This window comes from Barbus barbus (genome assembly GCF_936440315.1).
Source record: "Barbus barbus genome assembly, chromosome: 36".
Classification (NCBI taxonomy): Eukaryota; Metazoa; Chordata; class Actinopteri; order Cypriniformes; family Cyprinidae; genus Barbus; species Barbus barbus.
This window is the reverse complement of record NC_136714.1, coordinates 23,872,930-23,998,047: the sequence shown is the minus strand read 5'-3', so window position 1 is coordinate 23,998,047 and position 125,118 is coordinate 23,872,930. Positions and strand designations below refer to the sequence as shown.

At 37.4% G+C, this 125,118-nt stretch overlaps 6 protein-coding genes across 9 annotated transcripts; 3 read left to right on the top strand and 3 right to left on the bottom strand.

Annotated features, from left to right (window-relative positions):
* The first annotated feature begins 12,751 nt into the window (after window positions 1–12,751).
* Window positions 12,752–17,511, top strand: LOC306856217 (proteasome subunit beta type-7-like). Of its 2 annotated transcripts, none has more exons than XM_079395353.1 (8): window positions 12,752–12,998; window positions 13,837–13,930; window positions 14,053–14,150; window positions 14,261–14,401; window positions 15,184–15,299; window positions 15,543–15,601; window positions 16,425–16,576; window positions 17,282–17,511. In XM_079395353.1, the coding sequence occupies exons 1-8, from the start codon at window positions 12,937–12,939 to the stop codon at window positions 17,391–17,393; spliced, it is 834 nt and encodes a 277-aa protein (XP_079251479.1). In that variant the 5' UTR covers window positions 12,752–12,936; the 3' UTR covers window positions 17,394–17,511. The 2 variants fall into 2 exon arrangements, with proteins under 2 accessions (XP_079251479.1, XP_079251480.1); XM_079395354.1 differs by having other exon boundaries at window positions 12,767–12,998; window positions 16,934–17,511.
* A 117-nt stretch (window positions 17,512–17,628) lies between these two features.
* Window positions 17,629–32,020, bottom strand: LOC306856216 (serine/threonine-protein kinase Nek6-like). Its single transcript, XM_079395352.1, has 10 exons — window positions 31,862–32,020; window positions 22,536–22,613; window positions 22,199–22,339; window positions 21,887–21,949; window positions 21,692–21,802; window positions 20,914–21,022; window positions 20,704–20,811; window positions 20,457–20,551; window positions 19,631–19,744; window positions 17,629–18,768 (listed from the first exon to the last, which is right to left on the bottom strand). Exons 2-10 carry the CDS (start codon window positions 22,596–22,598, stop codon window positions 18,658–18,660), a joined length of 915 nt encoding a protein of 304 aa, XP_079251478.1. The 5' UTR covers window positions 22,599–22,613; window positions 31,862–32,020; the 3' UTR covers window positions 17,629–18,657.
* Window positions 32,021–35,319: 3,299 nt separating this feature from the next.
* On the bottom strand, window positions 35,320–39,935 carry LOC306856000 (LIM/homeobox protein Lhx2-like; the record flags this gene model as incomplete). Its single annotated transcript, XM_079394959.1, has 5 exons — window positions 35,320–35,571; window positions 36,740–36,927; window positions 38,009–38,361; window positions 39,182–39,366; window positions 39,918–39,935. 5 exons carry the CDS (start codon window positions 39,933–39,935, stop codon window positions 35,320–35,322), a joined length of 996 nt encoding a protein of 331 aa, XP_079251085.1.
* A 1,237-nt stretch (window positions 39,936–41,172) lies between these two features.
* Window positions 41,173–62,096, top strand: LOC306856387 (DENN domain-containing protein 1A-like). 3 transcript variants are annotated; one of them, XM_079395655.1, is made up of 24 exons: window positions 41,173–41,330; window positions 42,653–42,717; window positions 44,290–44,333; window positions 45,456–45,505; window positions 46,395–46,514; window positions 46,628–46,697; window positions 47,484–47,558; window positions 47,657–47,710; window positions 47,956–48,066; window positions 48,160–48,260; window positions 49,148–49,193; window positions 49,372–49,473; window positions 49,625–49,750; window positions 49,966–50,067; window positions 50,774–50,861; window positions 50,979–51,019; window positions 51,143–51,214; window positions 51,362–51,418; window positions 51,534–51,650; window positions 52,525–52,611; window positions 53,108–53,178; window positions 55,638–55,766; window positions 56,673–56,955; window positions 58,007–62,096. In XM_079395655.1, exons 1-24 carry the CDS (start codon window positions 41,314–41,316, stop codon window positions 58,994–58,996), a joined length of 3,018 nt encoding a protein of 1,005 aa, XP_079251781.1. In that variant the 5' UTR covers window positions 41,173–41,313; the 3' UTR covers window positions 58,997–62,096. The 3 variants fall into 3 exon arrangements, with proteins under 3 accessions (XP_079251781.1, XP_079251779.1, XP_079251780.1); XM_079395653.1 differs by lacking the exon at window positions 52,525–52,611; XM_079395654.1 differs by lacking the exons at window positions 52,525–52,611; window positions 55,638–55,766.
* Window positions 62,097–63,123: 1,027 nt separating this feature from the next.
* LOC306856386 (protein crumbs homolog 2-like) lies at window positions 63,124–80,261 on the bottom strand (the record flags this gene model as incomplete). The annotated part of the gene is made up of 13 exons (XM_079395652.1): window positions 63,124–63,755; window positions 63,895–64,021; window positions 64,119–64,232; window positions 64,540–65,410; window positions 65,783–65,948; window positions 66,044–66,624; window positions 66,885–67,862; window positions 67,937–68,050; window positions 68,264–68,434; window positions 68,518–68,657; window positions 68,868–69,063; window positions 69,585–70,244; window positions 80,192–80,261. 13 exons carry the CDS (start codon window positions 80,259–80,261, stop codon window positions 63,534–63,536), a joined length of 4,410 nt encoding a protein of 1,469 aa, XP_079251778.1. The 3' UTR covers window positions 63,124–63,533.
* Window positions 80,262–89,558: 9,297 nt separating this feature from the next.
* LOC306855511 (caspase-7-like) lies at window positions 89,559–91,712 on the top strand. The gene is made up of 6 exons (XM_079394267.1): window positions 89,559–89,692; window positions 89,778–89,863; window positions 90,537–90,671; window positions 90,753–90,931; window positions 91,020–91,143; window positions 91,233–91,712. Exons 1-6 carry the CDS (start codon window positions 89,664–89,666, stop codon window positions 91,475–91,477), a joined length of 798 nt encoding a protein of 265 aa, XP_079250393.1. The 5' UTR covers window positions 89,559–89,663; the 3' UTR covers window positions 91,478–91,712.
* Window positions 91,713–125,118: the final 33,406 nt, after the last annotated feature.

Here is a 125,118-nt window from a genome sequence, read left to right as displayed (position 1 = left end):
TGCCATCTCAATATTAAGCCCCTCTCAAGCTTAGGCCAAGCTGATTATGATATCTCAGCATGTTTCATTTGTATAGTGGAGTGTCTGATTGGTCAAGTTCTCTTTCATGTAACATGTTTGTGTTAATGACATTTGTTATGAATGTGCTTAACTGTATTGTTTCAAATGAATAAATACAAATTATTTAAACCAGCAGATATTAGTTTCCCAGGGCGTGGGTTTGATTTTGGCATTGGTGAGGACATTTAATTGTTTGATCAAAATTATTGTTAGGGACAATTTAGTAGTTGCTGGGTATTGGTAGGGACATGTCAAAGCGTCCCTACTAAATTCTATGCCCTTGGAAATCATAACAAGTGATGTCTGACTTTGGAAACTATAGTTTTCATGTATTTGGAATATTTGGAACACGTTTCACACTCCGAAGTTCCGATCTGAATCAAAAGATTTGTGAACCATCATTTCAGATTTTGACTTTGGAGTGTGGATTGCGAGTCATTCAATTTATGAAATGATTCATGAATCTGCTCCGAAATTCTAATCTGAATCAAAAGACTCACAAACCTGCTCTGAAGTTCCTAAAGTATCTAAATCTAATGATTCACAATATGCAAAGTTCTGATCTAAATCAAAAGATTTGCGATACGTGCTCCGGAGTCCCAATCTGAATTAAATGATATGCGGACACATGAGTCCCGATCTGGGCCATGTTTCCCAAAAACAGCATAAGATTAAGTACATCGTAGACCCATTAAAACCAATGGAGCCTCAATCAACTTATGTTTATGATGCTTTTGGAAAACGCAGCCCTGAAAGATTTGTGAAACCAGCTCCGAAGTTCCGATCTAAATCAAATGATTCACAATCTGCGCTCCGAAGTCTCAATCTGATTAATGATTCACAAACCATCATTTCAGATTAGGACTCGGAGCATAGATCATGAACCCTCTCTGAAATCCTGATCTAAACCAAATGATTCGTGATACGTAATCCGATTGGAGCGCTTCAAAACAATGAATCATTTTGCGACACAATTGTTTAACGGATTCTGAGTTTCGAAAACCTTTGTTTCACCTATACGTGCTTTTCAAAATTATTACAAAGATGTCGAAATTTGAAAATTATGCCTCTTTTGATCTGGTTTTAATAGTGAATTGAATTTGAACTGAATGATTGAAGTCATGAGTTTGAATCAATCAGAGCGGTTCCAGCATAAATTGATCAATCGAATCGTTTTTTCTGTTCCTCCGCTTTTCGCATCTTCAGCCATTTTTACACAACACTGTCAGTACTGCTACTGGTTTAGCTCACTAGTTTTATGACAATAACTGAAATAAGCAAAAAGGTATGATGTTTACAAATAAAATATCCATATTTCCATTCCAAAGATAACATCCAACACAAATCTACAATATGCAGGTGAGGTAACTGGTTTACTGCTAACTAGTGAAACACTCGCACAAGAGCTGCACCTCGAAATACATGTAAGATGGAAACATTGTGAATTATGATTGAGTTTGTAGGTTAATTCGCTATATTTTAAATAGTTTGACCACAGCAGTTCAGTTGGTGACAGTTCAATAGAAAATCAGTTGAAAGCATCCAGTCAACTCATACCAAGTGAATGTTAAATTTATCAGTATAGGCTCCATATTGTAATCAAATTCAGAAATTTCGCTGCACTTCAAAGCAACTGTATGTAGTTTTGTGTAGGCTATTTTTTTGCGACTTTGGAGTCTCCTAGAGATAAGCGAGTGAAATTCACTGTCATAAATATACAGTATAGCTGTTGTAATTACAGTAGGTAGCTGTGCACGTGTATTTGTTGCTGTAAAGCAACCCGCCCATTTCGTGGAATTGCGTACCCGCCTTATTTCAAGTCAGTGTACCAACATAATTATTTTGGAACTGATATTTCAAGGTGAACCTACAGTACTTACAGAACTTTGCATTAGATAACACTATAAAGCTATAGCATTTCAAACATGTATCATTTAAATGATCATTTAAAGCCACCAAAGCATTTTCTGTGAAGTTTTGCTTGAAAACTGAGCTTATGCTCTCATTTTAAATTAATGGTGCATAGTTTAATATTGATATGCAATAAGATTTCATTTTAATGATTTAACTGTCCACATTCTTTTCACTAAGGAAAGTAGCAAATGAAAGCATTGTATTCTAAAAATTAAAACCAAATTATTTAATGCATTGCAAAATAGAGAGAGAGAGAAAGAGAGAGTACAAAAAAATAAAACAACATATTATAAAACATAAAATAATGTACAAATCATTTATTCTCCAGAAACATTTAAATACACCAAAATAAATACAATTTTCTCATTTAATTTAAAAGAAAAGAAATAAAAAAGACAATTAGCAAATTCACCATATTTTAAAAAATAAAAACAAGGTATTTCCTGCAGTGATGAATAATACATTGAATGTAAAATAATCAAGAGTACAAAAATAAAACAACACATTTTCCTGAAATTGTCAATATACAAATAAAAGTTTTCTCATTGCCTTTATAGATTCCATGGTATTTAAAATATTAGTTAAAAACTTTATAGAATAAAAAAGTCCAGAGACAATATTACATTATTTCCTTTACACTGCACTACAATCTAACACAGAGTCTTTGCAAGGAGAGGAAGAACATTGAGAAAAGGGAGAGAGCGGGAGAGCACAGCTGGGTCTTTTGAAAGTGCATAATTAAAATGGAAAAAAAAAAATCTTTTCACAGATCTTCAAAGAGCTGTGTGTGTGTGCATGGTTGTGTATGTGCGTGAGTGTGTGAGAGGGTTCAATACTGCACCTGAGAGAGCCGGAGTGAAAGTCAGGACACAATTAACGTGAGAGCTTCTGGTTTAGTGCCAGGGCAGCGTGTGTCTGTGTGAGAGAGTGGACGTGAGAACAGGTGTGTGAGTGGCTGATGTGTTAGAGAGCCGTAAAATGGGTCTTTTCAGCCAGTGTGTGGATGTTTGAGTGTGTATGTGTGTTTGAGGGAGGGTGTGTGCAAACACAACACACTTAAGGGCCTCTTCAGCTCCATTAATTGGTCATTTGACATGAAAGACCTCATATCACCTTTTTCACACGGCTGCTTTGCTGAAGACCCAAAAACCTTCACCCTCAGAAATGACACACACACACACATAAACAGCTCGATACCTCTGATAACATCCTCCTGTATATCACCTCTCCCTCCTTTTAATAGATAGGCTAGTTCTTTATTGTTGTCAGAACCAATGATGTCACATCCTGTGACCGAGGCGGGAAGTGATGTCAGAAACGCTTATCCATATGCCCCTGCACATAAAAGTATTTTTATTATGTCTGTATCTGTTTGCCCTAAATTGAATGTTCAAATTATGTATTTACTCTTATGTTGTTCCAAACACTGCTGCACTGATATTAAAATATAGATAAATCAATATTTATTTGTGTGTTAAGGTTGATAAGTGATAAATTGCAAATTTTAAAATTCTATATTATTTTGTTGCTTAAACTTGATATGTTGCATTACTGTATTACTAAAATTTCAATTTTCTAAAATTAAATTGACTAATATTGTGTGCATTTCAATTTAAAAACTCAAAAAAGTCAAACAAAGATAAAGTATCGATTATTAAAAGTAATTTTTATTAATGTCAGTCCTGTCTTCCTGTGTCTTGTGTTTTCCCTCCACTCGTGCCCTTATTTGGTCAGTTTCCTGTTCTCGTTTAGTTCTCATCATTAGTTTATTAGTCTCCAGCTGTGTTTTATTAATTATCTAGTTTTCCCCAGTGTTTATTAGTCCTGTGCTTCCCTGCCTCTGTGTCCGATCTAATCGTCATTCTGAGTTTGTCTTTCCGTGTCTCCAGCGGTCCGCGCTCCCTGTGTTTGAGTTAATAAAGTCAAAGTTTTGAAGAGTTACTCGCCTCCTTGTTCCCTGGCTCCTACGAAGTGTGACAGAAGACCGGGCCACCGCTCGAATCATCGCCTTTGCACTCCGAGATCTCCCCTTTGTGGAGTATTCGTGGGACTTCTGCAAGCTCGCAACGGCATTTGACGACTCCACCATCCACTCGCTGTTCTGGCACGGAGTCAACTTCCATCGTCCTGTGGACCTTCCAGACACCACATGACTATAATGGAGGGAAGGGATCCTCCGGTGTCTGGAGAACGTCCTGCCCCGAGCCAGAACCAGCCTGCCGCCGTCCGCAGCCAACGCAAGTCAGCCGCCCGTGGCCAACGCAAGCCCGCCGCCGTCCGCGGCCAACGCAAGTCAGCCGCCTGTGGCCAACGCAAGCCCGCCGCCGTCCGCGGCCAACGCAAGTCAGCCGCCTGTGGCCAACCTAAGCCCGCTGCTGTCCGCGGCTCTCCCAAGTCCGCCGTCCGCGGGATAATTAACGCCACCATCCATGGCTCTCCCAAGCCTGTCGTCTGCGGGGAATTCTACGCCGCCGTCCGCGGAGAAAGCAATGCCGCCTTCCGCAGCTCTCCCAAGCCCGCCGGCGATTCGTATGGCAAGCCTGCCGTTCGCTGCTCACCCAAGCTCAGTGCCAGTCCCTCGAAATTGCTATGCCACGCCTGTGCCTCCAGAGCGCCCTCCATTCCCCACCTCTCCAGGGCCCGTACCCCAAGAGTCCGCGCTTCCAGAGCGCCCCCAAGTGCCCGCTTCTCCAGAACGCCAGCCTGATCAAGACCACCCCCCCCCCCCCAATGATTTTTTTGGGGGGGGGGGTAGTAGGGCTCCAGCCGTAGAGGCGTCGGAGGCAGTCCTGCCATGGCCTCCCAAGTCCCCTGATCCGCCTTGGCCTCCCGAGTCCCCTGACCCGCCATAGGTCCCGGAACGGGCGCCACCCTGGAGGCTGTCTGTTATGTCTCTTGGTCCTTGGAGGCCTCTAGATCGCCTATCCACATATATGACATAAATGTCAGTCCTGTCTTCCTGTGTCTTGTGTTTCCCCTCCTCTCGTGCCCTTATTTGGTCAGCTTCCTGTTCTCGTTTAGTTCTCATCATTAGTTTATTAGTCTCCAGCTGGGTTTTATTAATTCTCTAGTTTTCCCCAGTGTTTTAGTCCTGTGCTTCCCTGCCTCTGTGTCCGGTCTAATCGTCATTCTGAGTTTGTCTTTCTGTGTCTCCAGTGTTCCCTGTGTTTAAATTACTAAAGTCAATGTTTTGAAGAGTTCCTGGCTGTCTCGTTCCCTGGCTCCTACGAAGTATGACAATTAATAGTTTGAATTAGTTTTTATATTTACATTTCAGTACTTGTGTTTTTTGTTTAAATTTTAGTTTGTTATTTTAGTACATCAAGCTAACTTATTGAAAAACGTTAAAATAGAGACAGCTGTGGACTGTGCTCTCATTTTAATTCACAACTTTTAGACTTTGACAATTTTCAGCATAAATTTTCACTAACACATTTCCTTCATTGTCAGTGGCTTGACTGTCTTTGAACATCTAAGGTGCTTGTCAGATTTTGTTCAAAGTTAGTCAAAGACAGTATAAATTCAAATACGCCAGGATCCATGTGGCAGATGTGTGTGTGTGTGTGTGTGTGTGTCAATAACCTTGTGTGTATTTAGCTATCTGATCAGAGAGTGCCCACCTGCGGTTGTCCTAAGATACATCAAAAACTTAATGACCTTGTCCGCTCCGTGCCACCTGCCTGGCACAGGTTACCACGACAACCGTTTGTGTCTGATCAAACTGTTTGATACCGGATCATTTGAGCTCTTCCCTTCAGTTTCTCCAGTCTTTGTCTCTTTCAAACGGCCACACACACACACACACCTCCAGGATACCAGTGAAACCTGTGGCTTATAGATTTGTTTGGGTTAGAGTTCAGGTTAGCGTTTGGATTTTGCAGTGGTTATCATGACAATTCTTCATACACTAACTCTTAGTGCTTAGTGACTAAGTAAATGTTCACACATGTATTCTGTATACGGTCCTTTAGGAATCTGTGTTTTGTTACCTAGTCTATGTGGTGATTACATCACAGTGATGTCATATGATCAGATTACCCATCATCCTTGTGGAAACTGAGAGATCAAAACCCAGGACAGCTCAACAATAACCACTTTGTCCTGGTTACCATCTCACCAGTAAACACATATAAGCATATGCCATTTAATTTACTTAAAACCAAATGCCTAAACTAACCTAACCTAAAACCGTCCTTGCTTTGAAAACACCGACATTTCATTTGCAAAATACATTTTGTTTATGGGATTTAGTTATGTCTGACAAAAGGCCTGTTTACATGTATAATGATAACTATAAACATAACCATAACTAGCCAGCATCCACACCAATGGATGATAAAGTTCTGTTTACTACAGTATCACATGCTGCCATTTTGTAGTCTGCCATTTTAAATGCTCAAACTTGAGTGGATTCTGATTGGCTGTCAATGTATTTAACTGCAGAGCCAAACTGAAAAATAAAATAGTTCTGAAAGGGATTTTGTGTACTGGTCGTTAATCTGTGTCATTATCGTTATAATTGGGACTTTGTGTTAACTTCTCTATTATTGTAGAATTAGAACAATTTTTAAAACTATCTAAAAGTTGTCGTCCCTGGTGTGAACATGCGTTAACAGAAGCTCAGGATATTTTCAGTTTTATTCAATAACATAAAATACGTAAGTAGCATACTCGTGATTTTTTTAAAAGCTGTTACATGTTTTGAAAAAAAGCGGATATGGATTTTTCAGAGAAAAAAATTTGATTCTTAAAATTCTTTCAAAACAGTCACTGGCTAAATGTCAGAACGAATGAAAGAACGGTTAAAGAGACGTGTTATTTTAAGTGTAGCGCTTGAGTGTGTGGTGGCATACAGGGAAAACATTGATTTCTATGTCATTTTAAAATAGTGTTTAAATAATTTAATAATTACAGTATAGAGAGAGTGGAGTGTCTTAAATCTGTAGGAGTACACAAGCTTTATCTGCTCTTTGCCTGAACTGATGAGGCCAGAAGGAGAGCACAATGTTCCTAACACTGCTTTCATTGTCTGAAGACACTGTATTAAACCTGTGTGTGTGTGTGTGTGGTTTGTCCCACACATCCTGTGGCTCCTTGTGGGAGAGACACTTATCACATCCGTGAGGAAAAAGAGTCTTCCTCTTGTGTGTGTTGTGTGAAGAACCTACGGTGTATTTATGAAGTGCATAACATGCATATTAATGAGTATGTTTTTTTCCCCATCTTTGTTTCATCATAAAATACATATTTGTAGGTATACTGCAATAGAAGTATATACACAGTATTTGGCTGTGTTTTTTGTTTGCGGTGTATGTTTTTCATGTTATGCCAGGAGGACGGGTCAGAGCGAGGTTAGACTTTGTTTACCCATCATCCCTTTCTATAAATCTCCCGTACAGACACACACACACACACACACACACACACACACACACACACACATACTCACACTCGCATGCAAGTGTTTTCTCATGAAGAGAAATTTCCTGTGTTTAATTAGTGATCTGACTCTTACATCTGCCCAGAACTGCTCATTAATTCTGATTTACTGTAGAAAAAGAGAAAGAAAGAGCTAGCCAGAAATTATGTATTGCAAGTGTGCTCTTGTATTACCGTAGTGGTAAAAAACCTCAGTACTCGAGGGGGCAGTAGAGTTACTGTCACATGTTTGTGCCATTAAACAGAGTGCTGTGATGAAGCATTTTGGTAGGACAACCTAAAAGTTAGTATTACCCTGGCCTGGTTCCTTTGACAAATTCCCAATAGGATTTTTCCAATTGTTTTTATTATTAAAGACATTTTTATTAATTATTTTGAACTCAAGACTCACTTGCTTCAAAAAACTTGCAAAATACTTTAATTTAAAGGAATACTTCTCCCAAAAATGAACATTTTCTAAAAAAAATTGACTCACCCTCCCAAGGCCATCCAAGATATAGATGAGTTTGTTTCTTTGATTGGAGAAATTTAGTGTTACATCAGTTGCTCACCAATGGATCCACTGCAGTGAATGGGTGCCGTCAGAATGAGAGTCCAAACAGCTGATAATAACATCACAATAATCCACAAGTAATCCACGCAGCACCAGTCCATCAACATCTCATAAAGTGAAAACCTCCGTGTTTGTAAAAAAACAAAACAAAACAAAATGATCATTAAACGTTGCTTCAGGCTAAAATATGAGTCCTCTATCCATGATATAGCTTCCTCCAGTGAAAAAAAAGTTTTCGTCTGAATCAGGAGAGAAATATGCACAGATCAAGCATCATTTACAAGTGAAACAGTCCAAAACAACTCTATATAACATGTCAGTGGATTTTATTATGAGAGGACGACAGGGAATGGACATTATTATGGATTATGGACTCATATTTTAGACAGAGACAATTGGTTTAAACTTAAAAAGCTTTAATAATGGATTTTCTTCTTATAAACACTTTTTCCCTTAAAAATATGTTGGGATATGGGATAGTCCACCCAAAAATGAAAATTCTGTCATCATTTACTCACCCTCAAGTAGTTCCAAACCTGTATGAGTGTCTTTGTTCTGCTGAACACAAAGGGAGATATTCTGAAGAATGTTGGAAACAGAGCAGTTCTGGGGCACCATTGACTTCCATAGTATTTTGTTTTTCCTACTATGGAAGTCAGTGGTGCCCCAAAACAGCCTGGTTACAAACTTTCTTGAAAATATCTTCCTTTGTGTTCGGCAAAACAAAGAAATTCATACAGGTTTGGAACTACTTGAGGGTGAGTAAATGATGACAGAATTTTCATTTTTGGGTGAACTATCCCTTTAACCGATGAGTGGTGTGGATAACTTGTGGATTATTGTGATGTTACTATCAGCTTTTTGGACTGCATTCTGATGGTGAGCAAATGATGTAATGCTGAATTTCTCCAAATCTGTTCTGCTAAAGAAACAAACTCATCTACTCATCTTGGATGGCCTGAAAGTGAATAAGACATGAAGTTATTTCAAGCAAACTGAAACATAGGGTGCACAAAATTATTGCATGAGATTATGTGTTTTCATTAATGGATAAAAAAAACATTTTCTGAAGAAAACATACATTTTTTTCTTTTTTAATAATAAAATAGACATTAACTTGTAGAATGACTCACTCATTAATGCAGAGCATTTAGCAGAGCTCTGTATAATAGGGAGGAAGCTCAGCGCGAGATAGCACACCTTACACCTGTGTGTGTGCTCTGAATCCTCCCACTGAATACTGTCTCCATGACAACCATGTAAAAGTATGTCCTTACTGACCAGATCTGACACACACAAACACATGCATTCACACAAATTCTTTCAGAGCACTATAAATGCAAAACATGATTATGATTCAAAGTATCCTTTCAGTCAGAATTGGAATAAAAAGGAGAATGTGCGGCGAAAGAAACTAATTAAAGGAAAGCTGTCATCTTTTTTTCCAGTCACACACACATAAACACACAGGGATACAGGCAGTCTCTGCAGTGTGCTGGACTATTTTGAGCTAGTCTTTGTTTCGTTTTGTTGAGTGGATGAGAAGAGCGCGTTTAGATTGATGGAGTCTTTTGTGCTTATTTTTCCTTATTTTATTCAATTCTCTTTCAAAGGGAAGAATTTCAGCACGCACTGTTCCAAACATTTAGTGAAGTCTCATCTAATGGCTGGAGAAATAGCTATAGACGTCAAGTCATACGACATACCGAAATTTAGGTCTATAAACTGGCTTTTTGACAAAGCCAGGTGTAACTGTATTTTTTTGTGTTCAGGAAAGAATAAGTTGACAAAATTGACAGTGCATAGCTCAGGAGAAAGACTATATGCAGCTAACAGAGGTTTAGGATGAAGCCTTAAGGCTCAAATCTCCAATATAATCAGGGAAATGTACAGTATGGAAAAGTTTGACTGTTCCTTACCCTGTTCCAATAGGCCTATTGAGATCTGAGTGTATACTGCCTTCTAGAGGCCACATGTAGAAATGAACACTAATTGTTATATACCTATACACTCATGAATCCTAAAACCAGTTCTAGGGGTCATTCCTGTTATGTGTAATTATCCTATATGTCTGAATATAGTGGATCAAATATTGAACCTAACGTTTGCGATGTTGGTATTTTATTGGATGTTCTCCACTACTGAACAAGCTGTGAAAACTGTGAATTTAAGAAAAAAAACAAAAATCCAGTATTTGTTTTTTATCAAAACAAAAAAAGGGGGAAAAAGAACATTTGTTTTAATCAGTAATCAGTGTATTTTGCCTGTGTACCTAAATTTATACTTAATTTTACTTTTCATGTTTTGAATATAAAATATCTAAAAATGTAATGTATTATACAGTGGTGGCCAAAATGATTAGAACACTATTATTTTCACCAGCTAAAAAATGGTTAAAATTTACTTTTAAAATAAAAAATTTACTTAATTAAAAATTATTCAATTGACTTAAAATTAAGTTGGTTATTTCTATCGTTTGCTGTAGTGTGTCAGTAGGAAATATCATATTACATTTCCAAACATTTATTCTGCCATTAATTGTAATAATGAGATTTTTTTTGCACAAGGAGTCTGAGAACAGCCCGTGCTCTATACAGAGATCTGATCTCATGATCATCCAGTCTGTCTGGAATGACTTGAAGAAACAGAACAAACTGAGACAGACTAAATCCAGAAGAACTGTGGCAACGTCTCCAAGATGCTTCAAGACACCTACCTGCAAAGCTACAGTACTGTTAAAAGTTTTAGGCACTTGTGTAAAAATGAGGATGCTGTCAAAAAATTATGTCATAAATAGATTTTCTTTATCAATTAACTTCTATTAACTAAATTAAATCAACATTAGGTGTGACCATCCTTTGCGTTTAAAGCAGCTTATGCCCTAGGTTTGCCTATATCTATATACATATATATTATATTTATATATATGGTACATCTAAAAAAATTAGAATATCATGAAAAAGTTAATTTTTTCTTGTGTTATTTCAAAAAGTGAAACTTTCATATATTTTAGATTCATTACATGTTAAGTAAAATATTTCAAAGTTTTTTTGTTTTAATTTTGATGATTAGAGCTCATGAAAGTCAAAAATAAGTATCTCAAAATATTAGAATATTTACATTTGAGTTTCAATTAATGACCATCCCTACAGTATAAATTCCGAGTATCTCTTGTTCTTTGAAACCACAATAATGGAGAAGACTGCTGACTTGGCAATGATCCAGAAGATGAACATTGACGCCCTCCACAAAGAGGGTAAGTCACAGAGGGTCATTACTGAAAGGGGTGGCTGTTCACAGAGTGCTGTATCAAAGCATATTAAATGCAAAGTTGACTGGAAGGAAGAATTTGGGTAGGAAAAGGTGCACAAGCAACAGGGATGACCGCAAGCTTGAGAATACTGTCAAGCAAAGCTTATTCAAACACTTGTGAGAGCTTCACAAGGAGTGGACTGAAGCTGGAGTCAGTGCATCAAGAGTCACCAAGCTCAAATGTCTTCAGGAAAAGGGCTACCAAGCCACTTCTGAACCAGAGACATCAGAAGAATCTTACCTGCTAAGGAGAAAAAGAACTGGACTGTTGCTCAGTGGTCCAAAGTCCTCTTTTCAGATGAAAGTAAATTTTGCATTTCATTTGCAAATCAAGGTCTCAGAGTCTGGAGGAAGAGTGGAGAGGCACATAATCCATGTTGCTTGAAGTCCAGTGTGAAGTTTCCACAGTCAGTGATGATTTGGGCTGCCATGTCATCTGCTGGTGTTGGTCCACTGTGTTTTCTGAAGTCTACAGTCAATGCAGCCATCTACCAGGAAATTTTAGAGCACTTCATGCTTCCTTCTGCTGACAAGATTTATGGAGATGCTGATTTCATTTTCCAGCAGGACTTGGCACCTGCCCACACTGCCAAAGGTACCAAAAGCTGGTTCAATGACCATGGTGGTACTGTGCTTGATTGGCCAGCAAACTCGCCTGACCTGAACCCCATAGAGAATCTATGGGGTATTGTCAAGAGGAAGATGAGAGACACCAGACCCAACAATGCAGATGACCTGAAGGCCTGCTATCAAAGCATGGGCTTCCATTTCACCTGAGCAGTGCCACAGGCTTATTGCCTCCATGCCATTCCGAATTGATGCAGTAATTCATGCAAAAGGAGGCCCAACCAAGTATTGAGTGCATAGAAATGAACACACTTTTCAGAAGCCTAACATTTCTGTTTAAAATATCCTTTTCTTTTTATTGATCTTATGTAATATTCAAATTTTCATTATCTGTAAGCCATAATCATCAACATTTCAAGAAATAAAGGCTTGAAATATTTCACTCTGTGTAATGAATCTATATAACATATGGGTTTCACTTTCTGAAACGAGTGACAAAAAATATTGACCTTTTTCATGATATTGTAATTTTTTTAGATGTACCTGTATGTATATATATATATATATATATATATATATATATATATATATATATATTATATATAATATTTTGTACATTAAATTACATTTTGTCAGATTTTTCTTTTCCCTCAAATACCAGGTTCTCATTATGATAACTGTGTCCATATAGTGTGAGTACAGTAACGGTGGTTATGTTCAAACGCATTTTTAAAGCTAAGACTATATATAGAACACTGATTATAGGAAAATGGGCTTTCAAGAATAAACCTAGCCTGAAAAATATTCACTAAAAGCGTGACATATAGCTTCAAACCTCTCTATTTTTAACATATACAATGACTATAACGTTTAATTGTGATTTGGGAAAGCAAACGCTGCTTTTCCATGTCAGCTGTCTCTATGCGAGAGCGTGATGCAGAAGTACGTGTTACATGGTAAATGTTCCTGCTCTATAGGTTCCTACCTCGCTTATATGCTTATGCTATAGAAAGAGGTGGGGCGCGGAAGCTGAAGCGTGTAACACAGAGGGAAGCTAGTCTCGCGCTTCCCGGAAACGGGACCGCAGAATCATGGCGACCGTCTCAGTGTGTCAGTATCACTCCGGTGGTTTCAGTTTCGAAAACTGCAAGAGGTGAGATTTCTCGCTTTATATAAGCAGGGATGTAGCCGGTGAAGCGGGGTAGTTTTTATATTATTGATTCAGTGAAACAACAAAGAGTTTAAGTGTATTTTAAAGGTCTTTTAGCGATGGGTTGAGTCACGGCCTGTGTGAATGACTCAGGAGAATTTATCCAAACTCATTTGAATAGCGGTTTTATTTAATGAAAAACACATTAAATGACATCATACGTTTTGTATAAAATTTAGAAATATGTTTTGTAAGGTTAACGTGTTTTTATTTATTATTGTTGATATTTAGTTGTTATTGGTGGGCTTCGACTCTAAATGAACATTTAAACTCTCATATAACATGAGTTTATTCATTTTTACGTTAAAAACAACTTTCTTTAATTCATCAAGTCGTTCTGCGGTCTGTATTTGATTAATAACTAAGAGAAAAATTAAGAGTTAAGATTGATGACTTACAATTGCATGACTGAGACCGACAAAGACGAAGCTTTTATTTGTTGTTTTGTAATTTAATGAATGCTTTCTATTTTAAAACCTCATTAGGTTGACTTAATTTGGTTGTTTCTTCATAATTTTTCTTCTTTGTATTAACCACAAAAGAGTGCTTATATAAGGTTGTATTAAAAGTGTCCACTAGTTGTCAGGAGAACTTTGTGGATGAATCTGTGGTTGACTTGCTGTCAGTATGAGTCAAAAACATAATACATACATATGCTGACTGGTCAAAACAAATACTTTTTTGTTGTTAATGTAGAATCTTATCCAAGTTCATAAAAGAGTGGAGTTGAAAGGGCTGAATAAATCAAATTAAGTTAAAAGAAATAAAATTGTTTTTATAGAAATGCTCTTCTGGAGGCAGACATCAATAAGCTCGGGTTCAGCTCTCCTGCTGCTCGTAAAACCGGCACCACAATTTGTGGAGTCGTTTACAAGGTAAGAAAAAGCATAGATGAGTGTAATATCTAAAAGTAAACGGTTTGACTTCATAACCTTATATTCTGTCAAAAAAAAGGTGACCTAGAAGAACAATTGTCTCTCTCTCATCTCTCTCTCAGGATGGTGTTGTTTTAGGTGCGGACACTCGTGCGACTGAAGGAATGATCGTCGCTGATAAGAATTGCTCTAAAATTCACTACATCTCTCCCAACATATAGTGAGTACAAATACATCAATACAGACAATTGTACTACTAATTTACAATCCCTGAAATCCATTGCCAATGTTCTGAAACCATCTCGCTCTCTCTTCCTTCTCTTTCTGTAGCTGTTGTGGAGCCGGTACCGCGGCGGACACTGAGATGACCACACAGATCATCTCCTCCAACCTGGAGCTCCATGCTTTGTCCACGGGCCGTCTCCCACGAGTCGCCACCGCCAACCGCATGCTCAAACAGATGCTCTTCAGGTAATGCATCATTACAGCTCTCCATCATGAATAATTAAGGTTTTTGAAAGAAGGCTGGATGTTACTGATCAAAAATACAGTAAAACAGGTATATTGTGAAATATTATTACAATTAAAATAACTGTTTTCTATTTGAATATATTTTAAAATGTAATTTATTTCTGTGATGCAAAGCTGACATTTTCAGCATTATTACTCCAGTCAATGTCACGTGATCCTTCAGAAATCATTCTAATATGCTGATTTGCTGCTCAAGAAATATTTCTTGTTGTCAATGTTGAAAACAGTTGTGCTGCTTATTTATTTTTATTTTTTTGTGGAAGCCACAATACACTACCACTCAAACTTTGTAGGATTAAAAATAAAATATAAAGTATAAAAATACTTCATCAGTGAAGACATTTATAATGTTACAAAAGATTTGTGCTTTTCTGTTCATCAGAGAATCTCAAAAAGTCATGTTTTCCACAAATATATTAAGCAGCTACATGTTTTCAGAACTGATAATATTAAAAACTAACAATAACTGATAATAACTGAATTCTGAAAGATCATGTGGCACTGAAGACTGGAGTAATAATTTTGAATAATTTATGGTTTTAACAATATTCAAATAGTAAACAGTTATTTAAAGTTGTATTAATTCACAATATTATTTTTTATTGTATTCTTTGATCAAATACGTGCAGCCTTAGTTAGCATAAGAGACTTATTTCAAAAACATTATAAAAAATATTCCAATCTTTTGATCGGGAGTGTATACCATGTGTTTTCATATGTAGGTATCAGGGATATATTGGCGCTGCGTTAGTTCTCGGAGGGGTTGACTGCAACGGCCCACACTTATACAGCATCTATCCACACGGATCAACAGACAAACTGCCCTACGTCACTATGGGTAAGTCACACTAACATACCTATGAATCATCTTCACATTCCACCAAAAGAGGGAGACATTGTGGATCTTAAAAGCTTTTGATTGGTGCCAAAATAGATGTCTCTCTGACTGACTGGCTTTGTTAGTTGTGCCGCATATGACAAGATAACATGCATCATTTAATGAGTATCTGTTATTGCAGAAGATGATTCTTTTGATTGGCTCTTTCTCTCTGGAAACATCAGTATGTGTTTGTCTCATCAGGTTCTGGATCTCTGGCAGCAATGGCAGTCTTTGAGGATCGCTACAGGCCCAACATGGAGGTAACCCTTCCTTATGTGCATTTACATGTGGTTTTGGCTTTTTTTTTACCATTCAGGTGTTTGAGCTTAGCAAGGCTCTTTTTTTTTTTTTTAAGAAATTATTACTTTTATTCAGCAAGGATGCATTACATTTATAAAAAAGTGACAGTAAAGACATATAATATTTATATATGTTGTATAATAGTTCATTTTTTAAAGAATGGTGTTCTTCTGAACTTTCTATTTCTCAAAGAATCCTGAAATAAATGTAACAGTTTCCACAAAAATATTAAGCAGCACAACATTCAGCATTTATAGAAATAAGCACTAAATCAGCATATTAGATCGATTTCTGAAGGATCATGTGACACTGAAGACTGGGGTAATGATGCTGAAAATTCAGCTTTGCATCACAGGAATAAATTACATTTGATAATAAATCAAATTAGAAATCAGTCATTTTAATTTGTAATAATATTTCACAATATTATTGTTTTACTCTATTTTTCATCAAATAAATGCAGCTTGGAGAGCATAAGGGACTTCTTTTAAAAACATTTAAAAACCGACCTTAAAATTTTGAATGTTAGTGTATATATGTAGAATTCAAACAGACAAAGACATTTACAATATCTGAGAATTTCCAAAATAAACTTTTTATAAATCTAGAAAAGTCAGGAGAGCTTATCTTAATAAATCTTAATAAATTTTGGGTTTGAAATTTGAAAAATGAGCTGTAAATTGCTTTTTGTGAATGCAGTATTCCTGTAAATTGGTTAAAATGCACAGGAACAGTGTAATCCATTGTAGTTAATATAATGATGCTGCTGGTTGTGTCCATCAGGAGGAAGAGGCCAAGCGTCTGGTGCGGGATGCAATAGCGGCCGGTATCTTTAATGACCTGGGCTCAGGCAGCAACATCGACCTGTGTGTGATCACCAAGGGGAAGGTGGACTACCTGAGACCTCATGACATGGCCAACAAGAAGGGAGTAAGGTGAGCGTCTGTCCTGCCAGAGGAACATCTCCTCATACACACCTGTCACCAGTCACATTTGTGGCATGGAGGCAGTGATGAAATCTGTGTAATCAGTCTAATTCACGTGAACATCTGAGTGTGCTTTTTAAAAAGAATCTTAAACTGACATAAATGCCAGCTTATACACCTCTATGATTAAGAAAAGGCATGTTATGATTATTACATAATCAGCTTATTGCTATTATTGTGCAGTCTAGATACAAATGGTCAGTATTATTATTAATAATCTGTTAATGCAGGCCGCCACATGTGTGCATGATATTAATCAGAGAATTTAACCAAAAGAAAGCTCATGCTTCACTGTTCCCTTTTAAGGGAGGATAAGGTTTATGGACGCCCTGTGTGAGTAACCCGTGTGTTCAAATGTGCACCACGTCCAGACAAAACTGTAACCTGCATGTGTTTGACTAACCAGGCGTGAGTTTGAAGTAGTTGAGTTGTTTAAACCTACAAGCTGTTTGATTATGTTTCTCTTACAGTCTTTGGCTAACATCATTTTTATGTTTTTGTAGAGCACCAAAGTGTATTTCCCTGGTCTGGTTTGGTTTTATCTTGTGAAAAATATGTAGTGTTGCAGTCCTGATTAGAGTTGTGTGTCATTAGGCTTTAGTTTCTTTACAGGAGTTGAATTGTCTTTAAGTTCATTGTGTATTTTCCTCACAGGACCGGAAGTTACAGGTACAAGCATGGAACTACCGGGGTTCTGACGAAGGCCGTGACTCCTCTGAGCCTGGAGGTGGTGGAGGAAAGCGTGCAGACCATGGACACCTCCTGAGATGACAAAACCCACCACACTTTGATCTGTTTGTATCCCCCATAACCATTGACCCCAAGTCTTATGTGGTGGTTTAGTAATTTTTCATTATTTCCAATAAAAGACATTGTAAGTTGAAGTTTTTGTCTTTTTTGTGCATCCATTATAATTTATTTCAGCCTATTATTTTGTGTTTTTAATATAAATGTATGGCAGGCAAAATCAATTTTGGGTAAAAAAATGTTTAAATAAGTCTCATGTTCACCAAGGCTGCATTTATTTGATCAAAAATACAGTAAAACAGGTATATTGTGAAATGATATTACAATTTAAAATAACTTTTCTATTTGAATATATTTTAAAATGCAATTTATTTCTGTGATGCAAAGCTGAATTTTCAGCATCATTACTTAAGTCTTCAGTTTCACATGATCATTCAGAAATCATGCTAATATGCTGATTGGCCGCTTAACAAACATTTCTTATCAATTTTAAAATCAGTTGTGCTGCTATTTATTTTTTTATGAATTCTTTGATAAGTTCAAAAGAACAGTGTTTATTTGAAACAGATATCTTTTGTAGTTACAGTGGCTGATGAGTTGAAATACAAATAAGTGTATTATGTTACCAGGGGGCGCTACATAAAAACCTTAGATAATACAAATTCTCAATAATAATTTGGGATCATCAGAAAATCTAATACGAAAAAGACTAAAAATGATTTAAAACGCTTCAGATGTCCTTCAAAACAATGCTGTCACAAAGTACATTTTATTGTTAATTACCCATTTAAACATGACAAAATGCTTCAAAATTTCACAAAATCATATGGTAGATATTTGACCAGAGAACAAAACTGCTGAACCCACCGTCCAAAGTGTTTCCTTGCAAAACATTCGACAATTGTGTGTGTGTGTGTGTCAGAAACATAAAGAGAGATGAGTAACGAACTGTAAGGCTCTTTAAATGCTATGTATAAATGGAACCATCTTGCTTTGACATCATCAACATGAGGCACTGGTCACCTGACCTGACCAACTTTCTCTAAACCAATCAGCATACAGCACTGATACATCATTCAAAGGCACAACAGAATATATCAGCATTCCTTTCAATACAAATCTAGAGAAATACTCAGCTTAAAACAGTACAGACACTGTTGGCATTCTCTCCTTACTCATTTCTAGCTCTATCTATAGCTTGATCAGTTGGACTGAGACAGCAGCAGAGATCACAGGCTTGCCCAATGGTTCTCCTCATTGCTGCAGGTGTGTGTGTGTTTGTATCAGGTGCTGGACGTCCACAGGTGCATCTGTTTGGCGAACTGCAGGACAAAGCTGATGTCGGGCCGCTGGTCAGGATCTGGGTTGATGCACATACTGACCAGATCTCTGAGCTGCAACACATACAAGGTGTGTAGTTTACATCACTGTTCAGATTAAGATTTGTATTTTTGAAAGAAAGTAGCACTTTCTTAAAAAAAACAAAAAACAAAACAAAAAAAAAACATTTCAAATAAATGCTGTTTTAAACTTTCTATTCATCAAATCCTGAAAAAAGTGGCTCGTGGTTTACACAAATATATTAAGCAGCACCACTGTTTTGAACACTGATGAGCATCAAATCAACATATTAGAATGATTTCTAAAGGATCGTGTGACACTAAAGACTGGAGTAATGATGCTGAAAATTCAGCTGTGCATTAAAGGAATAAATTACGTTTTGAAATATATTCACATAGCAGACACTTATTTTAAATTATAATATTTCACAATATTACTGTTTTTCTGATCAAACAAATGCAGATTTGGTGAACGTTTTTGCAAAAAATATAAAAAAATATTACTGACCTCAAACTTTTGAATGGAAGTTTATATTTAATTTTTTTTCTTTTCTTTATTCCTGGACTTGCTCGCTTATTTATTGTTTGTTTGTTTTTTTCTATTTTTATTATAAAGCATTATTTCTGCCAGAGAATAATAAAAAAAAAAATATATCAATTGACGTTTTCGCAATTACCTTTTTAACTGTGGTGGAAACAAACTTCTATAGTGTTGTAATGAAAATGCCATTGAAACATTTAATTAATTGCATGCTTAAATGCATTATCTATTGCAAATGCATCATTTAGAACTATGAAGTGACCATAGCTCTAATAACTCTATAGCATCGTGTATGATTATGCTCACTGGAATATTGAGAAGTTAGCTCATTGTTTTCATAACAGAGGCATGTAATGTTGTGTGTGTGTGCTGTACCTTCTGAGAGTAGTGCTCTGAAGGCAGAGGAGGGTAATCGCACTGTTCGATCTTGTGACACAATGAGAGCAGGTTCATCTTGTCACTGTAGAAGGGGCTGTGCAGAGCCGCCATCTAAGAGACACAAATATTACTCATAAAAAATAATTACCTCACTTTCTGCTGTTCTTGCTTGTATTGCTTACTATTTGACAGTATTACTGTTCCATTATTCTTGTGGCTGTACTTTCAAAACAATGTATTTCAGTATTTATTCTGGAACAGTGCCTTGCCATATAGACTTTGATTGCATGTGCATTACTTTAAAGCAATTTGTGTTTGCTTATAAATATTAAGGGCCAAATTTAAATAATTGTATATGGTAATCAACACTTAATTTGTACTGAATTTTATTGGTAAAAAAAAAAATCGTAATTTTACAAAAGATTTCTGTTTCAAATACATGGTATTTTGAACTTTCTATTCATCAAAGAATCTGGGGGGGGGGGGGGGGAAATAATATTTCCCTCAAAAATATTAAGTAGCAGAAACTGTTTTCAGTATTTGTAATAATCGGAAATGTTTCTTGAGCAGCAAATCAGCATATTAGAACGATTTCTGAAAGATCATGTGACACTGAATATTGGAGTAAAGATGCTGAAAATTCAGCTTTGCATCACATGAATGAATAATATTTTAAAGCATATTCTTATAGAAAACCGTTATTTTAAATTGCAATAAGATTTCCCATGTTTTACTGTATTTTTTAATCAAATAAATGCAGCCTTGGTGAGCATAAGATACTAACTTTTGGATGTTAGTATTAACAAATGATGTGTTTGTGTACCTCATACAGCAAGCAACCCAAGGACCAGATGTCTGATTTGAAGTTGTAGCCGTTTTCATGAATCCTCTCGGGAGACATGTAATATGGAGTTCCAACTGGGAAAGACACAGATAGATGTTAAGCAGCAGGTATGCAATTCCCGTGTATTAGCATATTTCAATTGACTGGCTGGTTTTGTTATTTCACTCCATTTAGTACATGCATGAAGTGTGTTTATTTGAGTGTTTGTGTGGAGGGTCAGTGGTACCAAGAGAGTGTGCAGCAGTGGTTTTGGAGCTAAAGAATCGACCTAGTCCAAGGTCACCGAGTTTGACCTCTCCAGTAGCTGTGATGAAGACGTTGGCTGGTTTTATATCTGGTACACACACACAAACATTTACAGAAGAACAAAAAAATGAGGACACATTAATGAAAATATCCCATGTGTCTGTATTAGAAAGAAAGTTAGTGAGTTTACCTCGATGCATGACTCTGCGTGAGTGCATGTGTTCCAGCGCGCTGCACAGCTGCACAAAATACTTCCATATCGTTCGTTCAGGAATCAACCTCCGCTTCTTCTTAAAATACTACACGCATGCCAGGGTTATTATCATTAACTAAAACCAATAACAACACCATAAACATTTCCTTTGCTTGAAATAAAATCATTTGTTTTTTATTTCAGTTAATATTTTATTTCAGCTAGTTGCAAAAAACTGTTTAGTTTAAATTGTAGTACTAACGCAACTAAATAAACTAATACTAAAAACTTCAACTAATAAAATGACAAAAACACACAGAGCATCTGATAGATAGACAGATAGATACTACTAATAATGCTAAAATACAACTTAATAAAAACTATATATATATATATATATTTATAAAAAAAATTAACGAATAACACAATACAATTATATAAGATTAAATAAATTTAAATTAGAAATAGACTAGAATAAAAAAGTAAATACAAAAATAAAATCCAATTCAAAATATTAACAATAAACTATAATATTTAAGCTAGTTGAGAAGGCATTATAGAAATAAACTAATACTAAAAACTAAATACTAAAAACTATTATATAATATATATATAACACAACACTTACTAAAACTTTTATAACTAAAATTAAAACCCAAACAGAAGATCCAAGAAAAGTATCCTATTCAAAATATTAGCAAACTACATGTGACACAAAGTACTTTGTATTTGATCTCAAAGTATTTGGCCGTTTAACGCATCGCATGACACTGACCTTAATCATCTGGGAAAGGTCACCAGCACCTGCTAACTCCAGAACAATATTCAGCTCGTTTCCTTCAATAAACGAGTCCAAATACTTAATGACGTTTGGATGGTTCAATTGCTGCAATCACAGAATGAAAATAAAACGTCACCAACTCTCACAAACAGAGACACTTGTTTGAGTTTAAAAACCTATGATACTAACCTTTAACAAGACGATCTCTTTAATGCAGTCCTGCCGGGCTTTAGCATCCATCATTTCGAAGATCTGAGAAAACGACACATTATTACAACATCCACCCAGACGCCCGGTTGTGTAAAATTTGGTAATTTAATGTTGTGCAATGGATGATAAAACTGGTTCTTGGTTCATTCGTCACCAAGATAAGGTCAAGTGCATTGCATTATGGACAGTTTTCTTTGGTTATACACTGCACATTTTATTATACATTTGCATTTAGTATACAAGCTGCAACAGTATGAGTAAAATGAAATTTAAAGACATGTAAATGCTCACCTGTACTTTCTTTAGTGCCACTTGTTGGTTGTCCAGTAGACAAGTGGCTTTATAAACCTCACTAAACTGACCGTGGCCAATCTTTTTCTCGATGAGGAAGTTGGACATCAACGAATAGAATCCATATCCTAACATGTTCCTCTAAGAGACAGATAGAGGAACAGAAAGAGACAGTGAGCGTCAGAGTAGTGTGGTAATATCAGCATTATCACTGCGATGATTCATAAACGCTTCTCTCTGCAGTTGTAATAATAACAGCGTGTGCCCACGTGAGCCCAGGCCTGTGTCAGTAGCTGCGTGTGTGTGTGTGTGTGTGTGTGTGTGTGTGTGGTCAGACCTGGTCGTTCTGTACTGGCACTGTGTAATTTTGATTCAGATCCTGAAGGCTGTTCTGCTCCATAATAACATTCCAGACCTGCAGGAAAACACAAAGGACAGAGTCAATCAAAAGGCCGACATTCGCAGCGTCTGCTTTATCAAACGGCTCGTTTTATTTCCAGATGGCTGCTTTGTTTAATTGTAGTTTTTCAGTAACGATAAAAACAATCCTGAGCCGTTCAAACAAAGCCTGAGATCAAAAAGCAGCTGACAGTGCTTTATAATGACACATGAGACCCAAATTATTAATTTAATTTTGTGGTATAAATCATCCTGCGTTTTTGTTTAAAAGTTTGGGATCGATACGATTTTTTATTGATTTATTTTTTAAAAAGAAAAAGCACTATTTATTTGAATTAAAAATACAATTAAAACAGCAATATTGTGAAATATTATTAGAAATTAAAATAAGTGTTTTCGTATCTATTTTAATATATTTTAAAATGTTATTTATTCCTGTGATGCAAAGCTGAATTTTGCTCCAGTCTTCAGTGTCAAATGATCATTCAGAAATTATTCTAATATGCTGATTTGCTGCTCAAGAAATATTTCTTATTATTATTAATGTTGAAAAAATTGTACTGCTTCATATTTTTGTAGAAATAGCGAAACCTTTAATTTTTTTGCAGAAGTTTTTGATGAATATATTTAAAAGAAAAAAGAAAAAGCATCAAGTTGGTTTGAGAGCCAATTTACTGAAATACTATTTAAACTTCTTATTATTCTTTTTCTGAGACTAAAATTATCAACTCTAACTCCTCCTAGAGCTTTAACTCTACAAACTTTAAACTCAGCTCTTCAGACTGATCTGACCGAGTGTTCTATAGCTTTTCTAACTGATCCGATTTACGGTTTTCATAAAAATGAAGATTAAAAATCATAAAAATCCCATAGACTTACATTGACGGATTGTTCAAATGAGCCAAGACTATTCAAACTCCAACTGTCAAAATTAAAACTTAAACTCCCAGAATCCCTTGAGGCTCAATCAAGCTTCCCTTCTATGTACTATTTCTAACCCATTCAAACTCATGCAAACTCATCTATCTAATATTTCTTATCTATAATCTGACTCTATCTGTCTGTCTGTCTATCTATCTATCTTCATAGCAACACTCTAGCAACCATCCAAACTAACCTACCCCGATTACCCTAGCAACTGCATAGCAACACCCTAGCAACCCCCCCCCCCCCCCTGGGTTCCTTAGCAACACCTTAGCAGCACCCTAGCAACCACCTACAATACCCTAGCAACCACTTCTTAGCATCTATCTATCTATCTATCTATCTATCTATCTATCTATCTATCTATCTATCTATCTATCTATCTATCTATCTATCTATCTATCTATCTATCTATAACCTAACTCTATCTATCTACCCTGCAGCATCTGGACAGACCAGGGACTTATGTGAGGATCCTGTTTGTGGACTTCAGCTCCGCTTTTAACACCATCATCACGGAAACCCTTCAGAATAAACTAACCCAGCTCTCTGTCCCCACCTCCGTCTGTCAGTGGATCATGTCCATGTGTGTTGTCCAGAAAATGTAATGGCAAAGAACTTTTTATATCTCATTGACTCTTTTAATCTGGTGCAGTCTGTGTCTGGCCCCACACAGGAACGCGGACATACACTTGATCTTGTTTTATCCTTTGGTTTGCCTGTTCATAACCTTGAGATCTGTGACGCAGTATTTTCTGACCATATGCCTGTATTGTTTGATATTGCTCTGGCCATTGGAGCAGTGGGTTGGCATCAAGGGCATAGCGCTCCAATGGTTCAGGTCCTATTTAAAAGGACAGACTTTCTGTGTTAGCTGTGGTGACTCTGTGTCCTCTTCGGCTCCTCTCTCTTGTGGGGTACCGCAGGGTTCAGTGTTAGGTCCTCCCCTTTTCTCTCTTTATTTGCTCCCCCTTGGTTCAATAATCAGGAAGCATGGCTTGTCATTCCATTGTTATGCGGATGATAGCCAGATTTATGTGCCACTTAGAAAGAATGACAAAAGACCGTTACTTGATTGTCTTGACTATATAAAGGCATGTATGGCTCTTAATTTAAGTTTCAATGAAAACAAGACAGAAGTGATGGTTTTTGGTGGGACCACTGGGACCCCTCTGGCTGATTTTAGGTGCCTTGGCTCAGTACATCAAGCCAACCATCACAAACTTAGGGGTGAAAATTGAGTCAGATCTTAAGTTCGACAGTCAGATCAGGGCAGTAGTTAAATCAAGTTTTTTTCCAACTGAGGCAGCTGGCCAAAATAAAGCCATATCTTACAAGGCAAATTTTTGAGACCGTGATCCATGCCTTTGTAACCAGTCGGCTAGATTACTGTAATGCATTGTATGTGGGTCCTCTGTTGCTTGTTTGCAGATGGTCCAAAACGCTGCAGCGCGTCTTTTAACTGGAACACGTAAATATGAGCATATTTCCCCCATTTTAGCTTTGCTTCACTGGCTGCCCGTACATTTTAGGAATCAATATAAAATTCTTCTATTTGTTTTTAAATCCCTAAATGGGCTTGCCCCACCTTACATTTCTGAGCTGCTACACCCTTACATGCCTACCCATTCTCTCAGGTCAGCTGATCAGCTGTTCCTGAATGTGCCAAAAACAAAGCTTAAGCTTAGAGGGGACCGTGCCTTTGCTGTGGCAGCTCCTAAATTATGGAATGATTTGCCTCTGCCCATTAGGCAGGCCTCTTCATTGTCTTTATTTAAAACGTCTCTTAAAACATATATTTTTTCCTTGGCCTTTGACACCTGATGTTGATGTTTTTTTGTTTTTAATGTTGCCTCTTAATGTTGTTTTAATTGTATTTTATGTTTGTATGAGCTTTATTTTATGGTCCACTTAGGTGTTTTTAAAGTGCTTTATAAATAAAGTTTGATTGATTGATTGATTGATCTAGTTATTATTATTATAAATGTCTTCACTGTCACTATCACAATTGTGTGCATCCTTGCTAAATAAACTTTTAATTTATTTAAAAAACAACCCTTACTGAACCCAAATTGATCAGGGTAGTTGTCCGCTGTTAAATTGAAAAATCATTTTTTTTTTAAATTAATATTTAAATGTAATATGTAATTTGTGCTTGTTTCCAAATGTTTAATGCAAGTAAAATGCAGTATTTGTTCTTAATTAAATTTTAATTTTAAATTAAATGTTGCTTGCTTAATTTTATACCACTAGCAAAATCATATTGTGAATATTCAATATATCACCCATATGTTGCATCCACACCAATAGGTGACAGAATAAAGTCTAAAACCACAACCAGAAATTTTTACTTAAAGAAAAGAAAAAAAAAACACTAATCCTGGCTCTAAGCCTGATAGTCATCCTGATACCTGCAAGATGATGCTTTTTCGAGCTTGACAGTAGCGATCATGCCTAACAGACTGGATCGGTTGCGCCTCACTTAAATCGAACCCATTAAAAAAGGTCAGTTTTAGTTTCAGTACCTATCCAGGTGTCAGATTAGTGTAACCTGAGTAAAGTGTTCCAGAGATTACATTGTAAGTGTGCTGTATGTGCGCAGATGCGTGGGAACAGGGGTGTGTATGAGCGTGTGTATGTAGTATTCAGGGCACGTGTTCTCTTCCACACTGCACAGCTCGACATGTACAAACAGCTCATGTTTTATTTTAAACTCTAGACAAACCTACTGACCCACATTCACAAATACACACAAACACAAATTACTGTTCCTGTAACATTCCGTGCCTAAGAGGCATAATAAAGACTAATTAGCAGAATGAACATGTTGAACGCATTTAAGTGTGTTTGTGTATGCACATCTGCTTCAATGTTGTCAACAGCATATACTGTATATAAATATATAATAATTTTTTTTGGATGTATCTTTGGAGATATATATGAATCTGTCTGTCTGTCTGTCTATCTATCTGGATAGATGGATAGAAAGACAGCACATAAGAGAGAACATTATAATTATTATAATGGGAGACTTTAATATTAATTGGGACGATAAAACCATCAGAAAGAATCTCAAACAGATAACTGATCACTTCGATCTGAAGCAAAAAATTAATGGGCCTACAAGAATAACAAATTCAACAAGGTCTCAAATTGATTTAATTTTTAGTAACCGAGCAGAGAGAATTTTGAAAACTTTTAATGTTAACAGGCCTTTCTGATCACAATTTGATTTTAGTGGCCAGAAAATATCTAGCAAGAGATTCAATTCATTCATAAGGAAATATGACTCTTATGGCATTCCAAAATGTAAACTAGATGACTTCAGAAAGGCAGTCCATCAGATTGAATGGTATGATTTATTAATCGGAAAAGATCAGGACGAAGACAGTCAAACATTCTCCAAAAAATTATAGAGTACTATTAAAGATTTCAGTTGTAAACTTAATCCTAAAAATAAAAAAAACATACTGTCCCTAGGATGAATTCAGATATCTTAGAACAGAATATGATGAATAGAATATCTTAGATATGTTTAGTCATGACAGACAACATTTCGCTATGTTACGGAACAAGGTGGTAAAGTCCTTGAGAAAAGCAAAGGCTGATTTTTTTCTGAGAATAATTAAGGTATAGAGGTAATTCTAAGACAATCTGGAATAAGTTGAGCTACTTAAAAGGTGATAAAAGAAAAGATAGGTCATCACTTGAATTGATGGTTAACGGGAAGCTGACTAACAATCCAGCTGATGTAGCCGAAGCACTTAATTTTTACTTTGTTGACTCGGTAGTCACAATTGCACAATGTTTTCCCCCTAAGTATACAGAAATGTATCCAGTTAATACAGTGGAACAAGCCCTTACTCTAAGGGCAGTCTCTGAATTAGACATCACAAGAACAATTACATCTCTTAAACCATCCAGAGCAAAGGATATATTTGGTATGGATGTGGTAATGATTAAAGAGCTTAGTGAGTCGTTAGTTAATCCTATCACTAAAATGATCAATCTTTCAGTTTCTCAGGGGATGTTCCCATGTGCTTGGAAGTCATCTGTTATTGTGCCTATATTCAAAAGTGGTGACCCTCACTCTGCTAGTAATTACAGACCTATTAGTATTTTACCTATAGTCTCAAAGGTTGCAGATAAATTGATGGATGCACAAATCACTAATTATTTAAAAAATAGTTATTTTGCATTACATCCAATGCAATTTGGCTTCAGAGCAAACTACTCAACTGAGATGGCAAATTGCTACTTCACTAAAAAAAGTAAAGTCTCTATTAGATAAAGGAGGGGTCGTTGGGGGTGTGTTTCTTGACCTCAGGAAGGCCTTTGACACTGTAAACCACAGAATTCTTTTGTCTAAATTATTAAGTTTTAATTTCTCTCCACATACTTTAAGATGGATCGAATCATACTTGTCAGGTCGCACACAGTATGTTAGTATACAGAATTATAAGTCAGCTCCCCTAAGTATATCTACTGGTGTTCCACAAGGCTCTATTCTGGGTCCTTTTTACATTGTACATCAATGATCTTCCATCCGTCTGTCCTAACACTAACATTCAAATGTATGCAGATGACACTGTCATTTATATACACAGAAGTAGTGTGTCACAAGTTGTAAATGAACTTACAGAATCCCTGGTTCATGTTATAGCTTGGCTAGAACAATGCTGTTTACAGTTAAACATCTCTAAAACAGTGTGTATGTTTATCACCAAAACTAAGAATTTAAGTGTAGTGCCAGATGTAGTTGTATCAGGGGAAAGATTAGAAGTTGTATCTGAATATAAGTACCTTGGTGTTCTGATTGATTCCAAACTTTCATTTAAGCAGGTTAAAAAGGTCTGTAACTGGGTCATTTATTCGTGATTATATGTCGTCTGACGCCGCTTTGTATATGCATTCCATGATTATTTCTCATATTACTTACTGTTTAACTACTTGGTCGCAAGCTAGTATTACTACTCTGAAACCACAAGTATTTGTATAAACAATCACTAAAAACTCTTGATAAGAAATCAGTTCCGTTTCATCATTGCTCAAAATAAAAAAAAATACAATTTGCTAAGCTGGGATAACTTGATCAAATATGTACATATTTGTCTGCTGTTTAAGACTATACATAGCCTGTCTTCACCACTAAAACAGTTTGTGAATATTAGAACAACTGCTCACCGGTCTACAGGGGGTGGGGAAAGAGGGGACTGTATTATTCCTCTCAAAAGAAGTAACTTCAATCAGTCTGTATTTTCAGTCAAAGCTGCAAGGGAATGAAACTCCATTCCATCAACAATTAGACGATTACATACTTTTGGCTCTTTTCAGTCTCATCTTAAAAAATGGTTACTGACAACTCAGCACTGTCAACATTAGTATTGTATTCTTGACAATAGACTTCCTTGTACTAATTGCTCTTGGCTATGTTGCTTTCTCCTGTTGCCATCTTTCTCTCTCTCTCTCCTTTCTCTCATGTTTACTTTGTTTTAAATTCACTTATATTTTGTATTTTAGTAGTGATTTTTCTGTTTGTGTGTGAATTTGTTTTCTGTAATTATTATTATTATTATTTTTCTCTCTCCATATGTGTATATGTGTGATGCTCTGTCTTTGTTTTTAGGGTGACCTTTTAACATTCTGTCAAGGGTCTACAGATGAAAAATAGCCTTTTGGGCGAATTCTGGCACATTTACAGTTATGTTTATTAATGTGCATTGCCCCTGTATATAAATAAATAAATAAACTAAACAGACTGAAGGACTGTGTAAACTATCTAGTCAATGTGAGTACAGTAATACTGCTGACTACTATAATCATACTGTAGCTAATCATATATTAAAATAGATTACAGAACACAGAGCACATTTCTTTAATTCAACAAAAGAAAAAAGAAAAAGTTAGTTCCTGCTTACAGGGATGGAGAAAAGCAGGTCTACAGCAGGAGAAAAAAAAAAAAAAAAAACAACGAAAGCGAGATTTTGGGGAGGGGAAGGAGAGGGCGGTCCTGTACCAATTTCCTTCCATTCATGTGAAGAAAAATGCAGAGGAAGAATTCTATCTTACTGCCTGAAACAGTGCCACTCTTCACACACACACACACACACACACACACACACACACACACACACACACACAAGGGAACATTATAACAAAGACACACATCTGGACGTGCAGTACTCTGTTCAAACACACACACCACTGTGTTTGTTTCCAAAACCACACTGCTTATGTGTGCTTTCGGTGTGTATTTTCAGATGGGTTAGAGGCGAAAAACATTTTCTTAGAAACACTAGAATACTTAGAAACCCGACAAGCATCATCTTGCTAATTCTTATCTACACAGGATTTGTATCACGATGGCTATATTTAGAATCGCACATAACAGTACTCTCATAAAAGAGTATACTGTTTCTAGAATGTGACTTTTCTGGATGGGAAAGGGTGTAGTAGATATAAAAATTTACTTTTTACAGAAAAAAAAATACTGTGTAAAAAATGCTACAGTAATAACATGTTAATTGGTTAACAGTAAGTTACCTTACCTTGAAAAAAAACAAACAAAAAAACGAAATACGTTAACATCACCTTATGTCATTTTAATGTACACTGCTGTTTTTTTTATTTTTACATTTTTTTTACGTTTTTTTTTTTTTTTTTTTTTTTGCATGGCATGCAAAAAACTAGGAATTATCATATAATTTATGGTGAAAAAGTATGGACAGGCCGGTTTTTTGTTTTACCGCCTGTATTATTATAAAAATAGGTTTTGGTATATTAACAGATAGTATGAAAGATCGTCAATGGCTACTGTCAACTGTTTGGTTACCTGAATTCTTCAAAATAAAATTTTTTGTGTTCAACACAAGAAAGCAACTTGCACAGATTTGGTACAATTAGAGAGTGAACCATCCCTTTTAGATTAAGGATAAAGGATCTAAGATTAGCGGTGGTCTTGAAGAAGTAATCTGCGCGGCATTTGTCTTCCTCTCTGGTGAGTCATGCGCATCTGTTTCCGCCCGGTAAAATGCTACAGATCTTACAACTCAATAGCAGAAACCCCCGTCACATATCCACAATCTCACTTCCAAAAAGCCCCGAGCTTGTACAGAAACCCACACACGTGTCTGATCAAACAAATCTGCATGATAATATCATTCGACTTGGTGAAAGAAGCCCACATCAGTTCTGCATTGTAACCTGTCACAAAAATTAACATGTTTGGCACTGATCTACTGTGCCTGGATGAAAACAACATAACGTACAGTTAACGTCATTAATCATAGGCATATACTCACTACATGCCATAACTAGGCCTAATTATTCTAAATGGCCTAAATATTTTGACATGTCCTGCAGGAAGAGAAGCCGTGAACTTGATAGGCGACACGTCATGTCAACTACTTAGTTACCCAAGTTTATGCTGCTTTAGTAATATTATTGTTTGTTTGTTTATTGAGAGTTACTGAATTCCACCTGATTTTATTTTATGTATTTTTAATTACATTTTTAATATAAATATTAATTTATTTTATTGCTATCATGCAGTGTTTTTTGTTTAACATGTTTCCTGCAATTTTTTGAGTCATCTCAATAAAAAATAGGAGGGGGGGGGGGGGGGGGGGGGGGGCTATTTTGTGTCCAGAAACACGTGAATGGATGCAAACAAACAGTGTGTGTGGGCGGAGTCAGAACTGCAGCTTTTCCTTATAAAAAACAAGCGCTCTTCAGTGCTGTCATACAAATAACTAAACATTAAACGCGTCTTATTATCGTCATAAATAAGCCATAATAACATGCAAGTGTTGATTCAGAGCAGTAAGTTATATTTGCACATATAATCGAAGTTACAGTGTGAAGGTGGGTGTTCCCGTTGAACTAGAGGAGCATTTATTTATGCTTAATGTGCGTTTTATTCCCAGTACAACATTTACAGTGTGATGCGATTGTTTTGGGTTTATTTATTGCCGTTAAAGCTTCTGGAAATATATCAATGAGCGGAACTAAGCCCTTATATGCAGAAAACAGATGCATGAACTTTAAAAACAGATCTACTTTCCGCGCAAGAGAACTAAAGCATAAGCAATTCTCGCGCTGCCTACCTTGCGTCGTTCCATATAAATTAGTTTAATCCAAAGCAACGGAATAGCCTTGCGTTCATTTAGATTCTCTCTCTCTTTCCTATTGCAGCACGGCGACATTATGCACCCCACGAATAATTTGGCACGATATTTCTCTTCTACATGAGCACGTTGTGCAACTGTAACGCTGTATCGCGAGGCGCGCGAGCATTTTCACAGCAAATTGGGTTAAAAGTCACGCAGTAGTTCCACTTACCTCTCCAGCGTGGTGCCTCAGACATTTACAGGACTGAAAAATACTGCGAAGCCCCCTTTGGTCAGTTTCCAGACTTACTAATGTCACGGGCCACGCAAGTTTGAGTCACACCCCGCGCATCACATGGCTGTGATCTGAGACTACAGTAACCCACTGCTCGTGCCCTTCACTTTCTCAGCAAGGTTTGTAAAAAAAAAAAAAAGTTTTTAATTCAGATATTTTGTTTCATGGTTGGGAGCGTATATTTATTATTAGTAGTATTATTAGTATTATTATTGAATGATAATAATTACTTTATATTTTTTATTTAAATGGGTAGTTGACATAAAAACTGGACTATGTCCTATAGCTATATGGTGTGACATAGTAGGAAAAAAATTAACATACAAATAACGAGAAAAATGTATCTTCGTTAAAAAAGTTAAAAAAATAGTGTGAGAGAGGTTTATCTTCAGTGTTAGAGGTTATTTATTTTTATTTCGTTTTTTACATTTTTCTGTTACACCATTGATACGTCAACTACCCAAATGTGACAATATCACCACTTACTACTAAAACTACTACTACTATAACAGGTCCAATGATTTTTAATTTTTTTGACAGTCATATCACAAACACATAACAGCAAGTCATATTACTTATTATATTATTCTATTTAATTGACAATATCACTGCTAATAATAATAAAAACATATTATAAATTGTGCTGTCAAATGATTTATCGCGATTAATCACATCCAAAATACGTTTTTGTTCACATAATATATGTGTACTGTATATATATAAACACACATACAGTATATATTTTGAAAATATTTACATGTATATGTTTATATATTTATATTCATATACTTTATAAATATTTAATATATAAACACAACACTTTCTTCATAAATTTATACATTTATACACACACACACACATATATATATATATATATATAGACATAATAAATGTAAACAGTACACTCATATGTTAAACAAAACCTTTTATTTTGGATGCGATTAATCGTTTGACAGCACTAATTATAAATAATGATGATAAAAATAATAATGATGATGATTTATTATTATTATTTTATTAGTAGTAGTTCTACTTGTAGTATTTACAGTAAATTATATTATTATATAATATTTATTTTATTTCATTGACATATTAATACCAAAACCATGTAATAATATTATTATTAATAATAATAATAATAATAATAAATAACATTAATAAGGGGGTATGACAATATTTTTATATTATTTAATTAAATTTAATTGACTATCACAACTCATAACAACAACAATAATAATAATACAACAACAATAATTCATAACATTCATAACAACAACAACAATAATAATAATAATAATATTTTTTTTTTTATAAATGTTGACTTTTATATTTCTAATTTTTAATAACCTATTAGTAGTAGGTTGTGGTATATTGACAAAAACTATGCTGTCTGTAAGAAATAAATAAATGAAGCTCCTGCAGCCCAATACGTCCCAAACCTGACCTTTAGGATGGGTAATTCAGACAGGTCTATGACAGTGTCATGACGACATTTGTTTCAGTATGTGCAATAACAGTAAGGCAGCAAAATCCCCAGACTTTTCATGTGGCCTGCTATGGTTTATGGAAAGCGGACTCACACCTTTTTGGAGATCGCTAGCTCTCCCACCTCTCTCGGTCTCTCGCACGCACATACGCTCATTTTCAACCAAATAGTTGTCATTCTTGTGGGGAAATTATGAGCAAATACCATTCAGACATGTCTGCCTTTAACACACAAACACTCACAGACACCTTGTCAAAGTTTGCTGTTGCAGACAGTCGTGTTTGGCACGTGTTGTACTAGAGGAAGTGGCAAAGATCTGTTTTAGTGGCATTAAAAAAAAATAATTACAAAACTGTAGTGTGTGGAGGACTTCTGCTTTTTCATTTTAACTGTGTGTGTGTGGGGGCATGTAGAGGAACTATGAATGAATGTGTGGTTTGTGGATTTTTATGATTCTTTCTTGACCAGTCATCAGGCATTTCAGTAGTTTGAAATTCACTAGCGTCCCCTCGAGGTCTCAGACAGTGAACAAAAAGAGAGAGAGCCTGTCATAGCCATCATATTTTTGGACAAAGAACAGCTACCATGAATACAGTAATCATTCAGACCACGACTAGCCAGTGAATTTGTGGGGCACTAGGCAAGTTTAAGAAAATGGGTGTAAAAATTATATGATATAATATACCGGTACTTTTTATAATATATGGTCCATATATTATAATACATAATGTTAATTTAAGTAATTATACACTTATTTACATTTTACTGTTATATATTTTACACTCTTTTCAAAGATAAGAAATGTGGATAGATAGATGGATATATATATATTATCAGAAAATGACCACTTTAGTGCATATTTAATGTTTAAGGTCTTAAAGTTTGCAAAGTAAATATGCAAGGACAAAAATAAAAATATTTTTTAATTTATTATTATTTTATTTACAAGTAAATAAACACAAAGATAGAAATAATCTCCCATCCATAAAAGCACACATGCGTAAACACAAACCAGACACACATGTACACACGTGCTTCCTCGTGGTAAACACTTGGTCGAACCACAACCACAAGCATGAAATGTGCAGCATATAGAAATAGTCCAAATCAAACAACACTCCATTATTTCTGCGTTCTTCAGATTTGTTTTATTCGACTGTGCAGAATTTTAAAGAACCCTAAAATCTTTTCTGCAGTACAAACCTAACTTTTCATTAGCAGCTAAAAAATGCAGTCATGGAAGAAAGACTGCAGCTAATCTCTTTCTCCGTTTGATGCTGTGACCGCGTATCTCCGCCAATATCTCCAGCTCTGGCTGACTTCAGTCTCAGCTCGTAACTGCACAATACAAACCACAATCACCTCAGTACGGATCAGGATAATTACACCAGACAAACTTTACAAACGCAAACACTCGCACTCATTCAAAATAAGAAAACAACACGAGTTCAAATAAAAGTTACCACATCTGATCTGAAAACTGTTTTGATGAATAGAAAGTTTGAAAGGTCTTTACAGTAATTTTTGATCAGTGCCTTCTTACAAATGATGTTAGACGTTTATATATAAACAATTCGATAAAAATGCCATTTCCAAGATGACATCTGGATGCAACTTGCAGAAATACAAAACAACGATTTCCAGTGACAATTTAACAAGCCACTTGAAACATTTATAATTGCATATTGCATATTGATACACTACTTTTAAAATGTAACAGGCATCATATAGTATACAGTATGCAGTACATATACTATGCAAGTATTCCAAATTCCATTCCGAATCAAATTGAAATGGCATGACAGTGCTGGATGAGGCCTTTCTTTTACTGTGTGATTTTCTTTCCTTCAGTTAATGAATGATAGTTATATACACAAATCTTAAGGTAATATAACAATCAAAACTGTGTTTAAGAGTGGTAGAGGAACTCAGAAGGCATTGGGGAGTTTGTGTTGTGACTGTGTTGTGCTAATGTGTTTTGTGCGTGCTGTGACGGAGAGGTGCTGGTGGGGCTGGATGGGCTCAGAGATCTGTGGGACAGTTGGGGTGAAGGCACTGATGGGGACGTGATGGTGGAATTGTCCGAAACATTGTCCACTCCCACGCTCTCCTGATATAGACAGTTTCTCCTGAATTTTGCACGGGCATTCTGGAACCAAACCTGCAGAAAATAAAGACATCATTAGGATTTGACACAATTAGACTTATTTACATATCATCGGTATGGAAGCCCGTTTCCGCCACTGAATAAAAAATTAAAAAAAGGTTATTGCAACTTTTTATCTCACAATTCTGACTTTTTTACACAGACTTGTCAGATATAAATAAACAATTGTGAGTTATAAATAATTATGATTTCTAAAGTCACAATTGCGAGTTAAACTCGCAATTCTGACTTTTTTTTAATTGTAATTGCACATTTATGTGCGTTATATGGCGGGGGGGGGGGGGGCTGATATGTTCTCAGAATTGTGAGTTTGTATCAAGCAATTATGAGAAAAAAAGTCAGAATTGTGAGATAAAAAGTTACAATTACCTTTTACATTTTTTATTCAGTGGCGGAAACCACCATGGAATAAAACAAACAAACAAAAAAGCGGTAATTGCGACTTTTTATCTCATAATTCTGACTTGTTTTCTCGCAATTGTGAAACCTTGTTCCACCCAAAAATAAAAAAGGTAATTGCAACTTTTTTTCCACAGTTCTAACCTTTTTATCTCAGAATTTCAATTGTATATCTTGCAGTTTGAAGTTATAAACTTGTAATTTTGAGTTTACATCTCTCCTTTTTTTATCTAATTTTATCGCAATTTTATATCTCACCCTTTTTTTCTCACATTTGCTTGTTTAAATCTCACAATTCTGACTTTTTTCCAGAATTTCAAATCATAATTTTGTAATTGTGAGTTTACTTGGAAATTCCGAAAATGTTTCTCATAATTCTGCAATTATGGAAGCTTGTATGGGATAAAAAACTAATAAAAAAGGTAATGTTTATCGTACAATTCGGACCTTTTTTCCGAGTTTATATCTCACAATTTTGCCTTTATAAATTCAGAATTCTGAGAAAAAAAAAATAGAATTTTGAGATGTTTGAGATTTTGGATTTGACAACATTAGAAATTGTGAGATGTAAACTCAAAATTGCAAGATATAAATTCAGAACTGTGAGATATAAACTCTCAATTCTGAGAAAAAAAAACAAGCTTCCATTCTAAACCTTTCTGTTTATTTCCGTGCTGAAATGCCACATTTTGAACGTGGTCTCAAACTTTTGCATCCCACTGTATATGTAAGTCAAACAGAGGTCCAGAGAGGTATTTCTGACCTGGAGCACACGTTTGGTGAGGCCGGTTTTCTGGGAGAGCTCTTTGAGGTCTTTGGCTTCTGGATTGTGGTTGTGGATGAAGAAGTTCTGCATGCTCCGCAGCTGGTGATGCTTGAAAGATGTTCTCATGCGTTTGGACTTCTGACAGCTCACTCTCTCCGACAGGTCCACACCCATATCGCTCACATCTAGAGCCCACACAAACAGTTAATCGTCGCTGATATGAATCACACTAAAGACCAGGGCATTACAGTCAACAATAGCAAACATTGTCTTCTCATTTTCATCTTCTGCATGCATATACTTGAGAACATAGTCATACCAGAACTATGACAATTTAGACCATTTTATATAGAACATGGTTTACTACAGTCAATCTATAATATTTATAGTAATAAATTGAATACGTTTTTTATATAAGTAAATTGTATATTTTAATATTATTTTTAGATATTAAGTACATTTACATATTACGTCAAATTTTATTATTAAAAAATTGTACTTTACATTTAAATTATATTTGTTTTTTTATAGGATCTGACTTTGTGACATACTGTTTGATAAGAAATATTAATATTTGTATTCTGTTAATCCCAAATAAATGCAAAATATATACTACTGGTCAAAAGTTTGGAATAATTCAGATTTTTAATTTGAATAAAACATTAAATGTCCCTTATGTTAACCAAGGCTGCATATATTTGATCAAAATAAAAACAGTAATATTAATATATTAATTAAAAGCAATAATATTGTGAAATATTAGAATTTAAAATAACTGTTTGAGTATTCAGAGTCACATGATGCTTTATAAATCATTGTAATATGCTGATTTGGCACTTAAATATTAATAACTTCTCAACAATGTTGAAGCTGTTTTTGCTGCTTTTGGAAACTATGATGCATTTTTTCAGAATTCTTTGAATAAAAAGGTAAAAGATTTTTTTCTTTTTGTTTTACTTACCCCAGACTTGGTCCTTTGGTACGGTTTCATGGTTTAAATAAATAAACAAATAAATAAGCAGCTATTTTTACAACTTTTAACAGCGTTGCCATTGCATGAATAAATTACACTTAAAATATATAGAAGAAAAAACTGTTACTTTAAATTGGATTAATATTTTACAATATTACTATTTTACTGCCTTTTTAATCAAATAAGTACAGATTTGGTGAGTATAAGATACTTTTAAAAACAGTTATTTATTCCATACTTTTGACAGATTATGAAAATCTTATAAAATTACACTAATATCTAAAATGCATTACCTGAATTATAAGCAACATGGTCCGTTGCATTACAGTTTTTCCTCTTCCGGGCCCGTCCTCTGTGCACAGGGGTCCCTTCATTGCATGTGCCGCTCTCAGGATTTGGCTCTCCTGGAGACATGTCTGAACAATACAAATCTGCAAGACATTCCCTCTGCAACATCGTCTCGAAATGTACCCGGCAGTACACTGACGTCTCTCTCATCCCATAGTGATCTCCAGTGAGCAGCACTTTGTCGCAGGTGGCACAGGAGAAGCAGCTCAAGTGGTACACCAGATCCCCGGCGCGCATCACTACCTCTGAGGCAGAGATTCCCAGGTGGCACCGTGCACATCTTTGCAAAGAAAACCTCCTACTTAAGAGAATACATCTTTATTACACAGATACATTTAAGTGCAATGGTTCAGTATTTGCTAGAATCATTTGCATTTCTGTTCTTTCATGTTCTGTTTTATAATTATCATACCTTTAATTTTACATTTACACAATTTACACATTTAATATTTAAAAAATGTTGTGGATAGTTTATTTGGTTACACTTTATTTCGATAGTCCACTTTAGACATTCTATAAGTAACTTTGTAACTACGTGTCAACTACATGTCAACTAATTCTCATTAATTTGCAACTACATGTCTACTAACTCTCAGTAGGGTAGGTTTAGGGTTAGTAGAATAAATGGACATACTTGCAAAGTTTCTAATACTCAGTATGTTGTATGTTGTGGACCCATCAAAATAAAGTGTATTAAGCAGACAGTCTATTAATACTCTAATGACTGCTAGTTGACATGGAGTTGCAAAGTTACTTACTGTTAGTAGAATGTCTAAAGTGGACTATCGAAATAAAGTGTTACCATTTATTTTTTAACATTAGATAATATTTAATTAAAGTATAGCTCTGTTCTTTTCAAATCTGTCAATAAAGAGCAGGATCACATGGTGGCACATTGCACTGTATGTGGCAACAAGGCCACAAGGTCAAAGTTTGTTAAATTAATTGCTTTTTTTCTCTCTTTCTTTTCTTCTTCTTGTAAATATTTGTGGGGATTCAACATTTTAAAATACCAAAAAAGTATTAAAAATAAACCTGATCTGACAAATATTCGCTGGGGTAAAAAGCGTGACAATAGCCACACTAGAGAAGTTTATCTAAATATACATTTATTTTACCTGTGATAGTCCTCCTTACAGTAAATGTCTCCGTGTTTGTTGAAGCACGAGAGCTCTGACTCCAGGTCAGCGTGACACGCGCTGCATTTCAAACAGCGCTCGTGCCACCGTCTGTCTGCCGCGAGCAGGTAGAAGCGATCTGAGATCAGCGCGCCGCAGCCCGCGCACACCGGAGACTCGCATCCCTGGAACACCGCAGCTAAACATTTATCGTCGCTATCAAACATCCTGAGTTTAACTTCTGATATATTTGACCAAAATCGGCTCATTCATAGCCGATTTGAATGCATGCACATGTAATTTATTTAGGCTATGAATGAAGCCCACTACTTCTTCATTAATCAGTCTAAAAATAATTAATGTGTGATTTACTGCCCTAATTGTGCCATGCAGAACTTGTTAGTGGTGTTAAATATAATTTAAGATACTTTAAAACAACTGTCACTTTTAGTATGAATTAATGCTGTAAATATTATATAGCCTACTGAATTTAATATTCCAAAACTATCTCTGGCAACTAATAATATAAAATACAGAAGGTATTTAATATTGTAACATCTAAATTAAAAGGTTTTATAAACACAAAATGATTATTTAACACAACTGAACTTGTTCAAAACATATCGAACAACAGACACACAATGTACTGCACATTTTCACTTTTTACATTGCTAAAAGTTGAAATAATAAAATATGATTTATGTTTACATTACAAAAGAATAAAATGGATTCTTACTGATTCATTGTTTTCCATGTTGATATAGAGCAGTGAGGTCCTTCTCTCTGGCGGTGCAAGGATGAATGTCTACTACTTTGGGTGAGAGAAATGATGAGATGTCTCCAAAGAGGAGGTTATCCTCGAGGATGTTCCAGCTGTTGATCTATCTATCTATCTATCTATCTATCTATCTATCTATCTATCTATCTATCTATCTATCTATCTATCTATCTATCTATCTATCTATCTATCTATCTATCTATCTATCTATCTATCTATCTATCTATCTATCTATCTATCTATCTATCTATCTATCTATCTACTCCAATCATAAAACATTCTATAATCTTCCACTGCATTTAAAATGCATTTAAAGGTATAAACGTAAATAAAGGAAAACTAAGCTGTTTAAAAAGCGTGTCCAAAACTAACTAAATCTTCGAGTCTAAATAAACTGCAATCAGAAACTTTGTTTGGACTAAGTGAGGATCCCAGTGAGGATGTTACCTGTCTTCATCAATGTCTCTATTCCGTCTTCAGTTGCCCCCTTTTCTTTTGGGTATAAGAGTGGACGGGATGTTGCATTTGCGCAGAATCAGGGTTTGTGGAGCAGGAGGAGGTTACCGCATGCATCCTGAATCATGTTCATACTTCTGAATCATCTTGACTACAGTGTTTAAAGGCAACTAATTAAAGTCATTTTAGTAGTAGCAAGATATAGCAAGCGTATCCAAATCCATATTCACTTTATAGCCATAGGCCATATTGAGCATGCTATTTTCTATAAGCAATATACTGATATTCGTCCTCGAACTGAATTACACATTAAAATGATCACAATTGGCATCCAGTCAGAGATAATAATTTATGTGACGTATATTATATTATTATTTTTGTGTGAAAGAAAGAAAAAAGAACAATAACACTAGCAGCAACCTCATCTTAAGTTTATTTCACATCAACATGATCCGTACCCAATCAACAAAATACCACATTATATTCTCCTTTCATAAATTAGCCTACACGACAGTAGTTTTAGACTCTTGACTCAGTCTGCACTCTTAACAGCAAACGCATCCGCACTGTTCATCTGCCATACAGCTGTGACAGTTGTTATTGCAATTCATTGTTGCAATACCCCAAACTTCATACCACACTCCCTTCTGTGTCAGGCGACTCACGGCTTTTTCGCTATGTGGGAAATGTAGTTCGGTGTTGCATCGATCGACAGCCGCAGACACGCCGAAAAAACTTCAACTCCCATAATTCCCTCGGGCCGTACTACCGTGATCCGCGCGTGGACACCATGGCGTTCCTGTGCAGTATGTGACGGGGATAACGGGAAATATAACTCCGACAGCGGGTTATTGTCACATTATTCTGAGGAACGGATTGGATTTAAATAAAGGATAAAATGGGCTCTCGTATCAAGTAAGCGTCAATGTCTCTATCCTCTTTTGTATCACATACAGTGTTGTTATAAATGCGAGTTTTGACCTCCCTAAAAGGCCTGTTTAGACTTGTTGCGACAGAGAGAGACTGTGCTTTGGGGATTTAGGTTTTTATTTAGTTATTTGCATAATTAACGTAGTACCTTAGTATGTTTTGATGTATTATATTACCTGGAGGCTTGTGTATTTGTACAGTACTGTCTTATATGTGGAGACGCACGAAGTCCATGTTTACATGCTCTACAGGAATGCATTTGTTACTTTATGTTGTTAAGAAACAATCATCACAACATGATCAAACAAATGTATATCTACGTGAAAGAAAGCAGAAACGTGTATTTATATGGAGGATTTGGAGTCTATACAGTGTTTCCAGCTCAGTGACACATATACTTTGGTAATTGAATGCACTTGAATAAGACATGATTGAGGCCAGTCAGTGCCTTGCTGTAGTCACAGTGTCTTCAGGGTTTAAAATCGGCCAAATTATAAGACCGTTTTGGAAACAGCCTGAAGGACAGATAAACACATTTCCCCTCACTAAAAAGCTTAGTACATGCTTAACTTGTACAGCCACATGATGTATGAGACATTCATTTAGTGTGCGAAGTTTGTTGATCTTTCTGTTTATAGTTGATATCATGAACTCTCATATCACTTCTAGAACAGATTCAGGTTATATTTAGCTGAAATATTATCTTTACTTTAATAGTATCTTTATGGATTTATGTCTGTTGTACTGACTCCATATTCTGACCAAATTTTAATTAAAATAATTTCACACATTGGTTTTTGCAATACTTGTAAAGTACTTGCAAAAGCTGTTAGTCAGTGTTTTATTCTTAGGTGACTCTTAGGCTAACTTTCAGTTTTTAAATAGCTGAAAAGATTATCTTGTTGTTTCTGTTTTGGTAGTCAAATAGGATCTTATTTTCACTACAGTAGAAAAGCCTACTAACTGTAATGTGGGGAATGTGACCATATTCATCTCACCTTTGACCTCACATCAGATCATGGTCCTTTAGCTATACGAGAAGAGCAATTTAGTTCCATTTTTCATGTGGTAGCCTGACCTTATGACTGGACGTTATTTTTGCACAAGGCATATGTTTTGCACGCTCACATTTACCACGGTTCCACCAACATGTACCAGAGCCGGTGTTTTAAAAAAATCAACTTAAAAATTCATACATAGAATACTAAACTATACTAAATTTTTCTGTTGTCTTTCTTGGTAGTCACATTCTTTAGAGTGTATTTATGTGACCTCTGACCCTTGACCCTGTGTTATTTCTGTTTCAGGGAGAGCCCTGGGTCACCCTTTGAGGTGTACATGGAGGTGGTGCATTCTGGGACGGCTGGCTCTGGTTAGTCCTCTCTCTCTAACAATAGGTTAATGTTTCAGAAATCTACTTCTAAAAATATGCATGTCGCCCACACATACTTCCTCAGAATGCAGTTATCCATTGTAGTTCTGTTTAATTAGAATTCTGTTTCCTTTTCTCAGTCTTTTCGAGTAGGGAAGAGAACCCTATATATTGAAATATAAATATATTTAAGTGAACTAAGTGTTTAACTCTTTACATTTCCTGGTTTGTGATGAGAAATGTGGTCAGAGGCTGATTGAGTGCACTTAAATGAACAAAGGCTAGTGTATTATCACTCTACCAGAAAACATGTTTACTAGGGACCAGACTGCTATGGTGAACACTTCTGACGAAGTACCGGTCACAAAATTTTAATTTTTATTTCATTAAAATCTTTGCAAGAGGTTCAAGAGGTTTGTTTGAGACAATTAGCAGCAGTAAACAATATATACTGCATTCATAAGGTTGGAGAAAGTTAGATTTTTTAATGTTTTCTAAATAAGTCTTTTATGCTAACTAAGGCTACATTATTTGATCAAAAATACAGTAAATAATACAAATATTATTTTAAGGAACTGCTTTCTATTTTAATGTTTTAAAATGTAATTTATTCCAGTGATGCAAAGCTGAATTTTCAGCTTCATTACTTCAGTCTTCAGTGTCACATCATCTTTCAGAAAACATTCTAATATGCTGATTTGAAGATATGCTAATATGCTCAAGAAACATTTCTTATTATTATCAGTTGAAAACAGTTTGTGCTTGATATTTCTGAGGAAATACAGTACCTTTCTGTTTGATGAATAGTAAGTAAAAAAAAACTGCATTTATTTGAAATAAATATTATGAATGTTTTTATTGTCACCTTTGACCAGCGTTCTTGCTGAATAAAAGTATTAATTTCTATAAAAAGACAATCTTAACTAACCCTAAACCTTTTAATACTAGTGTATGTACTAGAGCTGTGTGAATTTCCCCATGCAGACCCCTAGGCAAATGTTGCTTGGTGACTGTGTGGTTTGATGGCAGCAGGAGCGAAGCGTCTTGGGTCTGTTCTCCTGAGACAAACTCTCCCACAGTGTTCACACATCCATAGAGCCTCATATCCCACTGAACGAAAGAGGAAACCTTTTCAGAGGGACTGTAGCATCAATATCTGAACCCCCATTGAATGTATTTGACAGTGAAAATGTGAGATAAAGTAAAGCTGTTTATTTTTACCTGCTCTCGCTGTGCATGGTTTGTTTCGAAAGTTGGAATCTGATAATAACATGCATGGTACTCAGAGATGCATAAAATGGCCCAAAGCATGATAAAATCTTGATGAAATCAAAGCTGATGCCTTTTACTTTCTATACACTGTACATGTTCTTGATCTTATTGTGTGTGGTTCATTGTTGCACATAAAACAAAAGAAACAATGGTTTTGTGTTCTTCAGCTAAAACTGTCTGATAATGGTGATTAAGTGGACTGGCAACATGTGGGGAGACCAAACGTATATACAAAAGCTTTTTCTATCTGTGTGTTTGTTTATAATAATGTTAATAACATGATTTCTGGGTTGTTTTCAGGACCAGAGGTACGAAGGAGTTTCCCCGACACATACGCTAACCAGGTTTGCACTTCATTATTTGCACTTTGTCTATCTCTGGGGATGTTGGGGTGGGGATTTGGTAATTGTTGTTCACCTCAGTGATAATGCAGTGAGCACCTGTTCTGACAGATGGAGTTTAACCACAGGAGAGCGTGTGTCATTTTCTGAGGGGTCTGTGGTACCAAGCACCCTCTTTGTGGAGTTTTAACCAAAAGATTCTGACTCTGGCTTCTTTGGAAACCAAAACATTTGTTCAACTATACAGTGAATGACAAATGGGGAAGTAGCGAGCAAATATGTATGCTGATGTAAATATTGTGTGCCTCTGAAATTAATTACCAGCAACTATTTGATGTTTTATATTTCCAATCCATATGTCCATAAATCAGTAATAAAGACATTAATAACATTTACTAGAGAAGACAAATTTGTTTTCCACAGGTGATAACTTGCTCGAGAAACATTTTTTATAATTATTGTCAATAATAGTTCAGTTTAATTCAGCTTAATATTTTTGTGGAAACAGCTATTCTTTGATGAATAGAAAGAGCAGCATCGATTTTTTTTTTGATGACTAAATAATAAAAATAGCTAAATAAAAATGTCAGGAATTAAGGAAGCTATAATGCATTAAATAGGAAATGGGGAGCGAACAAGGTGACTGTTTTTAAACTTCACCTACTGAAGCAGGTGTAATTCTCCTGGAAAATATGTGTGTACCTGTCTACTCTATATACCTGTTGATTGCAGCTTCACACACTCTCTCAGCACACACACACAGACACAGCTTTAGTCACCCTGATAGCTGGGTCCAGTGGTCCCAGAAGGCATTCTTGGTGTCGTACCCAGCGGTGAAGCTCTGTAATCTGGGCTGTGTCCCCTCCCTCTCCTCTGTCATGCTATTGTTAGGGATAATCCCTTACTCCTGACACAGATGAGGGCAGGAAAACACACACACACACACGCACTCACTCATGTACAAGCACCCCTGGGGGCTCAAGTCCATATGGAGGGGTACCAGAGCAACAGCATAGTCCCTCACGCACACACAGTTTGATCTGTACACGGTGGTCTTTTGTGTGAATGAAGCTAATGATTATGTTTCAGTGTATGAATTCTTTCTTTCTCACAATCTGTTTTCAGGAAACGCTACAGACTATCCCAAAGTTTTGTTTCCCCTTCAATATGGACAGGTAATATTACAATCTTTAATCAAATCAACTCACCTTTATTTACACAGGGAATAGTTCACCCTAAAATGGAAATTTTGTTTGAAATGACATTGTTTCCTCATCAGAACAGATTTAGGGAAATTTGGCATTATATCACTTGCTCACCAATGGATCTTCTGCAGTGAATGGGTGCCGTCAGAATGAGAGTCCAAACAGCTGATAAAAAACATCACAATAATCCACAAGTAATCTATATGACCGCAGTCCATCATTTATCATCTTGTGAAGCAAAGAGCTGTGTGTTTGCTCAGTAATCCATAGTAACACTTCCTCCAGTATAACAAAAACAAAAAGGATCCTTTTGTCCTCTCATATCAAAATCCACCGACATATTTGTTTTGGCTTATAAACAGTGCTTGATCTGTGCATATTTCTCTCTTGATTCTGCCAAGATGACTTTTTCACTGGAGAAAGCAATATTATGGATAGAGGACTTGTATTTTAGCTGGAAGTTTGAAGTTAAAAATATGTTAACGATGGATTTGTTTGTCACAGACATTCAGCTTTACTCTTTCACAAGACATTAATTGATGGACTGGAGTCATGTGGATTATCATGTTTTTATTGGCTGCTTGGAAGTTCAATCCAGCTAAGCAACTACTGGTTTTGACTCTACTACCGTCTAGTGTTGTTATTCAGCTTGATTCAGTTCAGTCACAAAATTTGTCAATTATACACAACTCAGCTGTGAAGCAGCTCTACAAAAAACAATAGTGTCACCACCCAGCTCGATTCATTTTCTTTTGTTCTCTTCTGAGTGCCATCATTTAATTTGAATCCAGCACCTCTTGAACCTTGAATTTATATGTTCTGACCAAAATTTTGTTTTTGACCCTGTCCTGTCTTCCAGTATGGCAGTGGGCCAGGTGGGGCAGAACTTCACATTTGTTCTGACGGATATCGAGAGCAAACAGCGCTTTGGTTTCTGTCGGCTCTCATCGGGAGCTCACAGCTGCCACTGCATCCTCAGGTACAAACTGTTGGGTTTAAGAGTACAAGTTTAAATTTGAACTTAAATTGGCCTGTTTTCATTATCCACTTCAAATCAGCTTAATCTAATTGTAGTTAACTGTCTCTGTTCAGCTACTTACCCTGGTTTGAGGTGTTTTACAAGCTGCTGAATATCCTGGCAGACTATACAAGCAAAGCACAGGTCAGTGGTGCACATAACAACAACACTCCTATGTCGCTGGGTCTTATACACGCAGATGTACACATACACATTCAATTAGCTGCGTAAAAGAGGATTTCTTGCTGATTTCATACTTTACATTAATTTGAAAATTACAATTGCCTTGAGAAACTTCAACCTGACCCTGAAATATAGCTTTTTACATTTTGTAGAAAGACATTATTTTTAGTAAAGGCAAGTAAATAAGGATGGGTCTAAAATCTACCATTTTCCCTTATACACAATTAGTATTCTTCAGGTTTAAACTACTGTTCATAAGGTTTGGACAGTATTTAAAAAAAAAAACATTCATTTAATCAAAAGTGAAAGAAAAGACATTTATAAGTAGTGCTGTCAAACAATTAATTGCAATTAATCGCATCCAAAATAAAAGTTTTTGTTTACATAATATATGTGTGTGTACTGTGTATATTTATTATGTATATATAAATACATACACATGCATGTATATATTTAAGAAAAATATTTTACGTATGAATATAAATATATACATGCAAATGCAGGTAAATATTTTCAAAATACATGCTGTATGTGTGTGTCTTTATATATACATAATAAATATACACAGTACACACACACATATTATGTAAACAAAAACTTTTATTTTGGATGCGATTAGTCATTTGACCGCACTATTTATAATGCATATATGGCTTTGATTAAAGTGATTTAACATCTTATAATATATATAGTGAAACATTTGTATGTGAAACTTGCTGTTTTCATTTATGTGTATTTGTGTTACAGGACAGGAGAGAGTTGTTAGAGTCTCTACACACGTTAAACATCCCTGATCCTGGAGTGCCTGTGCATTTGAGTGTGGTAATATGCAGTAACATACACAATACTTTTTTAGACAAGATGTTCATATTACAATCAATTTATTGTATAAAGCTAATTGTATTTCTCTCTCTCTCTAGCATTTGTTTTTCACAGTGCCTGATCCTAGCGAATTACCCAGTATACCTGAAAATGTAAGTCTGACTTATTACATTGACCCTGTTAGTCACAATGTAGAAATTACAGATTTATACATATTAACTATTTGGTTGGGACTAGTTATAATTTTAACTAAGGATGTTTGGAAATACACGTTTAAAACGACTGTGAAAATGGTCAAATTTACCTAGGTAAATTCAATGTAATCCATCAATCCATATAACACATTGATTCTCATTAAAAAAAAAAGGATATATGATTTATTTTTATGTATTTGCAGAGAAATCTGACAGAGTATTTCGTAGCAGTGGATATGAATAACATGCTGCATCTGTACGCTAGCATGCTGTACGAAAGACGAATCCTCATTAGCTGCAGCAAGCTGAGCACTGTGAGCAACATCTCTACCGTTATCTCTCTCTCTATTGTTGGTTGTTTCTTTGCTAATTTTAGAGGTATTAATAAACCTTATTCTCCTTCTCAGTTAACCGCATGTGTTCATGGCGCAGCAGCCATGTTGTATCCCATGTACTGGCAGCATGTTTACATTCCAGTCCTGCCACAGCACTTAATAGACTATTGCTGGTGAGTACACACACACACACACACACACACACACACGCACACACACGAACGTCATATTTTTATTGTTTTAAAATTAAGTAGGTAATTATTTGACCCTAATTTTTATATTATAAAATAGCCATTATTTGGGACATTTAGGAGGATTTAATATATTTACAAAGGGTTTTATTCAATTTATAAAAAAATAAATAAATGTAGAAATATATATTTTAAGATCTCTGTCTCTTGGGGATTACTCATTCAAATTTATTGAAAAGGCAAGAGAAACCAGTTTATGTAAGAATTTCTTGATTTTGTCTTCTAATAAAATTTCCATTTTAAATTATATTAGACTTTTTTTTTTATTCAGAAAGTATATTAATGACAGTTTTAAAAAGGGTTCTCTGTTTATAATTTTTGAATTTTAATCATACATTAAATTGAAAGATTCTATATAATTGTTATTATTACCGGTATTATTATTATTTTAAGCATATGTTTTGTACTTTGCATGTATTTTTGTATGTTGTTTTTTTAAGACATAATTTTTAAATGATTGTAAACAATGTATTAAAATTATATTGGAATCATAATTGTTTTTAAAAATGTAAATACTGTTGATATGGCCTTAAATCATATAAATATAAATGAAATATTATCATTAACTTATGTTTTTAAAATATTTTCAAATAGATTTCATATTGTAATATCTCACAACATTACTGTTTTTACTGTATTTTTATCGAATAAATGCAGCCTTGCTCAGCATAAGAGGCTTCATTAAAAATATTTAAAAATCATAATATTTCGAAACTTTTGAGAAGGTACTGTGTATATGCAATGTAATCATATATTAAATAAATTTTAAAAGGCAGAAACTGTTCTGAACTTTTGTTATTTTTTGTTAGCGCTCCAATGCCATACCTCATCGGAGTGCATTCCAGTCTTATGGAGGTGACTGATTGCTTTCTTTTATTTTACTTTGCCTGCATATTCATATTTTTCTGTGTTGCATATTCATATTTAAATCACAGTGCTGTTGTATTGAGTTGCTCGTTTTAATGTAGCAGATTTCTAGGCTGTATTTAGAATGTTTTGTGTGTGTCTGTGTTTGTGTGTGTTGTTGTAACAGAAGGTGCGAGGCATGGCTTTAGATGATGTGGTACTTCTCAATGTAGACACAAACACTCTTGAAACGCCGTTTGATGACCTGCAAAGCCTTCCTAATGATGTGGTGAGTAAATAAGCATAAACACGACCTGCTCAGATTTCCGAAAAAGTCTGATGTATTTTGGGCGTAGTGTTGATTTTGATATACCATTGATGATCTGATATGGAAATATATTTATGATGGTTGCAGCAAGTGATATAAGTGTGTGTTGTAGATTTCATCTTTAAAGAACCGCCTAAGGAAAGTTTCCTCGACGACAGGAGATGGAGTTGCCAGAGCGTTTCTGAAGGCACAAGCAGCTTTGTTTGGCAGTTACAGGAACGCGCTACACATTGAACCGGTGAGAGAGAGTTTGAAGTATTGATGTGCTTATGGTTTTGAATGAAGTTCAGACTCATAAATGTTGGCTGTGAGCATTTGATGAAGTATTTGTTAAGCTGAACATGCAAGAATATGCAGGATGACTGTGAGACAGTGTCCCCTAGTGGACAGTCAATGTGGCTTTGTAAATAGAAATGCTCTGGTTGACATGTTTTTGACTTCTCATATGTTCAGGAGGAGCCAATTACGTTCAGCGAGGAAACGTTTGTCACACACCGATCCAGCACAATGAGACCGTTTCTACTGAACGCTATACAGCTACAGTTCTTTAAACAGGTATTACACAAACATTTAATTATCTAAATGAGAGCATACAATATATTTTTATTGTTTTATATAAAGCTAATTATAAATACAGCTTCAAATAAATATTCCTTCTTTTAGTCTATACACTTATAAGTTTATCATTTGTTTTATAAAACAGCAGCTGTTTTCTTTTTACCAGTGTTTACAGTATTTTCATGCATATTAAGGCACTTCCAAATTGTTTTAATGTTATATCAGCACCGTGATTAGCAACATCAGACTTCAGTGTTGTTATTGTTAACTAAAACTATTAAAAATAATTTTTGGTAATAAAAAAAAAAGGTGAAATAAAACAAATATTACATTAAAAACTTAAACTGAATTACTGAAACTGGAATAGGTTCAAGTTGAAGTACTAAAATGACTAAAATATAGAAATAATTGAATTATTAAAAAAATAAATAAAAATGGCAGAAGCACATAACCAAATTACTAAAACTTAAACTAAAATGAAAATGGAAATGGAAACAAAATAGCTATATAAAAATGTTATATGAATAATGCTGCTTTACATAGCAATTTTAGAATCAGACACAGAGCTTTGGTCAACTTTGGCTAACCTCTTGTTTAGCTAATTTTACATTGAAAATCACATGTTTATTTTATAAAGCATCACAGTAGTCCCTCTCATGTGAAACCTACATAGATATAATTGCTTTAATGTGTGTGTCTGCAGTTTATAGATGGGCGTCTGGAGCTGTTGAACTCCGGTGAAGGGTTCAGCGATCAGTTTGAGGAGGAGATCGATATGGGAGAATATGCTGGTAAGAGACTTTTAATTTGTCTATATTTACTTTAAAGCTTATAATTTCATGTAATTTTGTGTTATTACCGTTTTTATGTTCACTCTTCTCTGTGATTGTTTAATATTTGTGTTACAGGCAGTGATAGGACATATCATCAGTGGCTTTTCACAGTGAAGGTGAAATTTCTTTTCTTTTTTTAATGTGTGCTGGAGAGGCTGATTTGCACTGATTCTTTGTGTATTTGCTTATGAGCTTTTTCCCCTCTGTCTGATGATGTTTTTTTCACCTTTGACATACAGAAGGGCAGTGGGGCCATCTTAAACACAGTGAAGACAAAGGCAAATCCTGCAATGAAGACCGTTTACAAATTTGTATGTATCCATAACACTTTCTTTTTCAGTTCTGTGTGTGAACTCTTGTTTTGTCTGTGAGAGAGTTTCTTCAGTTGTTTTCTCTTTTTCTATGATACATTTCTCTGTGCTGCCTATTTAAGGGATCTCCTCATGGTTTCTCTACAGGCCAAAGACCATGCCAAGATGGGCATCAAAGAAGTAAAGAGTCGACTCAAACAAAAGGTGCTCACACAATCACGCGCACATACACACAAAAACACAATTATTCGTCATTTTTGCATACTGTATGTACATGCATTTTTTAATAATGTGCAAGAGACTGTGTATTGACTTGCAGGAGCTTACAGAGAATGGTTACTCAGAAGAGCCTAGCTCCACCCACCTACCCTCCACACACAGCAAAGACTCCCTCACCTGGGACCAGAGACGTCCAATTACAGTTCATTTTGGACAGGTGGGTGTGGGGAATTATAACTTTGGATTTGGAAATTACAAAGTTTCGGCAAAGAGCATTAATATAGTGTCAATTATTTTTTTTCAAATGATATAGTATATCACTGTAATGGACATGTACGGTATTATTATCGTGGCAACTTCAAAATAACGTAATAATTATAGGTGACTTATTACTCGAATTGTTCAAAATTTTGAAACGTACATTAGCTTCTTGTCCATAAACTGGATAAAATTTAGAACACTGCGATGTGCAACTCTGACATGGAGAAGAAAGACAAACAAAGAGTATTTACATGTTATAGCTATTCATATTTTTGTATTCGCTATGGTGTTTGTCAACAATAAATACTTAATATTTATTTTTAAACATTTGTTTACACTCAAACATTTTCATATTTTAATATGGGCTAAAGACCAGCCTAGAAAAGATGTCATGATATTAGTTGAAAATGTTTTGTTTCTTTATTGTAATTTTTCATAGTTGTGCTCTTTTGTACCTTAATCAGTTTGAAACAGTTGTTTACTTTTTACATTTTTATTCTCTATTGTTTTATTGTATTTAATGGCAAGTTATTTTTGTTATTTGAAAAAGCTGTTAAATTTGTAATTAAGAGGCTAGCAGTAAAGTTTTCTCATCTTTTTCAACCTGTTTTTAATGTAACGTATTTCAATATCTGATAAAAGCTTCAGCAATTATCGTGATATGAAGCTTTGATATCGCCACATGCCTATTTCAGATGTATGTTAAATGGAAAGTTTGGACATAGTAGTTAGGATTCGGTCCTTGTGTTAAACTGTTACATTTTAGAAAGTGCGAAAGAAGTCATATTTTCACAGATAAAAGTAAGTGTGTGTGTGTATGTTTGGAGCAGACTGAGCAGTCACGTTCCCCACGGCCCCCTCGGCCACAACGTCCCCCTCCCCCCCATCCCTCCAAACTACAGCGCAGCACACGACCAGTGAGTACAGCACTCTCATCCCTGACCTCTGACCTGTCACCCTGAGCTCAAATATTCCCCTCTGCCCTGGCTGCTGCACTGGAGTGTGTTATATGTGTGTGCTCTGACAGGATACTGTTTGTGTGCATGTATGTGTGTGTGTGTGTGTGTATTTACATACCTGTGTGATCTAACATCAGTTATTTTTCTACAGAATAATGCTCACTCACACACATGAATGAGTTTGTCATGTGTGTGTGCACTTACGTTTCTACCGCACAAACTTTTTTCCTTCGGTTTAAAGGGTGCTTTATTCTGTCTGTCACACTTCCGGTCTTGGATCCCGCATTTCCGTTTACATTTGACAGGATCTTGACCTCTTATCCTTGCTGTCTAAAAGGGACAATTGACTTCTGACCTAACAGTGACTGCAGTGACATCTACAAGGATTTAACAAATCCAGAACTTAAGACATTAGTATACTGTTTAAAAAACCTGTGTTTGCGTGTGTTTGCAGGCTCGACCGCCTCGGCCTCTGGTGCCAAAGAGACCACGCAGTAACATTGGCATAGAAGGAAGCCCTGAACAGTAAGAAACAAACAATTAACATTTCTCACATGCAAATGCAAAACACAAACAAATAGACAATGTTCTTTGTGTTTCTATCTAGGGAGCATTTTACTTTGCATTCACGGCTTTGGTCAGATTTTATTATTCAATACCAGTTAAACTTTATACTTGTCCATTCAGAAGAATTGTGAACAGATAGATACACAAAGATCTGGATGAGTGAACGTAAAATAGAAGATGACATGCTTATTTATAGCTATGCACGTTGGCTAAATTGTTCAGGTAAAAGTAACTTAATTTGCAGATTGGTAATACAACCCGAATTCTGGAAATGTTGGGATGTTTTTTAAATTTGAATAAAATGAAAACTAAAAGACTTTCAAATCACCTGAGCCAAAATTTTATTCACAATAGAACATAGAGAACATAAGAAATGTTTAAACAGAGAAATTTACACTTTTATCCACTAAATGAGCTAATTTCAAATTTGATGCCTGCTACAGGCCTCAAAAAAGTTGGCACGGGGGCAACAAAGGTCTGAAAAAGCAAGACATTTTTAAAAGATTCAGCTGGGAGAACATCTAGCAACTAATTAAATTAATTGATATCATGCCTGTAACATGGTTAGCTATAAAAGGGATGTCTTAGAGAGGCAGAGTCTCTCAGAAGTAAAGATGGACAGAGGCTCCAATCTGTGAAAGAGTGCATAAAAAGATTGTGGAATACTTTAAAAACAACGTTCCTCAACGTCAAATCGCAAAGGTTTTGCAAATCTCATCATCTACATTGCATAACATCATCAAAAGATTAAGAGAAAATGGAGAAATCTCTGTGCGTAAATGACAAGGCAGAATACCTTTGTTGGATGCCCGTGGTCTTCAGGCCGTCAGATGACACTGCATCACTCATCGGCATGATTCTGTCATTGACATTACTAAATGGGCCCAGGAATACTTCCAGAAACCACTGTCGATAAACACAATTTGCTGTGCCATCTGCAGATGCCAACTAAAGCTCCATCATGCAAAAAGGAAATCATAAAAAAGGAAGTCATATGTGAACATGGTCCATATGTGAAGCGCCATTGTGTCCTGTGGGCCAAGCCTCATTTAAAAACGGACTGTTTCAAAGTGGAAAAGTGTTCTATGGTCAGACGAGTCCAAATTTGACATTCTTGTTGGAAATCATGGACGCCATGTCCTCCGGGCTAAAGAGGAGGGAGACCTTCCAGCATATTATCAGCATTTAATTCAAAAGCCAGAAGGCCTTGTGTATTTCAGCAGGACAATGCAAAATCACATATTGCAGCTATTACAACAGCATAGCTTCGTAGTAGAAGAGTACGGGTGCTGAATTGGCCTGCCTGCACCTATAGAGAACATTTGGCGCATCATTGAACAAAAAATACGTCAAAGACGACCACAAACTCTTCGGCAGCTGGAAACCTATATTAGGCAAGAATGGGACCAAATTCCAACACAAAAACTCCAGAAACTCATAACCTCGATGCCGAGATGTTTTGAAAAGAAGAGATGTTACACCATGGTAAACATGGTAAACATTTGAGACCTATAGCAGGCATCAAATTTGAAATGAGCTCATTTTGTGCATAAAATTGTAAACATTTCTCAGTTTAAACATATGTTAAAAAACTTCCCAACATTTCTGGAATTCGGGTTGTATACAAAGGTTATACTGTATTATTGTATTAGTGTTTCTCTTGTTGTTAGGCAGATTGTTTACAGTAGTAATGAACTGTTTCGCAGAATATTTAAGCCAATCTTAAAGCCAAAGTTTGATAGAAGACACCACTGCTTTGCATCCGGGTGCTGTTCTCATTTTATTTTGCAATAGTGGCTGAGACCAAGTTGTTGTTGTTTTTTTTTGTATACTGTTATAGTTTTTTTAATTAACAATTTGATTTAGCTTTTTAAGTTTTCATTTTAATTTTAGTTTAATGTTTACTGATTTTATGTACTTTTGCCATTTAAAAAAAAAAACTTTAAAAAATTCTAAATATTTTCAGTGTATTTTAAAGTTTCAGTTTTATTTCAGTTAGAAATTTTAGTAATTATACCTACATAAACTAACCATAACTTGTTTAATTTGTTGCCAAAAAAACCAAATTTTTTAATTCAGCTTTTTTCAATATTTAAATTATTTCAGTAAAAAATGGTCTTTGTTGGTTTTATATTTTTAATAGTTTTAGACTATGTATTATCCCTCAAATATCTATCACATACAAATCAGCACAGTAAAAATGTTGTGGTCTTGATTGTGTGATTGCATGTCTCACTTACTCTTTCTTTTTCTCCTTCACTCTTGTGTTTTCTCTTTCACATTGGGATGGTCGTTTTTGTAATGTTTGTGTGTGGTTACACCTGATACTTGGCTCTCTTTGTCCCTGCCAATTTGTTTATGCTTTCTTTTTTTGTTGCTGCTGTGCATCTCTGTTTGCGGGCGTGTTGACGCTGTAGTTACGTGCGTCCAACCCGTCACTATACAGTGTTTCTGTGTGAGGATTCATCGGGTGATGAGCTGTCTCAGGATGACGTCTCCATTGCTGCTTTTCCTGAACACTTCCTGCTTTCTGCTCCTTTTGAATGGTCTCTGTTCAAGTGGTTTTCATTCTTGATTTTTTCTATTGTCCATTAGTCTTAAAGTGAATATTTGATGGATTTTTATTACATACTAAACCCACAAAAAGTATTTGAACAGTGGACACACTAAAAAATGTAAAGATGTCACTGCATTAGTTTACAAAATATCAAACCAAGTGTTAAACCATTAAATATACTGATACTGTTCAAAACACATTCTAGTTGTGGAACTTATCCATAGTACCGTAGAACCAATTTGTCAGCATAAATTGTATCAACTGTACACATAGAGATACCCCAGGGCTTGGTGCTTGGCCCCCCAATCTTCTCCTAGTGTTCCTCTAGCTGACCTTCGTGCATAGGCTTATAATACAGAATGGGCCAGCGTGTTTAGTCTTCAATGACAAAGTACTTAAAACTAACAAACCTTTCATATCTGAGCATGTCATACAGCTTCTTGTCCAAACTCTTATCTCTACATTTCAAGAAATCAAGAAAACAGCAAAGTGTTTAGTCCTGGATCAGGCCCAGAGGGCGATTTGTTATCTAATGCAATGACAACCTCATTTTCAAGTGTCTCTAGTGTATTTTTGGGGCCACTGTATGCCATAGTATTTGGTTAAGCTGTGGCCTGCTAGATTTGTTTTTAATGTTGGCTTAAATCAGTTTTATTGCATGGTGAGATTTAATGAATGTGATGTCTTAGCCTGAGGCATGCAACTGCTTATTTATGTAAAGTGATTTTGATTGTTTTGTTGATCAAATCTGCCCATTTCAACAGCTCTTCATCTAACATGAAAATTATAATTGTGTGTCTGTAATTGTTTGTGCATGTGTTGTGCGTGCGTGTGCTTATTTGTGTGTTTTTGTGGCATGGATGTGTGCGAATGTGTTTTTGTTTATGTGACTTAGGCCCCAGCCATACAGGTCTCTGAGAGAGGCAGAGCTTGTGGAAGAAGGTGAGGAGGTTGGGGAGCGCTTCCAAGGTAACACTGCTCCGTCCAGCCCTGTGCTAGACAAGTTCTCTGACCTGAGCCTGTTGCAGGATGCCTTCCGTAGTCAGCAGGGGGAGCCAGAATGTACAGAAACCACAAATACCACAAAACCCTCTCACAGCACACACTCTACACTCAGTTCCGCCAGAAGTTTGGAGGAGCTTCGAGCAGACCCACAACATGCCAACTTCAACTACCAGGTTAGATCATGCTGCAAAATTTTGGGAGTGACAGCCACAATCTAATGCATAAGAGAATCCCGTAAATTAGTGTTTCCCAACTTTGTTCCTGGAGGCACACCAAAAGTACACATTTTTGAACTCTTTGGGCTCGATTACACCTGGTTACTTAATGTGTTTTCTCTGATCGGATAGCTATCTGATTTATTAAACTGATTTATTCTTGGCCATATAAATGTGTCTCCGTAAAATGGATACAAATCCGATCCTCAATTCCTGCGCTATATGCAAATTTAACAGATTTCACATCAACAAAAGCAACAGATATGCACTGCATTTTATGTTATTTTATTCATCAACTGCTAACTTCAAGATCAAAGACCACAACAGGAGAGAGTGCAGCATCAGCACTGGAAAGATAAGTTAGTCTCACTACTTTTAATGACGATAACTGTGTGTTGAGCATCTGCACCTTGCAGTTTCATTTGCGGAAATTTGAGCATCGGCTTGCTGAAGAGATACTCAGCTACTCATCCGCGGTTATGCTGTTGCATTAGCGCAGTTATATGTGACTATAACATGCCATATAACCTATAAAACGCTCACACACGTTTATTATTTTAATATTTTTGGAGGAGTAAAATTTGCAAATGTGGTTTCAACAACTGGATGCATTTACATTTGTCCAGTTTCATCTGGAATGCGGCCCAGACCACCTCCTGAAGTGATTTGAGCTATTGGATTTAAATCCATCTTGAAAGCGATTTGGAGGGCATTTACACCTGATTTTTTCACAATCTGATACCCATCCAATCAGAGAGAACGCATAAATCAGGTTTGAGAAATACTGCCCTAAATTATTGTTCCACTTGTAGGAAATACAGGAGACTCTGCCAAACTCACAATGGTTTATGGTGAGAACCATAGCAACGTTTTGTCTTCTTTTAGGAGTTGATAACAGTTGTCACTCCTTTAAGCACCCAAACTCGAGGTGTACAAAACGGCAACCAAATTTATCAGTGTATATGGCCTTTTTCCATCTTAAAACCTGTTCTAATTGTTTGTTCTTTAGCGGATGGATCTTACTTCTGGTGAGCGTACACGCACACTCCCTGGTCTTAAAACCACCAATCCGTACAACAAGCTCTGGAGCCAAAGACAAGACCCATCCACGTTGCTTGGCCAAGAGTCACCTTCCTGGGAGAGACCTCTCTCCGTCCCACCCTTGGAACCCCCGGAGGCACGGCCACCCAGCAGAGAGAGTTCAAATCCCAATGCAGATAAGACCGAAGGGGCTTGTATCACAATCCCTCGTCCCCAAGGTCGAAAAACACCTGAACCGGGTGCAGTTCTGGCACCCGCTGTGACCCTGATGCGCGGGGTTAAACAGGCCAGCGAAAAGGAGGGAGGAGTGTCCGCTGGAGGGCAAGAGTTTCGGCAAGCACTGAACATGTCTCCTCACTCCCAATCACAAACTCAGGTGGACTTGTTAAAGTCCAACGAGTCAAATGAGGGAAAGGACTTGCTCAGCTTGTTGGACCCTCTGTGCGGAGCAACGAAGAATGTGGCCACCCCATCCCTCACTAAACCCCCTATACCTCCTCGACCCAACCCTCCAAACCTGCCCGCCTTCCCCCCTCCAGTATCACTGAACCCCTTTACCCAACCACCCCAGTACCAGCCACAAAGGCACTACAGTCCTGTTGTCCCAGGTAACCCTTTTGTCCCAGCCTACATGCCTCCCCCAGGTGCCAACTACTTTCCCATCTCTGCACACCCGTTCTCTGTTTTCGGTCAAACATCTACTGTGGGTGTGACCCCAACTGGAGGGGCGTGGCCAGTTGGACGGGTTCCTCCATCCTCCAGCAGTAGCGGCTCTCTTTCAACCCCCTTGGACTCACCTGCTCCTGCTACTCTGGCCCAGCCTGCGCAAGTCTCTACAGACGAACCCCGTGACCCATTCAGTGACCTTCTTACTATGGCAACCACACCAACTGTAATGACCACGCCCCCCAAAAAGAAGGTAGAGGATTTGCGAAGAAGGTGGGAAACGTTTGACTAGCTGTGCCCACATCTTTCCTCTACGGCTGCTACCAACCAGTGAGGGACTGCAAATTTAGAGCCCGTGGGTATTTAAGATTGCGCCCCCTAGTGGCCTGAAAGCACTGTTGGACATTTTCCCTCTCAGAGTGTGTCGTGCTTTATTTTTTGCACCTAGCTCACACACTTAGCCTTATGCACACAGATGCTAATGTATTTCCCATAGCATCTGGATGAACCGTGTTGTTCCAATAGCAGCAAGTTTAACACTGAAAAACCATGTTAGCAGGATAACACTGTATTTTCTGTAGCTAGCAGTCTAGTTTCTATAGGAATCAGAATACAGTACTAAAGATACCACACAGTAATATGTCCCAAGTCCTACAATAGCGATTAGACTGCCATTGTTGTGTTTATGGCGGAAATTGCACACCCTCTTATCAATCAGTACTGTTTTAATAAGAGGCTTGTTTTTTAACCCTACACACATATTAGTTCAAACTGTTACAACCTAACATCCAATTTCTTGTGCAAACTTCTACAAACCGTTCTTAAATTGGCATTTATAATGCACCTGCATACAAATATTTGCAAATCCCTAGTAAATGGCATACTACACATCCCACACTACTTGCTACATGACACAATGGCATACTACATTCTACATTCTGGACTCTATAATGCAAGTTGCATATAACATTGTGATTGCGGTACCTGCCGTGTACTTCATATTTGCACAACATTTACATACGGCACACAATAATGCATACTGCACTACATATCGTGCCCTAGTAGAAGCTATATACTACTCACTGCTTAGAGCATAGAGTGTGATAAAGTGCAGCTAAATGGTAGTGCTCAGAACGGGTCGGCATAAACAGCCCTGTAGAACACAACACTGCCCCCTAAACGTCTGGAGTCAAGAGGTAAAAAATGCAGTATGTATTTGATGCATTAATTCTTGACCAAATAAAGTGTAATTTTCAGTAGGTAAACCAATCAGGAGTGTGTTTTAGGTTAAATACATGGTGAACGCCCTCACTGGTACCGGCTTTACCTCTAGTTCTGCTTGCTGGGTGTCAGTTCAAAAGTATTAAAATGGATCTTATGGAACAGGGTTCTGTTCGGTTTCAAAATAGTTTAGTTTAGATGCTAATTGTCCACTTGCTTTGATTTGATGTTGAAGTTCTCTCGTTTTATTCTGAGCCTCACACGATAGACTTATAGCTTTCATAAAGCGACCAGTCACCATCCTTCTTTTTAGCACTACCCTTTCCATCTAATCTGCTACTGCCATGCACTCTGCATTATGGGTATTTATTCTAATAGAGCCTTTTTGTGCTTTTTAAACATACATACTGCTATAAAGTGTGTTAAAATGAATCCTAATTCTAACAGCTGGTTTTCTTGTCATAGACTGTGCCTGTTTTCTGGGTTTAGTTCAGCACTATACACAATCTGTGTTGGAGGATCTTTGTTTCATGGCATTTTTTGCTATATTTTTGTCTGAGACTTGCAAGTAGGAGAACACTGTTTGTGCAAATCTTGACATGGAAAAGAATTGTGTACAACCAAACGCTCAAATCCAAAAGAAACATGTTTTTGTCCATGTCAGGGAACATCAGGGAGTGAACTTGTCTCTTCTTCTCTGGTTTTATTGTATTTAATGATATGAAATAATGTTGTGTTATAAGTGTTCTTGAACATCTCTATCCACCCTGTAGAGCTGTTAGAAGATCATGTTTTTTGTTAGTTTATCCGTTTATATCACCTTTCGAATTTGGCCTTAAATGAGAGTGTGTGCGCGTGTGTTGTGTGTGTGTAAAGAGCTGTTTGTTCTGAGAGGTTTGTTGTGTTTTCCTAGTCTTACTGCATGGGTTGTTCCAGTGTTTTGGTTCAAATTTTGTCTTAATGTTAAAAATATGATGTTGTACATTTCACATCAGCTGTTAGGTTGAAATGTGATTGGTCCTTGGTCAGTAATCTATACTGAAAGTTTAAAACTAAAGTTCAGGGGCAATGGAAGCCAATACATCATCACCGAATACTGAGCGGCATTGCACTGGATTGCAGTGAGCTTCTAGTAGGGAGACTTTAATAATGTTTGACAAACACAAAACTTGAAATGAATTACAGCAAGATGTATGTGTGTGCATATTAAAGTGCTACTATAAAACAGAAAACATTTTTAAATTGAAATATTGAGTAAAAATTAATTGGTTGATGCAAAACGAGGCATTTTTTTAACTAACAAAAACATTTTCTAAAAATTCTGTTAAAAGTACCTGCACATTTAACTGCAGCAGATACAGAATGTTTTTGAAGAGCTGATGCTGTGATATTTTTTTTCCCCATACAGTGACTTAACTGGCAAGACATTCAAACATGTTTAGTGTTAAAAGTTGTTCTGGGTGAAGTATTGTAGATGACCACTGCACAGCAGTCATTGAGGCCCGTCGCTGAATGTGATTGTATTCTGTATCCCAGTGGAAAAGTGTCAAATTATAATCTACTATATCTGGGTAAATTAGGCTTTGAAAATATGGCTGGCATGGATTTAACAAACATTGTAGGACCTATTTTGACAGGATCCTATTTTGAACCTATTCACCTATTTTGAAGGGTAGGAGAGTCCGGCTCTCAGCAAGGTGGAAATATCGAGATGTGTTTCTGATATGTAAAATACAATTTTCTCTTGGAATGTATCCTAATGTGAACTCATGTCCTGTTATTATCATCTTGCACTTTCTTTTTTAAAATTATTATTTGGATGTTATTATTTGTGTTTGCCATAATTAAAAAGCACACAGTATATTCATGTGAAAGTGGTGAGTTTGAGATTTGTTTTGCTCACATTTATTCATTTATTTTTAACCGTTCTCTTTCGTTGTATTCTTGTGCATATTGTATTATTTTTTTTAGGACTGTCAGTTTAACATGTTAAAATGCACATGACTTTCCCTAATTATTTTAGCTGTAACTCCTTTTAAACATTCAAACACAAACACTTTTATTAAACAATTTTTGCACATTCAAAAATATGTTCCTAAAATGTTGTAGTTCACACTATACTGTTTAGTTGTAGTAAATCCTATGCATGCATTTGAAGAAAGTCTGACTGATAAGCGAAAAAGAAAAATTATAGCCATAATTTACAACACATACACTCACTCAGTTTTTACAGCATTTAGACATCAGCAAGGATTTGTTCTTATGTTTATCTCTCATCTCTTATTTCGTCTTCATACACGGGCAGAATCTTATTTCACTTTTTATTGCGATCATATTTGCAGGTGTATGCAGAAGTGTGTATAAACGGTGGTGGTGTTTATTTATTTTTAGTAAACACACATTCCTAAAAATGTTAAGTGCAGTGATTGTCAAACAGTAACATGTTCACAGTTTTTCCAATAATGGCCTCAAACAGAATAATAAAAAAATATATATATATATATTGTGTTCACATTTTGTTGGAATTACCATAATTCCTTTTACTAATTTTCAGATTCAGCTCAAATTGTCTTGTCAGCTCAAATCCACCCATAACAGTTAACTGTCCAGCTTTGCCGTCTATGATAGCAAAAATATAATCACTACATTAAAATACTTTTTGTTGCCTCATTTAATGAATACTGGAAGTGCAGATTATTGGCTAAAATAAAATGGCATTTCAGACAAAGATGTGCTGAGATTGCTACATAACTAGCATTACTTGTAGTTTTTGGTTGTTTATATACGATGTAACAACAGTCAAATAAAGCCAGAGCTTTTTTCTTTTCAATATTCAAAGGTTTTTGTAATTTCTTACAAACTTGTGATTGTGTGTTAAGCAAAGACGTAAACAGCTTTTAGTATCCGGGAAATGTATAATTACGGTAATTCTGACACCATGTGAAAGCAGCAACGCTGCTTTCTTTTTCTTTTAAGAAAATGCATTACTTTAAAAGGGTAACTAGTTTCAGTTTTCTTCCACCCTTGAAAATGCTAATATATGGCTAATTGTTCACATTGGCATGAATATGAAGCCACATTCCTGTGTTGATTATCATATCCAGTGTAACCTACAGCAGGAATAGTAGCTAGTTAACAGTCTTGCTACAGACATACCTTGTACATTCAAATGCTGTGAATGTCATTTTTTTTGTTTTTGAAAATGTTGCCCACTCCTTCATTAGCACTATTTTTTAGTGCTTATCTTTTAGAGGGATAGGTTAAAGATTTTAAATGCTGTGGGAAGAATGTAAACTCTTATTTCCGTGTCTTTGCAATATTTGTCAAAGCCGGCATACAATGCTATGAGGTAAAGGATCACCAAGTTCAAGTTCAACTACACTTGAGAGAGTTGCTGGTTAAATTCCAAAGTTTTAGGTCTCCATAAAAGTTCAACCATATTTAATGCCTTCATGTTTTTCCTCTTTCACTCGTATTGCCATACATCTTCAGGTTGCTTGTTATAGCATTTGCCACTCACTGTGGCTCCGTAATACCACAAGGTCTTGGAAAGTTACAGAGTCACACAGATAATATTAGAGCTCCTTTATCTACATTTGTTTGTGTATTCAAATTAGTCGCTCTTCAGGTGGTACTTTCAGCATGCTATCCATCTCCAGGCGTGCACCAGCAATCTCCTGATGACTTGGGGAATAAATTCCTTCTGATTGCCGCTTCCTGCGTGCTGTCATCAAAATAAAAATGAGTCCAATGGCCACCAAGAGGATACTGCCACATGCCAGTGGAACCGCTATTGCCAACCATGGTATATGTTCTTGCTGAGCCCGTTTCTGCAGAGAGGGATTCAAATTGTTATTGTTGGCAGGTAAAAAAAAAAAAAAAAGTAACACTCAGCACTACTGCACTAGTTTGCATTCTCATTTCCACTCCTAAATTGCATGCTTATTATTATACTCAGTGTTTACTTACATTTGTTTCACAGAATTGGCCACTGAATCCTGCTGGACACAAACACTGAAACCGGTTCAGGCGATCCAGACACGATCCACCGTTTAGACATGGGCTAGATGTACACTCATCAATTTCTCTCTCACATCTGGAAATATGTACACCAACACCTATGCACTTAGTCATCTATATCAATATTTGTATATTAAATTTATTTGTAATGGACATTGATGTGTTAATTCCACCTGTCTCCTGTGAATCCTTGAGAGCAGGTGCAGTTTGCCCCCCATTGAGTGTCATGACAAACACCATTTTCACATTCAACATCCAGTTCACACTTTAGAGGAGGGTAGTTATACCTGATGCACAAGAACACAAACAAAGAAATGGATAAACCCCCAAAACATCAGTCTTACTGGCTTATTCAAACTCCGGTAACAAAAAATAACTCATGTGAAAGAAAGTGGGAGATTTGAAAACATTAATAGTCAATTATTTGATATTTTTCAGTTGGGGGTTCACAAGAATTTACAATTGCAACCAGGTTTGTAATTGTCTTACTGAAGGCCACATTATTACCCCTGTTCTCTGTTGGAGGGCATATGTACTGCAAGTTACCACTGAGTCAAGTCTAGGCATCAGTGTGTGTGATCTGTAGGAACTTACTGACAATTTGTTCCACTGTACTTAGGTGGACAGATACAGGTGAAGTCATTAACTCCATCCACACAGGTTCCTCCGTTCTTACACTTCGATCCTTTACAGTCGTCTATGTTTTCTGAACATGTAGATCCAGCATATCCTGGGTGACACAAGCAGTCAAACCCATTAAACTTGTCTTTGCACTTGCCATGAAGACAGGGTCCTGAGACACACTCGTCTGTTTCTTTCTCGCAGGTGATCCCTTCCCAGCCTGATGGGCACTGGCAGCCAAATACATTGAAGAGATCCACACACGTACCACCATGTCTGCAGGGATGAGAGCGGCACACTGGAGCACCAAAGCAGCCTATGCGCACACGCTCATCTTGTCGTCGCCAAAACCGTGATGTTTGGGGTGATTTGGGATTGTCTACAAATGGAAGGTAAACCTCACCCACTCTGACAGCACCTAGACATCCTGTGTACGTCTCTGCCAGTGCAACTTCACTTGACAAATCTTTAAGAAAACTTAAACTACCAGCAAGTTCTGGTGCACTGCTACCATCGATGATGCCATCCACCAAAATTAACCACTGCGATGCATCACGTACTGGACTGGCCATGGCAACCAGCAGGTGATGCCAGTTTCCATCTGCAATGTGTCTCTGTCCAGAGAATATCACTGGTTCCACGCTGTTCTCGGTTTGGAGCTCCACATGAATGGCTGAATCCACTAGACCAATCAGTAGAAACTCTGCCCCTCTCCATGCACGAAGTAATACAGCATTTTCCTGCCTTGTACAGAGATCCACGGTCACGTTGGTCACCGGGTAAACTAGAGATCCCTTAGCACTGTAGTGTAAGGGTGTGTTGTCAAAAGTTGCATTAGCAATGCCTGTTAAAACAAAAAGTCTTGTTATAATATTTATTTACTGTTGTTTACACAGATTTATTTTTATTACATGATTATCAACCTTTAAACATTATATTTCTGAATTAATTATTTTGCTAACAGGACAGGGGTGGCGAATGTTGGTTTTGGAGAGTCGCAGCCCTGCAGAGTTTTGCTTCAACCCTAATCAAACACACCTGAACAAGCTAATCAAGGTCTGAAGGGTTACTAGAAAGCTACAGGCAGGTGAGTTTTAATTAGGGTTTGAGCTGAATTCTGTATGGCTGCAGCTCTCCAGGACCGGAGTTCACCACTCCTGTAATATGACTTTTAGGAAACTGTTAAATATCAACTGGATGTTTAATATAAGCATACACTCAAAACCATCCAACAGATCCACGCAGCGTCCACCGTTTACGCACGGGTCGCTAACACACCAAACCCGAGTTTCACATGTCTTTCCAGTGAAATCCCGTGGACAGGAACAAGTAAAGTCATTCCATGTGAATGTGCACTCTCCACCATTTAAGCAAGGCTCCACCTGCAAACCAGAAACACTCCATCAGCTCTTTCCAGCTGTAATTATTACATTTAAACGGATCTAATGGGATAAAAGCAATATTTTTGTCCACATACCTTGCACATGTCATCACTTATGCATCCAGGAAGCACATTTTTTGCATCGCTGGAGATAAATAGAGTCTCACTGTGGGTACTATTCCAGACTTCCACATCCAGATGCACATCGTCTAGTCTCAGGTCCTGCAGGCAGCCCTTAAAATGACCCCCCCAATCAGCTGCACCCTCTTCATTTGGAAACCCACCAACATACACCAGGTCTCCCTCCAGAACTTCCAAGTCAGGCAGAGAGCCAAGCCCGTAGCGCAATCCACCATGGCTAAAGAACACCTGACCCTCCTGTACGTCCATCTGAAGCATTTGTTTCTCTCCATTACAGACAAACATTGGTGATGATAGGATGGGTGACCCCACCACAGAGGTCACTTGTACTCGTCCCATTTCCAGGTACATGGTAAAATAAGGATCATCCTCCTTTGTATGCTGATGCCCTGCCCTACGTAGCTGAAATAATAATCCACTTGATTTAAGAGATCGTAGGAAGAAAGACACACTAAAGTTCCTGCCAATATTAGACAGCAGTACAAATGCAAGATAGCTTGTAGAGTCCTCATGACCGAATGTCCAAAAGGAGAAATCTGTGGAAGAAGGAGAAATAGAGAAAAAAGTCAAGCATGACAATGTTGTATTTATTATATAAGTTCCCCTACACCACAACTCCAGTCCTGGAGGGCCACTGTTCTCCAGAGTTTTTGTCCAACTCTCATCTTGATTAGTTTGTTCAGGTGTTTGAGAAGGGTTAGAGCTAAACTTAGCAGAAAAGTTGAGTTTAATGCCCCAGCTCTAAATATTACCACAAGAAAAGCGTTTGAGTGTATGATCATAAGTGTATGCATACCTTGGCTGCAGTCATGGCCATAGTGAGGTCTATAACAGTGACAGCGGTAGCCTATCCAGAGGTCGACGCAGTGCCCTTGTTGAGAGCAGGGATTTGGGTCCACCTCGCACCATTCCGTCTTTATACAGCCCAACTCTACACTCACCTCTTCATCTCCAAGATCATACGGCAGAACATGATGGCCATCCACCTGTAGGTCCTCCATACAACCCAAAAAGCCATGATCACTTAAGGTTAGCTCCATGTACTCCTCTGGTACTCCACCTACATATAACTTTGTGAGGCTGTCACGGTCCATGAAACTTTCTTGATCATCTGGTAGCTTGTGTTCAACTTTGCATGTTTGATTGTCACAGCCTGGATCTTTAATTTGCAGCACAAGTCTGATATGCTGATCCCATCTATCAATGTTCACCACTGCCTCATGCCAGTCTCCATCACTTACAAGCCCTGGTAATTTTGCCTCCAGCGACCCTCCCTCCTTTGATATCGCCTTGGCACGCAGCTCACCCCCAACAATCTCCAGAGAGAGGAAGAACTCAGCATTGCCACGAAAGAACAGCAGCATATCAGGCAGTGTGGTGCGGAAGCGTAGGCGGACCCCCAGGGGATGTTCATGTTCTTCTATGTCTCTCTTTCTGCGCTCGAGTGGTGGAACTTCAATTAGAAAGAACTTTGGTGAGGAGAAGGAGAATGTGGTTGGTTTTGAGCATACGTCATCATAGAATCCAGGTGGACAAAGACAAGTACTTCCGTGTGTCTCTCCATTCAACCATGGCAAGCAGGTGGCACCATTTTGGCATGGATGGTCAATGCAACCAAGCAGCTGCACAGTGCATTGAGGTCCTCCCCATGGCAAGAGACCTTCCTCAGCTTCTGCACAATGGCACTTATATTCAGCCACTCCATCTTCACATATACCTCCATTCAGGCAGGGGGTGCTCTCACACTCATCTATGTTAACCTCACACTCTTCACCTGAGAAAGAGATAACAAATTTAACAATACAAACAAAAACACATGCAAACTCTTTCTCATATGCAAACACCAACCTGCAAACCCCTCCGGGCATACACACTTGTATCCGTTTACCAGATCCTCACAGCTTCCTCCATTGTGGCATGGCTCAGATACACACTCGTTTATGTTCACTGAGCAGTTCTCTCCTGGAGAGAACAAAACAAACAAAACAAATAAACAGCATGGCAATGCTCTTTTCAAGGTAAACATTGCATCAATATTTGAGTAACCTTGACCACCCATCGCATATTGGGTTAAAACCTAGTTAGGCTCAGCTCTGGAACAAGTTTTTAAAATTAAAGCTATTGTATTGTTGTATGATCTGTTGTTTTACCATACTGTTTTTATGTTGCCAGTACCTGTGTATCCTGGTTGGCACTGACAGATGTAACCTGCAGCTGTGGCGTAGGTGAACTCCCAGTCTGTTTCCCAGTGTTCTGGTTTTGACTTCTCAAAACATTCACCATCATTCTCACAGGGAGTATCAGAACATTCATCTATATCCACCTCACAGTTATCCCCTTCAAAACCTATACAAACATCAACATAATTTATGATTTTTGCAAAGTTAGATTAAAGACATGAGTGCAATTTTTGGATAAAGGAGAGCTACCTGGCCAACAGGTACAATTGTAGTGGTTAATGCCCTCTAGACAAGTTGCTTCATGTTGACAGGGATGTGATGCACATTCCGGAATATCCTCCTCACAGTGGTCTCCCATAAAGCCAGTGCCTTCACATTCACACCTATAACTGTATAAAAACACACACCAAATCAGTCAGTCCGTACATGCATAGTCTTATGCATTTAACTATCAATATAAAATCAGGTCTGCATTGCAGCTTTTTCTGTCCAATGACCAATATTTTTAACACACAGTGAGTAAGTGATGAAACAGTGAGCAGTGCTGGATATGCCATGTCCATGACTCAGGCATTCCCATAATTCCTGAGTTCCCTTACCTATCGATGAGGTCGTAGCAGATTCCTCCATTCTGACATGGATCACTCTCACATTCATTGATATTGATTTCACAGTCGGAACCTTCAAACCCCTGCACACAGTCACAGGTGTACAGCCCCACAAGGTCATGACAGGTGGCTCCGTTTTGGCAAGGATTTGACTCGCATTCATCGATCTCCATCTCACAGTTTACTCCTACAGAGATTTAGAACACAATACATGACTAACAATGATTTGCCAACTGTTGTCTGTGTGAATATTCTTGTAGACCAGGAGTGCCCAATCCTGATTTTGGAGGGCCATGATCCTGCAGATTTTGGTTCCAATCCTAATTAAACACATTGGAACCAGCCAGTCGAGGTCTTTAGGATTACTAGAAACTTCAAGGTAAGTATGTTGGAGCTATACTTTGCCTTGGCCTGTCAGGAGTGGGATTGAGCACAAATGCTTTAGACCAGGGGTGCCCAAACTCAGTCCTGGAGGGCCGGTGTCCTGCAGAGTTTAGCTATAACCCCAATTAAACACACCTGAACCAGCTAATCAAGCTCTTATAGGCATACTAGAAACATCCCAGGAGGTGTGTTGAGGTAATTTGGAGCTAAACTCTGCAGGGCACCAGCCCTCCAGGACCGAGTTTGGGCACCCCTGCTTTAGATTGTTAATAATACAGTTACAAGATGGCAAAGCTTACAAATTCACACACCCACACAGTTTACCTGTATATCCCAGCAGACATTCACACAGGTACTGGTCTTTTCCATTAATGCAAGTTCCATTGTTCCAACAAGGTCGTGATGCACACTCGTTTATGTCAATCTCACAATTGTGTCCTTGGTATCCAGGTACACAGAAGCAGTGATACTTGTTGGTGCCATCCACACAGATTGCACCATTCTGACAAGGATGTGAATCACAATCATCCACATTCTCTTCACAGGTCTCACCACGAAAACCTTGTGAACAGGTGCATTCAAATCCGTCCACTATCCGTCTACAAGTGCCATTGTTGAGGCAGGGTTCATCAATACAGTCTGTGATGCGATGACTGCAGTCCTCTCCTCTGAAACCAGGTGGGCACAGACATTTGTAGTCATTCAGCTCATCGACACACTCAGAGAGGGCACCTACACATGGTCCACTTTCACACTCGTTGATGTCCTCTGGACAGGTGTACTGCTCCGTGCCAAGTTCAGTCTCACATCCTTCACATTCAGCGAACATGCAAGCATTGTACAGCTCATCACAGTCCCTCCCAGTGTATCGCACTCCTTCCCGTGAACACAAACACACATAGTCGTCCATTGTATCCACACATGTCGCCCCATTTTGACAGGGTGAAGATGCACACATGTCAGATGAACCGGAACACAATATACCTGGAAAAAGAGAGATAAAGTAACTCTCAGTGATGCATTTCACCAATGGGGAAACCCAAGGGTGCCCAATCTTATTCTTGAAGATCTACCTACTTGCAGAGTTCAGTTCCAACCCTTCGCCTGCACCTGTCTTGAGTTCTCAAATGTTCATGAAGATCTTAATCAGCTGGTTCAGGGTTGTATTTAAACTTTGCAGGAAGGTTGATCTCAAGCAACAGGATTAGGTACACCTGGGGTAACCCAATGTGAATTCCAGTTGCCATTTTTTCATCTTATTATTTGTGTTGCTTGCTCAAAAGTTTAATCATACTTGGGATTAGGGATCTGAACAAGCCCCTAAACCCAAGTATTAAACATCCTACACATTTGTCCCACTTATTCTTTTAGGCGAACAGGCACATGATAGTTGCCTATTTGCCTTTACAATAAAACAGACAATCTAAAACATATTTAGGGACACCAATGTCATAGAAACTTGGAGGCGGGTTCCTTTGTTTGGGCCAGTAGGCAACTGTCTAGCAGCTTATTTCATTTTCTTTATAATAATTTAAAGATTCTGTTGTAATGTATTACTATGATAGCAAAACAGAAAACAGACATATGCCATTCTGAGACATAGGTAAGACTGACATCAGTTAATAACAGGCTGTTGATCCCAAACCTTAATCCTGGGTAAGACTGACTGAGCCTGAGGAATAAAGAGAGAGAATCTCTTCAAAGTCAGCATTACAAATACCAAGCCCATCTGTGAGGTTGATTATTTGTGAGGTTCAGCATTTTTTTACATTTCTCAGTCCTAAGAAGTCTATAAAATTGTACTTCAGACCTTGAACTAAAAGATCAAATTTGAGAGATTTCGAGAGTTGTGACCTTACCTGTTTGTGAAAATTGCAAATCAAATATTTAGTTTGTGCATATGAGTGCGGTATGAAGCATTCATGGGGATTCTCTCTTACAAATCAACCAATCGCATGAGAGCTCCATGAGTCATTCCAAATTCCTGTTATCTGCATGACCTCGACCCTCAACCCCCACCGCGCATCCAACTTGGATCCATTAATGTGGCCCACCCATCCTTAACCCTTGTGGGGCCCCTCGTCCCCCTAAACTCCACTCCCCCACCTTCTCTAAACCACTTTGCTGCCCTGGCCCCCTCAATGTCGCTTTGATCAGACCTTCATCCCAAAATATTCATTCAGGCGGAAGATATTAATGAATGGGCAGAAGGAATGAAGTGCTGTGTGTGTGTATCTGTCCTTTGTGCGCATGTTGAGCATCGAGTGTTTAGCAGGGCATTGTAGCAGGAATGGAGCAGTGTTTTGTGGAAATAAGGTGAAGCACTGAAGGTGGTGGTGGGTAAGCTTTTACTAGCTGATTGTTGGAACCAAATGGTAAAATTTGATTCTTAAACATTTTTGTTACATGAAGGTCACATTAAAATAGGAAACGTTTCACCATGGTATCAATATTGATTATATTATTTCACCCTTGTCCCAGACTTTACCAAAAGCCAAAATATCAAAAGAAAAAATCTTGAAAAATATTAATCATTCCTTTTTTTTAACTGGATGCATGGGTGTAATCAGTAGCTGCTATTGTGTTTTTGATGGTTGCTTAAAAACAACCTGTTATAGTCTTATTTCCTGAACTTTACAATTTAATATTTGTTTTTGTTTTAATTTTTTGTTTTATTTGTAGCTACCCCAACACATTTTTTTTTGCGCTAAAGAAAACGAGCCCAAAAGTCTGATACCAAATACTGAAAATGAATCCATTTTGTATTTTTCAAAATTATATATAATTTTTAACATTATATAGCAAACTGTGAATTGTTTATCTGCATACACTAATATTCTAAGTTGTGCTTATTTATTTATATTACATTACATATATAACTTTATGTATGTATGTATTTATTTATTTATTTACTTGCTTGCTTACGTCATAGTGTTTCTTATTTATTTTACATCATCATTTTCCTAAATCCTTATTTCTTTCCAGGTTTAAATAAGATTTTCAATTCCGGATTTTCAGTTTCAGACTTCTGGACCCAATGCGTTTGCCCAGACACTTTAATCAGCATGGACGTATTACTTTTAGAACAGAAACATCTTATCTGTCTCAGAACACAGACTGTTCTTACACAACACAACTGAGAGCTTACACACAGATCTTAGTGTGGAAGCATTCACACTGATCTTAGAATGGACATGTGGCTTACACAGTGATCTTAAAGCAAACAAAACAAACATGCAGAGAAGTGGAAGTTACGAGTAATAACTTTTTTCCTCCCATACACACATTATTTTCTCCAGTTCATGCAAGAAAGTGGACCAAAACCTCAAAATCAGTTTTAAAAATACTTTGATTTTATTATGTCTGTAAACCGTGTAGGATGCAGATACGTCTGACACCCACACAAGCATTCATCCCCACCCCCGGCCTGGGAAAACGAGCTCCACACAGACTGACCCAGCAAGTGTCCACTGAGTGGGTCTCAGTTTCCATAGTTACTTCTAAGCTAATTTGGCCATGAGACGAAGAGATGCAGACCTCTGTGACCCCCAGATCCACCTCCTCTCTTTCCTCCTTTCTATTTATTTTCTGTTGATTTCACTTGCATCTCTTTAACACTCGTGTCATTTTCTGTCAGTATAGTCTGATAAGTAAATAAGATTTACCAGCTCACGCTGTCATAGACATGAACGGTCACTGATCCAGATGACACATAATGATGTCAATCACAATCATCCAGTTGGCACACACACATGGAGTGACTTCTCTACTTTCCTTTTTTTACTTTATCTCTCTCAAATTCTCTCCTTCCTGTAACTGAAGGACACTGATTATCTGCTTTCTGCTAACCTGTATGTTGTGCAGCCTGTTTACAGAAAATTAAAGTGGATAACACTGTCTGTACCTCATTTAGCTTATGGTCTCTCACACAAACGTGTGCTTAAACACTCACTGACTTTCAGAATATTTCTGGACACCTTGAATATCATCACCATTCATTTTAGAAGGAATGTTTTACTCTTTCTGTCTTTTACAGCCAGTGAATAGACTATTTAAAGTCCATTAGATGTGCGTACCATCAGAGAGAGCAAATAGGCCAGTGTCTTCACGTACTGAGCTGACCGTAATCCTCTCAGAGTGGTGTGTGTAAAACAGGACACCTTTAGGTTAGTCTACACTACTAAGCCAGCTTTTGTTACCTTAGGATACAGTCCTCTGCCACATTGTTTTTAAAGAGATTACAGAGAGTGACTTTTTCATTAGCATATAGAAACTGATAGTTATTTTAATAGACACTATATAGTTGTGGCCAAAATTATTAGAACTCTAGTATTTTCACCAGCTAAAAAAATGGTTATTTCTATTTTTTGCTGTAGTGTGACAGTAGGATATATCAGTTTACATTTCCAAACATTTATTCTGCCATTAATTATAATAATCCAGTGAGATTGTTCTTTGCACAAGGAGTCTGAGAACAGCCAGTGCTCTACACAGAGATCTGATCTCATGATCATCCAGTCTGTCTGGAATGACTTGAAGAAACAGAACAAACTGAGACAGACTAAATCCAGAAGAACTGTGGCAATGTCTCCAAGATGCTTCAAGACGCCTACCTGCAAAGCTACAGTACTGTTAAAAGTTTTAGGCACTTGTGTAAAAATACTGTAAAGGAAAGGGGTGTGTGGCCAAGTATGGTGACCCATATTCGGAATTTGTGCTCTGCATTTAACCCATCCAAGTGTACACACAGTAATGAACATACACCCGGAGCAGTGGGCAGCCAATGCTGTGGTGCCCGGGGAGCAGCTCAAGGGTCTCACCTCAGCCGTGGTATTGAGGGTGGAGAGAATATTGGTTATACCCCCACCTACAATCTCTGCCGGACCTAAAGCCAGGCTCACACTGTGCGATTTTTAATAGTCTTTTGCGATTGTTGCTTGTCACACTGTACGAACATGATCCCCATGTCAGACTGTAGGATCTCAGTTGTCTTAATGTCAGACTGTACGACAGTCAAGACGCGATAAAAACGGACGTACTCAAGAAGACTTGTCCGGAGTTTTACGTCATCAATACGTGACCCGCGTTCTCTCGCTATAATGGTAGCTAGCAAACAACAGCAACGTGTAGCGTTAGTTTTATTAATTACATGCCTTGATGTTAAAAAAAAAACAAAAAACAAAAAAGACGACGTGTGTGGAGCAAGTCATGGCAGGGCAAAAGAGGACTTTATGGACTTCCAGTTCTACAGAGCGAACTTGAGGTAATTTTGTTATTCGAGTTTAAACATCCTGCCCCTTAATAAATAAACTTTAAGTAAACTTTACGTTGTACATATATTGTTTTTTACAAATAACGAATGGTTTGAAGTTGTCGCGCTAATTGCGTCATCAAGTTCAGTGCTCCTATTGGTTCTTGGTTTGACGGTCGTCGTAGGAGATGTCACACTGCAGGAAACTTGAGGAAAGTGTCTGAAATCTTCTGACACTGCCAGAATTTAATCGGAGGAAAAAATTGATCGCAACGGCCATTAATCGGCTGTCGGTGAACATGTCAAACCAGCGATCTAGACAACCGATTTTAGCCTAGGATTATAGGAATCTTTTAGAATGTTAGGATTTTCAAAATTTGTCTCAGGCGAACAAATTGTGGCCAAAATCGCACAGTGTGAGCCGGGCTTAAGACTCAAACCCACGACCTTCAGATTACAAGTCCAACTCACTATCCATTAGGCCACGACTGCCCCATGTAAAATGAGGATGCTGTCAAAAATAGATTTTCTTCAACAATTAACTTCTATTAACTAAATTAAATCAACATTTGGTATGAGCATCCTTTGTGTTTAAAGGATTAGTTCCCCCAAAAATGAAAATTAGGCTGTGTTTTACTCACCCTCAAAGCATCATAGCTGTATATGACTTTCTTCTTTCAGATGAATCCAATCGGAGTTATAATAAACAATTGTCCTGGCCCCTCCAAGCCTTACAATGGGGTAAGCGGGTGTTTTTTGTCAACAGTTTAGAAGACGTGAAATAAAGTGTGCGCATCCGTAATATTTGTAAGATAAATATCCATATTTCAAGTGTAATAAACATTTTTTTCTCACTTCAGATGTCTGGAAGCATCTTGGAGTCGTAGCCACAGTTGTTCTGGATTTAGTCTGCCTCAGTTTGTTCTGTTTCTTCATGTCATTCCATATATATATATTATTGTATATTAAACATCTAACAATTAAAGACAATAGATATTAATAATTATTAATCATTATAATTATTTTTATCATTACTTTTATGCACCAAGAATGTATTCTAGTGATCAACAGTGGCAATAAAGACATTTATGATGCGACAAAATACCTCTATTTATTATTAAATGCTGTTATTTTTTAAATTTCTAAAAGAATGCTGAAATAATAAAATACAGTTTCCATAAACATATTTAGCAGCACAACTGTTTTCAACATTGATAATAAAAAGAAATATTTCTTGAGCATATTAGAATGATTTCTGAAGGATCATGTGACACTGAAGACTGGAATAATGATGCTGAAAATTCAGCTTTACATCACAGGAATACATTACATTTGAAAATATATTCAAATACAAATCAGTTATTTTAATTTGTAATAATATTTCACAATATTACTGTTTTTACTGTATTGCATTAATTAAATGCAGCCTTGGTGAGCACAAGAGACCAACCCCAAATGTTTTGAATAATTTCATATATAATATCCACTACATTGCTTCTACTATATCAGACTGCCAACAATAGCAGCTTGTCACCTTTTCATCCGGTCATGTTCCATTCAACTGTGATCTTGCTGGAATGTGGACAGCAACCAAATGTGACACGTTTAAGCTCCAGGTGGAGACAGGCTGTAGTGGATCTGATTATCCAGACTTTAACACTGAGGTTTCACAGAGATCTGGGTCTCTGGCATCCCACGGCTGACATCTGTCTTGAGCACTATATCTTTCTCGATTTGTGTGTGTCAGTGTTTAAGGTTATCTGTGCGAGACCACTGGAAGAATGTTAGCCATGCAGGTTCTGTTCTAAGAGCTAGAGCACTGATACTGGCTGTCAATCAAGCGAAACTCCTCCCCTTTTGTTTACATCACTGCCAATCATCCCTGCTTGTCTCACTTCCTGCTGTGAGGGGGTGTGACAGGTTAGTTTTACTATTTAAAGGGGTTACAGATTGTTTTAGAGGGGTCAGGTGGGGAAACACATCTCTATGTGTATTTTAAAGCTTTTTAAGTAAAAAAAAAATATGCAACAATAACACACCAGAGTTATTTTAGTATAAATTCTAATATACATTCTAGTATAAATACTATTATAGCTGTGTGAATATTTTGTTTTTTAATTAGTTTTTATTTTTATATTTTGCATTTGTATTTTAAAGTTTTAGTAATTTTGTTTTTGTCATTTAGTAATTTTTTCCCCTTATATTTTTTTCTATATTTCTATTAATGTTTATTTCAGTTTGTTTATACTATATATATATATATATATATATATATATATATAAATATATATTTATATATATATATACATATATATATATATATATATATATATATATATATATATATCCCTGTGTATATGTATTATTTTATTACAGTTAATGTTTATTTTATATGGAAGCCCATTTAGTCTATAGAATAATATATATATATATATATATATATATATTATTTTTTTTTTATAAATAAATTAATTGCTGGATTTTATTCTCACACAATACACACTTTTTTATTATTATTATTATTTTTTCCACCTAAATTGTGAGAAATAAACTCTGAATTGTTAGGAAAAAATTCCTAATTGTGAGATAAAATGTTGCAATTGTTTTTATTTATTTATTTTTTTTGGTTGTATTTGTAGTTTTAGCTTCATTCATTCAACAATAGTAACACACTGTATGGATCTTGGAGTTAAGAGCCCTACTGTCTCTACAATGGCTGTGAAATTTGTCACAGGATTAATGGCCCAGTCAGATCTGTATGAGATAACACTCACTTAATATGCAAGTGTCCAGAGATATGGGTGGGAACGGATGGGTTACAGAGAGAATGAGAGTGAGAGCTGCTGGGACGGGACGTGTGTGTGATGTGTGACAGGACTCTGTGATAACATGTGATCTGTTTATTTTCACAGATGTAGGAGAGCTGTTTCAAGTGTTTGTCTGTCTGTATGCATGCTTAATTCTTCCATCTGAACCTAAAAATAAGAGTTCTGAGATTAAAAATTGAACTTTTCAGACTAAATATAACTGATGTTTTGACTCGTGGTGAATATAAGAGTATTAATAGCTGTTGTTAGTACCAGCATGAACTCAGACTTAGCAAATCTTTGTCGTTAGCTCTAGACTCTAATTAGCTTTATGCCCTACTGCTCCTAAACCTAAGACACACGTTTTAACCTTTAAGACTTTATAGGTGATGCGGTTGTAGAAGCACACAACAGTAGGTAAGTAAAGTAAGCTGAGTAAACCAGGTCAGCATCTGATAGTTTAAAAGCAAAAATGTTGAGCTTGTATTTCTGTGACAGCAAACATGTTATTTACTTTGTAAAAAATATTATTCTTATTATTTACTTATTATAATACTCTATTACACAAACATTAATTTAACAAAATTTGTGAGCATTAATTCTCACAAAGCATTATGTCAATGTTAGCCTAAGCCTGCTTATAGTTTTATTATTATTATTATTACTTATTATTATTTACTCATTATACATATTTTCTTTTACCCAACTACCCAAAACATTAATTTAATTATAGGCTCAGTTTTATTAGCAGAATCTTGACTGTGGGAGTGCGGTGGACTGTGTCGTGTGAATTCATTCTTCCCTCGCTGTGTTTGTTGGGATTAGGTTTGGGGGCAGGGTCCATTGTAGACATTTTCATTGAAAAAGTCATGTGAATTCCAGGATCCCCTTCATTTCCTAAGCGCCTGATGTCACATTTACATGAACTATCAGCTCAGTTAGAACATCAGACCAGTTTCACCCACTGTTCCTTTCGTTGAATTTCCCCATTGACTTGCATTAGTCAATGCAAATACACTACAGATGCATTGTTTGTAATTGCCATTCCACACTTGAGACCTGGATGGCAAGATATGTAACGATATTAGCATGCTGTTTTCATTTAACTGAATCTTTGTCCCAGAGAAACTTATTAATATTGCTCTCAAAATTGATTTAAAGTGGAATTCGGTGTACATTATCAGAACGCTAACAGACAATTACATGCACTATTCTATATATATATATATCTTCAGACAACCCTCTATTAATACTTTAGACTCAAAACTTTAGATTTGTTACTCTCCACTGAAATATTCCCTGGATATGATCATCATAGAGTTAAATGCTCAGAGACAGCTTGGCCGTGCAGTCAGATGAAAGAGCGTTAAGCCTACGGGATGCAAAAGCAAACAGAGCTCGTTAAAAGTGCTCAACGCAGATTCCACCCTCACACAACGTCCAAATGACTCAGCCCTGGTGTCATGGCAACGGGACACAATGGAACCCACCCCCAAAGTTTTTCAGACTGAAGAGTGAGGCAGAATCGGACTGGGTGGATGGAAGGAGGGAAAATAGATGAGTAACCTCCCCCATATACTCCTGTCTGTACCATGCACCAGTTATATCCACTCCAGACAGGATGAGGGATGCAAGTAACACTCCAGTGCACATCTTTGTGCCGAAAATCACCACAACACTACACTAATTCTAAAAAGAGTGCCAGGAATTTGTGTCAGCATAAAACGGATAAAGCATAAAACAAAAGTAAACTAGAAGACGATATGATTCTTAAAAATAAAGGATCCAAAGGCTGTTTTTCACAGTGATGCCATACACTCTTAAAAATTAGGTTCTTTATTGGCATCTTTGGTTCCATGAAGAAACTTTAACATCCATGAAACATTTCTATTCTGCAAAAGGTTCTTTAAAGTAAAAAAGTTTGACTTTTTAAGGTTTTTAGATTATTGAAATATTCTTGAAATATAAAATGTGGTTCTTCAGTTAACTGAAAGGATCTTTGGGGAACCAAAAATGTTTATTCTATGACAATGCTGCGAAAACCTCCTTTTGGAACCTTTATTTTTAAGAGTGTAGAACTATCTTGGTTCCTCAAACAACCTTTCAGTGAAGAGTTCCAAAAATTTTATTTTTATTTTAAATTCTAAATGTGAAAAACATTTCATTAATCTAAAGAACCTTTTTGTGGAATCGAAAGTTTCCATGGATCCTCATGGAATGACAGATACCAATAGCCTTTACTTTTAAGAAAAAAAAATATTATATGTTGTAAACAATAACATTAACAAAGTGTTTTTCTTTAAAATCTAAAAAGTTATTTTTTTAAATATTTTTTTTACTAGCGTGTTGGTTGGTTGCTAGGTAGTTCTGAGTTAGGTGGCTGCTTACTGTTCAAAAGAGCCCATCATTCCTTTTATATTACATTCTGCTTTCTAGATATAGCATTGTTATAGAACAATTATTAATACTATTTTTGTTTTGTATATTGTGTATTTATATTTACCTTAATTCACCTTATTCCGAAATCTTCCAAAAAAGAGGCAGTAGAGCCACACACAACATCCAACCTGTTGCTCTTGACTCATATAGCATATACATATGATAAAACTTGGCCTCTCAGAATAAAACACAACTAAAGGACCAAATATCAGCAAGCCATTACATGCTATATCTATTCTCTACAGCTTTTAATGATCAGTGTCCCGTACAGGGAGACATTTTTTTCAGCACGTAAGAAGTTCTTTCTTTCCTTTGGCCATGTGTTGTTCAGGATTGCCATGTAAAATGTGTATTCATGAAAATGTATGTTTATAAAGTATCACACCTTTTTTTTCTGTGATTTATTTAGGTATTGAGAAAGAGAGAAAACTCACCCCATTTGAACATCATCATGGTCAGTAAAATTGTCCCGGGGCATTTCAGATGCACTTTCCTGATCTCCATGGCGATGTGAAACAATCCAAACAAACCAAACAAGAAGTCCTTTAAGCTTAATGTCTCTTTGAGTCCTTCATAGTGGAGCAACCTTCAAATTAAACCTTCTTGGGGAACATGAAACATCTGAGTTCCTGCATGATCTCAAAGTTGAATGTCTGCTCTGTTGAAATTCTCCTCGGTCTCTTAATTCCTATAAGCGTCAGGTCGTGTAGTTCATATAAAGTTCCTCTGGTTCCTCAGTCAGGCTGAAAGCAGTGGCTCATTGTACATGCAGTAATGAGACTAACTCTCTCATCCAATCCCACTGCAGTTTACCATACTAATCACCCTGAGAGGGGAGGGGCCGGAAACCCAGAAGTGGACTTCAGCACCAGGACTCCTGTATGTGTGTCTGTGTGTGTGTGTGGGGGGGGATTTTATTTATATATATATATATATATATATATATATAAATATATATATGTATAAAAGGTTTCTGTGAGGGTTAGCATATAGACAATATACTGTAATTTACTAAGTATAAAAGTCAATGATATAAAAGCAAATGAAAAATCACTTTAATATATTTTTTTTGTGTGTGGTTAAAGCTATCATATCTTTTGCCTTTTTTTTCAGTGGTTTAGCAATCACACACTCCACTGGCATTAGTCATTCAAGGTTGCATTTTTTTATACTTACTAAACCAATAACGACCTGCTTTTATGAACTATGCAACTTGTTGATCCAACACCAGCCTCTGAATCATTCTGGAGAATTTATTTGGATTTAACTTCTTATTGATTGTTTAAAGAGTTTGACTCAGACCCAATTAACGAAAAACAAAGCACACACACACAAGCACACACACCCACACACACACACACACACACACACACACACACACACACGTTGGTTTTTGTGGTTTATGGGGACTCTCCATAGGCGTAATGGTTTTTATACTGAACAAACTGTGTGTGCTATTGCCCTACACCAACCCTACACCTAAACTTAGCCCTCACAGGAGACTTTGTGCATTTTTAGATTTTCAAAAAAAACACCATTTAGTATGTTTTTTAAGGCTTTTGAATTACGGGGACATAGGCAGTGTCCTCACAAACCACCTTCATATTGTAATACCTCTCTCATACCCATGTCATTATACAAATTTGTGTCCTCATAAACCACATAAACATGCACACACACACGGACACGGACACGGACACAGACAGAAAGCCCAAAGATTAGCATGGAGTTGTTTGGGTTCATTTTTCAGTTGTTACTCCTGCTGTGTTACTGCTAGTCACTGTAATGTAAGATGTTATTGGTGTGTGCTGTGAGAATTTTTTTTAATGTTTTGAAACAAATTCACTAAGCTTCTTATGTTAAGTATTAGTTTTGAAAAATTCAGTGCAGCCATTTAAAATAAAGCAATCATTAAATATGTAAACATAATGCACAGTTAATCATTTTGTGCAATATAAAAATAATGACCCAAATGAAATGCCTACTAAACAACTACAAAAAGAATGCTTTTTTTAATAATCCTTATTTTTATGTAATGTGATCTAAATGTATAAGTGTGTGCACAAGGTTCATCCCACAAGATTTACCTATTACAAAAAGTACTCCCATTTCATGTATTTCTGACTCATCACACATTTTGTTTATCAGAGGAAATTTTCATTGTTTTGTTCTCTGATCCAGGAATAGCATGAAGTGTCCTGTCTGTAAATGTTTGCGTGCATTTGACCGGATGCTGACTTTCACACTTGTGACAGTGTGTCACTTCTGGCCTTGAGATATGGACAGAAGTTTCTCACTTTCATTCACGTACATCTAGCATGTCTTAAAGCTGTCATTTACAAAGCCTAAACGTAGCTTTTCATCTCTGTTCTACGAGAAGATTGTCAAGACAAATCCATAAAGTTAAACGGTGCCAATGCAAACACATTTATTCTCATACCGATTTAGCATCTCAACTCAGTGTTCTGATCTTTACAACATGGCTTTCATCTGTGATCTTGTGGACTGTGTACGACCACATGTGACCCGAGTTCAAATCATTCCTTGATCCCATCACCACCCACCTCCCCATTGTTTCCTGTCATTTTTTTTAGCATTACAGTTGATGAAAGTGGCAAAAGCCCAAAATACAGTAGTAGTTTTTCAACAAAATGCAATGTCACATCATCTTCGGTTCCCCAAATACAAAGTGTGAACTGGTGGATGATGTAATCCTGATGTGTGCTGATTTAAGTGGATAAAATAGTTAAGTATCTGATTGCTTACCAGCTATATACTGGATGTGAGCATTTAAGTGGCTCAGCTAACAATAAAAGGTCCCCAGAATGGCCTCTGCAAACGTCCCCTGGACGTCTTCATGTAGGGTTCTTTAGACGTCAACAGGACGTCGCTGGGACGTTCATGAAACATTTTGAGGACCTTTAGAGAACGTTCGCTACAGGTCCTTTTAACGTCCTTTAGTGTAAACATGTCATCAGTCACATTAGACAAAATTGAACTACGCAAGGAATAAACACACAAGCAATAGTACTTCAATAATACTTTTTATTTTTATAAACAATTTCTCTAGATATGTGTGTGTGTGTGTGCGCGCGTGTGTGTTCCAGCGTGTTCCAGTTGCTGCGTGTTAGTTCTCCAGTTCCGATTCCACCCGTGAGTTCGGAACCTAAAATAACAATAATAAAATGAACAAAAATCATGGGTTTAAACCTTGATTCATTACTGACAAATACTAATATTCTATAAAACTGAATCAAATGACTCATTATCTATAGTCACTACATACTAGGCTCAAAAATGCACTTCACACGAAAGTGCCAGGACTGTCTGTAGCTCTGAAATTTCAATCAATGTAACCTTATTATGTAGGCTACTTGTTATTTGCCTGTCCACCTTATGTTTAAAGTTTTTTCTACCCCCAACCCATTATTGAAGGTAAAACCCTTGTCTGGACAGGTAAAAACTTATTTAAATAATATTTAATTTTAATAATTTGTTACAATTATATAGCGCTTTTCTAGACACTCAAAGCACTTTACATTGTAAGGGGGGGATCTCCTCAATCACCACCAATTTAATTATATTTAGCTTTGCTTCAGGGACATTACACCACTCAAGCAGTGCTTTTTGATCCTTAAAGTGCTGATGACAGAAGTGCTGCACTGCAGACTACAAGACTCACTGGATAGATCATCCATTGATAGAAAGTTTATGTGGATATGAAATCTGTTTTGTCCATAATTGCTTTTACTTTTTTTACATTTTGACACACAAACAAAAGGGAATAAAAGATAATAGCATCACTGAATGAGTCAAATATTGCATATTTCTGTAGAAATTAAAGTGCACTCATTGTTCATGAGTGATTATCAACTAATTAGTATGTCAGGGGTTCTCAACTCAGGCCCTCAAGATCCACTGTCATACAGAGGGTGCGTCTCAATCAGCTTCATAGTTCGCTAGGTTGTGAAATAATACATTGTGTACACAAATTCAGGCATTGGTAAGAACAGTGGCTCACTATACACTGGTGACTATTTCCGTCCATTGTACAACATCACTACTGACATTTATGCACAACAGTATAACTGATATCTTTTTTTAATGCTATTTACAGCACATTATGATAAATACTTTGTTACATGTACGTGCAAAATTTAAAAAATATTTTTTAAAAGAGTTAAAAAATATTTGTTATCTGTCATAACAGGGAAAAATAGAACAGACACTAGACATGGATGAAGCTTTTTAGAGCACGTGTCGACTGCCCGCATTCGCGCACAACATCAAATGAAGTATACTTTGAAAGGCTACGCATTCCATATATTGAACGCAATGATCATGCGCAACTCGTCAGTAAAGCCAGTTCCGTGATTAGCAGATGAATCGCCTTCGATAATGAACTCGATATTGCGTAGCTTGTCAATGAACTACGGCCCTGTGTATTAAATGCTGCTCCATTTGAGAGCAGGTGATGGAGATTTACTGCTAATCACGGAACCGGCTCTACTGACGAGATGCGCATGACAGTCGCATTCGATGTACATCCCAACCCTATGTGCACTGCACTTGGTTGGAGCAAAACTCTGCATGTAAGTGGACCTTGAGAGACAATGTTGAGATCTCCTGCAATATGTTCTGAACATGACGATTCAGAGAGGCAGGATGACTTCTAGAGTGATGTCTTTCAACACTGGTGTCCAGTCCTGGGCATGGAGGACCAACATTCTGCAGAGTTTCTGGTGATCCTTTAATCAGCTGCTCAGGTCTGCTTAATTGAGGCTGGAGCTAAACTCTTAAAAGAGAAAGAAGACAACCAATATTATGACGTTAAAAAGTTAAAGTTAAAAAATTTGTTTCATAAATATGGACAACATCTGAAAATGCACAAAGATGAGAAGAAAGCAATGCGTTTAATGAGAACTTTCAACCCACTGAAAAATAAGAAGCAATATTAAGTCACAGATTCTTGTTATTCTTATTATTATTCTTGAAATAAGTTACAATTACCTTGTGGCTTATCGAGGATTTTCAGCCTCTGAAATAGAAAAGATCTATCAATGATAAATGGCATCATACATACATCATATGTGACAATATTTAATAAGAGTTCTAACACCGTGTCTACACCGGATGGCACAACAAAATACAATAGAAGCTATTATAATCAGTGATGCAATCTACACTGGATGCGGCGCGATACAACAAATCCCCAACAGTAAACTGATGCCTTGTTCTATTTATGACGTACTGACACAAAGTTCAAATGATTTTCAATGGTTGCTGTCTCGCGTCCAGTGTAGATACAGTGTGAGAGTGTGTAGCTTGGGTATAGAGAATGGGAATCTACGTCATTGTGCATTGCATTCTGGGTATACAATACAAATCACCAGAGGAAAAAATGACTATTTACATTAATATTTTTAAGAGCGTCTTGCACTTTATTAGAATAAATGGACTAATATTCGAATCCCGTGTGTTATTAAAGTTTGTGGTCAGTTTAACATAATTGGTTCATAGAGCATTATTTTCAGCTTTATATTTGGTATATATTAGTCATCTGTAAATAATTTTATTTTCTCAGGGTTTTTTTTTTTTTCATTGATTTTCTTGAAGTGACAACATACAGAGTCTATTAAAATGCATTAAGAATGATCACAAAATTCAAGATATGGGGGCAGAAAATGTATATATTTACGTTTCATGCCGTTTTTCTTCAAAAATAAGCATGATTACAAATGTGATATTGATTTTATACAACAGTTCAATAAACAATAAGTTAATATTAAGAAACATACGTTTTAGACACCATATTGGCTGTTTTTGCTCTATTTCGCCAAAAAAAAAAAAAAATTCCAAACAGCCACAGCACTGTTTTGCGTCTCTGAGCAGCATGAAGGTGTTTCGTTCCTGAATGAATCAACAGTTTAAATGATTCAGTTCAGTCACAATGACTTACTTATTACCAGTGACTTTCTACCACCTGCTGGTGGTTTTAATTTCGCATTTAAAGTCTATCTTCATTTTTAAAATAATTAAAAAAACAAGTATTCAATGTTATATGTTTAAAATGTCAAAAGATTATGCATTTCTAACTGGTTAAAGCACTCCATGTCTCTCTGAGCTGCATTAAATAGTGTGTAAATACATCTAAATGCCACTTCAGATGCAACTTCTGCAAAGATTAATTTTGATGATACTGGTTTCTGGTTTGTTTGTTAACAGCCTAAATGTGCATTATCTTAATTGACTGATTAAATGTAAAAATTTGACTCAAAAGATGTACACTTTTAGAAAAAAATGCTTTATTAAAGGTAAAAATCAATTTAAACTTAAATGAAAAGATTAATTAATTACTGATGTGAACTGACCACACAGAATATGAAGAATATGAAAAACTGCAGCTGTCCACGATAGTCAGATATCAGCACAATAACACACTCGGCAAAATATCGTCTAATTATCGTTATTGAAAAGAATTAAAAAAAATATTGAGATATTAAAAAAATTCTCAATATCACACACCTCTAATGCTTACGCATTACAATTTCTAGTTTTATATAACCTATTTCCTTTGTATCACTGCCATCTTACTATGAATAAAATGAGAGCATGGATGCACATGAATTAACAGAGATTTACCTGCTCAAAATTTAGCTGTTCTTATGGTAGTACCTCTAATATCAAGGTCTAATGTCCAATTTAACACATCCCCTGCTGGAGAAACCATGACACAAAATTGGCTGATGGCATAAAATTTGCCAAGTTCAAGGGTACAGACTAGTACTGTAAAAAAAAAAAAAAGTGTTTGAGATTTGGCTTTCACTGGGACAGTCTGCCATATTTCAAGGTCTTAGGTCTCTTTAATGCATAGACTGTGGTGACCAAGAAACCACACCACAAAATGGGCTGATGGCACAACAGGTGGCTCAGTGTGGATTGTCCTATATGCTAAATTTATTGTGTATTTTAATTAAATGAATGCAGCAGTGGTGAGCATAAAATATTTATTTCAAATACATGACAAATCTGACCCTTGAACTTTTGAATGGTAGTGTATGTTTGAGGTATTACTAGTCATATGGCTCATAATGTCTAAAGATGTTCTTCGACAGGAGATACGCTCCAACTCTAGTGCACGGCCATCAGCGTGGAATGCCTAAACAATCTGTCAGAGCCAACAATATTTATTATACAACGCTAGGTTTATTATAAATAAACTAGAGGTGAAATGCAGAAAAGAAAAATAATAATTTACAGAATATACAATATAAAAAATAAATAACAATGAACATTTTTACATTTACTTATTTAGTAATGCTCTTACAGTGTTACTTATGTTTGGACATTAAAATAACTAAAAAGCAAACAAACAAACAAACACACACACACACACACACATGTTGGTTTTTGTGGTTTATGGGGACTCTCCATAGGCGTAATGGTTTTTATACTGAACAAACTGTGTGTGCTATTGCCCTACACCAACCCTACACCTAAACTTAGCCCTCACAGGAGACTTTGTGCATTTTTAGATTTTCAAAAAAACTCCATTTAGTATGTTTTTTAAGCTTTTTGAATTATGGGGACATAGGCAGTGTCCTCACAAACCACCTTCATATTGTAATACCTCTGTCATACCCATGTCATTATACAAATTTGTGTCCTCATAAACCACACAAACATGCACACATAAACATGTATATATATGTGATATATATATATATATATATATATACACACACACACACACACACACACACACACATACATTTTGCAAAAGAAAATTATAAATGCATTGTGTTATAGGCAAAATATATTGTCAAAAATGTATATAAAGTTATTTAATACGCTTTCTCAGATCACCTGTATTTTCAGCAGCTCCCTTCAGAAATGTTTAAATCAGGAACGTCCTGGACACGCGTTCTTAGCTGGAGCTTTGGGATTATGGAGAACTATCAAAAAGCGCGTCCTCGACGTGTGATTTCCTATAAAACGCGCGTTCTTGACGCGCGCTTTGGAGTCACCAAAAGTAGGGATGGGTACCGAAACTCGGTATTAAATCGGTCTCGGGGCTAAATTATGAAAGACCGGAGTATCGATAAGCTCTGACGTTATCGGTACTTCTGTCGGTATTGGAGAAATTAAGAAAACACACATACATTTATTGTTGCTCTCTCTCTCTCTCTCTCTCTCTCTCTCTCTCTCTCTCTCTCTATATATATATATATATATATATATATATATATATATATATGTCGCCAGCTGTTTTTATGTGAAATAATATTCAAACATTTGTCTATGATGCATTTTTGCTATGCGCAATTCAGAAGCCAGATCGCGCTCACGCGGAGGAGCTTCAGAACACGCAACATGAAAGTCCTGTGTAATTATGATAGAAGAGAGAACCAACTATTCAAACATCTGCTCACACTTTAGGCCTGTGGCTGTTATATTAAGCTAAGTATTTTTTTTTTTTCGATTTTGGCTTCCAAGGATTATAGCCGCATTTCTCCCTTCCCTTCAAAGCGGCGCGGATTCGTTCCTCCGAACCAAAACTTATCTGAATCAGCTCAATCAGTGATTGTTATAAAATGCCGTCTTTACTGTTGCTACATTGCAGGACATATTTGATAGTAAAACGTTGAGAGTACAATCTGAACAAGTGACGCTGTTCAGGCTGAAATGTGTGTGTGCGCGCGTGTGCCTGTGCGGCGGCGTGCTCCAGAACGGACAAGCAAAGTACACTTTGAGCTTCGGGCGCGTCGAAATAACACACAAAAATATGCCAAAAAAATACACAAACTGTGTCAAAATGGCCGGTTATGAGAGTCTTCACTTTTATGTTTTAAGTGGACGAGAACAGTTGGGAGAAAATCCGATGCGTGTCAGTATATTGTCTTAAAGTGTTAGACTGGAGCTTGAGCCATCAATGTTAATCAAAGAACAAAATGCAAAGAGAAAATCACCCACAGCTCTTAATCTGAACAACGTTATAGCTTTAATAAACATAAATCTATCAGTACATGAAAACTATGCAGTGCTCATTTACATCTGATTACTTTTGTAACTAGTACTTACCTGAACATTAATATTAGTAGACCTTCATGGAAAAATGAAGGCACTGTTTATTTCATTTCGTTTGTGTGTTTGTTTTATTGTATTTGTCAGTTTGTTTTACTTTGTTTCTTTGTTCATGTTGTTACTGTATCTTATCTTATGTATATAAAACACTAAAAATACCTGCACACTGGTGCATTTACAAATTGATGAAGTGCAGGCATTTTTAGTGTTTTATATACATAAGATAAGATACTGTAAGAATATGAACAAAGAAACAAAGTAAAACAAAAAGCAGTATCGATAAGAGTAGTAATACCGTTAAAACCTTAACGATACCCATCCCTAACCAAAAGTGTGTCACCAAAAGTGTCAGTGTGCAATCAGACGCCCGAGCAGGCGTTTTTTACCACTTTGGCTTTCCATACCTCCAAACGTCCGCCCGCGAACGTTACAAAGCGGACGTACTGCGGACCTAAACGGACGCAGAAAAAGGAGGAGGATAAAACCCGCCTTTATGTCAAGCAAAATTTGAATATGAAAAAAGTAACAACAACGTGGTGCCACCATAAATAAGACACATAGGGTGAAAACAATTTAATATAGGCCTACTGAATTACAATATAGTGTATGCACTTTTTTCATGTCATTTAATAACAGATTGAGTGCGAATAAAAACCATATAAAGTGGGCCCTGCTCCGCCTGCTCTGCCGGTAGTAACGCCTCTGTGAGGACGTAGCGGACTTTGAATTCCTTCACAGTAAAATGAAAGCAAAAGGAGAGGGATGTTTAGAATGATAGAAATGAGATTGTAAGAAACTCTGTGGTGCGAATCACGAATCAGCATGAGTTCACAAGGTTCTGGAGATCACAGGTAAGACTTCGGCTGAAATCAAGCATGTTTAAATACATTTCTAAACTTCTGTTAAGGTGATTTAACTGTCATGTTGTGTTCACAGTGCTGTCAAGATGCCCTGTGCGTTTGAACCTTATAAGAAGCATAAAAACATAGGCAAATGTCTAATCATCAGTAATGAGCACTTCCGTGAGTATTAACCAGGTTGAAGTTGTCTCTGACCTGCTTCCAGTTTTTGGAAGTTCTTTGATGCATATCTACCCCTTTGAATGGCTAAAATAACTCTAACATTGAACCTAATGCTACTGTAACTCTATTGTGAATTTTAACCTTTAAACACTTGCCTTTAACCTAGATTTTTGCTGACTCAAGCTTTTCTGTTTTGAGTTCTCACACCACATCTGCTTACAGTCTTGAGTTCTTATTCATGTGATTTTTATCATGTAAGTCTTGTTTTGTGGTATTCCTCCAAGTATCCATTCCTGAAAAATAATTCTCTATAGCATTTTCCTGATCATTCTCTGGGGTTTATTTTCTGATAATGCATGTCTGACTGTAGCATTATATCCACTTTTAAGTGGTTTCTTATGCAGTAAGTAGCGATGAGTCGAAATGGTGAAATGATAAGAATAAAAACACTCAAATCAGTCTATCAGGTTTGAATCAGTCTAATGAATCGTGCACTCATTGATTCTGTCAGTCATTTAATTAACATTTGAATCATTCATTGAACTGAAAGTACTCTTTTCAGTATTTTCAACTTCCTCAGTAGTTATATTGGACCATCAATTGTTAAGTGGAATTGGAACCAAAACCAGAATTCCTTACATATCCATGCCTTAGTTGCGTCTTTTTGTTCCAGGCTCACCACATTTGCGTAGAAAGGGCTGTTCTGTAGATGAAAGCTTCCTGTCAAACACGTTCAAGTCCCTGGGTTTTCATGTACAGGTGGAGAAGAACCTGTCAGCTAATGAAATGGTTGGTGCACTGAGGAAAGGTACAGTATGATGTCATTTCCAGTATTCTGGATGTGTTATTGTGTCCGTATGAATTTATAAACATGGTGTTTGTGCCTCAGTATCTAAGGAGAACCACACAGACAATTCCTGCTTTGTGTGTGTACTGATGAGCCATGGCGAGGAAGGAACAATCCTTGGATCAGATGAGCACTGGCTGCCTGTCAAAACCCTGACCTCTCTCATGACCTCTGACCTCTGCCCTAGTCTGCGAGACAAGCCAAAACTCTTCTTCCTACAGGTAGCTGTCATCTGCAAAACACACATAACATTTCATAACATTTTGTCTATTGTTTGACTATTTGTGGTTGTTTTGATTACATATTCAGGCCTGCAGGGGGCTGGAATATGACCCTGGTGTTGAGGCAGACAGTGTAGAAGCACCGGGGGAATATTTTGGAATATCTGACGTTCCCGAGGTGGATTTTCTCTGCTGTTATTCCACAGTGGAAGGTTTGCATTGCACTGACATTATTGCACCATTTACTGAATGTGTATGCTCTCTCCACGTGCACTTGTGTAACACATTTAATTCTCAACAGGGTACTACTCTTGGAGAAATCCAGAAAAAGGCTCTGTATTTATCCATGAACTTTGCAAGATGTTGAAGGACTGTCATCTAGAGATTATTCAGATTCTGACAAGAGTAAACCATCGTGTGGCCAATAACTTCCAGTCTTACACCACAGACCCGGATACACATAGGAAGAGACAAATGCCATGCTTTGCCTCCAGACTGACCAAGGATTTTTACCTTGAGAAGAAAAATACATTTTATTTTAAATGACTGGCGGCAAGTCAGTGATAAAGTTTGCGAGGCAGAAATGTATTGATATTTTAACACTTATATGCAATTACTTTTCATTCAGTGTTCTGTAAGATACATTGGCTAATCAATTGATGTACAGAATTGTCGGAGCAATATGGCAAAACTGTCTAAGAGCATGCAATTAATGAAATACTTCAGGTACTTCATCCATTTGATTATTTTCTCTTTTTATTTCTAATAAAACGTTCAAACCAAAAAATAAGATTATTCACAATTGGTAAGTCTTGCAGTTCATCTAACTATGAAGAGCTGTCAATGTTTGTTTCACTCTTTGTTTAGATTATTCATATCATAGTTTTAAAAATATAATTACATACAGTTAAAGATTAAAGATTTAAAATCTATACATAAAAGGCAGTTAATTTGAACATTATGAAAGCATGGTAAAAATAAATAAAGTGTTATGTTAAGTTTCTACTAGCTCTGACACATAACAGTGTCCGTATTAAAGAAACACTCATATATATATATATACAGTATATATATATATATATATATGTATTAGTTGAACAGTGTAAGACAGCTATCGACTAGGGCTCAAATAAAGTAAAACTATTTACACTTGATGAAAGGTAGTTTCCCTACCCGGTGGAGAAAGAGAAAAGGCAACACCATACCAGATACAGAATAACAAGCATAAGCATTTAAAAATGTTATGCCACTATTTTGTGTAAAAAAAAGCATTAAGGATCCATGCAACAATATAAGGAGTATACATGACAACCGCGGTCACAGTAGTTATTAGAATGAGATAACAATTGTATCATGTATATTCTATATCTTGCGATCCAACAGAGGATAAGAGGTACGGAGAATGGATCAGTTTTTATAGGGAAAGACTAGTTAAATGTTTAGCCAGGTCACCTCTGATTTTTGAACTAATCAATCATGTAAGCAACTTTACAGCACTTGTTGTGAATTTCACTGACACTGTAGTAGGGTCGCTTTGTGAAAACATCTAAATGGTTAATTATAGATATAGTTAGACAGAAACTCACCTGTTCCCCACTCATATTGGTCTGAAAGGTAAAGAGGTGTTTCAGGTCTCGGGAGACTAGCGTAAATTGACCAACAGGGCCATCTGCTGTTTTGGAAAAGAAAGTTGCTCAATTCCACTCGTGTGAGAAAATCAGCCTGTCGCATTTGTGAGAAAATCAAGCCAAGTTTCCTCATAAAAAGGCAAATGAGTCTCACAGTTGTAACACACAATACATATATTTGTCCATACCTCTGCATTTTCTCTCAAAGAGTTTTGTATTTGAAAATCACTTTGCGTTTGTTTGAAAGTCGAGTTTTTCTTTGCAAAGCAGATTGTGTTTATTTGCAAAACACTGGATTTGTTTGATAAATATTGGCACAAAAATTGCTCCATACACTTCTCACCGTCCGCTCAAGTCGCACGTCTCACCGCTGGCGCGTATTCAAGTTCTCCGGAGCTGTGTGGAAGAACAGCGGGAATTGAGACTTGAAACCGGCGTTACTGATGAAAAAAAAATCCTTAGATTAGATTAGTAATATTCTGTTTTGTGTTGTGATGTAATAGCCTATTAGTTGGGATGTGTTCAGAGCTTTAGACAAATTGAAAAGCGTCAAATAAATACAAGTAGGCAATTCGGTGGTTTGTCCCATTATCTTTCCAGTGCGTATCGGGTTTTTTTTTTTTTTTTTTTTTTTTTGCTTAGACAAAGGCACACCGATACATTTTCATATGTACCACCTGGAATGGAAAACAAATGAATTACCAAGTAATTGTTTTTATTGAGAAAAACTAACAATTCATTTATCAGTCCTATGAGGCTTTTGCAGTTCTATTTGGTTTAAATGAGAAGAGCAAAAGTGTTATGCATTTATTTTCTCTCCAACGCTACTTCCTTACAGTAGGCTACTTAAGTATTTTTTGGGAGTACTTTACTTGAGTTTTTATATCTCTGTCAACTTTCACCTTTTCTCCATTTGCTACTTAAAATGTGGGCTATACTTTTACTCCAATACATTTCCCCGAAGCATATTCGCTACTTAAGAAGACTGCAAGCAAGCAGGTTTGACGAATCAGTGGTGTTTTCAACTAAATATGAATTTCTTCCATTATTCATGCATTCTTTGCATGTGGTTTTCAAATGTTTCAAATGCACAATCCATGTTAGTCTAGAATTGTGAATAATCGTAGGTGTCATTTTGAAAGCAGAATGTATGTTAACTTTTTTTTTTTCTTCTCATTTTAAATTTTCCACAGACCCCATGGCACTCAGTGTTTGCTAAGTAATCAAGCAGAAAAGATTTTGACTGTGGTGTCTATAGTTACTGTTTTTGGTGTGAATGGGCCTTAACTTTTGCTTTTTATGCAATGGCTCATACATTTAAAAATATCCTACACAAACTATGACATTTACAGATCAACACATTTTCATAAGATGTATAAATTAATATCATACAGAGAAGACTGTCATGACGGTTTTATGAAAATTTTTATTGGAGCACACAAACAATGAACATATTATGTAATTCTTTAATTCTTCAAACACTGAGTTATTAATGAAGTGTTACAACAGCTATGGAGACCTACAGAAGGGCAGTTTGCCAGCCCTGTGAATGAAGAGAAGAGGTTGCACAAAACCAGGCAGAAAGAAACATGTAAGACTCAGTGATTCTAGCACACGGTTAGCAGGTATTAATAGCATATATTGCAATGCTGTGACTGAACTGGGGACATAAGTGATTACTAAAGTCACAGTAGTTATTAGAATGAGGTAGAACGCTCTTCTCTTTGTGTGATTTTCTTCATCTCTCTCTCTCCTTCTCTCTCCAGGTCCGGGCTTCTTCAGAGCTCTGAGAACAGCCAAACAGCAGAACAGGTTTATGGCGAGGAAGATTATGAAGTGTACCAGGTACAGGCATTTAAAAAGGCGCATAAAACACGGGTTTACAAGTTGCAGACAAAACACACAACATGCAATAATCATTATCCAGGTAACAATGGCGCATGCAACTTTATATCTGAGATGTTTGAACTTCAGAAAGGTTACAGGATGAACCACTGCCAGGTAACGCTCAACACAGATCAGACACTGAAAGAAACGGGCAGTGATGACAAATCCTGACAAAAACATCATAACGCTCCAGAGCTTTGGAAATACATTGCCAAGCACATAATTGAATGAACGCAGACATAACATAATCTCACAGATAGAGATGTTCAGATTGAAGAATTCAGATGCAATTCCTCTTCCTGTCCATTTGACAATAAGCCACAGAATATAAGAGTGTGTAGGAAGACCAAACAGGATAACGATGACGTGTAGTACAAGATCATATGGTGTATTGTTATAATATCTGGACAAATCGGTTATGTTACATGCATCAGTTGTTGAAAGTGTGGCTGTTTTATTCGAGATGTTCATCATATACTGTAAGTGTCTTTGCATTCACCTGAACGAAAAAAGAAATAAGACTTTAATCTGCAGGAAACCACGAGCCCGGTCTCACGAAAATGCGTATAAATAGTACGGCAAATAAAAACAAAAACTAGTGGCATTGATATGCCAAAAAATGGACTTTGATATGATATGAATGTGTTTGGCGTGCATATAAAACGCAGTTTTCATGTGCTGATAGCAAATTTGTTGGAGTGCAATGATACACAGTTTTTGTGTACATATGATACGCATCTACCCCACAACCCTGATCCTACGCATCACGTAGCATTTACACCCCAAAGTCCATTTTTGCTTATCAATACCATGAGTTTTCATTTTTATTTGGCGTACTATTTATACGCACTTTCATGAGATCGAGTTGAAACAATGGAAGCCAGTTTTTGCCACAGAATAAAAAATATAAAAGAGAATTGTGACTTTTATCTCAGTATCTCAGAGCTTATATCTCACATTCTGACTTTTTTTTCAGAATCGCGAGATATAAACTCAGGATTGTGAGATATAAACTTAGAAAACAGAAACAAGTCAGAATTGCAAGACAGTAACTTGCAAGTAAGAGTTTATAACTCAGAAATGTGAGATAATGTCGCAGTTGCCTTTTTAATTATGTGGCAGTAATGGGCTTCCATAGTATACAAAATAAATCTAGAATGTCAAATAATGAAATTTATCAAACAAAATTAATGTTTAAAACAGCTGTCTTGACCCAGCATTAGTTAATAAGGTTTCATTAATCAAAATATATTAAAGTATTATTTAAATAATGTTACATGTGTGTATATAATGTACATTTTATTGTATAATACTAACATGTACGACTCTAGCAGATTTAGCATTCTAAGTCTCGAGATCTGACAATAGATCTCACAATTTTATCAAATCATATTTTGTTTGTAAATGTTGTGATTCTAAAAATACAAAACAATTTAAAAATAATACTAATAATATTAATTTCTTACCGGAATATTAATTATCAAATATTTTCCACTCTATCAACAGAAATTTCCAGCTGTCTTCAGTGCATCGGCGATCAGTGCAGTTTTCACATACAGCGCTGTGTATGTTGTATGTCAGTTTTATTATTCTATGCAAATTTAGCATGGCTAGCATCATGTTTTATTTGAGCTACAGGAATGCTTTACATGGAACACCAATACAGAATTTTTGTGGACAAAGTAATGTTTAACACAAGTAATAAAATTAAACTCTGCTTAATTTTGCAACATACTATTGAATGATGTCAATAATGTTTTAGTTTATAGAGTCACTTTTATTTATGAATATGATGTGCTGACTCTATCAATAACATTTAAAAGAACAATATACAAGTACACACCAACACATTTTCATAAGATGTATTGATTAATATCATACAGAGAAGATTGACAGCTTCATGGCAGCTTTATGAAAATCAGAGCACAGGGCAATATGTTTTATTGGAGTACACAAACATTGAACATTCTTTAATTCTTCAAAAATTTAGTTATTAATGAAAAGGTTTACAACAGCTATGGAGACCTACAGAAAGGCAGTTTGCCAGCCCTGTGAATGAAGAGAAGAGGTTGGACAAAACCAGGCAGAAGGAAACACGTAAGACTCAGTGATTCTAGCGCACGGCTAGGAGGTATTGATAGAATATATTGTAATCCTGTGATTGAACTGGGGACATAAGTGATTACTAAAGTCACAGTAGTTATTAGAATGATTAGAAATGCTCTTCTTCTCTCAATGTGATTGTCTTCTTCTCTCTCTCCTCTCTCTCCAGGTCTGGGCTTCTTCAGAGCTCTGAGAACAGCCAAACAGCAGAACAGGTTTATGATGAGGAAGATTATGAAATGTACCAGGTACAGGCATTTGAAAAGCTGTATATTACATGGGTGTACAAGTCCTAGAATAAGCACATTACATACAGTAGGTCTTTATATACTTAATAAATAGATGAATAAGTGAGAATAAGTAAATTAAATAGTTACATACAGTAGTCAACATTTGACATGGATCAAAAAAGTTAATTAAAGTTGTCCTAGACAACAACGCTTTTAAGTTTTAGGACAACTTTGATGAAAGGTGTTGATCCACTTCAAATGTTGACTTGTATATTTAAACATAACATGTTACTATCTGTATATGTCTGTTCACACCTGTTCACAAACATTTTCATATTTATATAACCGAGAAGATTGACAACATGCAATCAGAAGACAGGACATTTGTTTTTACTGAACAGACCAAACAATGAACATGACATGTTGTGACATCTGTTACCCCCCAGCCACTTTTTGTGCAGTGCTTTTAAAATAGTATGGTAATAAATAAAAAGGGTAATGCAAGTACTGAGACCTACAGAAGGGCAGTTTGCCAAACCTGTGAATATAGATTAAAGGTTGCACAAAACCAGGCATCATGAAACAAGTGGAACTTAATGAATCCAGTTCTGGGATTCTCTGTATTGGCAGTATATGTTGCAATGCCACAAATAAACTCGGAACATATGTGATTAGTAAAGTCACAGTAGTTATTAGAATGAGATAAAATGCTTTTCTCTTCACATGGTTTTCCTCCTCTTTCTCTCTCCCTCTCTCTCCTGGTCCTGACTGCTTTAGAGCTCTCAGAACAGCCAAACAGCAGAACAGGTTTATGACGAGAAAGAGTAAGAACTGTAATATGTACAAGTATGAACAAATGTGAGTGAAACAGGCTTGTGTAATCAGAGAAAACACACAGTAGAAAGCAATCATCATCCAGATCAAAATGGAGCATGCAACTCTATATCTGAGAGGTTTGTACTTCAGAAAGGAGGAAACTCATGTAAATCGTACACATTATTTAATTTCTGTATTTTCTTAAATGGGTATTTACAGAGTGTTAACTTTTAGTTTTAGTTACTTTTTCTTATTTGTAAGTCACTTTGGATAAAAGTGGCTATTCCATCTGTACCTGTGATCAGCATTATAATATGACAACTGAAACACAACTAAAAACATAATTACAATAAACAACGTCTGATCATTTCAGACATTAGCAATTATTCAAAATATTAGTCATCAATCAAAAAAGTTTAATACTGACTCTGCGTTGTAAGATGAACAGTGTAGATCTGACTGCAGTTTCCACAATGCTGAATGTGTTAGTCCATGAATGCAGAGGCAAATATTATGAGTGGACGTCCACTTCAAATATACCTGCAATGCTTTGTTTGAGTGTCATATCATATTTTAGAACCGATCATGTGAAAACAGAAGAATTAACTTTAGTTAGTTCAATCATATAACATTGCATAAGCACAATTCTTCAATAAAAGACCATTTGTTTTTATTCTAGGGGACTTGAATGTATAAAGTACTAAATATTTATTTATTTATCTATTTTTAAAGTGCTGTGACTCTTTATCATTTCCTTTTAAACCCCTTCACTGTTTCATTTCAAATGGTTCAAATGAATTAAACAAATTAGGTTTTAAAGGTATGAATATTAAATATACTGTATTCATGACTTACCATTAAAATGAACTCAAAAAAGCAGGAAAATAATAATCCTTCTTTAAAATGACGAATTTGCCCAGCATGTAACACTTCCCTAATATTTCAAAAGCTATTGACAACTGTCTTGTCACATTCAAAATGGTATGATGATTACATGATTTGCATGGAACGGTTGTGGATTTAATTTAAATGCTACTAATATCAGAGACTTTGTTTTGAACATGCAAATAAATATGACCCCACTCGGTTACATACAGGCAGATTGGCTTTGAACAAGATTGTTCTGCATCTTTTTATTATTTTTATTTATTTATTTATGAAAACGCTAATATGAATGTAGGCACTAAACTCTCTGAATTGCATTGGCAGTCAATGGTATGCAAAAGGAAACAATTCTAAAGCAAATATTCAAATAATAATTAAAAAAAACCCACAAACAACAACAACAAAAAAATAAAAAACAGCAAGTGTCATACAAATTCACCCACAGCCGAGAACGATGACCACCTGCTTTCAATAACCACTAGCCTATAATTACAAACTAAGCCTAAAGTTAGTCCAACTCAGCCAGTAGCTTTGTTTGAAATCACCCCAAACCCTTAAATAGTTCACTATTTGATGGAACAACCATTTGTAGTGGTTTCCAAAACCATAGTAGACATTACATCAAGTGCACTTGATCATTCCCTTAATGCATCACAATAAGTGTACTATGTACATGACTATGGCTGCGCTCTATTTTGCTTTTAGATTTACATCCTCAAACTTCCCTAAACACAGCCATTTTGAAGTGTGTTCCAATTTGTAAAATGGATGAGGGAAGTTTATGTGGACAGACCCTCAACCCCTCGATTTTGACAGAGGGAGCGAGTCTGATTATGCACACTTCAGGCAGCTCTATCACAATGAAACACAATTGTAACATAACAGAAGGTATAGTGCTTAATTTACCCGTCAAATTCAATCAATAGCACACATATCCATCTCTCCACTGCAGAGGAAACACAGGAGCTGCATCAAGTGGCATTTAAATGTATTTATATCTAATACACATCTGTTTAGTGAAACTGAGAGGTGGCATAAATATACTGCAACAATACAAATGTATAAATAATGATGTAAGATAAATGTTTTAAATAATTTTTGTACATACAAATATGAAATGTTGGAAAAAAAATGCAATATACTTTTAAATATGAAATCAAAGCACCAGTACATGGTGAGTGAGTTAGTGAGTGAGTTATTGAGTCTTTGATTCAAACGATACGTTCAAATGGCTGCAATGAAATAAAGCAAGTGATTTGCTATGTCTGAAATCGCTCACTTGTTCACTCCTTCGCTAATCCCTATATAGTGCAGGCAGTTGTGTGCACTATATCAGAAAGGAGTGAAATAAATGGAGTGAATTTGGATGCTGACGTATAGGCTACTGAATCGCAGAAACATCTTCGTCACATACGTTCTTTTATCTTGCATGCACCTTACTTTGGAAAATCTTAACAACAAGAATCATAATGACTTTATATTGTGATTATACATAGCCTACCTCTATAGCTTTGTGGAATGGAATATCATTCATTTGTTTTGTAATGCTCGTAATCTTTAAACACTATTGAAATTCTGGCAACAAGAATAAACACATAATCATTTTATGTAGGCCTTACTTATCTTGAAACTCTCCCGAGCAGCGTTTTGCGCTCAGATAAGATGGCAGTGGTCATAGAATGCCTTCAAGACTGTTATGATTAGGCTACATTAGAACAAATGTGACCCTGGACCACAAAACCATTTTTTTTTTAAATGAAATGTACAGATAATCTTAATAAATAAGCTTTCTGTTGATGTAAATGAAATATTGAGTAAATCGTCTTTAAAGTTGTCCAAATTAAGTTCTTAGCAATGCATATTACTAATCAAAAATTAAGTTTTGATATATTTACGGTATCTTCATGGAACATGATCTTTACTTAATATCCTATAATGATTTTTGGCATAAAAGTGCAGCAATTTATAAGCTCAAAAGGGAATTGTACATAAATAATTACAATTAATTATGATTAATTACAATTATATATATCGGCTGACAGTAATAACTGTAGCAGAATTAAATTGCCATCATCTAATCTGTCCGTCCAGCGAACATTCAGTGCAAGTTCGTATCAACTCTAAGAAAGGATATTTCCTTGGACACAGGAAATAATTTCCTATTAATGCATTAGAGCAAGTAGTGAGAGTCAAAATTGTAAATTGATGTTTAATTTGCAAGGAAGAACCAGAAACTTGTGTAATTCATGCACATAACTTTTATTAACTAAACACTAATGCAAACTAGTCTAACTAACAAACAAACATACATACTTACAATCACTCATACATGGGGAAATGGCTAATGAGAGTTGATGGATGAAACCCTCAGGAAAACCAGAGAATGCAGTTATGGAAAAAGTCTTCTAACCACCTGAGTAAAACCATCAGCGCCGTTTATAACAGGGTCTATAACTTGTACTAATAACCTCTGTTTTGTTTAGTTAAATGTACAATACTTGCAATGCATTTGGTCGTGACGAGTGTCTGGAATGCAGTCTCAGATGAAAGTCTTAATGGTTTCAAGGGTTTGGACTCCCGATCACGTTCTTCCGGGTTGAAGAGTGATGAATTCCAAAGATGTTCTGAGGTAGAAATGTTCTTTCCAGGTAGAAAGTGGAAAAGAGCTAAGAAAGAGGTTCGAGGTCCGAGGATGCTTTGTTGAATGGAAAGTCAAGGCTGCAAGGCCTGGCACAAAAACTTAGAGTGTTCAAAAGAGTTTTAGCTCACATCCTCATCTTTTCAGAATCTAACAGAACCGCAGACTGCAGCTTTATCTGCTATAGAGGTCACACCTCTTGGGAGTCAGAGCCTATGGTGACTTGAACTTTTGGAGGGAAGTTTTACGACTCTTTGTCTCCATGCATGGTAATTTGCATATGAACCGGATTGGAAGTTGATATACAAACTATTAAAGATTCTTAGAACACATATGTTGCATAGGTATCGACATATAATATACACTCTCAATTAGAACATCCGAAGACGAATTGATAGAGACCAAACATGATATACATGAGGTAAAATGAACTAGTGTTCTATCATAAGCATGCATAAAACAGGATATGATACACAAAAACATATACAAGAACGGTAATAATATACACAATGACCTGAAGATATGTGTGTTCATTCAAAGAAAGGTTTTTCTATTAATTAATTAGAGAAGAGTCCATTTTAATGTCTCTGTCCTAAGGGGAAATGGAGTTGCTCTGCCCGCATTTCTTTGAGCAATAAAACAAGTGTTATCAGATGGGTTGCCATGGAACCAGAGGCCTGTAGTCATTGACAGACAGACTTGCACCCAGTATGTGTATTGGGTGGGGGGGTCTGTGACTATTTGTTAATCTAATAACTAATTGATTTGTTAAATGAGATGCAAAATTGTGTGTCTGATTGGTCCAAATGCTACAAAAGAAAAATCGATAATTTTGACCCATATAATGTATTGTTGGCTATTGCTACAAATATACCCCAGTGACTTCTGATTGGTTTTTGTGGTCCAGGGTCACAAATACGCCGCCTACTGGGGATTGTCTTTTCCTTACATTGTTTTAAGTGAACAACTTTGCCACCTCATTAAATTAGTAAAACACACTAGAATGCAGTTGTCACTCTATTAAAAGTATTAAGCACTCAAATTGGCTACAGGACAGACAACCACATAGGCTATTCTATTGTATTCAACTCAGTTCAATTAAATTTAAAAGCATGGAGTTTGTCATAATACAATAACATATAATCTGGAATTAAAGAGCATATTATTCATACGGAAATAATAATAGCTTTTTAATATTCAGAAATAAAAGCTAACAAAAATAAATATGCAAACACAAAAAATTTAAAATTCAATAACTCACAGTCAATAACATCATGTTTTATGATGAACAGAGGCAGGAGCATTTTCCAGAACGATGCAGATATAGAACAGGCTGCACAAAACCACCCAGAATAAAAAAAGCAAAACTTATAGGCAAGAGAACTAAAATATCTTGTTGTATTAAGATACAGAGCATTGAAGAGATAATGAAAGGGGCATATATGATTACCATTGTCACAGTAGTTATCAAAATGAGATAAAATGCTTTTCTCTTCATGTCATTTTCTTCCTCTTTCTTTCTTTCTCCTGGTCCAGACCGCCGCAGACCCCTGAGAACAGCTAAACAGCAGAACAACTGGATGGAGAGGAAGAGTAGAAACTGCAGAAGGACGAACCACGTAAATGCAAAAATGTTGTTAGACAGAAAGATGAACATAGAGAACAAACAGGAGCCAACACCTAACAGCCAGACAACTACAGAAGAGACCATTTTATATCTAATTGGCTTGTACTTCAGAAAGGTTACAGGATGAATCACTGCAAGGTAACGTTCAACACAGATTAGACACTGAAACAGAGGACGAACGGTGATGGCTAGTCCGAGTGAAAGTCTCTGTATTGTTACAAAAACGGGAAACCTTTCTGACAGCAGAAAGGCTAAAGAAGACACAGAAAAAAATATCTCGCAAACATTGAGATTGAAGTTGAAGAATTCTGATGCAATTCCATTTGTTCCTCTGATAATAAGCCACATAACATAGGAGTATGTAGGAACACCAGACAGTAGATTAAAGCACAGCACAAGAGTTCGAAGGCCATCTGTCGATGAAGACGTGTGTGTTGTGATGTTGCCGTAAAATTGAACCTCAGGTGAGGTGAAGTTCCCACTGGAGTCATTCATCTGTTCAGAGCCACTGATGACCAAAAGAAATGATCAACATATCAATCCAATCATAGCCAGTCAACAAAAGAAACAAACTATACTCTCAGTGTTCACACATATCTCACATTATGTGAAAAGTGTTATATTCATTACTGCAAATACTTAAAAAAATTGTGAAGGATTTACTTTGAAAAAAAATTCTACCTAAAATTGCTAGTAAATTGAACAAATAACTTCATAAAAATCATCAAGGAACACATTGAATCAAATGTTAAATTTTAAAGTAGAGAGACTTATAATATATTCTTGTAAAACACACTTAAGTAATCTTTGTTTTATTTAGACATTAGTAAATTAAGTATAAGGTTTACCAACATTTACAATAATTAAAATGTGAATGTGAAATATTCTGTAATGTTCTAGAACCTCTATTCTATAAAACAAATAATTCTAAACCACACTTTAATAACAGCTTATCTAAAGTTGCTCATAATTCTCATAATCTGACTGATAACTACATAGACATTATAATATATTATTAAGATGAGAAAAAAAAGCAATTAAATAATAATAGATTGTTTGTCACCTGAAGAATGAATGAATGAATGTCACTTCTCTGGATCACCATATATCTCTAAACTGGCTTGGATATTTATACATGCTGTCACAAGGATATAATGCTACATATTACATAAAAAAACAAATAGATAAAACATTTGAATAGAATAGATAGAGTTTACATAAATGTGGAAAATTCACATTTGAAAGTTTCTGATACATATTTACATTCATGCAAATCATTTTGTGGGATATGATGCTCACTTGATGAAATGAAATCACGAAAGCTTCTTTTCTGTCATGAAAAAAAAATCTATAAGTGGAGATGAATGTCAACCAAAACAAAGGATGCCAAACAATAAAAGATATAATTTACCTTATATATATATATATATATATATATATATAGGTTTTAGGACAACTTTGATGAAATGTTTTGATCCACTTCAACTATACTGTATAATATTGTATGTGAACAAGACGAAGAACAAGTTGCACAAAACCATCCAGAATAAAACATCAAAGACTAAACAAAAAAGATCTGTTTCTGCTCTTGCTGTTTCAGAATAGTTTAGAATCCTATGAAAATGAAGACATGACAACCAAGGTTACAGTAGTTATAAAAATTAGATAAAATGTTCTTCTCTTTATGTAGTTTTGCTCCTCTCTCTCTAATTGGAACCAATTTGCAAGGTAGGGCTTTTCATATCTGGTCAAAGGTTTCTATTTACAACGGTTTTTGTTGCATTGAGCATCTTAGCTAATCACAGACATATCTGTTGATTTTTATAAACACAGTGGCCAAATCAGAGGTGTTTCAGTTAGTGTGAATCCACGCACTGCTCCAAATTCTGGAATTCTGTTAAGTACTGAGTCTGTGAATCCTCATATTATAACAAACAGTATAGACCTGATGTTAATGAGAGATTAGTTGTACGGTGTAGAGCTTCAATAATTATTACGGAACTTGAGCGCAATGAACTACGATGAGCGACAGCCTTTTAGTAATTAAGTAAGGAGTGTGTTCTTTGCGCACTTTCTTGGCTATAACCCATTTAGAATTTGAATACATTTACTCAGGGATTCACTTACCAGGTCGTGGACGGCACCTTTTACTTCCAGAAATTGCCCTGCTAGATCCTCCTCCCTCACCACCCTCGATGGTGGTGCAGCTAGGGGGTATACAGAGGTCACAGGCGGCCCCCCTGCGTCCGTCCCCACTATCGCACCGCATCCGCAGCAGCCTCCAGAAGCGGTGCTGTTGAGATGGGCGTAGGCCGCCCTGCCCATCCTGGCCCCCGTCAAACCTGGCGGTGAGCGGAAGAGTAGGCAATATTGGCAATAATGGCAATATCATTACCCAATATAAAATTTTATCATGACGACAAAATTTCCAGTGCCTTTCTCGTCGGCATATTGACGCCAAGGGTTTCTTATTTAAAGAAGAAACGTTTGGCTCTCAGCAAAGGCAGTCTCATTTTCTTCCCTCCCTCCCTACCCTTATCTCCCCTGCTTGCTCTCTCGTCTTGTCCTTGTCTAACACTGAAGAGACTCTCTCTGCACTATTCGACAAAACCGAAATTATGGAACTGATCAACTGGTCTCTTAACGCAATTGACACCATCTTCTCGACTAGAAGTTTGGGATCGGGAGAGCCCGGGTGTCCTGCTGGAACTTCCGCAGCTGGCTACACGATGGACGCATGGGAGAGGTGGCGGGTCGTGTGTCTGGCGGCTCTTTCCGTGGAGGACATTGAAGACATATACCTATTCGGAACCATGATAACTGGGTTTCTGCTGATTGGATTAGGCGTTGCCCTGAATTATCGGAGAATTAAGGAGACGGAACAGCTGTCCAAAACCTCACAAGGCTGCCCGTCATGATCGAAGCAGTCGGCAGAGCGGTCGCCTCTGAGACAGAGACTATTAACCGCAATATGGATTCGATCACGGATAAGCTCTCGGCTTTGGAAAGGAAAATTGATGGACAAGGAGATCAGAATGGACAATGAGAATAGCTGTGAAATTAGGCAGCTGTTTGCCCAAAGACCAAACAATCTTATCTCTTTTCGGCTTCCCAAAACAACAGAACAGCTTGGCAAGGTTGTTCTGGAATCTAACTCCCCGGACGAATGATGCAGGGAGACGCTCTTTCTTCCCTCCCCCCCTCAACAGACACCTTGTGATTGTCGAGCGTTTGGGCTCCGGCCAAGGTCGTTTCCATGGCAATTGCTGTGTTGCACCACAACCTGCGGACTGAGACAACTTGTTTGGAGTGCCAGCATGGCGGATCTCTAGGCACACGAACTTACACATACACACACACACACTCATACGCTCATAGATACAGATATTCATTCACCTCCCTTTACCCACATCCAACGCCTTATTCATTCTTCCCGTCAGTCTGATAACGGGTCTGGGTTAGCGCTGTAATGGCTGCGTCGTCTGAACTGGATTATTCTCTGCAAGTTCCTGTATTGACTGTGCTCTATGCTGAGGTTTTTTGTCTGTTCTCACACTGTACTCCCGTTCAGGAGCATAGTGTGAGGATAATTTTTTTTCTCCTTCCTTTCCTCATGCTGTGCTGTATTTTTCTTCTCTATTGCATTTCGTTGCCTTGTATCTACATGTGCAATGACAATAAATTGAATCCAATCCAATTATGGCAAGTCATCCAGGTCCTGAAGCTGCAAAGCAGCCCCAAACTATCAATACCACCACCATGTTTACCTGTTGGTATGATGTTCTTTTTATGGAATGCTGTGTTGGTTTTACACCAGATGTAATCGGACACACACCTTCCAAAAAGTTAAACTTTTGTCTCATCAGTCCACAGAATATTTGCCCAAAAGTCTTGGGGATAATCAAGATATTTTTTTTTTTACGCGAGTTATGTAATAATATTACTTTTTTCAAGTAACTAGTAAAATAACGCATTACTTTTTAATGTACAAGAAAATATCTGAGTTACTTTTTCAAAAAAGTACTTTTTTCCCATTTATTGACTGACAGTGCACTGTGTGAACATGCTGTTACTGTAGTACTAGACTAAATGTGAAAATGCATTAATTCATCCCACTTGCGAAAAACAGATTTAGTTTTCATCAAAATTAATTAAAACAGTGAAAGGCAAACTCAGAATATGACGCAAACTGCAATAATTAAATATGTTAAACAACACAAATGTATCTAATCCCATTTTATTAACCAATGTCTTTGCTGCTGACCTTTGATGATCCAGTTCAACCATACTAATAAGCCAAAATGACTTTAGATAAACTAACAATTGTTCTTCATTGTTTTTTTTATTGCTGAAGAGTGTTGAACCCTCTTCTCCTGCATTCTACTGCACAAACGTGAATTTACTCTTCCTTCAGCCTGAGGTTTATTCATTACACTTTTTGGTGTGAAAGGGCTTTTATATTTGCTATGATTAGAACTTATTGTATTAAAAACAATCAAGCCCTGCTCATATTTAAAAAGTAACGCAAAAGTAACGTAATGCATTACTTTTCATAAAAAGTAGCTAAGTAACGTAATTAGTTATTTTTTAGGGAGTAACGCAATATTGTAATGCATTACTTTTAAAAGTAACTTTCCCCAACACTGGTGATCAGGCCTGGGTTTGGCTAGAGAAATTTAACTCAGCTGTCTAAAATAATGTGTTTAATCACAGTTCCTTCATGATTTAACAGGAGGGGGCAATTAATTTTTCATGAAGGGCCAGGTAGGTTTTTTCCATTAATAAATGAAATCCTCATTTAAAAACTGTATTTTGTATTTACTTGCATTATCTTTGAGTAATATTAAAACATGTTTGATGATCTGAATATTTTAAGTGTGACAAATATGCAAAAAACAAAACAAAAAACAGGAAGGGGGCTAAAACCATTTCATGGCACTGTATATGTAGGACCAGAGGGACTGGACATTCTCTTTTCAGGTGACAAATCTTTTATTCATTCTTTTTTTCAGTTTTCTTTCTTAATGTGTGACGTATGACCAGATATTGTTTTGTAAGAATTATGAGCATAGGGTTAAAACCAATCAACATTCCCGGCAGTTGTACATAGATAAATGAAAAAATGTAATAGAAAACAGTGCAGTTTGCTTGTATATGTTTTCATACAAGACAAAGTGAATGTTTTAATGCTTTATATGCTTTAACTTACACTCTATGAAGAACAGAGGAAGGATAGTTTCCCAGCCTGGTGCAGATAAAGAACAGGTTGCACCAAACCAGCCAACATAAAACAACAATGACTAAGAAACCAGAAAAGTAAAACCTTATTCTGTTCTTTGTGTTCTAGAACAGTGAGGAATCCTGTGAAAATGAAAGGTTACAGCAGTTATTGGAATGAGATGAAACACTCTTCTCTTCATGTGTCCCTCTCTCTCCTGGTCCTGACTGCTTCAGAGCTCTGAGAACAGCCACAAGACAAAACAGCTGGATGGAGAGGAATGGTAGGAAGTGAATGAAAATGAACCATGTATATGTCTTCATGTTAAATAACAATAACGTGACCATGGAGATAAAACATGATCCAAGAGAGATTATCCAGACCACAGTGGAGCACTCTATCATCTGAGAGGTTTGAACTTCAGAAAGGTTACAGGATGAACCACTTCCAGGTAACACTCAAAACACATCAGACACTGAAACAGAGGACGACCAGTGATGGCAAGTCCTTGTAAAAAACGTTGTAGTAAGTCTAGACTTTAGAATCTTCATGAAATATATATATAAAAAAATCAGAGAGTACATCATTTCAAAACATAGGAGTGTGTAGGAACTCCAAACAGTAGATTTTTTAGGGAGTAACACAATATTGTAATGGAAAAGGACCACTGCTTTTCAGCATTTTAAGGGAAAAGTGTCAAATGGGAAAACAACTGAATTGGAATGAAGAAAAGACCATTTACATCTAAGCCTTTATAAGTAGAAAAAAAAGTAAGTTCTGGAAAACTTCATAGGAAAGTGAGCAATATATAATATGAGGATGCGCAATGCTAGAGCCGTTATGTAAACAGGTTGCATACAGCGTTCGTCTAATATGCAAATAAGGATATGAACCCAGGTTTTTAGAAAAGTACAGTATGAAACGATTAACCATGGTTTTGCCACACTAACCATTGATTAATCATGGTATTTGTAGTAAAACTGTAGTTATACAAATGGTAATCCATCCGCCAACAAAAAACAAAAGCATGGTTACTTTACTATAATAAAACCAAGGTTCATTTTCCTAAGGGTTTTACCGGGGTTAACAATTTCAAGTGTGAAAAGCTCTAGTCTGAAGGGTTCAGGGCATAACTGTCTTATATGTTGCCGTTTATCAATGGCTACTCTATTTTAAATCGGAATATTATGGTGAGAATGCACTGTTCAAATTGAGTGTCTAACAAATCGTCCAGTTTTATTAATAAATATATGCCAACATTAAAATGTAAATGATAGTGTCAGAAACACATTGTTTTATTGACAAAATATACCATACATAATAAACATCAGTAACTACAATTTTGACATAAAACCTACAAATGTAATAGACTTATATAACATGCATAAAATTAATTCTATATTTTATGTACACAGGTCAGTTTGGTGACTCTCAATAAAGCATAACTGTGCTGACTTTAACATCATAAGCTCTAATTTAATGAATTTATATGTAATATTTTTTTTAAAAGTTAACTTAGTAATTCAAGTAATATATTGCTAATGCAGGCTTTATTGAGAACAGAGGCAGGAGAATTTCCCATATCTGTGTAGATAAAGAACGGGCTGTAAAAAACCAGCCAGAGCGAAAAAAACGAAACCAGCATTCCATAGTACTTGAATAAATATTTGTGCCACAAGGGTAAACAATGCAGCGATAACAAACGGTAGATATATGACAAACATGTTCACAGTAATTATTAAAATGAGATAAAATGCTCTTCTTTTAACATGATTTTCCTCCTCTTTCTCTCTCCCTTTTTCTCCTGGTCCTGACTTCTTCAGAGCTATGAGAACAGTCAAACAGAAATACAACTGAATGGAGATGTAGAATAGAAGCTGGGTTAGGAAGAACCATGTGTAAACATACAAGTTAGATAACATGGTGACCATGCAGACTGAACAGGAGCCAAGAGTCATTATGGAGACTGCAATGGAGCAGAACACTTTATATCTGATCGGCTTGAACCTCAGAAAAATTACAGGATGTACGACTGCCAGGTAACGCTCAACACTGATAAGACACTGAAACAGAGGCCGACCAGTGATGCCTAGTCCTATAAAAAATATTGCTAATGACGAAATACCTGGAAACCAATTTGACATTATAAAGAACAAACAATTCAGACAGGTACCGATCTCACAAATAGAGAGACTGAGGTTGAAGAACTCTGATGCAACGCCACTTCCTGCTCCTGTGAATATGAGCCAGATCACGTAGGTGTGCATTGGAAGACCAATCAGGAAATTAAAGCTGTACACAGCAATATCCATAATGTTAACTTGTTGTGTTGCTGTGAAGTTCATAGATGCTGCAGATGTGAAGTTCACTGTCAAGTTATTCATCTCCTCTTGTTTATCTTCTCAGCTTAGAAGCTGGTAAATCATAAATATTGCAACTGTGATCTATGGAAAGAGAAAAGTATAAATGTACACAGATTTATTTATTTATTCATATTTTTGTGTGTAGAAACTATTTTCAGTCAGAAATTGCTAGGAAATTAACTAAATAGTAAGTAACATATTTAATTAATCTTGATATTTGTAGAAAAACAGAAATAGTGTTTTCTTTCTAAAATGTACTCTGATAATCTTTGTTTTGTTTACAATTTAGGAATATATATATAATCAGCATTGCAAACAACATCAAACATTTTACCTCCCATTAGTAATTTACTTAATAATATGATTATATTAATGTAAACAATAGCCTTTGTTTGCATAGTAAAACAAATCATTTTCTGTCACATTTGCTTTGGATTGTCATCTGTTCAAGACAAATTGAGCTACGCCTTTGTCACATCTTATTTTACATACTCATTCATCTTTATAATCTTTAAGCGTAGTAACCCCAATAACATTAAAAAATATTGTTCAGTGGAAAAAAGTGTCACCTGAATGAATGATCGCTCTGGATCTGTGTCAGTCCCTGTGTTGTATTGTAGACTGATTTTACAGCTGTCACAGAGATTTATATGTATGACTTCAAAAACTACACACCACATAAAAACCTAAAATGCAAATGCGAGATTAAATATGAGATGGCCCCTCTTAGTAACAATCATAACATTTGTCTACAAAAAAATGCAAATTGTTCACATATTGTTTTATATCCTTGTATACAAATAATTGTATGTAATTTAAGGCATGTTCTAATCCATGTTTTTCATAAAAATACACCCATTTCAGAAGACACCATGTTTTTGTCTATTAAAATATGCACCTAAAAAACATAATATACAAATATGAGACAGCCATCTCGTAGTACCAATCTAAGCATTTATATATAAATCGATGCGTGTTGTCCTCATCAAATTTTATATCTTGTATACAAATTACACATGTAATCAATCAGGCATTTTTAATCCCTATTTTCCATTCAAATGTATTTGTGGCAAAACCAAAATGCACCATATTTTCATATACATTTATACTTTTAAATGCTGGAGAATGATAGTATTTTCTAAACATTGTCTAAAATAAAAGTTGCTGCCTGCTGACAAGTTCATTGTAACTAACTGTTCTAATTATTTTGTTTTCTTTTTGTTGTGGAAAGGAATCGGACAACCATTGCATTCCACTTTTCTATGTTTACGGCATTCCAGACTGGTACGGAGTGGACCCTTGTTTGCTTTGGGTGAGTTAGTATTTTTGTTTGCTTGTTATGGGTGATAAATGACCAGGAAACATCTAGGTTCAGACTGTACGTGAAACTTACTTATCAGTATAGACTTATAATGTCTTGCTATGCTGACAATTTGACAAAAAACTTTTGAGGAAAAAACATTCTAACATTTGTATAGCTAATCTGAGTATACACTCAAAAACATTGAGCATTTATGTTGAATTTGATATAACATTTCTATCCACTTGGAATACACAGTTTTAGCATAAACAATCTAATAAACTTAATCTGATGCTTATTTGTGAGTCATACAATAAATGAAACAGGCAAGATTTCCATAATAGCACTAATGAACTGAATATTTATATATTCATCATCAATACAATTTGTTGCATTTTAAGTAAATGAATATGGCTTGTCCCACAGCTAGCCATATTTTATCTGCATTCTGACTTTTTAATCTTTTCATAGTGAACAGATTTAGGCATCACTGCCTTTATATGAATAAATGCAGTTTGAAAATATGATTATTTAAATAAATCTGGATGGATGCAAATAGTTAAAAACAAATGCCATTATTTTATGAATGCAGAAAAAATGTCTGTTTCATTTATGTATGTGTTTCACACATAACTGTGACAAGCATCATGTTTAGTTTATTAGTTTGTTTGTTAAAACTGTGCAATCCACATGCACAGAAATTTTATATGCATTTCAATTACATGAATCTTAAATTTAGGTCTTCATATTTGTGTACGGTCTGACATAAACAAATAATAGGGGATTTTCATATGGCATCACCTGACATAGAAACAGATGATCCTGTGTCAGAGATTAATAACTCTTTTTTGACAGCAAACACAAACCACAACAAAAAATTATTGTCTCATAACCCTACACGTAACTCATCTAGTGACTGCAGGACACTTGAAATCTACAGAACAGATTGCAAGTTCTAAAACGTGAATGTTTTTGTGAAAATCAATAATTTATGTGATAAATAAACTACACAACACCAGAATCAGGGCTTCTTTAAAAATAAGCAAAACATATAGATGCGAATCTTGAGGACCTCGAGATACATAATAATAAATTCAACGATTCTCTGTGTAACTCTATGATTATTAGGATACTCGCATGTAACGTAAACCATAGAGTACTGACCCAGAAACACACACCCTACTTTGGGCTCCATGTTTCTTGGTGTATCTTTTTATATTACGTGTCAAATCCTATGATAAATCAAGCCTAATCCATTAAATACTCACCTGCCCACGGGATTAAATTATTTGAAGTCTTTCTTCTTCTTGTTTAAGGCCTGGTTTGTAGCTTAACTCTGTTGTGTCTAGTAATTAGTTAATGCTATTGCATTGGACTTAAACTTTCTGAATTGGCTCACAATTGATAACAACTTCCCAAAACATTTTTTATAATTTTTGTACTTTTGGGGATTTTCTCCAACCTTGTAACATTTGTGGTGTTCCCAGTCAAAAATGGCCAGCCTACAAAACAATTGCGGATGTAACAAGTGCATCCGTCTAGTTGCAAATTGTAATCCAAGAGATTCTGTGTACTGTTTTTTGGTCCAATAAGTAATATCTCTGTCTTATCTGAATTTAATAGGAGGAAATTATTGGTCATCCAACATACATTTTTTACACGATCTATTATCTTAGATAGTTTAGAAGTTTCATCTGGTCTTGTTGAGATATATAGTTGAGTATCATCAGCATAACAATGAAAACTAACGAACCAGGTTACGTATGTAACCCAGGTTCCCTGAAGGGAACGAGAGCTGCGTCGGAAGACGCTAGGGGAACGCCATCAGCGTAACCGACGCTCTGAATATCGTCTACACCTAGTCCGATAGAAGGGCGAGGCGTCACGGGCGGAGTGACGTCACGACCAGGAAGTATATAAGCACGTGAGGCAGAGCCCGCGTCAGCTTCATGTCATGAAGCAAGTATGGCTGATGAAGTGAAGTATGGCTGCGAGACGCAGCTCTCGTTCCCTTCAGGGAACCTGGGTTACATACGTAACCTGGTTCGTTCCCATCCAGGAACGTCGAGCTGCGTCGGAAGACGCTAGGGGAACGCTATACCAACGCCGCCAGACTGACAAGTCCCTGCCTGATGTCAGGCCAAGAGGACAGAAGAGCCTATAGTGGCTCGGATGTCGAGGTCGTAACCTGGTGAAGTCAGGGGCGTGGACTACCCCACAGCGTCGCAGATGCCCTGATCGGTACATCTGTCCAAAAAGGCCTTGAAGGCCGCCATACCTCTGGTTGAGTGCTCTCTGACTCCCAACGGATGGGCAAGCCCAGAGGCCTCGTAAGCAAGATTGACAGCATCCATCATCCACCTACCACAGGGCAGCTCTGTGGATGTACGTGCCCAGTGCTCGCACTGGACACATACAGTTGTGCCTCTCCTGGCCGGGCTCCCCGAAGGGAGGAGGACAGAGGCCTGGAGTACGACCGGCTGTGGTATGACCGTTGGAACCTTCGGAACGTACCCCGCACAGGGGTAGAGAAAGACTTTCGCCAAACCGGGCGCACAGTCAACATCGAAGGGGCCGCAGACAGGGCCTGAAAGCCACACACCCTCCTCAGAGAAGTGATGGCCAGCAAGAAGACAATCTTGATGGTGAGGAGTCCATCTGTTATCTCCTCGATAGGCTCAAGGTGCTCGCACCGAACCTCAGAACCACAGCCAGGTCCCGAGTCGGGACGCATGATCGTACCGGAGGCCTCAGCGCACCGGAGGAAACGTGTAACTAGGGGGTGTCTGCCCACTGACTGGCCACCGCTAAGGGCGTGGTACAAAGAGATAACTGCCACGTAGACCTTAACAGTGGAGTGGGTTAACCCTGCGGAGAAGCGGGCCTGCAGGAACTCCAGAACTGCGCGAATCGGGCAGTTGACTGGGTCGAGCTGGCGGTCTCCGCACCAAGAAGTGAAAGCTTCCACTTCCAGGCGTACAGTTTCCTCGTGGAGGGAGCTCTGGATTGGAGGAGGGTCTCGACAACCTCGGTTGACAGACCGGAAACTATGAGTTGTGCCCCCTCAGAGGCCATGCCCACAGCTTCCATAGCTCCAGGCGGGGGTGCACAATGGTGCCCCCGGCCTGTGAGAGGAGATCTCTCCTGATCGGCACCGGCCACGGGGTGCCGTCGAGAAGAGAAATCAGGTCCGAGAACCATACTCGGCCCGCCCAGAACGGTGCTACCAGCAGTAGACTGACCTCGTCCCGGCGCACTCTCTCCAGAACTCCCGGGAGCAGAGCGATCGGGGGGGAAGGCGTACGGACGGAGCCTCGGTCTCCACGTCTGTACCATAGCGTCCAGTCCCGGAGGAGCTGGAGGGGCTAGAGAGAACCAGAGGGGACATTGCGCTAACTCTCAAGCGGCGAAGAGGTCCACCTGTGCCTGGCCACAGCCTTCCAAATCTGCTTCACCCCTCGGGGTGAAGCATCCATTCCCCGGGCCTCAGCCCCTGTCTCGACAGGACGTCTGCTCCCATATTCGCACCAGCACGTGGTGATCTCTTGGGTCTGGGAGGAAGTGCCTGAGCACACGGAACACGGCTAGGATCTCTAGCTGGTTGATATGCCACGTAGGTGGCGACCACTCCACAGACCGCGGGCAGGGTGGCCACTCATGACCGCACCCCAGCCGGTGAGGGAAGCGTCCGTCGCTAGCGAAACGCGGCAACAAGGAGCTCCCATCACCGGGCCCTGAGACAAGACTCAAGGATTCCTCCACATGTCTAAGGCACGGACAGCGGCGTGACACTTAGACAGCGCGGAGACCCCTTGGTCTTGAGCCACCACTGTAGGGGTGTCATGTACAGCAGGCCAGAAGTAATCACGCTGGACGCAGCTGCCATGAGCCCAAGCAGTCTCTGAAACTGCTTAACAGTGAATGGCTGGCCTTCTCGCACTCTCTTGACTGCCGTGAGGATCGACTCGATCCGAGCAGGGGTCAAACGAGCCTGCATCGTGGTCGAATCCCTCACTACGCCTGGGTAAGTGGTTCTCTAGCTGGAGAAAGCACACTTTCCTCTGCGTTTAGTCTTAACCTCCAAATCTGTCACGTGGGTGAAAACGACACCTCGATGCCGAATCGCCACCCGCTCTGATTGAGCGAGGATCGACCAATCGTCGATGCAATTGAGTATGCAGATGCTCTGCAGTCGCAACGGGACCAGTGCCGCATCCACACACTTAGTGAAAGTGCGGGGTGAGAGTGTAAGGCCGAGAGGAGGAACCCGATACTGATACGCTTTGCCCCCAAAAGCGAACCTCAGGAACTCCCTGTGAAAGGGAAGGATGGGTAACTGGAGAGGTCTGTCGTGGCAAATCAGTCCTCGGACCTGATTTGAGACACGATCTGCCTGCCAGTGAGTATCTTGAACTTCAGCTTTCTGGCTGAGTGGTTCAGAACCCCAAATCCAGTATGGGCCTCAGCCCCTCATCCTTCTCTGGAACAATGAAGTGCCGGCTGAGCCGCCGGCGTGAACTCCGTGAGGAGGAACCACTCGATGGCTTCCTTCCTTACTAAATTCTCGACTTCTTGTCCCAGAACCAGAGCCTGCTCGGGGCGGACCGTAGTCACGCAAACCCCGTTGAACGGCGGAGGTGGCCCATCGAACTGGATGGAATAACCATGCTCTACCGTCTGCAGGACCTAAAGAGACACATCTGGTAGCCGCTGCCTGGCCGCTAGATGATCTACTAAGGGAATCAGTCTCTCGAGACTGACCTCTGGTGTTAGAGATATGGTCAGACCACTGTCTTGCTGTGGAAGTCCGGAGGAAGACGCGGTCTCTGGCGCTTGAGGCGAGGTTCTCAGGCCCGCAGTCACTACCGGCGGGGAATTCTGAGAAAGCACTTGCTGGGACCTGCTGTGCCCTGGAGCTGCAGGGTTGACAGACAGATCCCCGGAGGACACAGAGGGGAGACGGTCACCGTGTGCCGCGGTGCAAGCCGCTCCACCCCAGTAGGGGTCGTCCTCCGCAGTCCTGGGGCTCGCCCGTCAGGACCTCTGAACGAACCAGACCCTGCCAGGCAGGGCCCAAAGAGACGCATTCGGCAGCTCACTGCCCAATGGTCTACTAAGGGAATCAGGCTCTCGAAACTGACCTCTGGTGTCCGAGAAATGGCCAGACCGCTGTCTCGCTGCGGAGCTTCGGAGGGAGACGCGGTCTCTGGCAACTGAGGCGAGTTTCTCAGGCCCGCAGTCACTACCGGCGGGGAATTCTGAGAAAAACACTCACTGGGACCTGCCGTGCCCTGGAACTGCAGGGTTGACAGACAAATCCCCGGAGAGCACCGAGGGGAGACGGTCACCGTGTGCCGCGGTGCAAGCCGCTCCACCCCAGTAGGGGTCGCTCTCCGCGGTCCTGGGGTTCGCCCGTCAGGACCTGCTGCGTGAGGAGCTGGTATGCGGAGGAGGCTGCGCCCGCCCAGCAGCCGCCTGAATTTCGAGAGCGCGCATACCATCTGCCCTCAAAGATTCCACCCGCAATCTCAACACCTCGGTGGAGATCGGGGGAAACTGAAGGCTCTTGTGTCTCCTCACACTGGGGCGAGAGAGGCGGCGAAACCTCGTCAACGCTCGTCACATCACCTTTTCCTCGGAGGATGCAGCATCAAGCCCTCGTCTCGGGGGGAAGAGTACCGCTTCCGAACCGCGAGACGGGGCGCCAGATCTGGTGGATACGGGAGAAGATAGTTTCTTTTCTCTTCTCCTCTATATGCCCGCCAGCCAGATCAGCCTTTTTTTTTCTACGAGCCCAACGAGCGCAGCCGCCACTCTGCCTCGGCAGAGTGGGGCTGGCTTTATTTGTGCTTGTGCAACACTAGAGTTTACAACGCTCATCATTTCTCATCCACCTCCTCGGTAGGAAGACAAGCGGGGCGTCGAGCCCTCTCTCTGGGGAAGAGAACCGCTTCCGAGCACAGAGAGCGGGCGCTGGATTTGTTTTGATCCATTTGCGAGCCGCGCGAGCGCAGCCACCGCTCTATCTTTCTTTTGCACAAAAGCGGGGCCGACAGCGCGTGGAGAGCTCGCTTTCCTTCTATATAAATTGGGGCGACAGAGGCGGCGAAACCTCATCAACGCTCGTCACGTCAACCTCCTCGGAGGAAGACAGACGAAGCGTTGAGCCCTCGTCTCGGGGGGAAGAGACCGCTTCCGAACCGCGAGACGGGGCGCCAGATCTGACGGATACGGGAGGAGATAGGGACATTCCCGTCTCACTCTCGTCCACCAAATCAGCCTGTGAGTCCCACGAGCGCAGCCACCGCTCTGCCAAAAGCGGGGCCAGCACCACGCGGGGAACTCACAAAGACTCTCTTCTCGAAGAGAGCCCTCCGAGTGCGGAGTGTGCGCAGCGAGAGCCGCTCACAATGCGGGCAGTCAGCTCCCTCGAGAGCCGCTGCCTCGCGCTCTGCACTCAGGTAGACCACGCACAGATCATGTGTGTCCCCGCTCATAATGCTTTTTTTTTTCCATAACGCAGGCAGTGGACTAGCACACAATCTGAAACGCGATCTAGGATCGCCCCCTGTTTTGGTCTTGGCTTTAGGGATGTCTAATTTCTTTTCAGGACATACAACACTAAATAAGACTCACAAAACAGATATGGACTGACAACACACAGAGCGCTTGCTGAATGACAAAAAGCTGACGCGAGCTCTGCCTCACGTGCTTATATACTTCCTGGTCGTGACATCACTCCGCCCGTGACGCCTCGCCCTTCTATCAGACTAGGTGTAGACGATATTCAGAGCGTCGGTTACGCTGATGGCGTTCCCCTAGCGTCTTCCGACGCAGCTCGACGTTCCTGGAAGGGAATCCCGTATTTTCTAATAATATTACCAAGAGGCAACATGTATATTAAAAATAGCAGAGGACCTAAGACAGATCCTTGTGGTACTCCATACTTTACTGGTGATAATTGAGACGACTCCCCATTTAAATGAACATTTAAGTGGTAGCGATCGGACAGGTAGGATCTAAACCATCTTAAAGCCTGCCCTTGAATACCAGTATAGTTTTGTAATCGATCTATGAGTATGTCATGGTCTATAGTGTCGAACGCAGCACTACGATCAAGTAATACTAGCAATGAGATGCAGCCTTGGTCTGAAGCAAGAAGCAAGTAATTTGTAATTTTTGTGCAGTTTCTGTACTATGGTGAGGCCTGAAACCTGACAGAAATGCACATAGAGGTTATTTTTAGCAAGAAGGAGCACAATTGAGCAGACACAACTTTTTCTAAAATTTTAGACATAAACGGAAGATTTGAAATGGGTCTGTAATTTGCCAGTTCATTAGAATATAGTTGTGGTTTCTTAATAAGAGGCTTAATAACCGCCAGCTTGAATGGTTTTGGGACGTGACCTAAAGATAACGATGAGTTAATAATATTGAGAATCTGTTTTTCTGCTACAGGTAACAACTCTTTCAGTAGTTTAGTGGGTACAGGATCTAATAAACATGTTGTTGGTTTAGATGCACTGATAAATTTATTTAGCTCTTCCTGTCCTATAGTTGTAAAGCACTGCAGTTTTTCTTTGGGTGCGATGAATGAAGCTGAAATAGTAGACTCAGTAAAATCTACATTTGATATTTCTGATGTTATCTATTTTATCAGTAAAGAAATTCATAAAGTCATTACTATTAAACTGTGAGGGAATATTTAGATCGGGTGGGTTCTGCTTATTTGTTAATCTAGCCACTGTGCTAAATAAAAACCTTGGATTGTTTTGGATATTATGTATGATTTTGCAGATATGCTCTGCCCTGGCAGCTTTTAGAGCCTGTCTATAGCTGGACATAATGTTTTTCCACGCAATTCTAAAAACTTCCAAGTTAGTTTTTCTCCATTTGCGCTCAATATTACGAGTTACTTTCTTGAGAGAATGGGTATAACTGTTGTACCATGGCGCAGTACGTTTTTCTCTAACCTTTTTCAATTTGAGGGGGGCAACAGCTTCTAATGTATTAGAGAAGATAGTGCCCATGTTGCTAGTCATTTCGACTAGTTCATGTGTATTTATGGGTACACAGAGTAGTTGAGATAAATCAGGCAGGTTATTTGTGAATCTGTCTTTGGTGGCAGGAATAATAGTTATGCCCGGATGATAACGCGGAGCCATATAATTAATATCAGTAATATGCAGCATGCACGATACAAGGAAATTGTCAGTAACATCATCACTTTGATGTATGATATCCACAATTCCATGTGATATATCCTGTATATATCCTGTTTTCTGAGAAACATTGAGAATATCACTATATATTGTTGCCACACCGCCACCACGACCAGTCTGACCGGGATCATGTTTATAAAAGTAGCTTGGTGGAGTAGACTCATTTAGACCAAAATATTAATTTGGTTTAAGCCAGGTTCAGGCGCAGGCAATGTGCTTCGTACGTCTCGATCAGGCTCCTGAAGTCCCTCTTCAGTGTCTCCGTCTGCCGCAGCTTGGTGTTGTTAACCCCCGCGTGCAGCACAACAGCACCGATGCTCTCATCGCCCATCAGGATCGCGGGTATCTGCGCAGAAACATCGAGAACATGAGCACCGGGGAAATAGTGAGTGTGCACTTTACCTTCAGCTAACGTAGCACGGACGTGCCGGATGATGGAGTCTCCAACGATCACAGCATCGCGTTCTGTCTCGCGGAGGGGAGCGAAGCGGTTCCGGGTGGAGATCTCGAAGACCAGAGGTGGCGGAGGGGGAGAGGTTGTCGCCCGGGGCCTGGCTCGTGTCTTCCGCTGCTGGTGCACCCAGGGTCCGTGGCGTCCCGGCGCTGGAGTGAAGGACATCTGGGAAGATCGCGTCCTGGTGCACAGGGTCTGTGCAGAGAAACACACGAAGTAGAGGTAGTGGGAGTGTTAGCAGCGTGCTGTATACTTACCCCGGACTTGTGAGCATCAGTCCGGGATGTTTTCAGCGCGGCTCTCCGCTCTCTTAGCTGGCCCTGCTTCTCCACAAGGTCGCGGATCTACTTCTCCACGGCCTCCAGCTTCAGCTGCACCGAATGCAGCTCGAATGTGTCCTCACCTGCACTCAAAGGTAGACACAAATTCGCCATTTAAGCAAGTAACAGTGAAACAATGACAATGTGTGTGGATAGAGTATTAGCAATGTAAGTGAGATTAGCGGCAGCCGCGCTGCCGATGCTAACGTGCTATAAGCTAATAGCAGACTCGAGAAATCAAAATAAAACTAGTGATTAACAAGGCGCTCTGATTGGTTTTGTTTTAGAATGCTATAGGGGATATATTCACACGTTATAGAAACAAAAATGATAGTGTATAAAATAGTTTTTAAGACAGAAAATAGATGATAAAGAATCAACTTGATGGAGCTCAAACTCAAAACAAGTAGTCACAAATCAGCCTCAGAGAACGAGTTTCTTTCTTGAGAGAATGGGGATCCGTGACGCGATTGAAGAAGGGGATCCGTGAGCGATGCAGGGACAAACTTGCGCTTTTTCTGTGAAAGCGGCCTGTCTCAGTGAGCGCTGCCTCAGCAATGCACATACAAATGCAAAGCTGTCAGCAATTTGATCATTGGTGACAGCATTCTTACTTTGATCCGTCTAGAGAGATTGAGCCGCTCGAAGAGGGGCGTTAATCACACTTGTAAAACACACACCGGCGGATAAAGGTGTCAGGGGAGAATGAGCACGTGGGATCATTCAAACCCGGTTGTTCAGCACCGTGACTGCACTATTTCTTTCTCCAAGCTCGATGAGAGAGAAGAAACAGGAGAGCAAGGCTGTTTTTTTTTTTGATCCGCGAGCAGAGAAGAGCGAGACACATGCCCTCTGTGAGAGCATTCCGTCTCAATGAGCATACAGTCTCTGCATGGGGGTGTCCAGACCAGGCGCGCAGATGGCACTAGGGACGGGGGGGACATGACCCCCCCAGATTCATAGTGACCCGATCCGTCCCCCTCACTGTCTCTACGAAAGGCAACATCAGTATACGGAGGATAAATCAGGGTTTCCGCTATGTACATTAGCCTAAGTAGTGGCGGCCAGGCCACATGCACTAAGCCATTTTTGAAAAACGCTTTTGACCGCAGTGTCTGACCGACTCCAAAAACACGTGTAGCCAATCAGCAGTAAGGGGGTGTGTCTTGTACTGATAGAGAGAAGAGAGCGCTCTATTTGAGAGCACAGGAGTCAGGACGTATATTAGCAGATCGACTATAGATAGAGAGAGATGGCAGATAAAAAAAGAGAAAAATATCATAGAAACAAAACATTAAAAAGAAGGGTCACTATCAGGCAAGAGGTGGGACCCGTGTAAATATAGATCGGAGCAGCTTTCCAGCGGTGAAGAGAAACTCAAGGAGCAGGAAGGGCTCGAATTGGACACCGAGGTTGTGTTGTTTCTTTTTGATAAGTGAGTAACGTTGATTTTGCTTTGTCTCACACAACTTATCCTTGTTGGCTTTTGCTTGAATATGCTTTTGTGTCATCTTTGCTTGTTTCTGTGATTGTCGTTGCCATGGTTGTGTATGTAGGCTAGGCCTACATGTGGATGCTGAGATTTCTTTTAGTTTCACTTTAACTTTCGAGATTTGCAATCACACATACTCTGTTTATACTGTGGAGCAGCAGTACTATGAAGCTAGATTCACACTTCGGGCATAATATAATACATCTTGGATGGCCTGAGGCTGAATAAGGTGCTACCTTAAGAAACCAGTTTAACGTAATCAAACCCCTATGGACTAACTTAATGTGGGTTCAGTCATGTTTTTTTAATTTAATGAATCCAGTTAATGTGTAGATGTTACCAAATGAAATATTTTTTATGTGGCAAAATATATCTGTAAATATGTGAAATGACAAAAAGCTATTGACCAGAGGTGTAAAAAGTACTCAAAAATTGTACTCAAGTGAAAGTACAAGTATCTGGTCAAAAACATACTTGAGTAAAAGTAAAAAAGTTATACTTTAAATTGTACTCAAGTATTAAAAAAGTAGAAGTACTTTTTTTTCTGACAGATATACAGAAGTTTCGTTAAAGTGAGAAAACGAAACAAAATGAAATGGCACAGGTCAAACACATATCTAATGCAGCAATAACAATTAAAATGCAGCACTGCGGAACACACACACATACACACACACAATTACAGGGAAAGGGATTAAAAGGAAACTCCATCCTTTCCACCCTCATGCCATCCCATATATATATATATATATATATATATATATGAATGAATGATGCGTTTATATAGCACTTTATTGTGTATTGCTGTACACCCAAAGTGCTTTGCAATCATGTAGGGGGTCACTCCTCAACCACCACCAGTGTGCAGCATCCACCTGGATGATACGACGACAGCCACAGTACAACGGCACCAATGCGCTCACCACATACCAGCTGCATATATATATATATATGGCTTTTATTTATCAGATGAACACAAACAAAGATCTAAATCATCTAAACTAAATCATCTCTCTTCTTATAAGACAAGTATGGAACGTCCAAAAATGACACTTCAAAAACTACAAACCCGATTCCAAAAAAGTTGGGACACTGTACAAATTACGAATAAAAAAGGAATGCAATAATTTACAAATCTCATAAACTTATATTTTATTCACAATAGAATATAGATAACATATCAAATGTTGAAAGTGAGACATTTGAAATGTCATGCCAAATATTGGCTCATTTTGGATTTCATGAGAGCTACACATTCCAAAAAAGTTGGGACAGGTTGCAATAAGAGGCCGGAAAAGTTAAATGTACATATAAGGAACAGCTGGAGGACCAATTTGCTAATTATTAGGTCAATTGGCAACATGATTGGGTATAAAAAGAGCCTCTCAGAGTGGCAGTGTCTCTCAGAAGTCAAGATGGCAAGAGGATCACCAATTCCCCCAATGCTGCGGCAAAAAATAGTGGAGCAATATCAGAAAGGAGTTTCTCAGAGAAAAATTGCAAAGAGTTTGAAGTTATCATCATCTACAGTGCATAATATCATCCAAAGATTCAGAGAATCTGGAACAATCTCTGTGCGTAAGGGTCAAGGCCGGTAAACCATACTGGATGCCCGTGATCTTCGGGCCCTTAGACGGCACTGCATCACATACAGGAATGCTACTGTAATGGAAATCACAACATGGGCTCAGGAATACTTCCAGAAAACATTGTCGGTGAACACAATCCACTGTGGCATTCGCCGTTGCCGGCTAAAACTCTATAGGTCAAAAAAGAAGCCATATCTAAACATGATCCAGAAGCGCAGGAGTTTTCTCTGGGCCAAGGCTTATTTAAAATGGACTGTGGCAAAGTGGAAAACTGTTCTGTGGTCAGACGAATCAAAATTTGAAGTTCTTTTTGGAAAATTGGGACGCCGTGTCATCCGGACTAAAGAGGACAAGGACAACCCAAGTTGTTATCAGTGCTCAGTTCAGAAGCCTGCATCTCTGATGGTATGGGGTTGCATGAGTGCGTGTGGCATGGGCAGCTTACACATCTGGAAAGGCACCATCAATGCTGAAAGGTATATCCAAGTTCTAGAACAACATATGCTCCCATCCAGACGTTGTCTCTTTCAGGGAAGACCTTGCATTTTCCAACATGACAATGCCAGACCACATACTGCATCAATTACAACATCATGGCTGCGTAGAAGGAGGATCCGGGTACTGAAATGGCCAGCCTGCAGTCCAGATCTTTCACCCATAGAAAACATTTGGCGCATCATAAAGAGGAAGATGCGACAAAGAAGACCTAAGACAGTTGAGCAACTAGAAGCCTGTATTAGACAAGAATGGGACAACATTCCTATTCCTAAACTTGAGCAACTTGTCTCCTCAGTCCCCAGATGTTTGCAGACTGTTATAAAAAGAAGAGGGGATGCCACACAGTGGTAAACATGGCATTGTCCCAACTTTTTTGAGATGTGTTGATGCCATGAAATTTAAAATAAACTTATTTTTCCCTTAAAATTATAAATTTTCTCAGTTTAAACATTTGATATGTCATCTATGTTGTATTCTGAATAAAATATTGAAATGTGAAACTTCCACATCATTGCATTCTGTTTTTATTCACAATTTGTACAGTGTCCCAACTTTTTTGGAATCGGGTTTGTACACAAAGTGAATATGACAGTAACTCATACAACCCCTGTTAATGAAACAATATTTTATTCTAAGAGGTTAGAATCATATTCCAGACAGAAGGCAAGAATGGGCTTAATTAATGAGGAGAGTCATAGAATTAAAACACAACATTAACGTTTTGAAAGGCCACTTTTTTGTGTTGTCTACGTCACTGTTTAAAAAGGATAATTAATCTTTTAATTGTTTATTTAGGGCAATGTTATTTGGGCTTTTTCCTCAGCAAATATTGCTACATAATTATTAGTGACTAATTATATGAATTAATGAGAAAATCATGTAATTATTAAGATAAAAAAAAAAAATTAATTGAGAGT

Bases quoted from the DNA above. Each gene is read 5' to 3' on its own strand.
- LOC306856217 (XM_079395353.1), top strand. From the start codon at position 12,937: ATGGCGACCGTCTCAGTGTGTCAGTATCACTCCGGTGGTTTCAGTTTC. The intron at 13,931-14,052 runs GTAAGAAAAAGC...TCTCTCTCTCAG, and splicing joins TTTGTGGAGTCGTTTACAAG to GATGGTGTTGTTTTAGGTGC. The intron at 16,577-17,281 runs GTGAGCGTCTGT...TTTTCCTCACAG, and splicing joins GCCAACAAGAAGGGAGTAAG to GACCGGAAGTTACAGGTACA.
- LOC306856216 (XM_079395352.1), bottom strand. From the start codon at position 22,598: ATGGAGCAGAACAGCCTTCAGGATCTGAATCAAAATTACACAGTGCCA. The intron at 21,803-21,886 runs GTTAGTATCATA...CTGTGATTGCAG, and splicing joins AAGAGATCGTCTTGTTAAAG to CAATTGAACCATCCAAACGT. The intron at 20,812-20,913 runs GTAAACTCACTA...TGTGTGTACCAG, and splicing joins ACGCAGAGTCATGCATCGAG to ATATAAAACCAGCCAACGTC.
- LOC306856387 (XM_079395655.1), top strand. The intron at 42,718-44,289 runs GTTAGTCCTCTC...GGTTGTTTTCAG, and splicing joins TTCTGGGACGGCTGGCTCTG to GACCAGAGGTACGAAGGAGT. The intron at 55,767-56,672 runs GTCTCTGTTCAA...TATGTGACTTAG, and splicing joins CTTTCTGCTCCTTTTGAATG to GCCCCAGCCATACAGGTCTC.
- LOC306855511 (XM_079394267.1), top strand. From the start codon at position 89,664: ATGAGTTCACAAGGTTCTGGAGATCACAG. The intron at 89,693-89,777 runs GTAAGACTTCGG...TTGTGTTCACAG, and splicing joins CAAGGTTCTGGAGATCACAG to TGCTGTCAAGATGCCCTGTG. The intron at 90,932-91,019 runs GTAGCTGTCATC...TTACATATTCAG, and splicing joins CAAAACTCTTCTTCCTACAG to GCCTGCAGGGGGCTGGAATA.